At 41.8% G+C, this 121,184-nt stretch overlaps 1 protein-coding gene across 1 annotated transcript; it reads right to left on the bottom strand.

Annotated features, from left to right (window-relative positions):
* Positions 1-5,894: 5,894 nt before the first annotated feature.
* Positions 5,895-102,524, bottom strand: spock1 (SPARC (osteonectin), cwcv and kazal like domains proteoglycan 1). Its single transcript, XM_053429633.1, has 11 exons — positions 102,417-102,524; positions 101,759-101,899; positions 56,018-56,063; positions 33,864-33,978; positions 31,019-31,139; positions 27,304-27,424; positions 11,660-11,779; positions 11,144-11,365; positions 10,364-10,426; positions 9,681-9,818; positions 5,895-7,346 (listed from the first exon to the last, which is right to left on the bottom strand). The coding sequence occupies exons 2-11, from the start codon at positions 101,894-101,896 to the stop codon at positions 7,150-7,152; spliced, it is 1,281 nt and encodes a 426-aa protein (XP_053285608.1). The 5' UTR covers positions 101,897-101,899; positions 102,417-102,524; the 3' UTR covers positions 5,895-7,149.
* Between the last annotated feature and the right edge of the window lie 18,660 nt (positions 102,525-121,184).

Here is a 121,184-nt window from a genome sequence, read left to right as displayed (position 1 = left end):
TTATGATGTTTTGAAATCAAATTGTAAATCCCTCCATTAACCTTGACAGTTCTCAGAGTAGGTGAGGAAGGTAAAGTCAGCTCAGTTGCTGGGGGATGTTGGCGCCGCTGACTTGTTCCGCCTCCTTCACAAACCCACAATGTTGCGGACTCTCTACCACAATGAAGCATTCTTTGGTTTCTCTGTCTTCCCAGGCAGCCCTGTCTCCTTGGGTTTGGGATCAGGGAGGACATTGGCGAGAACCTCTTCCTCAGTGAGCTCAGTTCTGGAAACACAAGCATAATGTCTTTGGAAGACCTCATCAGCAGTAACCCTGAACTTCTCCAGATATTCTAGGAGAATGTTATTTTTCATCTTCTCCTCCTGGAGCTCTGTGTTGAACTTCTCCTGTTTGGTTGCAACACTTTGGCAGACCTCGTGATGAGAAGCTTTGAGATTTTCCAGTTCTTCTTGGAGAACGTTCTTCTTCCTCATCTCCTCCTGGAGCTCTGTGTTTAACTTCTCCTGGTTGGTTGCAACACTTTGGCAGACCTCGTGATGAGAAGCTTTGAGATTTGTCAGTTCTTTTTGGAGAACGTTCTTCTTCCTCTTCTCCTCCTGGAGCTCTGTGTTTAACTTCTCCTGTTTGGTTGCAACACTTTGGCAGAACTTGTGATGAGAAGCTTTGAGCTTCTCCAGCTCTTCTTGGAGATCGTTCTTCTTCTTCTTCTCCTCCTGGAGCTCTGTGTTTAACTTCTCCTGGGTGGTTGCAACACTTTGGCAGAACTTGTGATGAGAAGCTTTGAGCTTCTCCAGTTCTTCTTGGAAATCGTTGTTCTTCCTCTTCTCCTCCTGGAGCTCGGTGTTGAACTTCTCCTGGTTGGTTGTGTGACTTTGGCAGACCTCATGATAAGAAGCTTTGATATTCTCCAGCTCTTCTTGGAGAGAGTTCTTCATCCTCTTCTCCTCCTGGAGCTCGGAGTTTAACTTCTCCTGGTTTGCATTGCTGTACTTTTGTAACTGCTCCAGCTCTTGCTCTGTTATCTTTTCTCTGTTAATGATCATTTTCTTCAGCTTATTCTGTCGAAACACCTCTCGTTTCTGCTCATCCAACTCTTGGCTCAGTTGGATCCTCCAGTGGTACTCTGTTCTATGGTAGGCGTTCTCCTTGGCCAGCAGGTCTATAAGGTAGCTTATTTGTTCAGTCATACCAATAGAGTTCTGCAGAATCGTTGCTGGGTTTTGAATAGCCCCCATGTTTTGGTAAAAAAAACCTTCCATCACTGGTTTGATCTATTAGTTTGAAATAGAAAGTTATAATTATTCTGGACAGATTTCTGAGTAAGTAGGAGTTTATCCCCTTTATCTTATTTTGCTATAAAGGACCTATCAATGGAACCTTTTAGATCAAAGAGCATGAGCCTTCGATATATAGACCATTGAACGTATCTTTAATCTATAACATTAAAGATGTTTGTGATCTTAATTAGGAGTCCTTTTCCTTTACATGTATTTTTGGGTCTCTTTATAACCTTTATTTATTTATTTATTTATTTTCCTCTTCAGGGCAGCAGCTCTACCAGGGGGCTAAACGCCACCCCAAACAGTTCTCTTCTTCCGGAACATTCCATTCATTCCTTGATTTCTTTATTTTTACATGTTTCCTTTCATTAGTCATATTTCATCACAAAATACAAAAATCTAGATTGATAATCATGGATTCCAGCAGTCCCCTAAATGTAGTATTATTCTCATCAAGATCCATGAATTATTCTCTGTGAAAACAGTGAAATAGTAAAATAAATCTTTTGTCTCACGTTGTTTAAGACATTGAAACAAAACTGTGAATCCACAATTACTGCTGGTTGGAAATGTCTTAAATATGCAAAATATATTGCGTATAAAGTCTTAATTATGTTTAGCTATCTCTGAATTATTTTATCTCTGAATTATTTTAATCTAAACATTTTAAACAATTGACCATGTTAAGTGCCTTTGAGTACCTATTAAAAGCGCTGTACAAATAGCATGTATTATTATTATAATATGTACTGTATTAATATATATTGGATTTGTAGATAACTGAGATACTTGTTTATGTGCAGAACTGAATTTCACCATGCCACTATTCTGAAAATGGTTCTGACACAAAGAGGGAAACAAAGACATGAAAATGACTGTTTGTTTTGTGAGTGCTACAGAAACTCAATTAAAAACTAGGGGTATGTTGTAGCACTGACGGGCCCGAGCACCCTCACGTTGAAGCCTGTTGCGGTCGGTGGAGAGAGCGATCGATGACCAATCGCATGTCTCCACGTTGCATGCGTTTTGCGCACAACGGCAATGATAAACACTTCACTTCCTGCGTCCGTAACGCGACGTCGATCCTTGCCTGCTAATTGCTCATTAACGGTCCACGCTATCAATTGCACATCACACTGTGAAAATGTTATGTAAATCGAATGATAGTTATAAAACAAAGCTTACTTCCTGTTGCCAGTAGTTGGCGCCATCACTATTATTATGACAGACATATAGATCTGTTCAAGTAGGCTTTCTGATGTAGCGTGAGCAATTTTTTTGTCAATTGGACAATGTACCCACAACTTAATTTTCACACTGATCAGTAGGTGGCGCTATGTCCCTGAACTAATATTAATACATGGAGCTGTTCAGATCAGGATTGTGATCATAGGTCAGTAGTTCGGAGCCGGTTGGATAATGCAGAATGGATTGACAAAGTACTTCCTGTTTCATGGCGAATCAGTAGGTGGCGCTATGACACTGAGGAAATATTGACACATAGAGCTGTTCAGGCTTGGACACTAACCAGGAGACAGAAGTTTAGTGATAGGACAATGCAGAGTGGAGTTATGACAACATCGTGTCCTTTGGCAAAGGACTACCCTTCGTCGCACCTCAATGTTTACACAGTTTGAGGAAATGTAACAATTCTGACCATGATCCAATGACTTGACTGTAGCCACCAGGGAGCGCTGTGATTTCAAGTCATAATTTAACAAGCCGGGACTCTTGTCTTACATGTCTAGTTTGAACTTGATTGGACCATGAAGCTCCGAGATACAGAGCCTCTTGTTTTGATGGAGTTTAATCAAACTTTGACGCCATGCCACGGTCACACGGTGTGACGACAAATAGATCTTTAAATCAGTTTTTATCTCCATCTAGTTCTGATGACACTCATCTCAATTTGAAGTTGATCCGATGAAAGCCCTGGGACAAGTATGTCAAAGTAAAAATGGCCACTATATGTAAAATGGCCGGCTTCCTGTGGTGTTTTTCATAATGCCTCTTGAGACTTTTTTTAATGACTGGTCGCGATACACCTGTGATCAGACTTTGGTGAACATCGGTTAAAGGGAAACCTAGGGGCTGGTTCCAGGGGGCGCTATTGAGCCAGTTTGTCACACCCAATTCAAATTACTCCAGAATATTAAAATATCCGTAGACCTTGAATTTCCTGAAAAGTTTCATTACTTTTTGAGCATGTCTAGAAAATTCTTTAAATTTCAAAAGGGCCTCACACCGTTCGCGGGCTCGGGCCCTAATCATAATATTTCAGTTTATCATCCTCTGTTCTTATTTCGCTGAGAATTTGTGTAGAAAGTGCGAGTCTTGATTTCCGTGCCGGCCCTTTTTGCGCTGAATCTGCTATCGGGGAAGTTAGGAGGCAAGGATCACAAGCAGCAAGGATGGTGAGAAATATGAGGATAGAGATAAGATGGAGATACAAGTCCTGTCTCCCTTTAGTCGTCATGGGGTATGACTCAACAAAAAGATGGAGAAACAATATCTGAAGTTCTGAGCCGCCATCGTAGTTACTGTCACCTCCCCCAGTCTGTCCCCCACCACGCCCCAAACTACCCCGAAACTCAAGACCAGCCAGGTGAGATGACAGCTCACCAAACCTGGGATGAAAAAGACTGGAGATCCGGACAACATGGACCCCAAGGTCTTCAAGGTGTATGTGGAGCAGCTGTCACAAACAAACACATATAAAACACTTACCTCCTTGGTGGAGTTAATTAGACGACTAACAACTTAGACCTAAAACTACATAATAACTAAAACATCATCATCATCATGATGGCAATAGAAAAACTACATACCCCTCACCCCGCCCAATCACCAACTGCTTGAAGACCCCCTCTCAGAGCTGTGGAGGGATTTACTTGACAGAGAATCCATCTGAAGACAGTGGAAATGCAGCCAATAAAGACATGAAAGAGAGGAATAAAGTGCCCTGAGGATATAACACAACCACGCTACTTCCTTACCGAGATAAAGATAGAACTCACTCCAGGATTAACAATAATGAGACTGTGTGTGTGTGCGTGTGTGTGTGTGAAGCCAGCGAGGGTTGAAAGTTAGCGCTGGTGTGCGATAGATGTGTTTTGTGGTTAGGAGGCGAAACTGCCATGTGAATATTGTAGGCTTGTGATTATTTGAATATATTCTCATATCTTGCTCTTGATACCTTTGCGACTAAAATGAACGTGACTAAAATGGTATTTTGGCATCACTTTTCTCCAATTAGAGGAAGTGTAGATCAATTGACCATCTTTATGAACAGTCCACGTGAAGCCATGAACAATTTGAAAAGCTTGGGAGAAGTAATAAAGTCGAGTGTATTTTTTCAAAAGAGCTGAAATAAAACCTTGTTTACCTCAAAGCAAACACAGCCAAGTCAGAGCCTCAGGCCTTGTCTACACGACTGGTGATATTTGTTTGAACTGATATTTTCCCCTTTGTTCCCTACTTTTGTTTTACTAATAATCTTTGTCTGGACTAGGAATAAAAAACACTACAAATGCTCAAAAAGCAAGCCGGGCCAGTAGGTGGCGATAAAGTCTACACCCGTGAGCTTATTCTCCTGTCAACCGGTATATGCATATCCATTTCCTCCTATTGTACAAAAATTAAGCCAAAATATCCCAGATTCAGGTGCGTCTCTTTTTTTGCACTTTTGAAGTCATTTGTTCTGCATTAGTGTGGAAAAGTAGAGAAAATGGTTAAATGGTAAAAGGGACAGCACCTGTAAGATTATGCTAAACCTTGGAGATGCAGTGGAATAAGCAGAAGTCACAGAAGTCACATCCATAATTCACACAAGGCATTATAGGACTTAGAATAATGTAGATACGATGCAGGAAAAAGCAGCAGAATTGAGACATCTTCTTCACAGGGTTTGTCCCGGAGCCTGAGGACAGCAGAAGACGCTGCAGAATCGGGTGATTGTACACCTCCCTCCACATTTTGGCCTAATTTCGATGCACATAGTTAAACCCGTCGTCTATTGTGTCTGACAGAGTGTGTTGTGTACTGCTTATTAGGCTGCTTCCAACCAGAGGACTCAGTTGTCCTCACAGCGTCTGGTTGTTGTTACAGTGTGTTTTCATAGTGCTGAGCGCGCCGTTTCAAGCCAATGGGGTCAGCTGTCCCATTAGCCAGCGATTTTACAAAAACACTCATTAAGCTTTTCATGTTCTTTTGCTTGCACTGCTGGCTTTGTGGGTCTACACTCTCAAAGGCAAATGATAAGGGTAGTTTCTGCGGCAACCATTTAAATCTGCTTCTAACGGGGGAGGCTGCGTTCCCAAGGTTGGAGAAAGGTCAGAATTGATGGATGGGCTTTGACTGCTCTATTTCAGAGAAATCTTTGCTTCAGAAAAACATAAAACCCAAAGCCCTGGAACCTTATATAAATGTGTTTGTGGTTTCAGTGAGGAAAAGACATTTTAATCAATCACGGTTTGGCGAAATAACATGAAATGTGAGAGGTGTTGTAAACAGTGGAACAGCAGACACAGGGACACAGAGCTGTAAGGTTCAAAAGACACCCAAAGTGCCACTTTACTTAAATTTTCAAAGTTACAAATAAAAGTTCACTTAGTTGACATGGTGGAGATTTCAATTTCAAATTACTGAACATATCCGATGTTGGGAGGCAGAACAGAGCCTCTCCTCTGCTCGCCCGACTTCATGTGTCCTCCCAGCTCAGGAGCAGCTTCTTTTTTTCCCCTCTAGTGTCCATGCACAGTCAAACAGCCTCAGCAGCCCCGACTGACCACTCAGTAAAAGTATAGATGGCTGAGATGCTGCAGATTTTGGACTGTAGGCCTTGCAGTTCGCCTTTCTACACCGCTATCCCTCTGCAATGCAACTTCCTACCTCCTGAGGTTGGGAGAAGAACCAAAGAGACACTAGACAGCATCGACATAGCAACAAAGTATTGTAGCAGCCAAAGAGGCATCACTTTCTGTTTGAGATGCATAGAGCTAGACCTGGCCAGGGAATCTCTCTTTTACAGAAACACGATGAGGAACATGCAACAACAACGACAACACATCATTAATCTCATTGCTTCCCGGGCTTTCTTGGACATTCAGGATCAACGATTAAATAATTTACAATCCTCCATGAAATAACAGAGAGGGAGAGACAGAGAGAGAGAGAGAAAGAGAGAGAGAGGGAGGGGGGCGTGGGGTGTGTGTTTGTGTGTGTGTGTGTGGGGGGGCATCTCAGAGCCTGGGAGTGGGGGCGTTGAATTGCGGAAACATTAATGGACACATGAAGGAGCCCAACAGTGGGACACAGAACATAAATGAGTGAAGAATGAACTGCTGATGGAGGAACAGGGAAATGAATCCCCGTTCTGGCCTTTCCTGGAGGAAACATATTTACATCCAATACATCAGCTAATATATGTGGGCTCACAGACTGACCAGAGGCCCCGACATGGACACACAGCGATAGAAGAAGGAGGGATAGAAGCGGTTTAAGGAGATAGAGGGAGTTACAGAGAGAACAGAGAAGAGTCCTTGTTAGAGGAGGTTAAAGATGACGGGTGTGGGGGAAGCAGAACGTGGACAGAATCTAACAGGGGGCTTGACAGTTGGTGATGAAATCTAATAGGCTCTCTGTTTGCTGTCGGAGGAAACACTTGAAAAGGAAGAGGTCGGTTGAGTTTCACCGAAGAGAGAGATTTGAATAAGGGATGGGCATTACAGGAGCAAGTTCAGGAGCCAAACGACGGACTGCTGCCAAGGTAACAGGAGGAGGAGGAGGAGACATTGGAATGGCTTCAGATCTGTGCTGAGTTAACGGAGTTTCCTGGTCGGGCTGATGGCAGAGTAAAATGAAGCGGAGCTACCAAACGTAGCCAACCTCGTCATCCTTGTCGTCCTCCTCGTCCTCGTCGTCCCAGACGGCGCCTCTGGGGTGGATCCGGCCCCGTCTCTTCTTCTGCCGGCTGCGGACGCTCGGTGATGGCTCCTCCTCCTGGTCATCGAGGAGGATGACTGCTCCGCCGCTGCCAAAATCCCCCGATGTCTCCTGGTCCTCGTCTGTGGGGAAGTTCACAAAATCATAGACAAACAGATAGAACTCTGAGTACCAGAGCTTGTGCAGTGTGTGATTCCTCTCTTCATAAAAACAGGTAATTTACGGCAGCTTGTGGTTGCTCTCTATGTCACCAGTGTCTTTCTTATTTGGTAGAACCTGAGAGATTCTGTGTCTGAATTTTAAGCTAAATACTGGACAAACCTATCAACTAATTCCAGAAATCTTTATCTGTATGTGGATCGCATATCTTGAGAACTGTTCATTTTATCATCTTCACATTTGACATTTTATTATCAAGGGCACACACGTTTGGACACGTGATACATACATTAAGAGCGGAGGGCTGATGAAAATGTCAAACCTCTATTTTAAATAATTTGCATGACAAATGGAATGGCAACAATTATTTCTTGTATATTTAAGGCAAATTATATTTTAGTTTACTTTGCTAAATACATACAAGTTCTCAGCTGAAATGCCCACGTCATGAGTAAATACTTATTTTATTGTAATGACCTGTCTACTGTTTGGTGCTGTGTGATTGTGTTGTGTTTGCATGCTCCCGCCCTGATTTCTGCAGTGTGTGGAATGTTGAACCTCATGAGTTGGAGTGCGTTGGCGGAGACCCGGGTTAAGGGCTGCACTCAAAACACATCTCTCTTACAGCTTCAGAAACAAAGCTAAGACCAGCAACACCACAGGCCAAACAAACAGCTCGTTTCAAACAGGCAGGTTTAGGATGGGCACTGTACTAGTGTATTAAATTGATATCGATAAGTGCCCTGTGTGACTGACCAGAGTATAAATTCTGTTTGTTGGCAGCACAAAAACAAACACAAAGCTCCTGTCTATCAAGCCTCAACACAACACAACACAGAGTCAAGTGGTTGATTAAGTAGCTCTCTCAGCGCTGCCTGGCTCGGCCCAGATTCATCAGGTTATACCTGGTAATCCGGTTGAATCTGGTGAAGCTGCAGACAGAACAGGAGCCGCTGACTCTACTGCTGCCTCCTTCTGTTCAAAATAACCTGTTTACACCTGGGTGTCAGTGTGCTCGGGTTGAGGGGCACTCGCAGTGTTAAAATCGGCCTGATGTCTTTTTGGACAAGTCAGTGGAGAGCCCCTGCTCTGCTACCTGCTGGCTCTGTGCAGGGCCAATTGGGACACGTCCATCCTGCTGCAGTCTGAGGCCACTCAGAGTTAGACTTGAGCTTGTTAGACCGGACACAAAGAGCTGCTGCTGTGTGTGTGTGTGTGTGTGTGTGTGTGTCTGATGGCCAGAGAGACACTTCATCAATACTGGAAGCTGCAATTACTGGCTTTGGACTAGACTGGCATTCGAGCAGGGCGTAATCTATGACTTTGAGTCGGCTGTTTGATTGGTAATCAGTATGTCTCCCAGGATTCATTCTTGCTAATTATTGTTCTTTTTTCCCCACTATTAAATCCTGAGTCATTGATTTGTGAGTCCATTGACTTTTTGACCGTTTCCTTTGAATGTCCACTGTTTGCTGGTGAACTGTAACTTTATCGTGACATCTTTTTGCCCTGTCCACGCTAATGCAGACTTTTTGTTTACCTTTTTAAGTCACTAAATTCGACAGATCTTTGATGGAGGTTTTATCGCCACCTACTGGCCCGGCGTGCTTATCTGAGTGTTTGTATTAGTTTTCATGTTCTCCTCTGGACAGAGATGTTTTGTAAAATTAAGGTCGTGTGGCATAGATCCTTTTTTTAGTGTAGGGGAAATTATCTGTTCAAAAAGAATATCTGCAGTAGTGTTGACAAGGGCTTAGTCTGAATGCAACATCTACAGCAGTTAAAGTGTTTATCCTTTTCTACAAGGCGCAACTCAGACACTGATCCAAATTCATATTTATTACAAATCTTCTGACACTGCTCTCTGCTCACAAGCGTGACCGATTCTCCTACTTCACTTGCAAGACGCTGGTCTTTTATCAAAGCTACACTTGCTAAATATCAGGGAGATAGAATAAGACATATGGCTGATGGTAAACCGGCCCGACTCTCTCCAGAGCCATGCCTAATGTTATCTATTTCTTAAATGATCACTGTTGCTCAGACGCCAGCGCGGATAAAGACGAGGAGAGATGCTGTGTGAAGAAATAGAGCAGACTTGATTCTCGTCTTCAACAGATAACAAAGGAGAGAGAAAAGAATCAAAGCTCTGCCTGTGAAAGACCGTTATTTGGAGCCAATTTGGACAAACACAACGCAGCCAAACCTCACTGTTATTGAACTGAATTATCTGTGGGTGTTTGCACGTATTGTTGTGCTTCCTTTTATGTGTGTGTGTGTGTTTTGTGGTTTTATACCGCAGTTGGGGTTGCCCTGTTTTCTGGAGCCAGCGATCTCGTTGCCATATTTGTCCACACACCAACACTGGCCGGTGCTGCCGTGGCACTGGGTTGGTTTGAAGTAGCCCTCCTCGCTGCAGCGAGGAATATAAGAGCCTAGAATCAAAGGGAGGAAGGGAATGAAACGTAAGCAGTGATAACAAGAGACAGGAAGCTCTGGGAAGATCAAACCGACAAAGGTAAAGGGGTCAAATCTGATGCCAGGTCAGGTGACATGCACTGCACGTGTCCTGTGGCTGCAACCGAAGTTGTGTGTTCACGGAGGGAGATCAACAATCAATTACTGCTTCGAAGGTTGAAAGGCGACAACAATACATCCTGTTTAAGGGGAAGCAATCACTTTCAATAGAACACACGCACACACACACACACACACCAGTGTTCTGCTACCTTCATTTGACCCAGTCTCAGCTCATTTTTCAAGCTTTTTTTTTCTCCTGCTGTTGTTGTGAGCTGGATCAGTGAATGTTCTGCCCGTAGGGGACAAACGACACGTGTACAAAATGTCAGGATGTGTTTTATTGTACGTGTGTGTTTCTGCCTGTGTGAGTCAAGTGAAAGGGGACACACTTTGTCGCTTGTGTGTGTGTGTGTGCGTGTGTGCTTGTTAGCATCAAAAGCCGTTAATCATTCAGACTGACCTATGAGGCTCTTCCTTCGACTCTGATTCTGGATCCTGCTCTTTTCAGTTTGGCAAGGCATTCCTGCAACCAAAGAACATACACAATATATTATTAATGCTTTCTTTAGTTTCCTATTCAAATGGTCAAAAACACACACAAACATCTTGCTTTTATCTCCACTGGGAATGGAAATGACCAGTCACTCCCCGGTCAAATTACTCTCCAGTGGACACTTTTGTATCGGCACCGGTTCGAATCAGCAGCAGAAACAGGAAACCTGGGTGATCGTGCTTATTTCTTTTTTTTTCTTTATTTCATCAGTCGTGACCTTGGCGCTGCACCTTTTCAATTGTGCTGTTGTGACACGCACTGGACTCGGGGAAAATGTGAAACAGTGATTTTTTCTTCGTATCATGCAAGATGCAAGGTTTCAGATACGTCGGTTTCCAGCACATGTCTCTTCCTCTGTCTTATCATCTACATCGACCATCTGCTCTGATAACTCCAATTTCATACCGTCCTATAACTAATTTAAGCCGTTCTTCAGACTATGGAGGATGTCCACAGATTTAGCTCTGGACTTCCTCCAGTGTTTACCTTTTACACATGAACAACCCTAACCCTTTTCTTGAAGTAAAACATCCAATTCTTCCGTTATCAGTTGTTTCCAGTCACTTCATCAATGACTGAAAACCTGAATTTCTTACCTGTTTTAGTGCGATATAACATTCAGTTTAAAACCACTGTAAAGTAACAAAAACTGTTGTTAACCCCTCTCCCATGCTCCCCCTCCCTCACCCTCAGGTTTCTGGAAGCAGTAACACCACTCGTTGTTTGACAGCTTGCCGTCCTTGAAGGAGTCACACGAGTTGAAGAGGGGCTTCATGCACAGCTCATACTTGTCCAGGTAGATGGCGCTCAGCTCCGATTGGTCCAGCAGGAGGTCAAAGTTCATGTCCAGCTTGTTGAACATCCAGCCCAGTGAGTCCTTACAGATGGGCAAGATGCTGGTGTCGAAGTCTAGATGAGGAAAGAAAGAATAGGAATAACCGAGAAAGAGAAAACATCATTGATGTGAACATTTTTGAAACCAGGGAACACGTCCGTGTCACACTGAGATGTGTTCAGGCATGTTGACATTACAGAGAACAGAGCGGGGTCGCTGTCAACATCACTGCCAGCCGACATGACAGCTGAGAAGCATGACTGTTCAACGGGAAAGGGCTGAAGACACACACCACACACACCACACCAGACACACACACACATACACACACACGCACTCACAGAGACATTGCGGGGGGATGTACTCACGTCCAGTGGCAGAATCGAAGCTGTCAGACGATTTGAGATCTCTGTTGGCGTCGAGGTGGAGAACTCCGAACCAGTCCTTCAGTCTGGCAGCCAGACTGTGAAGCTCTGTGTCAGTGCAGGCTACAAACACACACACACACACACAAACACACACACACACACGCACAACAACACAAAATAATGAGGAGAGGAAAAAGCAGTCAATTTTCTTGCTCCTTATCAAACTTTCATTTCATTTCTGCTGTTTACTTTTTCTCTCCGCCTGCTTTTTTTTTTGTTTTTCTCATCCAACTCTTCTTCTTGACTAAACACAGAGGAGCGATAACACATACTGAACCGCTGCTATCTATTGTCAGTTACCATAGGAACCCAATCTGACACATGCACACACACACACACACACACGAAAATACAGTAGACTCCGTTTAGTTTGAGTTTCCTCGTCTGCTGTCATCTCACTGTTTACATTTAATGTTCCAGTTCAAATGAAGGATTTATGCTATTACACATGATATAACAGACACAGACACAGACACACACACAGAACAGAGGTCTGCTGGAAATCCTGAACGTCGTCTTGCCTGGAAACATTCCTGAACGTCTCGCAGCGACAGGCCACTTGATCGTTGCATTTAATTTGTGGTGGTGCAGTTGTCTCTGTGTTTGTGATTTAATGCAGAATCACACTGTTAACCCACAACAACAGCTGATCCAACACCGTCGAGCCGTCAAGTGACTGAACGCTGCTGTCCACGCAGCTACCCAGAGGGAGCGCAAACCGAAAACAATATATTTAATGACGTCCCTAATTGAAAGTATAAACCCGCCTGTGGTGCTGCTCAAACTAATTCCTGCAGATCTGACAGGGTCTGTCTGCAATTCAAGCCGACTCCTGCCTCCGCCTGCCTCTCTGTCTGTCAATCTCCATCTTTCTTTCTATTCCTTTCCCCTGCATGTGATTGACATATTTTCGTTCCATTCATTTTCTCCTGAGAGCTTGACGATGCTGCTGAAGGACAAGAGCCACTCTTCACCAAGTGCACGGACCCTGCCAATGCGAACGCTCCAGCTTGCCTGGCCGTGGAGGGCGGATCACGCAGGGAGGAGGCCATTAACATGCATGTGGAGTCCCCTTCGCAAAATTGAGGCAGTCTGCTGAGAAACGTGGCGGAGGTTCGAACAAAGAGCCGCATTTAAAAACGAATCACATTTTGCCTGTTCCTAACTTCAAATTCGTGGTTATACACACTTCCTTCATTCTAAAAGTGAACAGAGCAGCGTCAGAGCAGCGTCTCTCCTGTCGGAAAAGTTTTGTTGTTTGGTGAGTCACTCTGTCAGGCGATTGTTGAATTCTATCCTGAAGCCCAAAATATATGCAAAAGGTCATATTTTACAGTTATAGTTATTGGTATTGTGTCATTATCAGAGTTGTTATACAGCAGTTGACGCCTCAGGTAAAGACACCGGAGCGGAGAAGAGGACAAAATAACATTAATCTGACCGGGCATCTTTGTGATATTAGCTGCAATCCCAAGGTGTGCATGTGTGTGTGTGTGTGTGTGTTTTTGTGTGTGTTTGTGTGTGATACAGCCCTCCAGGACCAGACAGATAACAATTCAGCCCACTCTTCATTCCCACTGTGTGGAGAGAAGAAAAGAGGAAGCGAAATACCAACAGCCGAACATTATCTGTCTTCAGCTCCTAAATAAAACTCCCACAGGCAGAAGTGGATCAGCGGCGTGTTACACTTTCCTGAACACAAACTCCTGGAAGGTTTATCCCTCTGTTCATTTATTGGGCCGTCCTTCACTCCAACATGCCCTCCCTCCATCCTCTTCCTCTCTCTTCTCCCACATTGCCCTTTCAATCACTCTCTGCATTAATGATTCTTTCTCTTCTTGCTCATTCCCCGTTATCACCTCTTCATTTCCTTTCTCTCTGCTCTAACTCTGTCAGTTTTTCGGACTTTCAGCCGAAGCGACTCATCACACCTTCCTCTACCTAACTCACTTTCTCTCTTAGATGGAGAAGCCCACTTTGAAATGCCCCACTCTCCTATTTCTTTCTCTTTACTCAAATTGCTTTGAGTGCTTCATTTCCCATTTCTCTTCTGTAACATCCCAGTACAGCAGGCCTGCGGGGGAACCTTTTTCCTATCAAGGGCCAGTTAAATTTTTATAACCTCCTTTGCGGGTCATACTAAATTATTGAAGACAAACATTATATTATATTTGGGACTTCTTTTGTGTCTCTGTCCTTCTTCGTTTTGTGTTGTGAGTTTAACCTTTGATACATTCAAGGTTGTTTTTTCCTGGTTCAAATCCCGGTTCGGTTGGAGTCTTAACGTGCAGATTGGAGTAGAGTTGATTGGAGACTGTAAAGTGACTCTTACGCGTGAATATGAGAATGAATGATTAATTGTATCTCTTGTACTCTTTCACAGATTCTCCTTCTCAATGAGGTTTCAGCTGTAGAGGGAAAACCTCATCTGAGTGCGTTTGTTCTCGTAACTGATCCTGAACATCTGCTTCTTTTCAGCTGTAATGATGCTTAAGATTAGCCTTTTTCATCAGTGTGTCCCGTGAACCAAAGACACACGTGCATGTCTATATTGTTTGGCCGTTTCTCTCGGAAAGCAAGACCTTCCAAAACGACTTCTCTTCACAATCATCATGCTGCATGTCAGGGAATGCGTGTTGTGTTTATTCTGAACGTGGTCTGACTGGCACACAGGACCAACATTAGGAACATGTGAGTCCACTGATTTAAGGTATTTTCCTTAATTACAGAGAAAGAAAAGCTTTTTTACTTGAACGTTTTTTGAAATGTCTAGCGGGAGGCCGGCGGTTTCCCACATCTGCACGAATCTCCATCTGTCCCTTTAACCCTTCTTTAACCCATTTTTTTCCTCGCCAGGCTCTTGTGGACACTCTGACCCACGACGAGTCTCAGAGGACCCTTCTTATCGCTTCTTCTCAGTGCGACCCAAATTGTTCTGGACAGCCCCGACACTGCTGCCTGTGTTGGGAGCCCTTTTGTTGGGCAATGAGTCAGAAAGCTGGGACTGGAAACATTCACGCACAGAAGGACACAGCGCGCAGATCAAATGGCCGTTCCTTTCTTTCTGAGCCACATCGCGGTCAGGCGGTCACACAACCATCATCAATGGGTTTCCGCAGGAGTTGCAGAGATGACCCGGTGATGACAGAACAAGACATCATGTGGGAGCTGATGTAGCAGCTGTCAGTTGAAAAACTGTCTCATGGTCACTTCACAGAAAAAAAGTTTGACTCAGAGAGTGAGTTCTCCAAGAGCTGGACCCAAGGATTCCTTAACTCACCTAAAAACAGACTGAAATTTGTTCACTCATTTTTAAAAGTAGTTTAGACATCGTTCTTTCTCTGAAATCTTTTGAGCAGTAATGTACTGAAAACAAGTCCTAGAAGTAGTAGTACAGATATTTTGGATTGGCCTGATTTCCTTGATAAAAATAAACTTTTTCAACCCTCTCCTTCCCTCCCTCCGAACACTAATGTGACCACATTAATAAATCGACATGCTCATAAATGAATGATCTCCAGAGAAAGATTAGGGGGGAAATGCTGATCTTGCAGCCGAACCCAAGTCTGTCCCTGATCTATAAAGTGTGTAGAGCTCATACACTGTGACTCGCTATTGGTGCATGTGCAGTGTGTGCAGAGAGAGAAGGAACCAACTTTCCTTCTCCAAATAAATACAAAATATGACTCTTGCATTAAACCTGTTGGGTCATCAGTCCCCCGGCCCCGATGCTCAAACCATTAAACTTGCAAGACAAGCTCGTCAACATTTAGTCACAAGGATTCGTTCTCGTCCTCCAGTGCAGTCTCCAACTCCTCAAGTTGTGAGTCAGCGTTTTTTTGTAAACTGTAGAGAAACTATTTTCTTTCCTTCCTCCCACAGCTTTTTAAAAAGTTTACTTAATCAGGCCTTAAAAACGATGCCTTCTTACAAGGTGTCATGTGACAAAGGGCTGATCGGCCGATCGCACAAAGGTTCTCTAACTATTCATTAGACCAGTGGTTCCCAAACTGTGTGCCGCGGCACACTGGTGTGCCGTGAGGCAAGTCCAAGTGTGCCGTGGGATTTTGTGACAACCATAGCCTACTGCAATATAGTATACAACTATACAAAAATAATTATTTTAATTTACTATATACTACTTTGAATGCACTCATTCCATAATACAGAGGCAAACTCTTTATCTAAAAACTATTTAAAAAATCCTCAAAGAGGATCCCACATTTCGCTGTTCGCGCAGTGGCGCAGGTGAACACAACATTAAAACATAAACAAGAGGGAAAATGGAGCGCTTTCTCGTGCGGAGCAAACCACCAACCACCAGTGCAGAGACTGCCGAGTCCGACAACCCACCGAAAGAAAAGAGGAAAAAAACTGTCAGCCGACAGTATCATGAAAGTTACCTGTCTTATGGCTTCAGTTGGACCGGGGATGTCAACATTCCTCAGCCGGAGTGCGTCCTCTGTCGGGAGAAGTTAGCTAATGCTAATATGGTTCCAAGCAAGCTGAAGAGGCACTTGGAAACCAAACATCCCTTCCACGCTGAGAGAAACCTGGCCTATTTCAAAAGAGCGCAGGATCTGAACCAGAGGCAGCAAGACCGTTTGTTGGATTCCGTGAAAGTGTCTGAAAAGGCAATGGAGGCTAGTTACATGCTAGCGGAGCTTATTGCAAAGCAAAAGAAGCCTCACACAATAGCGGAGACACTCATCCTCCCTGCTTGCAAAATAATTGCAGGTGTCATGCTGGGTCCAGATGCCGCAAATGAGCTATCCAAGGTGCCGGCATCTGATAACACAATCAAAAGAAGAATAGATGACATGTCAGAAGACATTGAACAACATTTAACAGAGAAACTGCAGGCGAGCGGCAGATTTTCTCTTCAAATAGATGAATCGACAGATATAAGTGGGGCTGCCCAGCTCCTGGCAAACGTCAGGTATGTTGACGGTGACTCTATTAAAGAGACTTTTTTCTTCTGTAAAGAAATGGCAAGCCATACAACGGGAGAAGAAATATTCAAGGTAACTGATAACTACTTAAAAGAAAACAATCTGTGCTGGAGTATGTGCGTCAGTCTGTGCACGGATGGTGCGGCGTGCATGACGGGGAGAGTGAGAGGCTTTATTGCAAAGGTAAAAGCACAAAATCCACAGATAGTGACCAACCACTGCATTTTGCACCGAGAGGCATTAGTTGCCAAAACCATGCCCCCGGAGTTGACTGAGGTGCTGAATCAGGCTGTGCAGATGGTGAATTACATCAAATCAAGGCCCCTGAAATCTCGCCTTTTCTCCCAGCTGTGCGCTGAGATGGGAGCCGACCACCAAAGCCTGATCCTCCACACAGAGGTACGATGGTTGTCTCGGGGGAAAGTCTTATCCCGTTTTTACGAGCTCCGGGAAGAACTTTTGGAATTTTCACGTGAACACGCTGTCCCTCATAAGGACAGGCTCGCGGATGAGAGCTGGTGCGCCAGGCTGGCTTACCTTGCAGACATATTTGGGCATCTCAACGAGTTAAACGCCAAGCTTCAGGGCAGGAATGAAAACATTTTATCATCCACAGACAAGATTCGGGGCTTTATGGGCAAACTGACCCTGTGGCGCGAGGCTTTGGAACAGGGCTCCATGAACATGTTCCCGCTGGCATCAGCTGCGCCACAGGCAGCCAGTGAGCGCGCTATATATGCCGAACACCTTCAGACCTTAAAAGAGAGGTTTGAGCGCTATTTTCCACGTGTGGCGGACATCGAGGACAATGACTGGATCCGAGACCCATTCAACCAGGAGTCCGAGTCCTCAACCGAGAAGCTCACTATGAAGGAGAGAGAGGAGAGCGCAGAGCTCCGTGCGGACCGCACGCTGAAACTGAAATTTAGTGAGCTCACACTCGATCAGTTTTGGTTGGTTTGTGCATCAGAATATCCAACCATCTCCCACCACGCTATCGACCAACTTCTTCATTTCCCCACCACCTACCTGTGTGAGTTGGCGTTCTCCACTCTTGTTCACATGAAGAACAAGACCAGGTCACGGCTCTCTGTTGAGCAGGACTTGCGAGTGGCCCTCTCCTCCGTGCCACCAAGGATTAAAAAAATCTGTGCGCCCCGACAGGCACATGTGTCCCACTGATTTGTTAGTAGGCAGAATATTTACAAAAAAAGCCTGATTCTAAATGTTACAGTTATAATTTGTGGGTCAGATTCAGGACCATGCAGCTTTCTCATGGACAGTTCTCTGCTGAATTTCTGTTTCCTTTGCCTCACCTGTCTGGTTGAAATGGGTGTGTTTGATTAAGCCCAATTTGATAAAGTTTAAAAAATTTAAAGTATTTTGTTAATAAATATTTCATGAGTAGAATAGTTGTCTTGGTCACATCTTATTTGGCATTAGTAAATAATTATAAACTTAACAGATAAACAGATGATATTAGTGATAACACGTGTTATAAGGCTATTTTGCACAATAGGTGTGCCTTGAAATTTTTATTTGTCCTTTGGTGTGCCTTGGGCACAAAAAGTTTGGGAACCACTGCATTAGACAATATGTGTTTCAAATGTCAGGCAACTTTTTGTTATATACTGAATCGATTTCAATGACATTTTGTAGAGGGGATGTGCATCAGCTATTTGAAAGGACCCATAACATGTTGGCGTGGATCTGGATTTGTTTTTCCACTTTCTTTAACACAGAAGATATGGTGTTAGCCTCGAGTGTTGTATGTGATAGCCGACTGTCCAAATGATGTGTCAAAAGTCCCTGTGAAGTCATGACAGGTGCAACTGCTGTGTGAAACCAAGTCTGCATACAGAACAATTTGCCATGGCAACCACCTGTAACTCCTCATGACTCAGCGTCCTTTATCACAAAATAAGGAAAAGAGATCAACAGAGTTTGGTTTTCTCAGGTTATCACTCATCAAATTAAAGGAGTGGAAGTAATTGTCTTAGAAAAAGTGATCTATGTAACAGGTGTAACAATAGATGGTGACAGAAAGGTGGCAGCAGCCAGAATAGCTGAATGACTTTGGCAAAGAAGTTTCCACGTCCGATCTGCAGAGAGAGTTCCTCCATCAGAATGCTGCTAAACAGTTAATCCACACAGTAACTTCCTAATAGTTACAGAGGAGGCACTTGTGTTCACAGAGACAGAGATAAACTGTAGGCCGGGGTCAGCCAAAGATGACGCCACTTCCAACCCACCGCAGACTGGATGACAGTGGACTTTTATCCAGGATGAAGAGGGAGTAGACAGCCCGCCAGACACACAGGCGGCTTTTAGTAGAAGCTATCGATCAGAGCGGCAGGTCAAATATCAAACTGATTCATGACTGGGGGGGGGGGGGGGGACTTCTTATCCGTCTTCCTTCCTACACCTCTCCCTCTGAGCCAGTACTTCCTCATCTCTGCTGACTCACATGTCTGTGAATTCTAATGAGTTTTTCAGACTAACTTGGACATCTGTTGTTATGTGGTTACACTTTTTTATAAAGCTAATGTCCGAGAGAGACTTCCTATTTGCTGAACTTCTTCTAAAAGAAAAATCACAAAACCGAGATCAATAAAAACTATGCCTTAAAGAAGGAGTTATAATTGGACTGCAGGTTAGAGATTGCCAGAATTGATCCTTAATATTAGATAAAGAATGAGGCACAATGTTGCCATCGATTTAATCAGTAATGCTGTCTGTGTTTTTAAGATTTTTTTTAATTTTGTAAATGGTAACCTTTCATATAATGCTGAATAAACTACTTACATTTAATATGTGAAGCAAGAGATGTGGAGACAAGTGGATAACTGATTTATGAAACTGATAAAAGCTCAAGCATGTGATGAATGTCAAGCAGGTTTTAAGTAGCTTCATTTTGTATGATTTCTCGCTGAATTTATGGAGCTGCTTTGTGACGAACATTGGAGATAATAATATCCTCAGAATCTAAAAATATGACCAGCTATAACATCAGCGTGTTCCGATTCGACTGAGTTATGACTTGGCGATAAGTGCCAAGGGTTTAAATTAACTTTATTACCTTCCTGAGCGGTGACACACACACACTGCTGCTCCAGTTGTTGTCAGTGTCGGTAAGCAGCTCAAGTCAGTGGGAAGAACTACAATAACCAGCTCTGTTTCACCTCACGCTCCTCCTCTGCCTCAAGGCCCTGTCCGCCACACCTCATCACAGTTTCGGTTAATTCTGGAGAACGAATGGATCTAATGGATATTAAGTGGATTTAGACTATGATCAGATGATATTTGTTCAGTCAGCCACACTGATTCAATGACTACGTAAATGCACATGCATGAACAAAAGAGACCTTAAACATTCACCTCAACAATTTCTCCAGTCAGAACACATCTACACTGAAGCGTTGTACTTATGGGATCCATTTTGTATCCCACCGGTACATTAAATGTCTCTTATGTCATGAAAACATCCCATTTGAAAACATCTGCCACACACAGCCACACACCCATCATTTATCCCATAAAATGTTTATCAGATGTGTCAGTTTAATTAACCTGCTTTTGTGTACTTGAGATTGATTACCTTTGTTCCCTTTTAGCTCCACACAAACATAATGTAACACTCTTGTGCAATAGATGCTGTGGTGGCCACATTAGTAGGTGATCGACTTGTCCTTTCCCAAATTAAACATGGTGTCGATTCATCCCGGCTGGTTTAGGTCATTAGATAAATGTGTCCTCCAGACTTCTTCATATACGACTGCTACTATCACTTTAGGCTTTGAATCCTCCCATAGGTCTCCTTTATCTTTCTTAAATAATTAACTGAGTTTGTCATATAAAAGAGAAGGCGTTGACATTAGATCCAGAGAGAGGAGCGGCGGGTGGCGATCACCTTGAGACAACAGGAGCGTGATGAGATTGGATCAAGATGAAAGACGGACGGGAACAGAGAGGGAGAAGAAATGGGAGGCAGCGGAGTGAGGTGACACTTCTTAACAAGGTAACAGAAGGAGCAAGAAATGGACTGAGACAGTCGTAGAGGAGATATGAGGAAGATAGAAGGTCAGATTCATTAAAAAGATACAAGGGCCTGTTTGATTTTCTTTGCCTGGAGCTATCGGCTCTCCAGAACAATCGCAGTGGCAGTGAGTTAAGGTTAGACCAGATAATGATCAGTAATACACTGTCTGCACGGACAGGAAGACAATTACAGATAGGAGAGAGAGAGAGGTTGAAAGACTGAGTCGGAGAGAGAGGACCTCAAGTTTTTACCTGAAGAGTGAGATTATGTTTACATTAACCATGGAGATTTACACCCCTGTCCATTCGTTTGTGTCTCAGGAGGATTTCGTAAAAACTATTGAATGGATTAAACAAAATGTTGGTGCAGGTCCAGATCAGATCCAGAGTCATGGACCGTGGCAGATGTTTGCACTCTACGGTGCCATTCCATGGATTTTGTATGTTTTCACCCCTGTCTGTTGGTTGCAGGATTACACAAAAACTACTCAAGAGATTTGTATGAATCTTGGTGGAAGGATGGGACATGGGTCAAGACTGTTTCGGGTTATCATCATTTTTAGTAATTCATCGATCTTGACAGAAATAAAACACATTTAGGGGGCCTATATCACGAGTGTGTGCAATTTGTTGCAGATCCCCTCCTAAAAACTATGTCCAACCAAACATGGTGGATTTGGTGCTGAATTAAGGGAGACTGTTTGGCCTTGGTGGAGGTCAGCATTTACTAAATCAATTGCTACAGGTTTGACCTACTCCCGCAGTTCTCAGAGGACAGCGGTTCCCACCATATAAATAACATGATCTACTTCGACTGTTTGCCAAAAAATAGATACAAACAAACAGCTTATTACAGCCTCTGTTTTGCCTGCTGCCATCCGACCGCTTCCGGGCCCGCACCACCAGGCTCAGAGACAGTTTCATCCCCCAGGCAATAAGACCTATTTAAGATGTATATTTAATACATATATTTGATATTCTATGTGATATTTATATTATTGTATATTTTCTTTTGCTTTTAATATTCTGAGCATCGCTAGAAGAGAGCCTGTGACCCAAGCATTTCATTGCCAGTGATTGCTAAATGTAACTGTTAAACAATAAACTCTCTCTAAAATGTAGAAAATTGGTCCTGGATTTTATTAAGCTCCTAGTAATATTGTTAGTGTAAAAATTCTTGCAATTTTTATGTAATTATTCTCTGAAATACCTGATTGTTTTCATTAATATTAAAGTCTTTGATCAATGTCTTGATCCAGGAAAGAAAACAATGTTTTTTATGAAATTAACATGTTTTCAAGTTGGCTGATCTAATTTTCTTTTTTAAACATGGCAGTTTATAGCGGCCCTTTGTACGATTTAAGGTTATTCACTACACTTTAACAGCTTGAATGTCGATAAAAGCAGGAAAAACAGTGCTGTGGTAAAACCATTGACTGGTTATGTATATCCCCCTTAGATCCTTCCCAAGAGGCTTTGCTTCACCACAACACGTACCCAGTCACACGAGTAGCTTGTCAGGAAACCGTAAACATAATTTGTCTTCAGTGTTGGAACAAATGGCCGATGCAGCTTGTTTTTCCTGGTGAGGACAGTGTAAATAGGATCTACTATAAAACGCTCTGCAGGCACCATACACGCTGGTCAGCACTCTGGGTTTAAAATCCCCACGCTACTGGCATGTGTTTGGAGAGGATAGGAAGTGTGGAGGAAGAAAGAGAGAGAACACAATCTGTCCTCCTGCATGCTCTCTGTGAAGCTGTGAGACAAAATCGCCAGGAAAATATCAATAAGGCTCCATGGTTTACACCACTCATCCACTAAAGGCTCTTTTTGTTTTGTCAATGTCTTTGTTCAGCAGCAGCAGCGAGAAATTGAACCATCATTTAAAAAAATTACTATAACCAGTCAAATGATTTATGTCTTTCTCACGAGCAGGATAATTTTTTGTCAGCTCGAAACACTGACAACGTTTACATGGACACTAATTTTGATATATAAACCCATTTAAGCCAATGTCCTGTATTATATACTGACATGTCAAGAGCGTTTTTCCCGATGACCTTAATGTGAATAAGGTCATTTTCTGAATAATCAATATATGATAATAAGACAGGGAGTATTCCGACCTTAGTCGCAATATGTAGATGCATGGCCCTGGGTGTAAACAAGGAGCTTTTTGCAAAATCACATGATATCACATGATTCAGGTTAGGGTTTCCCAACTAGCTGAATAATGTCAGGAGTAATACCATGTTGGACTCTGTCATGTGTATGAGCCATTTGTGCCAAGCAGACACCAACTCGACCCAATGTCAGAAGATAAGTAAAAAAGTCAAATCTCTTCGTGATATTCAAAGATGTCTCATTTTCTTAGTCCTTTGTACGATGAATGAAATGAAAGGAAGGTGACCAAAGGTGGAGGCGAATGTTTCACTCTGCAGAATGTTGGATAGGACTCGAGACATACAAATTAATGAGCAGCAGACAGAAGGGAGAGTTTCACTGTGGAAGAAGAAATGTGACTGACACACACACACACACGCACACACACACACGCACGCACACACGCACTCACGCAAGCACGCACGGACACATGCACCGCACGCACGCACGCATACACACACCACTCAGAGAATAAAAAAGGTTATTGGTGTGGTGGAGGCAAAGGTACTCAAAAAATGTATTTGAAGCCGTCCACTCTGCCTCGTCAGATAAAGAAACAATATTCGCGCTGCACTCCTTCACTGCAGCACACACACACACTCCTCATCTGCAGTTATCAATCAAAATCAAGGAAGTGAGTCAAAGAGAAATGGCTGCGCTATATGGTGCTTGATACCTTTACAACTATTCTGTCTTTTATTCTTCTTCCTAAATTATTTTTCAAGCTCTTTTCAACGTCAAATTGTTTTCGAGTGACTGTTCAGACTATAGACTTTGTAGACATATACGTACTGACTCAGACTTTCTATGACACAGCAGTGGACCATACTAACTAATGAACTAACCAACTAACCAACCAACCAACAAACAAACCAACAAACCAACCAAACAACCGTCTCATAAAAAAATCACATAAGGCTTCATTAGATATTCATACAATCATTCCTTAGTAACAATATCACATATGGTGAAGCCCTCATTGTAAAGCTAAACAACCAACCAACCAACCAACCAACCAACCAAACAACCATGAGTCTATTTTGGTAGCATCGCAAGCAAAGCATGTCTATGCTAAAAGCTAATTTGACAAAGCAGGAAAAAAACAACATCTATGGACACCTGCTCTTCATTGAGAGAAAGATAGGCAGATGCTCAGAGCTTCAAATCCTAACTTCAAACACCTTTACTTCAGTGGAGTTCCATCAGCTATTTTAATTGGCTCGAATTCAATTTATCGGAAGGAGATAAAAAGTTAAATGCAAGTAAAGCAGGTAAAAAGTGTATTTCTCAAACTGATCCTAGAGCTATCTCGGGTATTTCCTATGAGTACATTAGTGTAGGAGGTAAATAGTTTTTTTTGTAGTGAAAGGTGGGATAAATCAATCCTATCGCAGTATGCTAATTGGCTATTTGGATTACACTGTGTTTAATTGGTGGAGATAAAGTGAACCTAACTTAATATTAGTGGTGGGTGTCACAGTTCACAGGAGTTCATACAGGAAAAAAAGATACAGGCCAACATTGCTTTAATTATTCTTTATCATAAAAGTTAACTTTATATAGGAAGTTAACTTGCTTGAAGAGCTCAGGGCCCTCACCTGATTAAAATAGGAATAGGTGGGTTACATTTATTAAAATATCAAAGCACAGTGAGCTCAGTTGCCTCAACAAAGTCATTAACATTGCTGCGAGTATATGGCAGTGTGGTACTGTATATACGGATGTCTCGCAAAACCTCATGTATACGATTACCAACGCTTGATTTAAAAAGTTGAGCTCATTAGCACTTTAATTAGTTCCGTTTTGCGCCTGTCGAGCTTCTCCTGATCACCATGACACTTACCTGCTCTGCACAGATGGAACACAAACAAACACACACAACATTTCACTGGATATTCACTGCATCTTGCTTCTGTTATTCATATCCACCTCTACATCTAGATGCATTCACATGTGCATATAGAAATTTCCACACCAGCCGTCTCTTCCTCTCCAAAGTCTGAGGCTGTGACGTGAGAGCACCACCACCTCAAACCCCGACCGAGGTGTGGAAACACAACACAGGGAAGGTGATGCTGATGACGCAGTCTCAGACGCAGATGTTGTGTGAGCAGGGATATTTATATCAGTGTGGTACAAATGTTCGAACCCAGCTTGAACCAGTGGCTCCCGGCAAACATGCAGGAGTGATTGCATGCACTGAACTGCTGCAAATCTTTGGACTGTTACCATAGGAGCACGATCTGACACACATGGTGTTTCCCTCAACCTGCTGCCACATTCATCTGTCTACCATTATGTGTTGCTGATCCAACGAGAGCAAATGCTCACTTCACTAATCCCTGCAACCTCTGATAAAACCGCTACCTCAGTGATGGTCTGAGGACAAGATGTATGGAGGAGCTGTGACGAAAAAGTTAAAGAGAAGAAGAGGTGAAATTATCAGAAATCGAAAAATGTAAAGAGCAAAGATTCTAAGTAGAGAGCCAGACCGGGTAAAGGCTCATTTATGCTTTCTTAACATACAAAAACAGATGCATCCATTACAAACGATGTAACCCTCACTGCCCACGTACTTCTGTATCCTTTATGCTGGTTTGGTTGTTAATCAATACATTCACTGGAGGGCAGCGAGTTTCTGACACAAACATGGTGAAGGTGGACGAGGTTATGATATTTCCCTCTTGAGAATGTCCGTATCCCTGTGTCTCAGTGAAGTAACATCATATAGTTTCTTACCAACTCGCAAAGCTTGTCTCATTTTTTCCTTGTCTCACTTGACTACACTGGCCCCCAATAAGACTTCTGGTGTTACTGCTCAGTTATGTCCGTATCCATAAGCCATCATAAGATGTACACTGCTTGTTTTGACACCGTCCAAGATCTTGTAAAAGATTTCCCTCCTCTTCACACACTCTCATTCAATGCTTACACTCCCAAAGGCGAGCTCTGCAGACCAAACATATAATTATAGTTTCTATTGAGAAGAGATGCAGGGGGATCAATTAGACAGCGGTCAAGCTGGTAAATACTTCTTCATTACGACACCACTCTCAGTTCTCTCCATCATTCGGCTTTAAACTAATAAAGGCGAGTGTGAGCTAAAGAGAGAGCCATCATTAATTAGTACGTTTCTATCGCATTAAATATGCGTGATGAACCGTGGCATCCTTATAAATACTGTCTAATCAGAGAGTGCGAGGGCAGAGTGTGCATGTTTGTGTGTGTTGTGCGAACGTATTGAGGGTGTAAGCATATCTAAATATTCAATATTACAACTAGACCGATTGATATGGGAACACAAAGCACAACCGTCTCACTACTCCCCCAATTTGGGACAGAGGAAGCCTGTACCGATAACAATCCATCCTTCTCTGTGCTGCTTTCCTTTTAGATTGCATTTCTCATTTCAGAATCTCTCCATCCATCTGCTGAAATCCTATTTCCATGACAAACAATGAGACACACACAGTCACTCCATCACCGCTGCCTGTAGCTGTCAGAGAATAGTTTGGGGGCTGGGAGTGGGAAGGGGGGGTTAGGGGGGAAAACAACATGAGTAAGGGGTGAGGTGACAGGAGAGGAATGGAAACGCAGTGAATCACCAGTGAATTTGAGGGACTACCGGAGAAAGGATTTTTGCCTGCGTTTGTGTGTGTGTGTGTTTGTGTGTGTGTGGAGGGTCCTGGTCCGATTCCAAGGCATCCAACAGAACTTTAAGTTGGATAAAGCTAAAAACGACTTCTCTCTGTCTGCACATTCTTCTCTTTGTCGATGCACTCGTCCCTCCATCCGTCTATCCATCCAAGCAACTACATGCAAATACCCACCCATACAGTACACGCATATTAAGCATATATATTAAAGTCACACTGTAGTATGTTATTACATTCACTAAAACTCAAAATTACGAATAAAAAATGGGTTGTCATGAAAACATTCCCCCATGGCCTTAAAATGGCCTAAATGAAACTTGCCACCTTCCTACGTCATTTTGTAATAATGCTAAAATGACCCCGTCCCTGCTCCTCCTCTCTCCAGCCTCACAGCTGACCTGCAGTGAGAAAAGGAGCCTTCTCCACCTACTGAGTCCCAGCCACAGGTTGACAGGATTGGCTACTTAGCTTTGTGATGTCACAGACCCGTTTATTTTTTTTTAAACTTGCATTTGTTTATTTGCAGTGTTCATATGGAAATACTCAGCCATGGTGGTGATTGCTTGTTTTCCTCAGAATGTCTTATCATACAGATTGCACAAATGGGAAAGTTGATTTCACCAGAGGGGGACTTCACGTGACGGAAATTGTCAATCACAACAACAAATGCCATTCCCAAGTAAGTAACAGTCTAAACAAGTTATTCGACCTGAATCCAAAAAATGCAGATATTAAGGCTATCCAAACAAAATAACTTTAGTGTTGTCCTCACCAGTCTTCTCACTCATGTGTGTTGGATTTATGAGCTCCTGGCCCGGCAAGCATGGACACAGCCCATCACATTTGGCTGAGATTGTCTTCCCAGCGAGGCAGCTCTGGAACTCCAACTTACACTGAAAAAAAAGGACAACAAACATGGGTAATGGAGGGTTTCTTTGAGTTTTTACTGAAGCAGACAAAAACGACATTAAAACCCCATCAGGTAGATTCTTCATCTCCTCCACCAAGGAGGTTATGTTCGCGCCCCTGTCCATTTGTTTGATGGTCGGTTTGTTTGTGAGCAAGATCAAGCAAAAACTACAGGATGGATTACCCCAAAACTTGGTGGGGGGATGTATGGATGGGTCAGGGAAGAATCCATTAAAGTCTATTATTTTGGATGTGTCCTAACTAGAATATGTCAACATCAAGATGACCTGCAGACTACTAACATGCAGATTCGTCCCTGTCCATGTAGACACACAATTAGACATAGAGATGCCCCGCAGGGTTCAGCAGTAGCTTACAAACCTAATGCAATGCAAAAAACAAGATGGGCTACTTGAGAAAGTAATTCAACAGTATAAATCTCTTTCCAGGTAAGTGAGGGGTGAGAAATCGTTCGGACTAGTTGGGGGGGAAAAGAATCCAATTACAAGATCGTTCCAAGAGGAATAATGAAACCCGAGATGAGTTATGTAAATTCCGTTTGCGAGCCGATGACGTTTTGTCAAGGTGAGACCAGGAAAATGCATTTACGCATCTACACACACATCATATCACACACAGGCCCAGCCTTATCCTGCCAGCACTTTCATTTCCCACGTTATAATTCAAAATCTATCGTTTGAATCCTCCCCATCACCTCTTTGATAACGCTGCTAATGTTGCTTAATGAAATTTGTTGACAAAGGGATAGCGCTCCGTCTGCTTCACAGCATATTGAATTAGTTGTCTGGGGAGGGAGGTGAAGAGGGAGGGAGAGAGATGGAGGGAGAGAGATAGAGCAAGGGTGACACACAGATGGAGGGAGCGAAAAAGAAGAGAAAGCACAGAAAATGGATGACCTCCCCCAGTCACTGTCAGCACCGTGAGAGGCCCCATGAATCTTTATGTTTGTCTCTCCACAGGGTTAATGTGGTTTTGATGAAATAGCGTTTTAACACCTGACTATAAGTAGGGGAGGGGGGGATAAGTAGAGGAGAGGAGAGGAGAGGAGAGGAGAGGAGAGGAGAGGAGAGGAGAGGATGATTTAAGGGAAGGGAAGTAATGGACTTAAAATAATAATAATAATAATAATAATAATAACTTTATTTGTATAGCACTTTTCAATACAAGTAACAAAGTGCTTTACAACTGTATGAAAGTCGTAACAGAGCAATAAATAATAAATATAAAGATAAAGATAATAAAAGTCCTAGCCATCATGCGATAAAAGCTTTTCTATAGAGACGTGTCTTAGGAAGACAGGTATAGCAGGTAACCTGTTAGTGCTAGTCTAATCTCATCTGGCAGATTGTTTCCAAAGGTTTTCAGCCTAGATTTTAGAAAAGCTGGCAACGTCTTACCAGGGGATGTCGGACTGGGTCCTGGCTCCAAGGGAGATAAAAGGCCTGAATTATAGCTGGCTTTAAAAGTAATAAAATAACAGGCAGCCAGTGCAAGGATGCTAAAACACTGGAGAACTTTGGATTGTGTGATTTATTTCTCAGTAAAACCACTATAAAGGTAGTTACAGTAGTCGAGGAGAGAGGATTTAAGGGTGTGAAGGATATTTTCGAGGTCTGTATGTGAGAGATTGAACCTTGGCTATATGTTTCTTAAATGGTAAAAACACGATCGAACAACCTTCTTAATGTGGGGTCCGAAGTTCAGGTTTTGGTCTAAGGCCACAGCCAGGTTCATGCTGAGGACTCAGTAAATGGTGCTGGTTCACCAGGGTATGCTGTGCTATCACCCGTGCTGGAGGTGGGACCGAAGACAATTACATTGGCTTTGGAGAGGTTTAGTTGGAGGAAGTTGTTTGCCATCCAGTATTTTAACTCAGTGGGCTGAAGCCTCTAAGGAGATAAGAGCACAGTCCTCTTAATAGGATATTGAGTGTGTGTGTGTATGTGTGAGTTAGTGTGTGTGCGGTTGGGATGAGGGAGGCATGTAATGTAATAATAAAATATGAATAATCTTGAGACCAGCAGCACACTGGTGAGCAGAATTTAAGTTGGGCCACAGGGACCCATCACTCCACCAGCTAACTGAACCCCTCCAACTAAAGTACCTCAGAGACCAGAGGGACTCCCCCAGCTCTCCTCCTCCTTCTGTTCCTCCTCTGCAACACCTCTCCTCCTCAGCACAGCTTAGCTCACATGGGCAGGTTATTAAGAAATATTATTCTACAGACTTCCTCATACACAATGAGGAGAAACCCAATCTCAGCTTGTGGCAAACGTTTCGAATAATATGGAATAATTATCTCTATTAAATGTCTACAAACAACTAGACCCATACGTCAAACACTGTGTTGCCTTGTCTACTTACTCTGTCCAAAATGTCTCCAACAATGTTCAAAGTTAACGGGACGTTTCATTTTCTTCACATTTTAATTGCATCATATCCACTTTACCTGTGGCTTTGCTCATCTATTCTATAACTTCTGGGATATGACGAAGGCAAAACTCACTGCCAGCCAGTCAACTGTTTCGTCCTCCCACTGTTTGCATTGGTCACTCAGAACAGATCACGATTATTCACTGACATTTGCTGCGTGACATGAATAAAACTTTAACACATTCCCTGATCTGTGAATATGATTTGCACCCTTAGTTGCGCCGGGAAGATTTTCATCTGCAATGATGGTGAAAACATCAACCATGATCACAGGCTGCTTTAGGACGTCGTCAAAGTAGGTCTTGTGTTATCGTTGTGATTGTGGGACCCGAGCAGCTAAAGTATTGCATGTTTAATTTCCTGCAGTTAAGAAACATGGCTGGTATGTGGATGAATACCAAGCTTTTCACCAGTAGCACTTTAAAAAACCTGTGCTTTGACGAGTCCTTCTCTCCATACACTGTTCAAGGAATGTCGCTGGCTTAAACGCTGGAATTAATAAACAACACAGAGAAAGTGACAACAGGCCGCTCCACTTTGCCAATATCCCTGTCGCCAACACATCGATTCACTCCTGCGAGACACTCGAGAGACGCCTTCTATTGTCTATTTGTATGAGGTTCCTGTGTATTGGATTTTTCTTCACCCCTGAAAACCAAAAGGTTGAACACAGCAACAATGAGATAATATGAATGCGGGTGACAATAAGACGCCATGCTCTGCTTTATCAAGGACGGAGGCAGAGCGCTTCACTTCTTCCTTTTCCACCTGGTTTCACTCTTCAGCCTCACAGTCTGTTCCTTTCTTCCTTGACTAATCACTAAAGGTTAAACCTCGTCTTTCTTTCCTCCACAAACCTGCCACTGTGAGCTCTGTGTGATTTGATGGTGAAGGGAGCATAGTTGGAACTGGGGCTTTAGAATCAGAGGAGATGGTAATGATGGTTTTTCAATGGTGAGTTTAAGCTGCTGATTGGGTGGCTTAGGGTTGACCCTCTTCTCTGTCATTTGTCCAACATACTAAGAGAAAATTATGAGATGAATACGTGGGGGAGGGTAACATTCATGTTTAATATTTTACATGGTCGATACTAAACAAAAGAATGAATTCTTGATGAGCCTCACCTTGGAGGAGTAGGTGTGTCCATCAGAGCCACACACAGGAGTTGAGTGCAGGGCCGAGCAGAGCCGACATTTCCCAGGAGCACCAGCCTCCAGCCTGCGCTTGTGACCTGCGCTGCCTTTTCTTGGTTTCACACTGAGGAAGACAAATATGAGAAACAATTCATTTCATTAAGTTACGAATTGTGATTTTGACATAAACAAACCATATAATCCAGCATAAGTGAAGCAAAACCCTTCCCAGGGGACAGTATGTCGAATATTTAAACATTACTCTCATAAATCAATGTTTGGGGGTAAATTGAAGCACAGCAATAACTTTCCGGTCAGGAATCTTATCGAAACCCAGCAGAGTCGGTTTCACACTGAGCAGAAAGTTTGAGAAGCGCTTCTGGTTTTCAGGGTCAGCTGAGCGAATCCTGATTGGTCCACGGAGGCCTTTTCAATAATCAGTGTAATTACGTTTGATCCAAATCTCGCAGCAATTTTCTATCCAAGTGCTCTCATTGAACACCCCACAGGCCACATCCTTTGAGCAGAGACGGAATTAGAGGCAGAGCAGGTCGTCGCAGAGAAACGAGAGTGACGACGACAATTGGTGCAGAGTGAACATCAACTAAAGTGAACAGGTGGAGATTCGGAGGTGAATGCAAATTCTGTCAAAGGCAGAAAATTACCTGTGAATATGTAACAGGAGCGTTAGAGAAAAGCAAACCGTGAACAGAAATAATAGATTCGGAGCAAATTCTGTCCTGTTTCCTGCTGTAATATTTATGCAACATTTACAGTAAGTCTGCTGAACCCTCATCAGGTATAAGGCCGGGCATCACAACAGTTCTAGATAAACATATATGCTGGCTGAATTATCCAATCAGAGGAGCAGGTAGCTTAAGCAAGGGACAGAAAATGATGAAAGGTAAATATGCATTAAATATAAATAGCTGCAAATATTTTTCAATCCCATAGCTATATTTCTTTACATATGAAAATACATTTAATAATGTAACTACGAGAAACTCTCTGTGGGCAAACAAATTAGTCTGATTTGCTTCAGACTAATTTAAGATCAAACCTCAGACTGGACTAACAGTATTGTCCAGTTGAAGCTTCCCCACCCCAAGGCATAAAGCTTACATAGTAATCCGAAGTCAAAAAGCTTGAAATCACATTAAGCAACAGCTCATCATTTAATCTCTCCAGAGACGTCAACATTCTGCAAAACTACAACACTCAAATCCCAGGAAGAGCATCAACCACTCTCTTGCCTCTTTAGAAGTGTCCCACTCAGAGACAGAGCCACAGTGATTGCCACAGCAGATTAGTCATGCACACTGCACCGATAAACAAAAACTGTGCTGGCAGATAAGGCAAGACAGAGGTAAGCTGGAAAGTTTTAGGTTGATAAACATTGTCTGAGATGCTTCCACTCATTTTCCTCGCAGTCCAATCCAGTGCTCGTCATCCTCTGCCATCAAGCGCTCTGCATAAATGCCGTGTAGCACGAGAGCGTGCTGAAGTTAATAGTGTGATTTGAAAGGCAGGATTAGCTTGGCGAGGGGAATTAGTGTATATGCATGATGAATATTCAATGTTCAGGACATTGACAGAGAGCAGAGAGGAAAGACAACCTCAAACAGACACTAGACAGCGATCTCTCTTTCTCTCCCCGTTACACTACTGTACTTCAGCCGCCTGCTGAGACTCCATGTGGCTCTGATTTGATGTTGCTACAGCCTCCGCACAGTGGGCAGGAGGCGCTCACAGATTAACACTGCGAGCCTCCATAATTTAAAAAGTTTATGTTTTTCTTGCTGCTAATGTAGACGTCCAGTCAAAGATTATTTTCCACCTATAAGGGAAGTCTGCAAAGAACTAAATCAATATCAAGAAGAAGAGGAAACTTTGGTTTGCACGTTCCCGTTGGCGACGGCCTCGTGGAGAGCAAGACTAATTTGCTTGTGGAAACAACAGCAGCGATACCAAAGAGTGTTCAGGGCATTTTTAAGAAAGTATTTTGTTAGCAGTAGTGACTAATGATCTTGACTCATCTCCCTGATAAACAATGCATGCTGCACCACAGTGTACATTAATTGCATTGCACAATATGGTTTCAAATAGCTCGAGAGCAACAAAGTTTGAATTTGTCCTCTGAGAGGTCACTGAATCTGCGTTATGAGAATTACTGCAGCTACTTCAACTCACGTAGATAAACAATATCATGGTCCAAAGAGCCGATGAGCGATGCAGTCGGGGAAACGTGGATTCCAGGTGAATCGTTTGACATATTAAGCAGCAAATAGGACTTAATTAATGCAACACAAGGAAAGGCATTAAAGCAGAGTATCTCAGGAGCTAATGACTTGAGGAAATCAATTAAACCTCAAGAAGGAGAACGCACAACATGTCTTTTGGGGGAAATGATTCTTGAACTGCAAAATTGAAAATCCTTAAAACTGGCAACGCGACAAGGTTGGAAACACAAACAAATTGGGTCCTGACAGACTCCAAAGGGCAAACAGATTTGATCACGATTCATTTGTGTTCAGAGTGTAGTTGCGTGTCACTATAATACAGATTCTCGCACGTTGCTGACACACAAAATGCTACTTCAATTCATGCTTCTGCTGCATTGGTATAATTTGTCTAACCTTCCCTGAGGGTCTTTAGCGTATTGAAGTTCAACTTTGCATAGTAATTGTGAATAACAGGCATTTACCCCACCTTAATATAAATTGCATATTTGAGGGAGAGAGCTTCTTGCCTCAAAACAGCGACAACTCAACAGCTTTGTTGTTTTCTTTTTGTAGATAAGAGGCTGAGGAATAAATGTGATATTACTGTTTCTTACCTGTGAGCTGGCGGCTTGTGATTGGTGCAGATGGCCGTCTGGAAGTCACGGCTGACACACACCTTGTGAGGGGGACAGCGCACCTTCAGACAGGGGTCCTTGGTGGCGTCTGGGCCTACGGGGAGAGGACAAGGAAAAACCTTCATCTCCCGAAGTGCAAAAATAAATAACACGCAGAGCGAGAGCATCAGTGCTGACAGAGAGCTGCATTTGAAAGTTGATGCGGCAAAACATCAAGCTGTTCTTTTTGTTTTCCAGCTGATAAATTCTTACATTCAACTAAATGAAGCAGGCAGAGAAATAATGAGTTGGGGAAAAACAGGGAGAAAAGGAAATGGAGAAAGGCACGAGGTAAACATTGAGTTTTCCACGGTGTGAGCTGCTCTTAATGAGGACTATTCTCTCTGAGCGTCGACCCCATCTTCTCCCAAATCAATCTCCAAAGTGACATTATCGCCGTGGCCGCCAGGCACAGCTGGCAGGTGTCCAAGGTGACAAAAGATCACAGCAGCTCATTGACTCCGAGCTTTGTGTCGTGTCACACTAGACTAACAGCACACAGAAAGTCTCCTTTGACAGACAGAAGAAAGTAGAAAAACAGAGGATGGAGGAGGTAAAAGAGAGAGAGAGGGGAGAGCCTTGAGTACAAATGAAGTGAGAGACGAGCCCGCATCAGGCGGCAGGCTCTGGGCTGGAGACCCTCTCTGTCACACAGGCTGTGCTGGGTGTGGGCTGAAGAAAGATAAAACGTTTGTTGTTTTTAAATAATGAACAAAACCCACTGAAAAAACAAAGACAATAAAACGAGATCAAAGGCATAGTGGGAGGGTTTAAACCACATGTGGAGACCACATGGCATCACCACGGTAAAGGGACTAAAAATGATTTCAAATCCCAAGTTAATTAAGACTGAGTGCAGAGTGTGCAGATCAAAGCCCTGTGTTATGTACAAGTCATTAGCATGTGCCTGCTAACATCATAAAACAAGAGTGGCCATGTCTCCATTAGGGACCCTAATGGGTTATGCTTGAGCCACAGCTGGTGTCTGATGTGAACATCAACTAGTTTCTGACCCGATCGTACATTGTGCTGCTGTTCACATGCTGGTTTATCAGCGTTAAATCAGCCAGTGACTCAGACACCACGGCAGTTTGTCACTCCTCTGCCTGTGGTAACGCCAAAATCTCCACAACAATCTTCAGGAATGAATGAACAGCGACCCATATCAACTGTAAGCATACCTAGCTCTGTCAGAAGATATTAAAGAGCTCTCTTTATCTTTGGGGTGTAAGAACAAGCACACTCAATAATGACGGGGAAGCTGAGATAGTCTCAGGGGAGGAGATTCATAGTACACTTCACACATCTGTCATTAATGAGCAAGGCTCTAATGTCTTTAACACACACACACACACACACACACACACACACACACACACACACACACACACACACACACACACACACACACACACACACACACACACACACACACACACACACACACACACACACACACACACACACACACACACACACAAGCCTGCGTGCCCTATCATAATCTACATCGCAGAGAGAGATGGACGTCTGTGCTAGAGCACGTTTCAATTACCTGCTTTTTGAGACCTCCATCTCACAGTGCTGCAGGAAACCTGTTTTATTTCACTTTGCTGCATAACGACTTTATCACAGTGAGGAAAAGAGAGATGGAGCGAGGAAGACAAAAATGGGGGATTGTCTCTGCTTAACAGAGGATTGGAGTACAATTTAGGATTAGAGTGTGACCTCCACTCGCGGACAAATTGGAAGTAAGACACACACGTACAAATGCCACTTTATCCACCTACACACACCAATATGCAAAGCATCGCTTGGCCACCATTACGCCGATAGAACGTTCTCATCAACAATAAAACAGTTAATTTGCAGAGACAACGCTGCGCTGGAAGTGGAAATCGTTTTTCTCAGCTTATGTGATTTGAATTTTTATGCTATGTAAAGACAGGAGATGGGAGGATAACAGAGGAGACAAGGGTAGCAGAGACGAGGAGAAAAAAAAGAAAGGTGTGGGGGGGGGGCAAGCAAAGATGATAGGAGAAGAGAGGAAAGGAGGGGCACTGTAAACAGAGAGCAAAGGCAAAGACAGAAGAAAAAGAGGGAGGGGGACGTGGAAAGAAAAGGAGACAAGAGAGAGGAGAAAATTACAGAGCGAAGAGGAGGAGGATTGTTGGGTGAAAGAGAGTTTTATCCATCTATTAAAAGCTTGAGTGAGCAGCACTGGCAGTTAAACCAGCCAATCAATGTTAATGCAGGAGCACTGCAGCACACTCTTGCCACCTCTCAACTTTCCTCGGTACGTGTCTCTCTTCTCCTTTCATACCTTTTTTCCTCTCTCTAATCTTAAACTTGACTCTATTCTCATCCTTGTGCGTGAATAAGTTAATTTGCATGAACAATAAAGCTTGAAATGCCTTATTACGTATCCATTCATGAACCACATTTTTACCTTGAAAACGTTATTGATTTATGTAAATGAACAAGGTTGCCTGTTGCTGATAAGAATTTGCCAAATGAACAAGTGCAATGGATTGTGTGTAGTGTGCGTTGTGTGTGTGTGTGTAATCATGCTGATTCTTCATCAGACACTGCTGAATGGAGAAACAGTGAGAACACATTGTTTTGAAATTGGATGCTGATAAGGGAGGATGCAACACATGAGAAGTTTAGTCGTGTGAGTTATTCACTGTAATGTTCCAGATGCAGTTTCTGAGCAACAGCAACAGTTGCCCACATAGACACGGCTCCCAATTTGTCTAGCAATTGTCCTTGGCCATTTGTAAAGTTGACTGATGACCCCCGGGTGCCCAGTTACCAGACTGGAGGGGTGAGACAGATGGAGGGGTTGGCAGAGCTGTTGCGGAGGGTACAGAGGACACAAGACAACTGCAGATGATTCACATATGGCCCAAAAACGTCCTGAGTTTGAATTAAAGTAACGCTGTTGGTCGGACACAGACATTTTGTGTTCCTGACTGATATTTCCAAATAGTTACTGGGACCAAATTGTGCTTTAAAAAATCTAAAATAATTTGTATTTCAGTCAGATATTCCTGAGGATTTTTGGCAAATGGCCACATTGTTACATTAGGTAGAAAAATGCTTGGCTCAATAAACTCTCAAATGATGCAAGAAGCAATGCTTATTGTGCTAATAACCCCTACAAATTAACTTGAATTAGCAATGGCGAAAACACTATCACATTAATCACTTTACGTACTAATTTCAAGTCACATGTGAATGCAACAATGGACCCACTTAACTTTATTTAATGTATCAGAGAGGAAACTGGGCAGCTGCACTGGAGGACCAGCCAATCAAACTACACAGGCACCAGCCAAGCAAATCCCAATGTGAAAGAGGTTGCAGCGGCAGCTGGTGAACCTGGTGTATGTTCATCTGGTGGATATTTCTCGTGTACATCTATTTAGGATTACATCGATAGCTAGCATGGCAGGTAAGCATGATAGGTGGTTATGTTAAGTGCTAAAGGTAGGACCAATTGTTGTCGTTACGATTATGACGTGAAAACCTCAGCGTCAGGCAAGTCCAGTGTGAAGCGCTAGCTAACGCAAACCATATGTGTTTTTTTTTTATTTTGATTGACAGATTGTGAAGATGGAGGTCTTAAAAATACAATGTGTATCGAACCAAAAAACGGGTTAATCCACCATTGTTCTCAAGTTTTAATACAGAAAACTCCATAAAACCCTTTTGTTCATAACAATGTCCCTTCTGCTCTAAAGAAGCAGTGTTGTCATTTCCTGTGGTATATTCATATCGGTGCTTAGAAAAAGACGCAGCCACTTTCTGACACTGTCAGAAATTTGATTCCTCCTTTGTTCCTTTTGTTGCAAAAGCACTAAATTGGCTGCTAGTGGTTTTGTCCCACAGCGTTTGATCTGCTGCAGAAACCACTGTTTTATAATTTTACTTTTACTGATGTCCAGTGGTTTCATCATGTTCCTCTCAGAGTCAACTCTGGTACGGAACAGAAATTGTACATTGTAAAGGGACCAAAGGGGAGAGCTAGGGTTGGGGAAGGAAGCTGCTGCAGCCGCCATTGTTCACTGTTGGTGGGTGCATGAATGTGATTGGATGTTACCAGTCAGCTGATCGCCGGGCAGCTGGTGAAGCATAAATGAAGAAGCTGATGCTAATCAGGAGTGTGAATTCAGAGCATGATCCAACTGTATTATGCATCGTGAGCGAAATTCCCAGTTGAAATGAATCCATCTCTAAGAAAATTGGTATTAAATTGAAGGGATCCCATATCTCTGTGTTTTATACATGTATATATTGTAATTAATACGAGTAAAATTGAGTTGTGGCTCCATGATATTCGTTGGAACCAGAATACTCCTGTACTAAACGCAACAAAGTTTGTTTTTAAGACCCTCAAAATCTTAAATTTAAAAATGCCTTCACATGGTTACCTTGTGGCTGTTGTACGTTTCACTGCTGTGTTTCTGTTTGCCTTGAACGCTCGGCTGTTGCTGCAACTCAGAATCATCCCAGCTACCATCTGGTTAGATCTGCTGTTGTATGCCGAGGGGGTGGTGGGGAATGGGGGGGGATCAATATAGTCCTTGGTTGGTAGCTTAGGCTCAGAGAGCACAGCACGAACATAAAAGAAAATCTATCCCTGCTGGGAAAAAAAAGGTTGTGCTGCAGCATAGACAGAAACATTTTTTGGTTACAACAAAAAAAAGCTTCACCTGACTGAACATGAAGATCAATGAAATGTTCATTAAGGTTGTGTAAAAAAAAAATTGCCTGTATTTTATCTATGAGCATGTAAAGAAATATGTGAAGCTATGAGAGGTTCTTGTATTTTCCTCATCCCTTTGTGTCTCTGGCCACAATGTTTTACCCAACTTCTCATACGTCATTTGCACTGACATGCAAATGACACTTTGCATGTCACTCCCTCTATCATCATTCTCTGCTTTGTTCCTGTGTGTGTGACTGTGTGTGTGGCAGCATGACAACACATCTGCAGTTACATCACCCGGTTTTACAGTCTTGGAGCATGAGTTAACTGCTGGGACGTCTTTATGTCATGACATTTATATATATATAATATAACAAATAGCTGCCCCCCTCCCGAAAAATGAGTTTTTTGAATTTCCAGGGAGGGGCACTTTAGGCTAAACTTGAACTTTTTATTGAAAATATCAATTCTTCTCCACTAAAAGATGTATAGATTTAAAAAGTAGCTATTTGGAATATATAAAATATTTAACCACAACAAGTGGTTTCTAACACTTCCAAAGCATACACAACTTTGTCATACACATACTCAAGCCTTTAAAGGGAAAACGTAGAATTGGTCTACAGTCACTGAATCATTGTTAACTGCATTAGCGCGACAGTGTTGCTGTTTCGTTGCACCGTTGTTCACGCAGGCACGGCACAAATATGGCAATTTATTGTCTACACTGTGCAAGAAGTCCTCCTTTAAAAGGCTCCTGGATCATTCAACCCTTAAAAATGTCTTCCAGCTATTTAATTGCTGCAACACTTCCAAGTGGGTTCCTGGCAGAAAAAGCACATTACACTTGAAGCAGTAACATTTTATTACAATTAAAATTGACAGTAAATTGCCCTACTTGTCCATTTTTTTGTCTCCGCAAGATTTTGTCCATCCTCTTTTCTTTCCCACCTAATGTTTCTTAGGAGACAGGAGAAGTGGCGATGGAGGAGAGGGGTGAGATAAAACCCTGTTCCTGTGTCCTCTAATACTGGACGGTGGCCAGAACACAGCGCAGTGATTGGATAATAAAGATAGTCATAGTTCAATAGAAGAGGCCACATCGCCAACAAGCCCTGTCAGAGACTATAGGGTGACCTTAAATGAATTGCTGCTGCGCTGTACATGGGTCAATGGGGTGTTTTTGTAATCTGTGTGGACGAGTGTGCGCGCTCCTCTCTCATCTGTGTGCTCTGTTGCTCTCATTGTTTGCTCTCCCCAGCTACTCTTTCTAATAGCAAATAAACAAGTTTAAAATTAAATAAACAAGAGCTCCAACAACCATTCCCAAAGGACATGCTTCTGTTATTAGAAAAATGAGCATCACATTCAGGCCCTGATAAACTAATTAAAAAGGTGGTTCTTCTCTTTCACCTGGGGGTCTGCAGAGGAGAAGAGGAGAGGAGAGAGAGAGAGAGAGAGAGAGAGAGAGAGAGAGAGAGAGAGAGAGAGAGAGAGAACCGATCAGGAGGAGAAGAAATCTCCGTCTGTCTCTGCTTCGTGAACGTTCCTCCGGGTCCGACTGTTTGGGCTGTGAGAGGCGTCGGAGCGAGGGATGACAGAGAGGAATGACGGAGGCATGAAAGCACAGAGAGGGCCTCTGGGAGAGGACGGAGATAGAATGGATTCACCATCCAGAAAATTAATTATTGAAAACATGGGTAAATCATATTATTGCGGATTTGGCTGTGGAATGGAGAAGATAAACAGGCCGCTTCAGGTTGAATGTCAGAGAAGAAACGGCAAAATACCAGGAGACTGAGGGAGGCTGTGGACTATCATCTCCAAAATTAATATTCATTGCGGGTCCGTGACCAATATATAAATATCTTCACAAACAAAATGCAAACTTATATATTGTAATGGAAAAACACCTCTGTCTCTTAACTTGCAGCTAAAAAACATTTCTATAAGAACAATGTGAAAGAAAATAATCTATTGGTGTTTGAAGACAGTTTCAAAGTGGAGGAGCATGCGAAACCTACACAACATTAATTTTAAGTGGAATTTGCAACTAACAATCCACTTTTTTTTTACACGACCTGTTTAAATTGTATTTATGATCCTTGGCATCATCAAGGAGAACTGAGAAAATGAAAATAAAACCTGCTCAGAGAAACAAAAAACTGATATTTGGTTCGAGCTCGGGGCTTGACATTTATACTTTTTTTAAGAAGTTTAGAGCTGTAATAAAAACTTATCAATTATAATTTTTTCCTCAATACAGGGACACATTTATAAGAAAATAAACTAGGTTTTTAATCATTAGGCTTCAAATTGTATTTATCATTTATTATTCTTTAATATTGGGGGTCTACTGATAAGGAATCCTTTTTTTTATAGTTAATTAAACAGCCTGTCAATCCGACACACTGAAATAACACAGCTGCAGACTGGTGCATCTTCCACTTGTTATTGTTTTATGAGCTTCTTTAGCCAAATACTGAAAATCAAAAATTCTATAGTTTAACTTTGAAAGGGAAGTTGGGAGATATCACCTCTGCGTGGCGGACACAAATATTCCAACTATTGACCTTATTCTGAATAATAAGATATTAATTCGATTATAGTGATGAGGTGCTAATATTTAGAGCCTAGAGACTTTATTCCGCCATTTATAAAACCCCAACATGAAATAGTTTAATGCTACTGTTAACCATTAAGGGGGATTTCTATCTGATAATTAAACAAAAGCTACAACTCCTATTTATTTTGCCATCTTGTTTTCATCCAGGCCATGCTAACTGCTGTTTGTTGATGTCACAAAAAGCAGTGAAAACTCCTATAAGACTTTATAAGAAACTGCAGCCGAATGTTTTCCTGCCCTGATTTACTGATGGTTATTAGAACTGAAGCTCGGTGAACCTGTTTATCTTTCCAACCTCAGTGTCTGAACCCAGTCACTCACCGCTGCCTCGATATAATATTTCACAATCCCTAGTTTTCCCAGGCACAGTATAAATGGTCTGAAAGAACACCTCGATAATGGAGTCGTTCTTTTTATTCACAACACTAAAGAAATAAGTCTGCTCAGTGTGTTCAGACACAGAGGACGTCACCGGTGCAGCAGATTTTGTGAGCAGGTCGTGTCTTTCCGACCTCAGCCAGCAAATCACATTATGTTTTTCTATTTTCTCTTTGTATCTGTTTTGTTGATTGTGGCAGGGTTAGAGGTGCATAGCAGCTGTGTACGAAGGGAAGGCTTTCCTTTTATTCACTCACTTCTTTTAGATTTGTACAATGTCAGCTGGTCTTTTTTTTTGTTCGCTTTAGAAAAAAAAATCCCCTCGACTCCGAACTGGACACATGTTGCAGCCAGACTCAAAGTTTGTGTCAGTTTGACCTGTAGTCGATGTCAGGAGAGGTCACGATGAAGACCACGCTCTTGACTTGTGCCTGGTTTCTCATTGACCCACTGTGACTTTTTCCTCTGTCCTCACACACCATCACATGCGCACGCACGCACGCACGCACGCACGCACGCACGCACGCACGCACGCACGCACGCACGCACGCACGCACGCACGCACGCACACAGACACACACACACAGACACACACACACACACACACACACACACACACACACACACACACACACACACACACACACACACACACACACACACACACACACACACACACACACACACACACACACACACACACACACTTGCACAGGTGGATGACAGGCGTCTGGCCTGGTGCCTCACCTTTAGTGTCAGGGATAATTAAATGTTTTTGCTCTGTCCTAGACTGAGGCATTCATTAATCTAAATCTGAAAGGTGTGTGTGTGTGTGTGTGTGTGTCTGAATCAGCCTTCTGTCTCCTCTACCTCCATCTAGTCTTCTCTCCTGTTATTATCTACTTATGTTCACCATTTCATCAATTTTACTCTAAAATACCGCACTATGTTTGCATGCCAACTCTACCAGTGCAGTTTCAGCCTATGTAGAGTTTTTTCCACACTCTCAGATTTTTGCCACTGTGACCTTGACATTTGATCTTTGAACACCAAACTTTAATCAGTTCACCGGTGAGTCGAAGTGAAGGTTTCTACTAAATTTGAAAACATTACCTGAAGACATTCTTGAGATATTGCGTTCACAAGGCTAGGACGAACAGATGCAGATATATAGACAACCCTGAAAACTGAGAATGCCTCCGGCCACATGGCTGCCAACAGCATGGAGGCACAAAAATATGCAAAACAGAAGCACCTCCACTGACATGCAAAAGTTCTGAGTGTCCATTAGATCGCACAATACACAAAGCATGTGTTGAATCTAAAACAACAGCAATAGACAGTTCAATTTGTCTGTGTTTGAAAACCCTCTTCAATCTCTCCTTTCTTTAAACACCATCTAGAAGACAAAGCCCGTGCGCTGAACTGAACACATTGTGCCTGCAGCCAGATTACTACACCACACAGTAACTCACAGCAAACACCAGACGAGAGAAAAATGGAGATTCAGATGAGACGACATGTGATACAAATTTTGCTCAAATTAAAGGCGAAACGACTCCGGTTCGTTTGCCCGTATAGAACATGAAGGCTCCACATCAGTGACACATCATCAAAAGAGAAGAACTGTCAAAAATAAGCAGACATTTTACCACAGAACCAAACATCTGTATTTGAACTGACTCAAATACACAGAGATGTATTTATTCAAGCTCTCACATCAGCAGAAGAATGTGGCTGATGCTCTTTCTGTAGATTTATCTTGGGTTTTGATACCATGGATTACATATGTTACCATGCAGCTTATCTCACGGGGAATTCAATCAAAACATGTGTAATTGTTTTTTTTTTAATTACCTAACGAACAGAGCTCAATGTGTCGCTGCATCAGTGACATTTCTATTTGCATTTTGATTTGCCAATTGGTTCCCCATTTACATTTCCATTCGCTAACTTTTGTTCTCTGGAGCCTTTTTGTGGCCAAACTAATCTGCCATGAAGTGGATCGACCGACCTGTGTGTTTACGCTCTTGAGCTGAACTACTCAGTCGAGCCACTTTTAAAGTTTCCTGGTTGCACTGTGTCTCCAGCTTCAGGGGAGATGGACATGGGATATTTGATTACGTATTGTCACCAACTGTTTATGAATTAGATCATACGTTGTTTTGTAAATAAGTTTGTTTTCATTACCACATACATTATGGTATAACAAATTAATTAACTACAGTTCCCCCTGTTGAAAGCTGTGAAACCACTTAATTCTCGTAATAAGTTAAAAGTAAGAAAAAGGTTACAAGAGTAAATTTGTAATTTCATGAGAATTAAGTCCTTATATTATTTGTGCTACATATAATTTTACAGGGGGAATTTCAAAGATCCGCCAGTTGCTTGCATTGAAATATGAATGTGCAGCATCTTGTTCCGTTAAACTTAAGTATAGTTTAGTTGTAATCGACTCTGAGACGATAGTTTGTTACATCTGCATGACATTCAAAGGGCTTTTGTAGTTTTTACAGTGAGAGGGAGATAAATCATGACTTACAGCTCACAATATTGTGACTTTTCTCTCGTTAAATTATGACCTTATTCTCACAATATTACAACATTGTTCTCAAAATCTCAATTCTTTCTCCAATATGGCCTTTAAAGCTGTGTCACACTTTCTGGCTAGTAGGAATAAGCATATTCAAAATACTGGCTGTTACCCATGGAAATCTCTAACACACACCATTATAAAGCATTTTGGCGCACTACACCCACATGAGCTTGTTAAGCCACAAGCACAAACACCAGAGCAGCATGGCACTGGAATCTTTACCCCAGTACATTACCACCCACTTACAGAATTTTAAATTACAATGTTAGCCTGCACTGTATATGCTAGAACTGAAGCTAACCCTGGAAATAGCTCCATGTGTCTAAAGGGGCCGACTTTGATCTTCCTGTGTATGAAATGCACAGTGTGAGCTCGGTTATCTCTCTCCTCCGCACCCACATCTCTACACACAAACCTGAGACAGGGAGGAGAACTAATTGTATTAAACGCTGTTGCATTATCTCCACTGTTTAACGGGAACTGTAACCGAGACAGCGGAGCGGAACAATTTAGGCTGAACGCACCACAATGCCTCAGTTTGCATTTATTTCTCATTAAACCTGATAATCTGCAATGATCACGCTTACTATACAGATCTCACTTTTATAGAAGGAGTAATTCACATGCACTGTATTAGCCAAATCGTCTGTAACGCCACAAACATAGTGGTTAGACTCTAACCACTATGTTAGAGTCTCAACCGACTTTTAGCTGCATGTAGGATGAAATGAGTTTTTCATCCAGTGGAATTTTATGTCAATTAAGGGTTAAAAAAACTCTCCACCCTGATGGAAAGGATGATCCCATTGAACTCACCATCCCTCACTGTCTTCTTGGTCGAGCCAGGGTGGGCTTTACTGCCTGGGTCTCCACTTCTACCAGGTCGGGCCTCTCGCTCTACAGAAACCAAGCAGAAGCACAAGACATGTGAGAGTAGTTCGTATTTTTCAACATTTTGTGAAATATAATATACTTGTTTTATTGTGGGAGGAGAAGATCAATAGTTCTTCAAATCAGTCAATGAGCTGAGAGGCAGAGAATAACAGGTGGTCTGTCTCCATCCAAGGTACAAAAACACACCTGCCAACATTAATTAACAAGATACATGTCTTTTATTTCATATATTGACAGGAACTAATGAAACATCTACACCTTTACATCTCTGCTGGTAGCCCGGCACGACTGTGGTAACACAATAACACTCCACGACCACAATCACCTACAGGGACAGCACCACTCTGCCATTGAGGTTAAACTGTGTAAATTTACCATACTAAGTTATACTGCAGGCTCCAGTCAAATGCTAGACTCTATAACTGCTATTGTTATGTCACAGCAAGGGACTAATACGCTTATATGGACTTTGGGTGACCCACAAAAACGTATCTAACTTGCCTCACGACAAACCTTTTTTCTTCCTGAACCACAGTGTGTTTCACCGGGGGTTCTCACTGTGAATAGCCACCAATGGGGTCTCTTTTCTCCCCAGAATCACAGTGCGCCAGGGTTAGGTGTTTTGAACTGGCGCTACACGGGTTTAACAAATGAGAAAGGACATCTTAATTAATACATCACTGTGTCGCAGCAAAGTGACACTAACGCCTAGTTCTCTCCACATGATTTTCATCCCGATTTGCTGATGAGTTCTGCAAGTTGCAGACAAAAGGCCCCAATAGGTGTTGAACGTGCAGTCGTTAATCGCTAAGCGTGAACTCTTAGAACAGGCTCTCAAATGCATCTCCTGGGGTACATAGACTCAGATTTCCAACCTGCTGGAAGCACAACAGCATTACATCGTCATTACTGAGACATGAAATCATGTAAAAACGTCCCCTGGAAAAGCAAAACAAAGCATCTAAATCTCTTCATCTAGACTGTACACGGATCCACCTCGCCTCCTACCCCAGCACTGCAGTACAGCGTCCCAGGTGGAGGCAGGCCAGTGATGGAGGAGCCTCGGGGAGGCAGAGGAGCAGCCAAACACCGAGGTACAAGGAGTTTGTCATGTCTGCCTGTAGGCTGTGACATTAACACCCTGAGATGATTAACTCTCAGACTCATCCATCTCCTGTGTTTATCGGCGAGTGACGCCTTTGAAGGAGGGCTGAACATAATCACCAGAAAAAGGTAGTGACATCTGGCTATGGGAGACAAAACCCCAACTTTTTGGTCAATACACCCTGTACTCATTATTCCTCCACACTTTGCCTTCTCCCCTCTTTCCCAGAGCCCTGTTCTCCTCATTACGAGATGCCTTTCTTATCTCTGACTTATCCTCACGGCAGGCAATCTCTCTCAAGTGCTCTCTGTGGGCCCTGTGTCTGTATATCTTTCTATCTCCCTACGTCTGCCTCCCGGGAGACTCTCTCGATGCTACTGTCACTTTCGCACGCTGGCATTTAGCCTGAGGGCTGCCGCTGTGATCGCTAGCAACAGCCGGCTCACATCCTCTGAAGTTTATTTATCCTAAGTTATGATGATCATTGGAGGCTCTATTGCCTACTGGGCACAAAGGGCAAAATGAAAAAACACACACGCACACACACACACACAAACATACACACCTCGTCTTCACTCTGTGTGATTTACTGCTATGTGTATCTCCCCTTGAAAACAGCCTGTTCAGCAGTGCTCGAACACTGCAGCCCATTGATTCACAACTTCATTTTGCTTGGAGTTTGTTGTTGGTTTTGGCTCTGCCTTTGTTAACTGGAAGTGCAGGAGCAGTAACAATTCACCGGACTCACTGTGGCGGTGTCTGCCTTTCTTAATCACCATTCCTCTTCTAAGCCGCAAGCTCATCTGCACCTCTTCTTTCACCACATCCCTTCTTTTCCTTCCTAAACAGAAATGTAACTGCTTTTCCGATATGATTGCTTCACGTGTGGATTGAATTACCAAATACCCTTGGCGTGACTGTGTATATCGCCTTCCTCTGCGCGTCAGCGGGCTCCAGGTAGCATTGATTACCACCTCACAGTGTGTATGTGTGGGTTTGTGTGTGTGTTAATTTACCGCACACGCTTGAAATCACTGTAGCATGTACGAGTGTGTTACAGCTGATAGTCCCGTTTATGTGTTAAGACTCGACACTGCGAGCGCTCGACCCGCTGAAAGAGCGAGATAACAGCCGAGCCGAGGGTCGCGGATGGCGAGTCACTTTTTATGATGTGGCCAACAAGCCATTAAAATCCGAGCGGTAAACAATGTTTAAAGAACGCCTGGAGAGCGAGCTACAAACCCTTAGCACATTAAACTGAAATGAGATATTTGTTCTTTCTCCGGCTCACACTCCATTTAATGCCCAGACCTGCGGTGCCGCCCATTGTTTGTTGTCCTATCCGTCTCTTCTCTTATCAGTTTCTCTCTTTCTAATTCTTTCAGTTCCCGCAGGCACAGATCAGAGATGGCTGTATGAGAATGTATTGAGACGCGGGTGACAGAGATTAAAGATGGACCGATGAGGAATGGGAGCAGACAGGAATCATATCTTCACAAAGACAGAGGCTTAGTGAGTTGTAGAAAGGGCTGATGAAATATATAACACTCTGCTGGGAAAACACAGTGTCACGTCTAATCAGGCTGATTGGCAATTTGGAAGTTCCAGATTTTTCGGGGCTTTGTTTGTGGCTGCATCCGCCAAACCAGGGAGCATCGCACATGACTCCTCCTTTTGCTGCCAAAACAGTTCCCATGGCAACCACTTATTCACTGTATAATCTAATTAAGCGCACAGGCAGGAGCAGTGAACACCTGAAAATTCCGAACTTGTTTATTGTCTTATTCTCTGTCTTGGTGTGTGTTGTGTGTTCTCTGCTCGCGTCCTGCTGCCAGTTTGACTCTCCTGTGCTCCTCTGCACTGGCTGTGATAAAGGAGCACCGCCTGCCATTTGTAAATCCTCCCTTTGACTCCCCATCTCGGGATAATGCATTGCAATCACAGCCTCGCAAATCTGCGGGGCCTGCCCACATACAAGAGCCCAGAGAGAGAAATAGGCTGAATTCTGCTTCTGACATTGGTCTTGCTGACAGTACAACAGCCGCTACATGTTATGGCATGTACAGTGTGTGTTACCATGGTTGAAGAAGCTGGAGGAGTCAGCTGTTATATCACGATTAAGTTAAAGAAAAAACATATCCACTATTGTATTTCTATCATGGTAGAATTGATCCTAATAATTAAAGATATATGCGTTTATTCAAATGTTTTGATAATTTGGTAATCAGGTCGTAAATTATTATCTTAATTATTATTATTTCTTTCTTTTATATTCTATTTTCTCTATCATTCTGCATTTGATAACAGAGCTTTATAATTTTACAACAACCAATAAAGTAGAATCACTTAAAAGTGCCATTTAAGTCAACGCACATTTTATTTCCAGGCTCTTACAACATGTCCGTTCAACATGACCTTTGACCACTGGAATCTAATAAATTGATCTTTGTGTCCAACTGGTGAAAATGTGAAGAAATTCCCAAAAGGCAGACTTGACATACAATGTTCAAGAGCCTTAAACCATGTTTGCTGAGGCCACTGTGATCTTGACCTTTGACCCTTTACAACCAATTCAAAGATTCCCTGTTGGTGTAGCTGATGTATCACGTTCACAACAACATGAGGTCAGAGTGACATTGACCTTCAAACTCGAATCATTTCATCCATGAGTCCAACTGAATGTTTGAATGTTCTTCAATTTTGAAAAGGTCAAGTCGCAGTCAAGTGAACATTGATGCTAAACATTTAAGAAATCCTTGTGACAACGTGTTCACAAATATAGAAAAGATGGACAGACAACCCGTAAAAATAAATCCTCTGGCCACTAAATCTAAATAAGAGAATGTGTCTTCCACTCACTGTTGTGGCTCAAGTCGAAAAGCTTTGTGTGTGTGTGACTATGAGATTGTTTAACGGGAAGTAATTCAGTTTTTCTTTTGTAAATGAGAAATGCTTTCTGACAAGACTGAAAACATGGCTGATATCTGAATGACTACGAGGAAGCTTCTACCGCTGCAGTCAGTCACGGGTGGGCGGAGAGTAAAAGCAACAAGCATTGAGCGTGCCTGTGCAGCTGAGTCTATAAGCCCATTGTGTATATTGTGTGAACAAAAGAGAACCATGTGGGTGTGTATGCTCATATTCCTTGGACTTTTTATGATTGCGTAAAGTCACAAAACATTGGGTTTTGCCTAAACAATGGGACTAACTTTGGTAGTTACAAATTAATGGAAACATTTATTTTTATGTAAAATGTAAAGGTTTTCCAGGGGCTGTTTTCTGAGATATCACCAGGGAGACGCATCTCAGGTACGTTTCTCCTCCTCATGAGACTCAAATCCCTGACTCTTAAAAAAGTGGCTATTGTTGAGTGTAAAACTTAATTCTTTACAACGGAGATCATGGTCTGACAATGTTTGACAAGTGTCTTCAACAAAAACAAAGAGGGGCCTGCACACTTTCTCCACTCCTGACAAAATCGTCTGCTAGGCTAGCTCTTTAGCTTCCAAATGGGTCAGACTATGATACAGTCAGTCTTCAATTGCAGCCTCTGAAGGATGCAAGGCATTAGTGTCCTTACCTGTAAAATATTATTGATCATATATTTGATATAAATGTAATGAGCCTATCACTTGAACATTAATGAGTTATCTCCAAAGTCTAATGAAAGCTTTAGTCATTCTTCAAGAAAAAAAAAATCATGTTTTACATTGTTTTAAAGGATTTGATGCATTTTTATTAGACGTAGTAACCTCCTGGGATATATTTTCAATGTTGGATTTATATAATAAAACATCAATCTGACATCCTGTTCATTAAAAAAATCGGCAGATTAATCATAAATGAAGAGGAAACTTGTTACATTGGTTTAAAGCTCCAGGAAAAAATATCTGGAGGATCATGTATTGACATTATTTTTTTAGGTTCTATTGTATCAGTGACATCACCCTCAAGTGCTGCTTTATCTTTTATTTTGTTGCAAACAATGTCCCCTCTCAGTCCCACTGGCCTCCATGCACTCACTATGAAAGCATGAAGCTCTGATCTGAGGACAGCAGATGTCCGTGTAATCCACTCACAGGGGGAGCCGGGCTGTCCGGGATGCAGGCCAATGTCACCCACATACACAACACAAGCCACACACCTGCACCTACTCACAGGGCTATAGAAATTTAAGCATCACATGTACAGAGCGGGAGCAGGTTAACCATCCATGACCGGAGAACAGAAAGGTAGGTGAGCTGTCACCAGGGAAACAAGTACATGCAGCACTTAAGAGGCGTCTCCTTGGTCCACATGCATGAAGGGTTGTGACGAGGGATTTCAAGAACTCTCTTAGCTCAATACCACATATTTCTCTCAACTAATATCACATTGTGCATTTACCTAAATTAACATCTGGAATACAGATGAATATTTAAATGTCTCATCTCAAGAGCTGTGTTTTAAGGTTGATTAGTAGAGATTGCTTCAATGAAACCTTAAATTTGCACAATCTTTCCATCTTGAATCAATCTTAATGAGGCTAGATATAGTTTGTACTGTGAAAAGTAAAACTGGGACAATGTCCCTACTGAGATGTCGGAACATGGAAAAACTGAAGTTTATGACCAGTTCAAAAATGATCACATGCATTAAAGACGCAGCGATACCAATGTGAAGAATTTGTATATATGTATCAAGACTGTTTCAGCTAATTTTTTTTCTGCAGGGCAAAACAAGCAAAGAGAGAAGAGAAGTACAAAAAGACAATAGGAATGTGACAGTAATAACCAAACATCTTATCTTTTTTGCAAACCTCCAACAACGAAATCTCACAGGCTTTCTATCTCTCACTCTCACCCTCTCTCTATGTGTGTGTACGTGTGTGTGTGTGTGTGTTTGTTTACTTCATTTTGGTATGTTGATTCACAGTCATTCATTGTTCTTAATTATGTAATTTCCATCTGATGAACTAAATACGTCAGAAACAAATAGAAAACAATGAGCAGAAGCTGGTGTGTGAGGTGAAGGGGTGGTGAGAGTTAGATGACCGGAAAAAATGAAAAACAAATTAAAATGATGAGAGAGTTTAGTGGAAAGGAGGGTAACATTAAAAGAAAAAGGGAGAGGGAGGAGCGGGAAGGTGGTGAACTGGGTTCCTGGCTGCATTGTATCAAAGCTTCAACAGACCACAACACTGTAAACCCCCATAACTGTTTGTGTCAGACAGTTACTGGTCTACTTAAATAGCCAGTAACCTATATCCGGGGCAGGAAACTTTTTTCTGTCATAAACATTTTGTAGCATCCTTGGAAACAAAACTAAATTATTGAACATCTATATCATCCTAACTTTAAATGTGTCTGATGTCAGATGGTAGTGATGATCATGAGTATCCTGTAAAGACTACTGGTCTGATCTTCAACTTTGGCAGTGCCATGCATGAATTCCTTCCTACACCACACAGTAATCCCACACACAAAAATATCTAGTTGGACAGTGTTTGTAATATTGTAACTGTCATGATGTTTTGTCCTGAAAACCCCCCAAATTGCTGCCGTGAGATTTTTTCCAGAACTAAAAGAAAGAAAACAATAGTTAAATTGATTAATGAGTATAATCTGGATTTTGTGAAAGTTGTAATCATTTTTTCCTGGCCTTTTTTTTTACCAAAACAGAAAACAGATTTCCACAGAAACCAGTATTACATACAAAACTATGGCAACAGTAAAATCCTATCATGTTTAAAATACACGGATGAGCTGGGTCATATGTTTGTTTCATTGAGACAACGCAGACAGGTGGATTAGTTTATGTGGCAGCTCCACAACAACTGTCCTCATTATGCCACAAGACGCGTGGAAAACAGCTTTACCACCGGGGGATTTGATCGTCCAACTTTCAGTTCTATCAACAAGTCATTTGCGATCCAGCTGATTTCCTTCATTGGTGATGGAGACACATTAACCACAGAGTGATTCATCAGGGGACTGGAACCCCCCCACCCCCATCAACCTTTCTGCTGCTGATTAGTCTCCAAGGGCGCCCAGCGATTCATTAGTCAAAGTGAGATCAGCAGGTGCTGATTGATGCTGCCATCCTTTCCCTCGTTGTGACCACCAACCCAGTTTTTTATGTCACACTTATCATTTCAATACGATGAAGGACAATACACAAACCACAGTGTAATGTTAAACTGGTAAAGTAAGGGTGATGTCTTCCTGCCTACTTTACATTAAACCAAGGCAGTATGCACTTTTTCCTTCTGGGTCTCCAAAGCAGCTGCTGCTGGCATCAACAGTGAGACACTATGTTTGACTCTGGCCTATAACTGAATGAAATATTAGTAAATTAAGGACTAATGGAGAGTGAACTTTTCTATTCTTCTTGACCTCTCAAAGTCCTTTACATCACAGTTAACATTTATTCACACATCCATAAACTGCTCCACTGTCTGAGCCACAGCTGCCCTCAATAAACAACCACAGTATACAGTACATTCAAAATGGACACCAGAGTCAGATTAGTTTTAAAGGGTAATTTCTGTAGTTTTCAACCTGGGTCACATGTTTATAAATGTGGATGTGTAAATGAATGGTACTTAGACAAACTTTTGGAATTGGAAGATCGCGGCCACCAGCAGTGGCTATATTGTAATATTATGGGGTGACTGCATTAGTCCACAAAATGTCCACCAAAAGGTCACAACACTCTAAGGAACATGACAGGATTCCAGAACTTCGAGACTGCGCATCAGCTAATTGTCCTCAGCTTGTCTCTAGCTTATTCACTCTTCAGTTTGTAGGAGCCCTGTGAGGAGATACCGATTCTCAACAAGAGGGGGCGGCCATTCAAGTAAAATCCTCAGTAAAATCCAAACTTCTCTCTTCATCTCACTCTCATGTTTTTCCTCCATCTTCATTCAAAAACCAAAGCAAAGTTTAATGATACTTGAGAGTTAAACGGTTACTAGATTCTTAACAAAGACCTAAGAATTATAGTTTTAACCTTGATTGTCGCAGTTGCACCATAAGATTACATTGATGCCGCTGCCACCGTTTGTCTCGTCTGCCTGCAGATGCGATGTACTGGACTGATTTCAATAGTTTTTGGAATTACCATTCATTTAAACAAAAAATACCAGAAATCCCTTTTGATGGGAATCAAAGAGCCTCCATGTTTGGAGAACAGAGCACCAATGTAGGACAGAACCCTGTTCCAGCATCTGAATCCGGCATGTACATGTACTTCCCCCGGATTTTGGCACTGAGGATTCCTCCATAACTTTTCATGTATTTAGTCTATAGTTATAAGGAAATGAAGCTCTGTTTACTTTTTGTCTTTCAGTCGTCTCTGAGAAACCAGAGAGCAGCTCAAATTTGATGCGCTGAGGGGAGACTGTTTTTTTGTTAGGCTCAGTATCCACGAGGAGCTGGCCCAGATAAACCTGCTCAGCGATTCCTTCCCTGAAGACTTACTGTTCCTGCGCTAGATATGCAAAACCAAGCCAGAACAGAGCAGAACAAACTTGGCGGTAGAGAGATTTGCTGTTCAGAAAGATGCAGACCAATCAAGCCCCCCCCGAGAGAGAAAGTGAGTGAGAGACTGTGCTCATGACGCACGGCATCTGATCTCCTCCCGTGGGCTATGATAGGAAATGTGTTTGAGATGAACAGAGATCTTCCTCAAGACGGCTCCAGAGACAATAACGATTTTATGTGTAGTTTTTTTATTTATTTATTTATTAAGATCTATATTTCTTTGCAAATGACAAACTTAACTAAGCAATGACTAATGACTCAAACAATCTAAATCTGCTGTGAAAAAGGCCTTCTATGGTTTTCTGTGTTCATTAGCTGAGCCTTAGACATTTAGTAAACATGGCATGCACACGTACAGGAGTGACTGAAGTTTTATCCACGGGCCCTACAGCTAATCCACGGATCAGGCAGGTCAAGTCATAAAAATTAACTCAGATTAATAGTGGATGGGTCCTGAGAGGTGAAATAATACATTTTTAATCAGGCATATATTAATTACCTTCTCTACTATGTGAGCTGAGCTGCGGTCCGCTGCTCCGACACAACTCAACGAACTTAACGGTGAAATATCAGGAGCAGAAATGAGCAGGAAGCACAGATCTTACCATCTAATCTAATCCAATTTAAAGCATGAATCTCCTGCTGTTGATCTATCTGTCTCTATGCATGTGTCCACAACCTATCTCTAAAAACATTCATCCTATCGACTTGACGCTTTGCGAATGTGTTGCTGCCTGTGGACCCAAAGGAAGTACAAGTGTTTGATCATTTTTGGGCACGCAATATATGTAGTATTAATAAACTTTGAATAAACACGCAATCTGCTCAGTTCTGCAGCAACTGGGCGGAGCTGTATGTCGTGGGACTACTGGGAGAACTTTACACTCAGAGAAAAAGTTAATTCACATGGGGTGTGCTGAAGAGAACATAAATATGAAACTGTTTTGCTAAGGCACAGTTCATCAAGGAAATGTTGACTGAGCAGCATCTCTAATCTTTACCGATGACGATACTGCTTTGTTTTAAACGGATTTCTTTGAGCGGCGAACACAATTTTAATTTACTTTGAGGCAGTCTGTTTCTGCTAATGGTTCTGGGATGTTGGAGGAAAGTTAATATGGAGCCCTCGTGTGAGACGGTGAGACTGAGTGTGACTGATTCTGAGTGATTGCAAACATCTATAAGCAGAGTGCTGTGAAAAGTAGCTGCATTTGGCCTTGGGAAAAAAAGCACACACACACACATGCACGCACACACACACACGCATGCACGCACGCACACTATGTGTCGAGAAAGCTAAATTAGTTAATTATGAATACAACTGTACCATTAATGCCAGCTAAATAAATAACTATACGCATCAACACACACAGCATGTTTCATTAAATATTGTCTGAAAATTAATTTTAGGTTTCTGTGTATTTTCTACAGTAGCTTAATTAATACAGTAAATGGTTTAGCACTACTTCTACCATGAGATACATAACACTGATTAATTTAACACTGCCTGCATATGATTAACTCTCTTAAATGCAAGAGGGTGCAGTTTGAATGTAACTATGAGAATCTTGTATTATTTTTTGTTTAATGATATGTGTTACATTCTTGATTGACTTTGTATTTGACTTTGGTTATGTGACTGAGACAACAGAGGATACAAGGTTTATTACACATGGTTATAAAAGTCAATATGATGAATATTAATAAATGTTTGCCTTTAGTTTTAACACATGTTTAAAGACTGTAAGAATTAACTTAAAAAGATGCAGAAAATCCTTTAGGGACTTGTGTATATAAATATATATTTTTGTTCTACTTTTTTGTATAATATCTATATTTTTATTCATACTATTATTCTCACTATTTTTCCCCCTTGCGCTGCTGCTTTGTTGTGCTGCTGCGTTATTTGGTGAATTTCCTCTAAGGAGGATAAATAAAGGTACATACTGTATCTTATCTTACGGCCTGATTGGCCTCTGGTTTTCTAGTGCAAATTGCTCTTCCTGCTTAAGTTAGGATCAGTGCTGTAAAAGATGGTTAAAACAGTTTTTGTAGATTCCTTGAGAGACTACAGATCAACTCCCTCTGCATTTTGACACCAAAATCGTAGTTTGTTTTCAGGTTGTTAAGGGATTTATGTATTTGCTGTACACATCTTTTGAATGCTCCAGACCCGTTTTTATTGGTACTCAAAAGTACCACCCAGCTTCAGATACTACAGTTAGCATGAATATTAGAGTCACACAAACAACAGGACTCACCTTGGTCGGCGGACTTGGCAGGAGCCCAGCTCTTGAAGTAGTCATCCTGAATGGAAACACAACACAAGAAACTGGTTTATAAAAAAATCAATAATGCACTGCCGAGGATATCTTTGAATTATTTTGTAGACCAGAGAGGAAACTAGATACTAAATTCTAAACTACAGCGAAAAATCTTGTCCTCATCTTTCTGTCCTTATGTTCTTTCCTTAACTTTTGTAAGAAATGTAGAAGATAGTTAAAAGACGAGAGGTAAACAATTGTTTGGGCATTTAAAAAAACAGGACAAATGTCCAGAGAAAACTGCAGGAGACACACAGGGGAGTGAAGTAAGCTGTAGGCTTGAGTAAAGATGAGCTGAACTTGGACAAAAATATTTGATGTCAGGGTCAAAATGGACTTTAATACCAAAAATAATTCAGAACACAGTGCACTGGTGATTATAGTATTACTACATCATCATTACTATTAGGTCTTTAAGCTGTGAGGACGTTCATAATCATATTTGAATAAGTGCAAATTATTCCTACTGCTCAGATACACTAAAATCCACAGTCAAGAAGAAAATCTCATCAAATGAAAGTATTTAAACTGAAAATAATTGGCTTTCCTCAGTTGAGAGAAGATTTGGATTTGTTGAATACACTTTGATTCAGTGGCTGCATTCAGAGCAGATTCTAGAGACATCTTCTATTGTGTAAAGCAATTAAAAAACCTATTATGGAAAGAACCAAGGCTCAAACACAATTTAAATTAAGCATATAGGTGAGAATAAGGTTATTTATCCATAAATCACCCTGTCAAACTAAGATATCTAAGGAGGCAGAAGCGGTCCAGGTGGAGAGCTGTTGTTTTCTGGTGCAGCAGCAGCTACTGAAACACAGCTGTGCATTTCAATAGACCACTATTTATGCTCCTTTATTTTCCCTGTTTATATCAGCTCCAAGGTTTATATAATCTAAAAGCAGTATACATGGTTTATAACATACTATAATGTAGTTGTAAGCACATATTAGTACGTAGATTATTGCAGCGTTTTAATATACTGTCATCCATTACCTGAACATGAGTTCTAGAGCTATTGACAAATAAATAAATAAAGAATTTCTATTTATACCACCTCTTTAAGCTTGTTCTATACCCTTTATAAAATGTTTTTATAGTGCTTATAAATGTTAAACATTGGGAGGTAAAGTGTTACAACACACACACATGCACACACACACAAACACACATTTACGCGCGCATGCACGCAAACACACAGTGTTGGGTTCTGCATTCTGAAGCAGAGCCCAGAGCAAACCATATGTGTGCCAGCAGGGAGTGATCCTGTGTCAGTGACACTAAATGAACCAGGCAGAGAGAACCTGCTACGTTAGAGAGCAGGATCTATACCTCGGTCATTATAAAGAGAGAGGGAGAAAGAGAGGGAGAAAGAAAGAAGGAGAGATGGATAGATAGAGAAGTTAAATTAGGCAGAAACAGTCCACAGGAAGTGGACAGTTGACCCACTCCTGCAGTCCTTGTTCTATTAATGACAACTGCAAAACGCTTGAGCCGACACAAAGGTTTCAAATGAGGAGCTAAAACCTAATTAGCTTCTCCCTCAGGCCTTTATTTCATTCATGTCCTCACTTCTTTTTTCTCGTCTTTAATGTCCATCTCACAAGCCCTGGCGCCATTAAAAAATTTACTTTATGGCTGTCAGAGTGAAACGTAGGATGTTACTGTCACAGAAGTCATTTCTGTAGACTTCTACAGCCTGTAGAGAAATGACAAACCATTATGTTTATCTGCTTTATGCACTCATATAAATATATCCTTTTATCGGTACCAGAACTACATACGAGTTGTTATAGGAGTTCTGATCAAATAATATTTTATATGTATTTCTATAAAGTTATTCTTTGTAGCAAGTAAAATATGGTTTGCAATTGATCACATTGTACAGTTCAAATAGGAATTATAACATTACCTAAGTAGATTCTGTGTACTTTTGTTCTTGTCTGGGCTGAAGCCTTACTAGCATGGAATTCCTTTACATTTTAGACATATTATATCAGGCTTCTTCCTGTATAAAGATAATGTTGCCCCTCATTTTCCAGTTTGGAGCAGAATAACTGGACTAGCTTGCACATGGCCCGGACCACAACCCAATCAAATATGGGTGTAATGTTACCATGTCTATATACTTTCGGTCATGTCTAGTTAAAAGGGAGCTTCTGTGAGATTCTCGTTACTGAAAGCTGCTGAGCACTGACTGATAAACATGTGCAACCTGCATGAATTGCTTTAAAGTGAGGAAAGTACCAAACCACTGCCGCAGCGTTTTAATATGCTGAACTATACCACGTTATAGCTGACCAGCCACCCAGCCTGCTGTGCATTTAAATTAGCAACACCTCTCCAGCTCTGCAACAATGCCTTGCAGCAAGTGTCAGACCAACACATACCATTTCTGCAGTATGCTTCTACGCAGTATTATCAGGTTACGAGCACAATGGATTTACTCACCTCCACTTCCTTTAGATGTTTGCACAGGAGCCAGGCAGAGGAATAGAGGGGAGAGAAGAAGAGAGAAAGAAAGAAAGGTCAGTGATAATGGCACAGTATGCTGTGTCAATCAGATCAATTACAGCTCGGTGTTACTCATTCAGAATACTGAGCTCTACCCTAGAGATTCATTTAAAAGGAATCTGAAGGAGGTGAAATACCAAGGCACTCACACACATTCGCACCTGCACTAACAGCATTATAAGCCTTATTTGATGTGGCATGTAATTTGAAACACAGCGAGGGCAAACTCTACAGGCTTGTGCAAAAGCACAGCACAAAGGGAGGCGAGAGAGAGAGAGAGGGCAGGAAGAAAGGGGCGAGTGGTGCAAATGTAGAGGCAGGAGGAAATCAGGCTTATAATTTTAGTGCTTAAATAGGATGGAAAAGAGGAGAGAGGGCGGAGGTGGAGGTTCTTATGAACTGAGCGAGTGGGTGCTGGTAAAGTGGATGATAATAATTGCATGCTCAGTCCAAAGTCAAACACAGAAATAGTTTGGACAAAATTGAGGTACTACGAGTTTAGGGGACTCTCCGAATATTTACTACGTAAATCCTAGTCCAAAATAAATAATAATAATAATAAACTTGATTTAGATAGCACTTTTCAAAACATTAATACAATGCAATTCACAATAATCAAGACAACCAATCAATAAAAAAGTAAGTTTTGAGTATGAATAAAACTCAAAGAAGGATTTCTGAATCCCACATAAAGACAGACTAAACTAAGCAGGATAGCATCTCGAGATGAGAGCCACAGGCACTAGCATTAGCTTCGGAGAGTAACTACCTTTATCTCAGCTTTTGACTGTATATATGCGATTCATGCAATTTGGTGTAAATGTATTGATTTTGTAGATACTTTTTCCAATGTTTGTTTATTGTATGGACTTTTCCCTTTCTTTCCCTGTTGCTTGTGCTTAGATTTGTTGCTGCTTGTGCTCAATCTATGTGCTTACACTCAGGTTGCTTGGACAGATTTCCGCTCCAGCTTCAGCTCTTCTGCTCACGCTGCTTCTGTGCGTGCGGGAAACGTCTGCTCCCCATTGTGGGTGTGTTTGCTTTACGACTTTAAGAATCCCGTATAGGATTTACTTACTTTAACCAGATTATTGCACTCCCTCCCTCCAGTTCTTATATATAACACCAGCTCTCTGTTTTATAGGAAAAACAACACCTTTATGGAGCAGGAGTACAGCCGATAGTGAAAATTATAATATTGGATGAAAGACACCGAACGAAACAAATATAAATCCTAAGGGAAATGTACTGTTGTCTGTAGTGAAACAGCTGATTTGAGTTCCTCTTTAGAATCAACTGTGAATAAAAAACTGTTATAAAATAAAAATAAAACCATTTGTTGTCTTGTTTGTACCATCTGGACAATTTGCCACTTGGTTGGTGTTTTCTGCCGAGTTCAGTTTGACCTGCAGCTACAAACATGTTGTGTGCACAAGAGAAAGTGTTTCATCTGTTCTCATCAACATTTACTGTGTCCACCCGAGGACTGCGGCTGAGGATCTGCTGCCTGCGATAGTCTTCAGCTGTGGCTTTTTTTTTTTTTTTTTTGCTTTCACTGGTGTTGCTTAAGGTTTGCAGCAGTAACCACCAGCCCTCTTGTTATTCCGTCTATGTCTCACCGATGACCTTTCCTTGCCCAGGACCCCCATTAATATTTTAGTAGGCTCATCTCAAAAGCATTAACTGGCTGTTTAGCTCCCTGCGACACTGCCCCAATGTCATTCAAACCCTTCAAAGTGATTACAAGGAGATCAAAGTGTGTCGCTATTATCATATCATCTTTTTGTTGGAGCTGGTGCTGGGATTTTCAGACCACTGGTGACTCGCGGTGAATGAAATTTCTCAACCGTGTGTATTTTTGCATGGCAGGAACTCGCTGGTGAAAATGTCAAAGGATTAATTAAGTTGTTTTTTTAAGGGGGTGTTTAATTCAAATTTCTTTTAAAATGTAACTCAACAGCTGTCGTTGAAAATGGGATTCTTTTGTTTTAAAATTGTACATGATGCAGTTTATTTAGCAGAGCCTTCTTTAATTCTGGTTAAGTGACTGCATGCATGTGTAAACACTGTTGTGTGGCAGAGACTTGTTCCATTGGAAGTTGCTGCTTAGCAGCTAAATGATAACATTTAACTGGGCTGCAGTGTTCAGACAGTCCCCCGGAGGGAGAAAGGGGGCAGGCGTCTCAATGAGGGAAGGAAATTACTTTGGTTCAAACTATTACTCAGCTAAATCTGTAAACTTTTAGCTACTTAGCCATGTTATGGTCATTGTGAGCTTTTTTAGTGTCAAACTTACAGTTAGAAATACGATTTTTGCTGAAGTTAACAACAAAAACAAACATAAAGGTGTTTTATGTCAAGCAAAGATCTTTTTTTTCTCAAAAGGGCAATTACTGAACTATTCACACACGCAAACGTACTATCCCAGTTTCAGAAAGCTGACACATTTGCTAGAGAACCTTATTAGAAAAACCAAGACACTATGGCTTGTAAACGCCATGTCGAATTATTCTCTGTCATACGAGCAGGTGCAGCCCCATCTCCAGTTCTGTGCTAAATGATGATAAATGATGGAGCGATGGTGCACATGCTGAGAAAAAAGTCTGATGGTGATAATTAGGGGTGCAGTGGTCTGATAGGCTGAAGCGCAGTCGGTTATTGAGTCAGGTAATTGGACTGGGTAGCCACCAGATGTGACGATCCACATTAAAAATTGAGTTTCTTTGTCGTAAAATTCAGTTACATTCATTCCATCATGGTGGGCCGCAGAACTGTTTTTAGTGCCAGTGGAATCCCGGTGCTCATGTAAACGATTCCATAAAGTGATGTTTATAGATTTTGAGAAAAGCTGGAATGGTTATTCTGTATCGGAAAACACCCTAATGCTAAATGTTATAGCGTTCATCTCCCATTACTGTTTATCTGATGGAGACAGATCCAGGGAGCTCTAGCATCTTTACATCGCATGGTAACCAGTTTACAAAAATATTCATAACCTGCTTCCAGCTCTTACTCTCTTCATTAGTATAGCGGTGAGTATCCCCACCCACCACAGGGGAGACGGGGAGGTCATCTATCATTTGAGTGGTTTACCGGGAACCGGCAAACTGGCAGCAGCATCTCAACAGCCAACAGGAAGAGACTGAGCGGAATGATGAGAAGGAGCCAGCTGAGTCTAATGGATTTTTAATTTACGCAGGTGTAACATCTCTCCATGTGCAATCCTGTTGACTTAATTGCTATTCGTTTGTTTGTTTACTTATTACTTTGTACTGGTGATTCTTGTTGTTACTGTCCCATTTGATGCCAAACCACCTTGTTGTAGGACTAATACAGGGTTATCTTATTGTATCTTATCTTACTGAGTTCAGACAGATTATCCAAAACAAGATTGAAACATGAAAAGATTCAAAAAAGGGATCCTAAAGTAGCAAAAGGTCACTTCCTGAAAGAGTCTCCCCATTCCACGTGCAGAAGTGTCCTCGGTCAAGACACTAAACCCCAAATTGAGTCTGATGGCTGTGCCGCTACATTGATTGACGTGTTCAAGAAAGTACTGCAAATAGGTATACTGTATGAATAAGTACTTTGAGGTCATTAAGATTCAAGAAGTTCTCTATAAATACAGAGCATTTATTTCACTGTGAGAACAGTCTCAGAAAGTATTCCATTTCTGCTGTGACCCGTGTTCACATTCTGTGCGAGGCACCAGCAGGTCAGCTTTTCACTTTAAAGTGATGGACCTGAGATTTCATCTGATAGCAGATCCCTGAGGAAGTGTGTGACAGGACAAGGTAGAGAAGGAACGGAATAGATTCAGAGGGAAGAGGGAATGGCTTCAGCTCGATTAGCTTCTCTCAGCAGAAGTAACCTCTACTGAAAACGTATGTGTGTGTGTGTGTGTGTGTGTGTGTGGGTGTGTAAAGCCATGCCTGGAGTGCTGACTGAAGATGTCATAATCAGGGGATGAGGATGCAAATCTAGCCTCTTGGTGGAAACTAAACAGTATTAAAAATTTACTGTGTACTTTATGCATTTTATTCATGGGACTGGAACCTTGCCAAATTCTCTCCCACCCTCATATTTTACCCCATAGTCTCTAATTCATTCCCCTCTCTTCCTCTTCCTCCTCCTCCTCCTCTCCTTCCTTCCCTCTCCGCCAAGTCCTACCTTAAGGCTACAGCCTACTTATAGGCAAAGCACCAGTCTGGGGTCTAATCGGCGCCCGGTGAAGCCGATATATGAGCTTTGTGAGCAGATAGCAGAACAGAGCAGCGAGTGGATCTCAGCGATACACTGCATCAGATTACAGTTAGGCCTCTGCAGAAGTGAAGAATGCTAAGTGGATGCAGTTTCATTTCGGCACCAGTATTGAGTTATTCAGGAATGACACACACACACACACACACACACACACACACACACACACACACAGACACACACATTCAGAGGTTTAACTCTGATGATCCTTTTCTCCCAAGAAACTCTGTCCTCATTAGTAGGAATCTGCAAATTTCTATGAAGCTAACGGAGCCCATCATGTTCCAAAAATTAAGCAAAACCTTGCCACAACCCTAAAATAGTTTGATCCCAGAAAAACCAAACTCTTCCAGAGCTCAGGCCTATCACTTGTTAAGTATTATATAAAAAAAAAACGTTTTCTTTCAAGTGAATGTCACATGAACCTCTGTTAGAAATTTACACAGGTTTTACAAGCGCAATTACAGCCATTACACTGATGAAGGTAACGGGATTATTAGGGCTTACGCAGACTTCCTCCGTTGTCCTAATAGGATGAGTTTAATATGAAAACTCATTAACTCTCAAACGCTTGACAAATGACTTGGATCAGCAGTTTTATAAGTGACTTCGAGGGCATTACATGCTATTAACGTTATGACCAGAGCTCAACCCACAGCAATGTGAGGTCGTGCAGGTTAGCCTCAACTGGCTGAGCGTTAGGAGAACTTTTTTTCCTAGCCTGGCCTCCACACCATGAATGTGAAAAATCCCTGAGCCTGTAATCAGATGGAAGATTTAAGTACAATTGGAAACATCCAAGCTAAAGGTGGAACGTCGGAACGCAAGCCTGTTGTAAGCATAGAGGTGAGGTTCCATGGAGATTATTAAAAGTCTTTTTTTCACATATGCTGTACTGTGTGTCTTTGCCCTGTAACCTGCTCTTAACCCTTTGTGTCACACATGTTGACAGGTGTTTGTGTTCTAATGTGATTTTGATGGTTTCACTTGAATTATTCATGTGTTTCTTATTGGCATATTGTTAGGCGTCTCTAAGACATAAAATGTTTTATTAATACTATCAAATGGACTTGGTGGAGCAGGGGACTGTGGATTTTACTGCCTTATTTTTCTTCTTATATAATTGTCAATAGTTGCACAGAACAGTGGGTCTGGTTTTGTTGATTTACTGAAGAAAAGGTTAGATGTGTCGGCATCTGTACAATTTTAGTATGGTTTTTGTATATTAACCTTTAATTCAATGGCATTTGAATGGCTATATTTCCAACATGGTATTGGAGGTTGGAGGGTCACAGTGTCACTGCAGCATGTTCACAGGTAAAATGTCACTACTGTAATGCTGGCTTATTTACTTACACATTCCACCCCTGATTGTGGAACTATGCATCTATGAAATATGAAATATGAAATATTGAGTCACAGTGGGAAGAGAAAAAGAAGTGCAGTGGATAGAGAGAGGAGATGGAAGCAAAGGGTTGTCTTGCAGAGGCAGAGCAGAGAGAGAATGTCAAGAAGGGAGAAGAGTAAGGGAGAGAAGAGGAGCAGACGAGAGGACATAGAGGGGGCGGGGGTAAGAAAGAGGGAGAGAGAGAGAGAGAAGAAAAGAGATGCGAGTCTGAAGCTGCACTGGCAGACTCGTGTCTACATCCTGGAGACTGACAGGCAGCATCTCATTCATATGAGCACAGAGGAAACAGTGAATATTACATATGGTGCTGAGATGATGAAGAAGCACACTACTGCACACACACGCACACGCAAACACACACTCTCTCTCAAACACACACACACATGAACACAATATACCTTCTTCTAGCTGCATGAACTCAAATTAATAATTTGAAGGTTATAAAACTGTCTCACCTGCTTTCTATCTGTCACTTTGTCACACGCACAAACGCCTGCATGCACGCACACACACACTAAATAGGCTTAAAATAAAACATGGACGGATCATTACAACACTGATTTCCATCTAGACTGTAAAGTTACGTAAGGATCTGGCTAACCAACGAGAACATTTGCATTCACAGCCAATCCAGCTGCTCTAAACGGAGACAAACGACTTCTTTCTGCTTACTTCCCCCTTCTCCCCTCGGCTTTCTATTTTTATAGTCCCCCTCATTCATCAACTCTCTTCCTCACTTCTCTATTCCTTTTTTACCCCACTCACCCCCCCCCCCCCCCCCCCACTGCTGAAAACATCCCTCAACTAATACAGAAACTGAACAATGTGGCTCAAAAGCTGAACATAAAAAATCGGCTTCCTCTTCATTCTTCCCTTTCTTTTCATGTTAATGAGGGAAAAGCCTTCACTGACGAGTCTGTTATGGAAAATATCTCACCATCTTCACACTCTTCTGTATTCTTTCTCTTTTTAATACCCTCTCCAAACTGGCTTCCTTTGCTTTTTCCTTTTAATTCCGCTCAGTTTGAGGATATTGCACATGAAAATGAGTCGCTGACAAGAGTAGAGGCGCAGCGGAAAGAGGTGAGAAATGGTTTGGAGTCGGTTAGTTAGTTGAGAGGGGAAGTTGGGGAGAAAAGAGAAGGGACAAAAGAGGAGAGCGATAATGGAGCTCTGAAAACAGCGATCTCTGCACATTCCCAGTTAGAGGAACGACGGATGCAACGTGCTCGGTGAAGATGAATAAGACTTTGGACCAGTTGTCAGAGTATCTGTGGTTATACTGCCATCCAGATGTTGATGCAGTTTAATGGAAAAAAATATTACAGACGTTATAGGATACTGACGGAAAGCAGCTAATGAAAAAAAGAAGACAATGAGAAATACAAAGCCTCATTGTTAACGAGGCTTAATAAAAAATATTCTTCTTCTGCCAGTTTGTGGATTCATACATCCCAAAAAAAATAGTTATTGATTGTCAATGTCTGTCAATGAGTTTTTTTTGTTGTATCAATTAATTAAAACGTAAACGTATGAAATGCCAGGAAATTGTGAAAACTGACACAATTTTTTCAGCAAATGACATCTTCAATATGATTTGTGTTGTCTGATCAGCTGCAAAACACAAAGATTTTTGTCCCTATTTATTTCATTATAATCGTACAAAACAAAGCAAAGCAGCAAGTTCTCACTCATTCTCATTTCAGAAACAGTAAATTAACCTTTTGCTGAATGAATGATGGAAGTGATAATCCTCTAATTTCCTCTCATTACTTCAGCACAAGATAAACTGTTGCTATGGATACCATCCCAGTGATCTGTGTCAGGTATCTCCTGTACTTATAGATCTGTCATGTACACGTCCGCAGTGAGATATGTGGATAGTGTTTAGCGAATGATTGAACTCCTGAGTGACTGCCTGAAAAACTCTGTCAGTGATAAGGATGAAGGGAAAGAAAAATACGGAATAAACACTTCAAAACTGTTTGTGCCAGACACAGCGGCAGAGAAAGAAAGAACTGAGGAGAACGAGATCCAAGCGAAAGCAGGAGGAAACTGACAAAGAAAGAAAAAGCTAAACAAAGTCATATGTGAGACATTTTCTACGTGTAATGTTAGAAACTTGTGCCCGTGTCTCTGTCAGCTGTCAGATCAGTATTTCAGTGTGTGTGACAGTAGCTCACAGGCGTGTCAAGGTCAACACGGACAGGATCTGGTGGACCCAGTGATAAATAACAGATAAGATGTCACTAGATTAGCTGGACATGTGACGTCTGCTGCCTTCTGGCTGTTTGATCGGCAGAGGACACGGGCTGCAAAGAAGCATAATGTGTTGTCTCTGTGTGTAGCTGACAACAGGTCAGGCCTGAGTGATACGGCTTAAAATGTTAACAAGATACAAATCTGTCGATCTTGATAATGATCACAATTATCACATTATCATTGTAACCTCCAGCGAGGAGGTTATGTTTTCATCTGTGTTTGTCTGTATTTGAGTTGGGAGGATTTTGCAAAACTGGAAGGATTACCAGAAAACCAGGTGGAAGGATGCATTCTGGGACAGGAAAGAACCCATTACATTTTGGTGCAGATCCAGGAATTGTTTTTTTTTTCATTGTCTTTAGAATGAAGATTTGTTTTCAACATTTTTGGTGATTTCTCAGAGAGTAATAAAAAAACAAACAAGCACATTTAGGGGACTGACACTCGAGTGTGTGCTATCTGGTGCAGATCCAAGCAGGGGTTGGGATTTCATGATCAGAGAATGACAAGCACTTGATAAACAGCTAAACATTTTCCAAAACTGAGGTACAACATTAAAACTAACTATGTTTTATCATCTCACCTTTTCTTGCACACTGAATAAACAATATATTAAATGGTGAAAAAATTATAATATATAGATTGCACTTTATGATATTGTGTTAAATATCTTGATCGATTAAGTGCCCGGCTCTACTACAGGTCTGTCTGTACTGGTCTTCTCTGAATGTGGGTCCTTGATTTTGGTATCTGTGAGGTGAGCTCCACCAGTGAGTGTGCAGCCAGGAGCTCGATGATGATGAATAGACTGTGCTGCTGCTGCTGGCTGCTCACACATTGCTTTCCTGTGGCTGCCATGCTTCCATAACCTCTCCTTGGTGTGAAAAACAAAGTTGTCTATTTTTTTTTAATATTATCGTGTGCTCCTGGAAGCAAAGCCAACAGCTTGCTCTAAACATTTCAGTTTCCTTTTGACTCTCTCTCTCTCTCGCTCTCTCTCTCTCTCTCTCTGCGTTAGCTGACAGATGCTGCTCCACTGTCACTGTGGCACAGGACGTCGACAGAGCTTCAGAGTGAAAACTGTGAAGCATTACCAGCCCACCTGCTTCTGCTGTATTCCGCTCGTGCTGCCCTACATACATGCAGAGCGGAATAATTCACGTGAAAGCGCCGCATCAGGTGATATTTGGAATCAAACAATGGGAATCACAGGGTGGAAGACAATGCGGCCGAGCTCCCCTCCCTCTGCTTTCAAACCGATGACTACACCTTCAATTTGTCGCATTACAGGGAACCAACGGTGATGAGAAACACTCATTGGCTGTAGCTGAATCCATATATTTGCATTGATGAGCAGTGAGGAAAGCTCCAGGATGGAGATAAATGAAGGGGCAGATGAGTAAAGCGCAGAACGGAGGCAACAGTTCACAAAAGACATGTGTAATATATTCATTTGACGACAGAGGTTTTTTCTCCGGTGTGAGTAAAGTGTCCTAAACAAAGATCTACTGAGTCTCACTTTGAAAATACATGACAATCGAAGGAAATGATGCAGATAGAGTGTGTAGAGGACCATTTACAGCTGCATAGTCCAAATCACAAAATGCACGATTTGATGTCAGTCACATACTTCAGTAGAAAAAACACATCCTATCTGATAGAATCCCTCAGCTCCCGTCCTCCTCCCACGGTGGAAGTGCGTCCGTGGCGACGGGCCAAGTGTTAAGCCAATCATACGCAAGCTCTCTTATCGGCCTCCTCCACTGATGAAACAAGGATAGACCTCGGGAGGACGGAGAGATGAATGTCCTTTCTTTACCCCAAGTACATTACTCTGCTCGGTTTAATCCTTTTACTCCTCCACCTCCTCTCTTTCCTTCACCTCAGTTCCCCTCACGAGGTTTACAGCTTCCTCGAGTCTCCCTGAAACAGTCGGAGCAGTCTTGCGCCGCAGCGTCTCTTCACTTCCACTTTCCCCGCCCGCCAACTCCTTCTCGTTGGTGCTCATTCTGCTCTGGTACTTTCTGTCTTTCTTCTTGTTTGCTTGTCTGTTCGTAGAGTATTTGCCAGCAGGAAGGAAGCCCGCGGGAAGAAGGCCTCTCATATCTTACTGTTAGCGTGCGTTTATGCGTGTGTGTGCTGATACCTACCCGTCTCCGAGGCTTTGTCAAACTAAACGTAAGTAACATGAATGCAGACAAAACACACACACCGCTCCGGGCCCGAGACAAGCTCTCGCACTAAGGTTATCAAAAAGTATTTTGATGTGTGAATGGAAAATTTGTTTTTTGAAGAGTTCAAATTACAGTTTTTTTTCCTTCCACCAAGGGAGTTTTTCTGGATGTCACTCAAACTATTCTTTACAGTAAAGGCTGCGCTCAGCTAAAGTCTAAAATGTTTATATATCCCTCACTTTACTGACAGTGATGTATTGTTAGAGCCTACAGTGTGTCTCATGAACAGAAACTAGGATAGAAGTGCAGGTCAATGTATGTGTGTGTGTGTATGTGTGTGTGGGGGGGGGTGTTTGGTGGTGGTAGTGGCTGGGGGTGATATTAGACTACAAATGATTTGGTTTTATTTTATTATTTTATCAATTTTATTTATATTTTAGTCCTTTAACTAATTTAAAAATAATTATGACGATTTATTATTTTCTTAATTCTAATTCTTTAATTTTTAATTGCGCTTTTTGACTTTGAATTGATGTATTTAACTGTTGTTAATGTCTCTGTACAGCACCTTGAACCTGTATGAAATGCAGCAAATCCTCAAAATGGAGAAAGCTGAAACCTACAAATGTAAAGCAACATTTAATCAGAATTGATGTCGATTCATTTTTGTAATTAGTAATGAACTGATCATTCGAGGTCAAGCAGGTTTACTCACATCCTTTGTTGATTATCTCGGACCCTCTCAGTTGAATTGAAGTAAAATAGATGTATAACTTCTTCAGCTTTGTTTTTGTTTTTTACTCTGCAACAAACATGTCACTGCTGGATAACCTGAAAAGCCTTTCTGTTGAAGTGTACTGACCCCTTTATGCTGAGAATACCCAATTAGTTTCCTGTTTCATCTCTCCAAGGCAAACACAGAAGCTCGACAAGAGCTGTGTAAGGGCTTCTGTGTACTAAAGGCTGCATCACCCAAGTGTATTTTATATACTAGGTTGGAGGCAGAATATGCACTGCAGAGGGTGCATGTTGTTGAAGGATACAACACTGCAGAGGGCAAAAGTCAAGTAAGACAGCTTGTCCAAAATGACACATCACACACACACATATACACATACACTTACACGCACACAATGTGGACGGTCTTTGAAAAAAACAGCACTGCAGCTGTTTGAGGAAAGAGGATTTAAAGCAGGACAAGACTCTGGACAAATTTTGGAACCAACCTGCATTATGTCTGATTGTCCTGTTAGTCCTGAAGACCAGGACCACTCACGGATGCGACCCCCCCCCCCCCCCCCACTCCCCCACAATAACCAGCTAATTTCAAACAGCCCCATGGGAGTTTAAAATGCTTACTCAGGAACAGAGTCAGTGAGGGAAACAAAGAGAAAAGAGGGAAAGGTGCTGACGTAGGAAAATATGGAGGCGAATGAATCCGAAAGGTCACTGTAGGATAAAACACCATGGAGAAGGAGAAAAGGAGACAGGATGTAAGATGATGAAGCAGAGAATCACTTCCTCAGGTTAGCTGACAGACGTCTTTATCAAAATAAACACCAGATCCTTTTTATACTTAGAGACCAACAGCACAGATACTGTTAATGTTTGGTTACATTACAACCAAGTTTGTGATTGTTGTTTTATTTATGGCTTTTTATACGATGCTGTTGTGAGATGTGCTGATCTGTTAGATCCACTGATACATGACTTTAAGAACGACAAATAACGCTCGACTCATGACTTCCAGTATTGGGAATTCACAACAGACATAATAAAAGCACAATAATTCTTTCGTGCTCGAGTTATGAAAACCTTTGTCAGGATTTTTGTGTTTTTATTCCTCCCTGGGCTTGGGATAAAAATTAAACATGCATTTTTCATTGTTTCAGTTTTCAACAAAGCAATACACAACACTGTTTGAAAAAACCCATAAAATATGTATTTTTAATGTTGCTAAAGTAATGTGCAACCTTTGTAAAAGCCAGGGTTTCTTTTCTGGGTGCAAACAGGTTTGTAAATTGCATTATTCAATTTATGAGACCTATAAAAACATAATATAGAATTTAGGAAGACACTACTGTAGCTGTAACTGCATAAAATATTGCCTTTGTTACTAAAATCTACAAGTTAAAGACTTATTACATAAATTGACCCATTATGCATGAAAATGGATGTTTAAATGATTCATTAAAAGAACCCTAATGATGATGAATTTGCAAGTTGTCATTGTCAATTAATCGACCAAAATGAAGTTATAATCACCCACATGTCAAACATGAAAATAAGATGAAGAAAAGTCAAGAATATTTCGCATTAATTACTCTTTTAGTAGAAAGTATTTATTTGACCTGTTGTAGTTGATGTATAAGTGTTATGAGTGTGAACCACGTATGTCCAAGGCAACATTATGGTCTATACTTTCACTAAGGAGAGAGACGCCAGAGCTTTTTTAGGATCAGTGGGACACACACGAGTCCAGATGGTGTCTGAACATTTAATCCGGTCACATCTCTCTCCGGGGAGCAGTCTCCACTGGATCACAATACCCCCGAGCTCCACTTTGAAGACGAGTGCAGAGCACCCAACTCTTCACTTTCCTGCCCATCACACTTGACCAACAACTGAGCTGCAAGCACACACCTGATTACAAACAGTATCCTGTAAACTCTTTCAGATTAAGGCATCAAACCTAAAGATTTTGCCCTGTGAATGTTGAAACTGGTCTAAACCGGTGCTGAATATGTCAAGTCCACATTGACATGTATAATTCATATAGATCCTTTTACCCTAACTAACATGAATGTTTCAAATGGGCCATTTGTTTGACCTGTGCTGACGCTGGTTGCAGCTTTCTTTCTGAAACTGTAAAAGGGACCTGCACACATTTCAGGAATTAAGGGGAGAAGACGAATGGTTCTTGAGAAATGCCAGCCACTTACAGACAGACAGAGATTTCTGGAATCATTAGCCGTAGATTGTATTCAGGTAAAGTGCAAAAATCAAATGCAGATTCTTCTGTTTCACATTTTTATATTTCTCCGCGTGAGGTACTGGTAGGGTAGCATTGTGGTATAAGTGTCTACACAGATATCCTGATAGAGAAAGACACAGAGAGAATATGCACACATGCACACACACAATTTTCCTCATCACCTATCATTCTAACCTGCTATTTTCTCAACTCTCTCCCTCTCCTCGAGACAAACAAACAACACCGGGTCCATAACAACCCCACATGGGGAATGCTCCTTCCAACTGGGTGATCACTGCACTGATTGGCCGAAAGATTTTCTTTCACTCTTCAGCACTAACACTAGCACTAACACTGAACATTGATCTAGTACAATTATTATATTCTTTGAGAACCTCAATGACGCAATCTTCTTTGGTATTGGTGGGAGGCATCTTATTACTACTACCCCAATCCGAGCAATGTCTGAAATAACACAGAGAATAAGTCTCTCCTCTTCATTTTGAGTTAACAAACAACTAAATCTAATTTAATGAGCCCTCCAGGGAGAGGCGGCATCCCACTGATTCCACTGGTTGATGCAAGCCTGGTTTTACATTTAGAGGTGAAACAAGGATTTACCACATTTTCTGATCCTATACAAGCTCCATTCCTGTTCTTTACCCACTTATGATGATGCATAGCGCAGTCAGAACGCATTAAGGAACTCGTATGTTTCTTATTGTATTGGTTTGACTCCGGCACATTGGATTCTAAATGAAACAATCAGTATGGGGTTACAGGTCTGTGGGTGACCAAGGTAGAAAATTCTCTTTATATACATGTTCCCCCTGTTTCAAGATTATTACCCCAAAAATACAAAGCAAACCAAACAGTTGAATGATTTTGACTGGCCACATCCCTCACCTGACAGAAACTCAGCTTTAACTAAGCTCAACAGCAAAGTGAAGGCAAAAAGCTCCTGAAACAAGCAGGACGTACAGGCCTGAACGTGTGGGTCAGTCGACTTATACGTAAAATGTGATGATGTTCAACATTATGCATTTATTGTTGTTCCATTATATTCTTGTTTAAACCGGATCTGCGCTCTTTAACTGGAGAAATATGACTAAAAGAAACATTCTAAAAAATGTATATAAATATAGGGCGAAATGGATGCATAGTGGTCACTGAACGCCTCCTGTTTAATGTTGTCGTATGTCAACCAGTAACAGGGAACAGACCGTCTCTGCACATGGTTTTCAAGCACTTTGCTCTGTTACGTCACCCGATTATCAAACGACACACGTTCCCTCTATTCATTGAATATGTAGCTGCTGGTTATCGTCTGTAAACATGCACAGAGGTGAAAAGCCCCAAAAGACAGACAACAGGCTTAGGTGTGGGATTATATTTTGAAAACCTGTCTTGAGCTCCACCAGATGGTATGACGAGAGTGTGACTGTGTGATATAATGCAAACTGAAGACTGACTGGTTGGATGATTGGTTCCTTGGCAGGAGGCATCCCCAGGTGATTGACTCTTTGCAGATGATGACAGGCTATCTACAGTTTACACAGTATTCACCTTAAATAACTGTAATAGGGTTTCTTTATGGTTTCTTGCAAAGTGCAGGAGGATAGCTCTGATTCAGCAGTTTCATTAAAAAAAGAATTCTGTTATGATTCTTCATGACTGCTCTATTGGATAATGTTGTCTGACAGTGATGTCACACATTGATTTCAAACTCAGAAGTCGCCTTCACACTTTCTCCAGCTGGTATTTTAACTGTCAAACCGCAAGCTCTCATCTGTAAATCCCTGTTTTAATTCCGTCATTCGTGAGGATCATTAGTCTGGATGTTACATGCGCTCTCAAACAGGGACGGTGAAGTTGTAAAAGCTCTCTCTCTCTCTCTCTCTCTATATATATATATATATATCTCTCTCTATCTACTTAGTTCTAAACTATCTTAACTTGTCTTTCAGCCATGCTCCAGAGGAGATACTTTCACACGCACTATCAATTTGAGTCTCTCCAGCTGCTCTGTGGAAAACCTTGTGTTTCCACACTCGACGGCAGCAGAGTTCTGCGGCTTACTCACCACTTTAGATTCACTTAAATTAGTCGAGTCAGCCCTAATGTCTTTTTATTAAAATCCCTCTTGATCGCTGTGTAATTATGAGATCAGTCCAATTAGGCTGAAAACATGAGAGTGATGCTTAAGATGCTGAGGAGATGGGAGGGTTGAAGCAATCCCCTCTTAAAACAACAATGACTCTTCCGAGGAACACTGAGGGGACAGCTCCAGTCATCTGTGCTTTAAGCTTTAAAATGTCTCCCTGGACTGAGACGTGGAAGACTCACATGCCCTTCAAACAAACCTCCTGTCATCCTGTGGACACAGCGATTCAGTCAGGGTGAAAGATAGGACTGGGTACCTGTTCGTGGAAGGGTACCAACTGAATACCATATACAAAGTGCAGATTTATCCTCAAATGAACCACATGACAGTAACAGAGTAAAGATTCCAAACATAACTGAACAGTAAGTCAGGCCAATTGTGAACCAAAAGCAATGTTTGTGATGTTCATTGCAGAGCTGGCCAGAGCAAAATGCCTGAACCCATACACTATATATAAAGATGGATGACATGACAGCTCCTCAATCTATGGTGTAGGTCAGAAATCCTGCCTCCTCCATGATAACGGATGGGACATGAAACATCATGATTAACCGCTAGGAGTGACTTATGATTGGTTGAGCATGTGGATCCGCAGTTCCATCCCATGATAGCTACTGAACAGGATGGCCACTAAATATGCAAGATGGCAATGTTTAAGATATCTTGATTTAATCAAGAACTTTATCACAATTTTCAAGTAATTAATTGGTCAGTCGGGGACTTAGGCAGTTTTTCTAGCATCATACATCCCTCATCTATGGGCAAAATCCCCAAATTCAATTTAGATATTTCAGTATATCTGAAACCTTCATATAAAACCAATGGTAAATAACTTGGATCCTATTTACAGGGATATATTAGTTTGCACTGAGGTAGAAGAGACAACAACAACACAATGCAAGAGTTACAGCTACAGAGAGCTAGAGTTCTACTGCATCAGTTCAAACACGGACCCTGATGACGGAGGATTCTAATAACATTTCTAGACATACTGTTGTCAATGCAGATTTGTGTTGGTTGAAGCTCCGTAAGTCAGCAGCTCCTCTGTGCTCACAGAGCTGCAGTGAACAACTGAGAGCTGCATCGTTCACTCATACAGACAGAAGGAGGGTTTGCCGTTCAACACACGAACTGAAACATGCTGCAAAGGCCTGTCAGGTGGTTCCTCTGCAGACTCTTCATCAAATACAATCTACTGCATGAGGAATGCATGATGAGATACAGTAAGTTTTTTCATCATTTTCAATTATTGTGCCATTGAGCAACAAAAAAGAAAAAAACGTCCAGAGACACATTACTGCTAATAGTTATCATTACTGTCAATTTCCCCCATTTGTTAGTGATTTTCTTCTCTTTTCCCTTCTGGAAATCCAGTTGACCAGTAAAACTCCAGGAGAATCAAATTATCTTGATAAGATTGCTTCCTTTCAACCTTTGTTTCTTTCCGTTTCTTCCCAGCAGGCGACAATTAAAAACAGATGGATTTTTTCTTCTTTGTTTTCCTCCAACACGCTTTATTTTTTCCTCCACAAATTACTGATGTGATTATAGGTCTTAACCTCTGTGTGTCTGCAAGTGTGTGTTTTTCTATTCACAGCCAATTCACCAGGCAAGAGGGACATTTTCTGTAGAAGAGCAGTTTTCTTTTTCCTACTCTCCCCGATTCACTCTACTTTCTGTCTTTGCCTTTCGTTATTTCTGAGTCACTCCCTCTACACCAACACTATGCATGATGGTGAACGTGCATGGATGTGCAACAGTTAATAGCACATATATATTTAATGTTAAATTCATTAGCATTGAAAACTAACTTTTCTCCACTTGCACATTTCATCACATTATCGATTCTGCTATTTTATGATGCATTTATTTGTCCCAAACACATGCACAGACATGCACAAACATGCACAGACATGCACAGGCACACTCATGCAGGTAGGGACATTTAACCTCTGCTTTTGACCCATCTGGTGCAGGACACACAGAGCAGTGAGCAGCCATGTACGGGGAGCAGATGTTGGGGGAGTAAGGTGCCTTGCTCAGGGGCACTAGACAGGGTAGGGTGAATCCTCTTGGATTTTTGGACAGATCAATCCAGGTTCGTCTTTTTGTTGTTTCTCCGTGGAGTCGAACCAGAGACGAACCAGAGACCTTTTCTGCCCATAGTCCAAGTTTCTGCCACTAGTCCACAGCATCTCCAAAGATTGATAGCCCAACGTGGGGTTCAGTAAAAGTAATAAACTATAATGTTGCTTCAAGGTGTAATTAACGATGATTATAAAAGAAAACAATAACTTCTGACAATAACATGCCTGAGTATAAATATCAGCTAAATGGTAATAACAAACTTTCTGAGCAGAGCAAAAAAATTAATAAATAGAAATTTAGAAAAAACATCCTTAAACTAAATTGGAACTCCTCCATATCTATCCGCCGCTTAAAACATTTAAATCTCTTATTTTTCTTTGGTTTTGTCTCTCACACAGATGCCATTCTTTTCTCTCTCTCTCTCTGGATCAGTTAACGCTCGTCCTTCTCTACCCCAGACAGAAAATTACACACGGAACACGTTGAGCGGATGAAAGACTGCGTCGGTAACATGGCCACAGTCAACAAGCAGAGTAATCACGAAGACAATCATCATCACCATCATCACAACAGTTATGATCACTGTAATCAGCATCATAATCATAACGCTGACAGGGGCGCTAATCAAAATACTGACAGTGAAGTGGCAAAGTAATTGAAATGGATGCATAGATATTCATCTCCATTTTAAAGTCGGAAGCTTGTTTTGTTTTCTCGGTTTCAGGACAAATAATCATGACTGAAGCGAGGGAAGGAGCCTGCTTTACATTTTGTGCACCTGCGAGACTTTGTTGTCTTTGTAACGTGCATCTGAGCATGTGTTTGTGTGTGTGAGTATATGTGTCAGTGCAGCAGGGAGAGAAACGTTGTCAATAACGAGAGAGGGTGTTAGAAATTGCCATGACTGAAAGGTTCCACAGGGGAGGGGGAGATAACATATACTGAGGGTGGGGAGGGGGGGGGAGTCAATTATCACACTGAGCTGAGAAAAAAGCGGGTGAGGAGCTGGAAATAAAGAGGGAAGTTAAAGGTCGGAAGAGGAAGGGAGGAGAGGTGTTGCTGCATTGATGGGATGTGTGACGATTGTGGCGGCACTATAATGAAAACATTAATGAGCACACAGTCAACACTGTCACAGAAAGATCTTAATTTTTATTTTAGATTTTTCTACTAACTACAATAAATCTATGATTTTGTATTTAAAATTTCTACTGATTGACCAGATAATATGCTCTATGGGAGAACAACATTTTGAGCTTTATAACAATAACACATCCTTGATGGCGGAGGGATATTGCGTTGATTTACATTACATTACATTACATTTCATTTAGCTGACGCTTTTATCCAAAGCGACTTACAATAAGTGCATCAAACCCGAGGGTACATACCAAGGACGACAAGAATCAAGAAAGTACAATTTCTTCAAAATAAAGCAAAACTACAAAGTGCTATAAGTAAGTGCCATTTAAGTGCTACTAAAGTGTTAGTTTCAAAAAGTTGTGTTTTTTTTTTTTTTATTCAAGGTAAAGTCGGAAGAGGTGTGTTTTTAGTTTTCGGCTGAAGATGTGTAAACTTTCTGATGTCCGGATGTCAATGGGGAGCTCATTCCACCATTTAGGAGCCAGGACCGCAAACAGTCGTGTTTTTGATGAGTGTTTAGCTCGCATTTAGGTTTAAAAAAAAATCGGGTACATTTTGGGAACTGATATCTACGAGTGTGTGAAATGTGCTGCAGCTTGAATGAGTTTAAGGGAAAGTTCGGCCATGGAAGAGGTACGCATGTCTTCCTAATTTTTGCTCCAGACTCTCTGGCTCATGAGGTAGACTCCCACTCTTAGGGTGACATTTTGATGTTGAGCTGGACGGCTTCCCAGCGGCTGAGGCTTGGCCAGCACTGCCAGAACAGAGTATCGCTCTTTTCCCAGGTGGGCCTCATATTCTTCAAGACCTTTCCATCACCGCTGACAACACGGCGGTGAGTCCAGGCCAGGCTGCCAAGTGTATCGGTGTGATGTTACACAGCCTACAGCTGACATATGGAAGCTCGCACCATGTCCAGTCCAGAGGAATGCAATTCCTCACTCGCTGCCAAACCGCACTTCAACCAGAGTCACAGGCTGACTTTAAAGCCTGGCATTGTACATTTTGAGCAAGTTGCACATATGTTCACATACAACATCATTGTTTCCTGCCAAAATACTGATATTGCGGGTCAATATCCAGTATGGTTAAGGTTACTGTGGGGAGTATAACTTCAGAACGCTTTTATTTATCTCTAACAAAAAGGCTCCTGCTGCCTGAACCTGACTGTAGACAGGGCTTTGGATCAGAACAGCACACAGGACTTGACAACAGAGGTTAAAGATACACAGGCAGTCTGCTTTAAAAAGTAAAGAAACTACTAAATTATTGAAAAACAAAGAGCCTGACAAAAAAAGTAATTTTTTGTCAGTAAGTGTATATTGTGTGTGGGAGAGGGAGATAATTGTGTGGGGATAAAAAGGAAGCTTGTAATTTCTCCGGAGTGCACTTGTTAAAAGTCCTTGAGCTCTATTTTTATTAACTATCGAGTCCCCACATGGCTCCATGCAGGAAGACGACACGCATTCAAAACTTTTCCTGTTTCAAATCCATATTATCTGTCCCCACACATATACAGGACACATCAAACCACCATATTCATAAAGCAACAGCAGCGTCTGGTCGAAATAACTCAGTTTAAAATAGACAAATGCTTTTACTTTGCCTCTTCTAATTTGACTCTAATATTTCTAAACTAATGACTTTGGGCATTGTGTCCAAGAATCGTTGCCATGACAACAAGTTCATCTTTTGTAAAAGAAAAGGAGCAAAGTGCGAGCCGGTGGTCACGACGACACAAAGTGTTTGTTGTCATGTCTGCAACCTTTCTTGTGAGACTCATGCATATGACATCTGCAAATTACATCTGACCCCGCTCATTGTAACTCAAGGCTCGTCTCCACAGGAGGCGTTTAAGCCACATTTTTATATTCGTCCATCTGACTCGCAGCTGATTTAACAGATAATCTACCATCGTATCCAATATTCCCGTCTAGCAGAGGTTGCGTTACATAATTAAAGTGATTCCGTGTTGGGCTTTGATTGCTGCCAAACGGCGCCTGAACGCATCCCTTCTAGACACTGAAGCTGCTGCTGCTGCTGCTGCTGCTGCTAATAGGCGGATTTCTTTATGCAGCTTGTGTAGACACCGTGTCACAGTAATGTCATGATCACAGGTTGTCATATGTAACTTTGATTGGTCGCCAGATGTCAAGACGGCCGATACGAGCCAATCAGGGGGATGACGGTGTCAGAGGAAAGAGAGGTGAAGGTGGCGAGAGGTTGACCCGCCCGGAAAACAAATCACTATGATACCAGAACCTTATTTGGTGTGAGTGTCAGAAAACGGCAAATGGAAACTGGAAATAATCACCAAACTGACATTCTACATTTAGTTAATAAGAAACATATCTGGAGACATTCACCAGTTAGACAAAACACAGGCAGAATTGCAAAACCCTGCGATCCACTAATTTAGATGTTTGACTTTATGTTCCTTCCCATCTCAGATCTACCAAGGTGGTTGTGTTTCAGTGCTGTAGTTTTCCGTGTGAAAGAACAGAGCGAGACGCGAACAGTAAACAAATCAAAGTGAGGCTCATGGCATCATGTCAAATGAGGTCAGAGATCAAGGCAACGTTAAAAAACTGCTCTCCAAGAGAAAAGAGCGCAGGAACAATGCCTGGAGGGGCTGAAAGGGGAATCTTACTGAGTAATACTGTAATTTCAAGGTTCCTTTATTCACAGTAGTTTTTTTCTCACCATTTTCCACCCATCTATTTCCATTTGTGAATTTCAAATTGAAGCAATACCCATTCCCACTGAAAATAAATGACAGAAAAGGACACTGGTATGCACACACAGACACACACACACATAGTGAAGCACACGATTAAATAATTTTTTCATCAGGACCTCAGGCTCCCCAGTGAAACTGCAGTTCAATCTGGGAGCATCACAGCAAGGAGGCGTAGATCCAGATAACACCTGTCTAATAGATAAACAGCGGGATAAAGAAATGCAGCAGATTGAAGCGCTTCTGTGATACATTCAAAGAGGAGCAGCTCCAGGCTGGGACTGGAGAGAAGCAGTGGCTAGAGAAAGGTACAATTCAGTGCTGTTTCATTGGATCAAAGTCAGTTACTTTGTGCATGTGTCCGTTTTAGAGGTGTAACGATATGCAGAATCCACTGGTTCGGTTCAGACCTCGGATAACTTTTTTTAGTAGTGGGTGCGTAAGAAAATACATTCCAAAACATGTGGAACGAAACAGAGAAGAACACTAAAGACCATGTTGGACTTGACTTAACATGAAACTGCGTAAACAACATAACTAAAGAATTTAGATAAGGGTCCGACACCCGGAGGTTAAACCCTAAAGTCTGTTTCAGTGTCCCCCACAGTTCAGTTCAAACCAGTTCAAAATACAAAAAACAGATACAACAAAAATGGTCCATTCCGGGTTTTATTGTGAAACTTCATAAACCAACAACTCCAGGGAAACTCCACAGGGAAATTGAAAGAACCGTAAATGTGTGAAGGTTTTGGCTTTGGTTTGTGAATCGTTACAGCCCTAGTCCGTTCGGCAAAACTGTGGCTCCAAATGAAACAATTGTCAGTGATATGAATGGAGGTTGTGTTTCTGCAGTGGCCATCAACAACATGTGGTCATTGCAGGCTTGGTTGATCAGAGAGAAATATTGATTGACAGTAAGCGTTTGCAGACTTTAATTTGTCGAAAATTCTACTTTTGCTTCTTTCATCATCGTTAAAAATGTATACAAGACTGTAGGCAGCAAGGTACTAGTCCAAAGAGCAGATATTCTTAGCCAGATTATGATTCATGATTTATTCTCACAAATAACTTAATCCATAGTTTTGTTATCAGGCTTTCTTTCAGTTAATACAGATACTGTGGAATACTGCAGCCATTATACTGCAGTGATACAGTTCCCTCTGCACTTTCTGACCTGACTCAGCACGGGTCAAACAGCATGTAAACACTGATCAACATCGAATGAAGAGTAGGTTCAATAACTTCAGTCCATTTCTGCACAACAGACTGGGAAGAGCTTCCAGGTCGATTCAGGGTGAAAGATTCAAATCGTTTATCGTTTATCAGGGATGTGAGAATATTTATAGTCTTAAAATAAAATTCCACAAAGTTTACTGCAATTAAGTCTCATTGTTTCTGAAGTTTTTCTGAGTTAATCCTGCAGGACCTCAGACACTTCTCACTCTGGCCACCAAAATTAAAATTTTGTGTGTGTGTGTGTGTGTGTGTGTGTGTGTGTGTGTGTGTGTGTGTGTGTGTGTGTGTGTGTGTGTGTAATGACAAAGCAGTAATAAGGCAGCCTGCTGGCTCCAAACACAAATCCATTACCTACTCTGCACCACAAAGCAGAATTGATCATATCAAAAAAGGCAGTTCTGTTTTTGTCTGTGCTGTGTGTGTGTGTGTGTGTGTGTGTGTGTGTGTGTGTGTGTTTGTTTGTGTGTGTGTAGTAGGCTTCTCATGTTAACGATCACAAACAAGTAAGACATTTTTACATCATATATCAAAGCTAAACTCATTAAACTGCAAAATCCAAGGTCAAAATTTTCAGACACATTTTAATTTGTTGTCCAACATATTCTGTCAACAACTGATACTATCAGGGATAAAGTCGAAGATTCATTCTGAAGCTCTGGGGTCTTTCCTCCCTGTCGTATGGAAATCTTCAAATCCGTGACTCTAATTAGTCTGAAGCTATCAACGAACCACATTCATCTGGTCCTTTAGACAAATCTGCACGCTTACCACTGTGATGCTGCATGTGCATCATGGCAGGGAATTAGATGGATTTCTTTTTTTTAACAAACAGAATAATTACAGGCTTAGAATTTGGGATTTTTCTGGGCAGAGAAACAAGCAGTAAGCCCAAACTAAACTGTACAATCTAAACAGATTCCCTGCAGGGACACAGTTGACTCACACGTGGTGAATATCTTGGCTGCATTTGCATCAATTCTCACATGGAATTTTATATTCAATTTTGATTATGTATTATATTGCTGTATTTATTGCTTTATATCTTAACGTGTGTGGTTAAACCCTATCCCCGGGTATATTACTTTAGATACTGCAAAGAAGAAATGTCGCCACGAGGATCAATAAAGTTTCATTTGGTCTCATCTCGTCTTATAAAGCAACATCTGCGGACTCAGCTCAGAGACATTGTCCATTTTACTGTCGTCTTCCGGCATGTGCACGTCGACCCACCCAAATAGCTCACCTGCAGGCGCACGCCCAAACACACACACGCACAAGCACACGCACACACACACGCACAAGCCTATTTGTAGATGGTGTCCTCGCCCATCAGCGGGAAATCTGTTATTGTACTTAAAAAAAAACATCAAAAACATCCCATGAGGCTGCTTTTCAAAGGGAAGATAGACCTGGGAGATGTGTGTAAGCATGGCTGAGCTGATAATGGAGGAATAATATAGAATGGGACTAATATAATGGAAAAGCCAGTGACAGGCAGATATAAAAGAGGAATGGATACAAAAAAAGCAGGTGCACAATTGAACGAAAGGCTATAAAGTAAGAAGAGAGAGAGAGAGAGAGAGAGAGAGAGAGAGAGAGAGAGAGAGAGCAGGCTTTTCTCCCTGAGATGTAATTTGCTGACTCCACTGAGGCAATGATGCAGCAATAAGACTTTCTTTCTCTTTCTGGACCCCTCGCACTGTAATTGCCATTCATTACAAACACAAATGGCTGTTGATTGGCATTCTGTTGAAGGCTGGAGATCGGCGCGGCGCTTGTTTGTCTCTGCGCTGCTCACTTCTGTCTCTTAATGACTGCGCAGGCTCTCCACAGATGATGGAAATAATGGAGCTGTCATTGCCCCAAAACTTAAAGAGAGAGAAAGAGAGAGAGAGAGAGAGGGGGAGAGAGAGAGTCGTCCAAGAGAGATCTTTCTTAAGATTAAGATTAAGATTAAGATGCATTTATTCGTCCCAAACACATGCACAGTCATGCAAAGGCACACTCATGCAGGTAGGGAAATTTAATCTCTGCTTTTGACCCATCTGGTGCAGTACACACAGAGCAGTGAGCAGCCGCGTACAGGCGCTCGGGGAGCAGATGTTGGGGGAGTAAGGTGCCTTGCTCAGGGGCACTAGACAGGGTAGGGAGACTCTTGGATTTTTTTTGGACAGATCAATCCAGGTTCGTCTTTTGTTGTCTCTCCGTGGAGTTGAACCAGAGACGAACCAGAGACCTTCTCTGCCCATAGTCCAAGTTTCTGCCACTAGACCACCGCCTCTCTTCCTCCCTCATCCCTCTTACTTTCATTACCCCATTTCGATATCTCGCGGATCAATTTCCATTCATCACGTCTACCAAACACTGTCAACCTCCCCCGTCAGCTTTTCATTTGTCTGCCGCAATCTCTCTTCCCCGTGTCGTCCTCGCCGTCTCCTCCGCTCCTCCTCGCCGACCTGACCTCTGCTCACTTTCCATTCCCCTCGCGCGTGTCAGGCTGTTGACACTCTGTTTGAGAGCACAGATTAGCATTGTGTTTGTTTGTCTCCGCCGGCGCCCGGATTCATTTCTCACACTAATGATCTGGCAGGTTATTAATGGATGATAGTAGTAATGGAGCTGTCACTTTCAAAACTCAAACTCTTCTGTTCAGCTCCTTCGCTCGCTTCCTCCTGTTCTCTTCACTTCTGTACCTGCCGCTCCTTTGTGCACTTCAATGAAAATGGTCATATCAATATTTCACTCCTTCTTTGCTACTATTCTCATGCATAGCTTGGCCTTTTCCTTTATTGGACACTGTCTTAAACACAAATAAACCGAGTATTACTTCCTGTGTTGTATCAGATCTACGACGCTGCAACTTTACACTGTGGTTTCGTCATGACAACCATCTATATTTGCTTCAGGTTTGAAAACCTCCATCAAACCTTGGTGAATGTGCGTGAGCTTTAAAGACTTTGTATCAAAGACCTTGTGTTGACATGTGTGTTAATGCTGAGGTCGCTGTACTGAAAAGATGGAGTTAGTAAAAAAAATAAAAATAATGAGGTGCATGGGTTTGTTTGTGCAGCAGCCATTTGCTACAGATGTTAACCTTCGTCAGAGCTAAATATAAAGCTGTTTCCGAGCAGTTAGGTAAACAAACCATATTTAATTGAGCATAATCAGTGAGAAACACTAGGGACAGTGCTGTTGTACAGCTAAGAGGACACTTTCAGTTTACAACCCATTTATCTGGCAGGCACTCTAAACAGCTTGTGTTTTAACAACTATATTTTTCCAGTTACATTGGGGGAACTTTGGAGGTCAGTTCCCATAACTGATGTGGAGCAAACCACAAAAATAGCTATGTTTACTCTTATACATATATATATAATTACGGGTCAGATTGAGCCCTGCTGACCACCAGAACTTATCCGGCCAAATGATCCTGTAGTGTGAGGGGTTTAAAGACAGAATCCTAACACCACATAATGAATCAGAGCCTGCCTGATTTTGAATTGTAAATATCATAAGTTTTACAAAGAAAATTGCCATAGCCAAAGCAGTTAATACAACTTTTGTGTCCCGCACCAGTTGGACAGTAGCAAGAGCAGCTAGCGGACGAAGCCGGTAGATCACCTCAATGTTTGTTTTTATTCTGAAGTCACACTCGATTACGCAAGTTTCTGTGAGCTCCCATCTCTGGACTCACCACAGAGAGTTTCTAACTTTTGGGCCCAAAGTGTGTGGTCCTGCTTCCTGGCTGGATCATCTCGTGTGTGCGAAAAATCATCTCTCATTTTGATTGCGCTCACATTTTAATATCAACTAAGTTTTAAAAATCCTCCAGGAGCATGATGGAATAAGATGGAAATTTGTTCTGTATTAATATATTCTGTGTCAAAAACGCAGCATAAGTTTTCTGTTATACAGCGGGACTGCATGAAAAGCACAACTTTATGCACCCAGAGTCACCCGGAGCATCAGCAGTGACTTTCTATTACACAGATAGCATCCGTCCATGATACAAAGATGAGCTTTTTACAGGAGCAAAATAAAGAGGCTCCACTTCAGAAATAAACTTTATAGGCTGCTGGTTCAGATTATGTTCCAGAGATAAGCATTGTGCTGCTGAGACGCGGCTGTAAAAAGAGCTCAAACATAAAAACATGATAAATAAAAATTCCAACGTGTTATGTTTACTTTTACGCTCTGTTCAAAACTCTTTAAACCGAACTGGAAAGGCTCAGTTTGTGTGTATGTCTCGCTCCAGCTGTGTGTGTGTCCCAAAAGACTTTGTTGCCAAAGTTATTGGGTTCGCGTTCCACCCCACACCTCATTCTATTCATCCAGAACATTCTCTATTGAAAATGTCAGTCAGGCAAAAGTATATTCCACTCTCACACGTATAATGTACACGCAAACAACTTCACAAAATGTTGTCTTCTATTTTGACCTTTGCTGCAAAAGTATGAAACGAGGCCAGTCTTAAAATCTGAGTCAGGAACATAACAGCCTGGATATTCTGACCCTTTGTCACTCCCTTGCTGCGTGTCCTTGTTAAAACCGGATGGGGGAGGAAGTGTAAGAAATGTCAATAAGGCACACAGGCACACACACACACAAACACAGATAAATAAGAAAGCTCTCTGCACTGTATAAAATCACTGCCATAAAACTAGCAGTTAGGACTTCTGTAACTTTCTGAGGACAGAAAACTTTCGCTCTAAGATCTATCGCACAACTCTCATCAACCCAATCGGGTTTGAACAAGAAGAAACTTTCTTGGTGTCAGTGACACAGTGTGAACATTAGAATTAGCCATTACCCTCCTGTTTCTTTGAACAAATGAATTAATGATCATTAATTGATCTGCCAGACTGGAGCAAACATGGCGTATGTTACGTGGTTCAGTAGAAGCAGGGTCCCAGGTTTCGCCAGGACGACTCGAAGTGAAATGACTCTTCAGCGATCCCACATCATAATGGGGAGGTAGAGTGGTTCCTGTATCCCAGGAAGTGAAACAACTGAAGCTCAGCCAACAGAGTTTCAGCTCTGGCAAACAGCATGCTGTGTGCCATATGGGTGCCCGCACACACACACACATATACACACACACAATGATGAAAACATACTTTCACTGGAAGTGAGGCGCAGACACTCTCACCCACTCTCTCTTTCAGAGAAGCCAAGCAGAGATAGTCAGAGTTGGTTGGTATGTGCTGTTCAGTATGAAAAGCTGCTGCAATAAAAGTAAGAGCTCATACAAGGGGTCATGAACTTCTTCAGTTGTGTGTTTGTAGAAAGAAAAAAAAAATTATATAAGCGTATAAAATCTTTCCTCTACTTGAGGGCAGCACAACTTTATGATGCACTATTGATAGCAGTGTGTTGCTCTTCAAGTGGCGCTGTAAACTTATGAGCTCCCAGTCATCGTTGATATAATGACAGGTAATATGGCTCAGTGTCAACACTTGTTGCCTCTGGTATCAAACAGGCCAGGAGGAGTGTGAGTACGACTTTCTGAAATCTGTCAATCATCGCAGATCAAGCTCAGATATTAGCGTCAACATTTCCCCCAAATAATTATTCAATGGAATTTCTTTATGAATGTATTTAGCAACTACAAGGAGAGGGAAAATATTGTGGTTATTTCTTTCCCATCATCAACAATAGCACCGTTTGTTTTTCCTCTTCTTGCGCTCATGCATAGTCCAACAGTGCTGCCGATGCCATCAAAACTTTGTACCGTTTACCAAAAGATCTTTTTTAATTAATGGTAAGAACTCCCAAACATTAGCAGTCTTACATGAAACTCCTACACTGGACCAAGATGGCCTTAGCAGCAGCAACCATCTTCTTATAATGCAGCAGCCAATGATTGGAGCCGTTAAAAACAGACTTGATTAAAACCACTAATCACAGCAGCCCTAAAAGTAACATTACAGACGTTTGTCCTGAGGCTGTATTTGACTGTTTCTGGCAGAACTACATCTAGTAGTCTGTGTTCACCAAATGTACTGCATAGATGGTGGACAGTTGTAATGTTGAAAAGTTACTTTTTTTCCTATATTACTATATATATCCAATATTCAGTGATAGCCATCACTATTAATGAACTTATCCAGTTCTGATTGTCTTGTGACCCCACTTTTAGAGATTTAAAAAAGTCTTACTAAAAATCTGTATCTTCATTTGACCTGAAGAAAAAACATATTGCTAGACATGGCAGAATGCCAGGTCTGTCAGTGCTGTCATGGAAGGAACAGTTTTATCAGTTTGTCAGTTCCAGATAAAAGAAGCTTTTACTATTGATCAGCCCCATCCCAGTTCACCTTATTTTCCAGCTCAAGATCCATGAGAAAGTCACTGGGAATGTTTAAAAGGCTGACGCTTTCGATCAAGGTTAGAGGTGTATTTACACAGAGAGAGAGAGAGAGAGAGAGAGAGAGAGAGAGAGAGAGAGAGAGAGAGAGAACCCCCTCCCTCCACACAGGAAGCAGAGGCAGACAGAAAGAAGCAGAGAGGCTTAAAGAGACAGACTTTATTCCATGTGGCCTGCTGGGTGTGTAGCTCATTAAAATGTGATTGAAGATGCAGCTCAGAGGCTGACTCAGCGGAGTTTAATTAAAGCTGTCAAACTATTCTTGTGTCACCCTCCAACATGCATATGCATAAATGTATTCATTTCCACACCCACTCCCATCTCCCTCCGTCTCTCGCCCGTCAATTAAAATGGAACGTTCGCATAACTGATCTCCCTTTATTCATCGCAAAGACATGACTGGCCATTTGGTTTCATTATTCAATCCGTGTACACTCCCCCCACCCCAGCTCGATTACAGGGACTGGCCTTGTCAATGTATCGCTACAAACGCACAGAAACGTGAAGAGCGGAGAAAATGAGGAGGGTGAGTCCATCACTGATAGTCATTAAGTGGGAGGAGTTCGGCTCCAGACCTTTGACATAAAAATACAATGCATTCCTCCTAGACATGTGCAGATTATATAGACGTATTATGTGTTACTGACGCAGTAACTTATATTATTAACATACAGCTGTGATTAATATTCAAGTTTTAATTTCTATTTTCCAGGCCTAATTATGACAAAGGACCTTATTCGAATAAAACTTAGAGTAGTATTGTATACTGAATACAGTATTAAGCTTTATGCCCTTAAAAGGTCAGGTTGGCCAGTCACTGAAAGCTCTAGCAGTTCTCAGGCAGTGCTTGTGTTTTGGGGCTGTGACTGTGACATGAGGTCCAAAGGGAGCTTTCACTTGCTTTCCAGGATTACCAACCCTAGCTTTAACTCAACTGTGAAAGATTCCTTTTTTTAATTAACCACATTTGCAGCAGGAAATATACAGTAGTCTGATCACTGTGATCACATGTGGGTGCCCTGTAAGCAGTGCCAGGCACCATGTTCCAAGATTATCATTCATTAAAAACTTGAAAGCACATACAATACAAAGGGGACCTTGTTTGTGTTGCTGGAAAGAGTTTAACCATTACATCCTTTCATGTATAGTATAGTAAAGAAAATAAAAAATCATTTGTAAAGCATGATCTGATCTAATGTCAGGCTTTGCTGAGATGTGTGCCAAGTGCACACAGGGGCACTTTGTAGCAGTGACTGTATATAATTAGCTTGTGTTATTACACATTTCCTATGATTCAGGTAATCTCATCCTGTTTGTGGTTTTTATGAATCTGTTTGTCATTTACCTGTGAACAAACCCTCTGCAATCCCCTCGTGTGTAATATCATTTATCTGGATTATGACTCTGAATAAAACAAAGCTCATCAGTTTCCAAATCCTCTGAGATTTGTGAATGTTTGCCTTGCAGACTGTGTTTTTGAAAGCTTCTGCAGCTGAATGGAAATGCTGGCTTAGGATCAGTGGAGGATACTGAAGTAGCTGATGCTGGTGGCTTACCATGCATGTGTTATTGAGGTACACAAGACAGAAGCCCAAGTAAACTGTGCTTTAAGTCCATTTATGAATATTACTTTCGTAGATTAATTCAACAGTTTCTACGTTTACTATAGAAATGCTAATATAATTTGACTTTCAAATTAGAGTTTCTCCTTCCAGCTACTTATATCCTGTTTGTGTTCAAACTTTAAAAGAAAAACTTTAAACAGAATAAAAGGGATAAAAACACCATCTGGATTGAATCTCGTGTTTGAAAGTCAGCCTGAAACAGGACGTCCAGCCAGCTGTTACCCTGACAACGCTGTGGCATCTGATTGGAGAGCGGTTGCGGCGCCAGAGAAGATGGGTGCAAAGTTGGCAATGACTGGCTTCATTCAGCTCAGCAGCAGTCTGTCCTGAAAGCAAATCACCCTGTCCAATGCTGTTTTTATCCACTTGAACTTTTCTTTTCTGACCTTCAACACTCAGCAGAAATTACTCACTCTCCCAATTACACCCTGACAGCAGAGACACACCAACACACAGAGCCGCACAGTGACCGGGGTTCTTCTCGACTGCAAGTGGAGAGCGACACTGTGGTGCTGACCGTGGTGCTGAATTCTAGAGACTGGATTATAACTGAAGGACTCATACAGTGGGGCTGGAGAAGAGAAACGTTTTATACGCTGCCACAGGGTCCAACATTTGCATCTAACACTTGTCAAATTTCATTGTGGAAATGATGTCATTCAACATTTGTGAGCATTTGAAATAAGCCTATTTAACTACTCAACTGACCCTTGATCGATTGATTTCATTGTATCTCAACAACAGACAAAACTAGTTGTGATGCCATTTTTGCTGCCAGGGACCTTTTCGAGCTCAACCTTGTAGTTTGCAACAACTGTGGCAGCACATTTCCAGTATCTTATTAATATTTCTGCTGAAATAAAATCTCAACTCCAACACCATGGTGACTTACTCAGACAGGCATTTAGTTGATGCATCTCTTTCCTCACTCTCTCAGGCCTAAACTGGGTTAGCTTTTATCACAGCCTGCTTCCTTCCCAGTAACAGCTACAGTGCAACCTGAATATTTGAAAACATTCCTGTACCTGTTTTAAAGTGAAAGCACTCTAGCGATTTTGCACTGGCACCACAGTGGACAAACTCCCCATGTGAACAAAAGACGTGAACAAGAAGCACCAGGTTTTCAATGCAGCTGCACACACACCCAGTGGTTCAAGAGATGAGCAAACTGAACAGTGAATACAATGCAGTTCTGTCACTAAAAAATAACTGACCTATAATAATTCTTTGATTATTATTCCACCGCCACCAGCAGGGGGACATGTTTACTCTTTAGTGACACGCCACTGCCAATAATGTGTCCCTCAGAATAGTTGATAAAAACTTGGGATCCCTCATCAAAAAGCCCATGGGTGTATATGCTGTATTCCCTCAGGGCTCAACTATTCGTTTCCATTACCAACAAATCCCAGATGTTTGAATGTCGTACACAAGAGTGCAACAGGGGAGTTACTCAACTGCAGACATTGACAAAATGATGCAGCAAGGATTATGGAAAGGCTCTAAAAGTTACATGAAACAGATCTGACACATCTTTGTGTCAATCTCTCCCTCCCCTCTTCTCCTCCCCCCTCTCTCTCCCTCCCTCCATTGCTGTCTCCGTCTCTCCCAGGAGCATCACATGAGCTGCAGTAGCAAAAACCTCCTGAATTATTGAAGCCGACAAGACATCTCTCAAACCCACACACACACAAACAGTAACTGTATATCTGCCCTCAGGGGGAAAATGAGATAATGACGAATTCAATCTGACATGGTTTTAGAGACCATAAACATCAGAGTGAGAGAAGGAGAGGAAAAGAAGGGGGAGGGGAGAGATGCTGACACTGATGGAAAGGAAGGCTGGAGAGGTGTGAAAAAGAGAAACAGACTGCCCATGATTTATTTCACATGGTGACACTCTGGGCTGGGGAGGCTACTTTTCCCATGTGATGGGAGCAAGACGGCCCGCTTGTAAATAAAATCAGCGGCATGACATCATTGATTAAGTTGCTTACAATACAAAATGCGTGGCCAGATAATTTATGACAAAGCACGATGTGTAAATTGAATGCTGTTCGTATGATCATCTGCATCGGCTATCCCCGTGGGCATGCAGCAATGACCGTGTCCATCATCTCAATAACAACTGCTTTGATTACAGGGAACAAGCAGAGGCAGACGCATGCAATCAATCACAACACGAGGCCGCTTTATGAATCAAAAGATATAACCTCATTACACGGCAGCGAAACCAGCCATACGGAGGTCCAGAGTGTGGAGGCAACATGTTGCAAGACACGAAAGGGAATGGAACGACTATTGTGACCGGAAAAAACTGAACAACACCAATAAATATCTGATTATAGCTTATGTCCACATTTATATCGACTAACAATTACTTTTTACAATGTCCAGTGTGTGTATAGCTGTGTCCATGTGTTCAGTTGTATCAATATAGAGCAAGCAATGACTATTTCTTGTTTGAAAGAACTGTTTGGGTTAACACACTAACAGACCTGCCTTGACTACTTATCAACTTATTAAACTTTAATCAAAGAGAGGATGGATGAATTAAAGGCAGCGCATGAATGTTGTAGTTTATCAATCATTGAATGGACTCCTATCCTCTTTTGAACACATCCCAGTCATCATCATGGATAAGTCCTGGTTATATTGGGGATCTCTTGACTTTTCTGCTAGGGCCACCATCTTGTTCAGAGCGAAATGTATTGACAGCTATTGAGTGGGTTGTGATGAGAATTGGCACAGACATCCATGGTGCCCAAAGGATTACTTATTTCTCCTGACTTTGAATTTAACATCATCATTTGCTGAACATTTCTAGAACTGAGCAGTTGTAGGAAGCTCCATCATATATTAATTTTTAACAAACCAGATTTTTTGAGCATCAGCAGAAGCCCCCATGTTTATCGAACAACAAACCCATATTTGTGAAAAACTTAATTGAACGCTATGTCTCTAAAGTGAAGGTGTTTGCTCCCGACCTGCAGAGCAGAGTCCCATCATAGAGAAGTGGAGTCAAATCACATGACGGGAGGCGAGTGGAGTGACAATGCAATGATGGAGCAATATAACGGATTTAAAACTGAGCACATTAATTTAAACTGTGCACACTTACACATATTTGACAGTGTACATGCTAAACATTAGCAGGTTCACATCGTAAGCATGTTAGCAAGCTGATGTTAAAATTTAGCTGGAAGAATCAAAAGGAGATGTGATAACAATAAAAATGTCCCAGTTCTATGTTCACTAAATTATAAGCCCCACTAATCCCTTTTTACAGTAAAATAAATCATATCATGGCATCTACATCCCTGCGATATTATTACACACTCCCAAAAAAATGTGGCCTGCACTCTTTCCCCTTGATATTTCAGTTAGAGGGTTTATCTTCATTGCTGAACAGATATATGTGCTTTAATTTCAGATGAGCCAGACACACTCCCAAGACCTCACACTCCCAGCACAACAATACTTTGTGTGTGCCAACAGTACAGGGACTTTACATTTGGCAGCCCAACAAGCAGGCAAATAAGGCTGCTATGGCTCATCTCCACTCATAGATTCAACTTATAAACCTGATTAGGGGAAGACAAATCCACCCCTGGCATATGGAGAGAAGTGGAAGGAGCCAAAACCCCAGAGGAAACATCTGATCACACACGAGACCCTGCACACTGTGGGGAGGACGGCTCAAAACAAACAACAAATACATACAAAATGATTACATCCATCTATATTTCAAGGCACAAAACATGCTATGCATAATGTAATACTTTCCAGTTTCCTTCACACATATTTTCCTCCCCTTTCCTTGAAAACCAGCTGCTACAGACACAAGCGAAAATCCTACATTATTGACATATGTTGGCAGAATCCTGGCTGCCTGTCATTAGTATAAATAGATTTTCAAACAACGGTGGCAGACATCCATGAAGATGAAATATGGTGTAAACACAGCGAGGACAGCTTGAAGCCATATGGATCAAAACCACGCGCAGCTTAATGGCACATAAAACCTGCAAATTAAATTTAGAGTGATTCTGCTGCAATGATTAGTCGTTTAATCAAAGATGATTGACAGACATTTACTCTCGGTGCAGGTTCCACAATTTAAAATGTAAAGATTTGTTTAGTTTAACATCATTGTAAATTGAATATCTCTGGTATTAGACAGTTATTGGGACAAATAAAGAATCCTGTACACGTCACCCTAAACTTGTTATCACTATTTGTCAACATGTTGTGGATGAAATGATGATAAATCTATTGGTAAGAAAGTCATCCTATTAATCAATAATACATCGATCATAAGTTGTAGCCCCATAGCAGGTACAGTATATGTTGAATAAGGTATGTGCTAGTTTATCATTAACAAAATATCCTAATTGATGAACATAGAATACTGTGTATAGGAAAGGGTAGGTGATATGGATAAAGAGGTCCTTCATCACACTGCAGCTTTTCATATTAGCATGCTAACAGTTGTTAATTATCGACAAACACAAAGAACAGCAGAGGCCTTGGTCATGAATCAATTTGAGATCTATTAAAGACTTTAAAGTTAACATGTCCTTCTTCAACTTTTAAGTGGAATTTTTCCTGCGAGGGACATTACCTTGGTTGACCACATGGTGGGGAGAGAGCAAAGGTCAGAAAACGGTTCGGTAAAGGACCAAAGTGGGGTTGATCCTCTGGAGACCACGTCTGAACAAAAGGTAATGGCGACCAGTTAAGGCATCACGTCCGTCTCTGCCACTGTGGCTAAAAGACTGATTGCTGTGAACAACTTATTTACTCGCTGATTTACAATATTTACAGTAATTATCCTGAATATCAGGAAAAAAATTGAGAAAATCTCAACTGATGGGTATTAAATGATGTGATAGTACATGTCATCTCACCATCTGTAGGTTTCTGAAGCCATATGCAGAATGGAAGATCTAATGCAATCCTGCTTTAGCCACAACGATTTGTCATGTTGCATTTTAGTGCTAAAAGTATTCGAGTATGTTTCTCAAGAATATGTTTGACCACTGCAATGCAATGATGTTCAGCTACAGTATAGTGATAAGCAAGAGGTAGGTTTTCAGATTTTTTCCAAGGAGCTCAACTCACTGAAACTGAAATTTCTTTGCAAATAGACAAAACACAAGCAAGCAAAAAACTCATTAACTTGACAGTATATTCCTGGACACACAAGCAAATACATAGGAGAATACATGCTTGTTGTTGCCATGGTGATTCATTAAGATAACACATTGTTATTACACCATTCAGATATTACTCCTGCATTGATCTATAGCCGTTGTTTCTTGATTTTGTTGTTTCCTGTGAATTAACTTGTGTTTTACTTTGCAGCATTTTTTAGCTGAATGTGGCACACATTTAGGGGGTCTTCTTAATTTGCTTGTGACTCGGGGATTTCAATGGGGATTTTTCAGCTTCAGTGCGTTGAGCTCTCCGGACCATCGTTGGTTTTTGCATTTTAGCAAATCAAATTCCAACAGCCACTCTTCAAAAGGATCGACAGCTGAGCAGGACAATTTATGTAAGGGACAATTTAATACAAATACTCTCCCCACAGAGAGAGCAGGGAGTGTGCAGGGGCTGACATGACAAAGCTGGCTGAAACACACACACACCTATTGATGATGGAGTTGAAATTTTTCCATCGGTCTATCTGCTCTGTCCACAGTCTCTATGGGCTTCACATTAAAGCTCCTCCTCTTCCTCCCTTCTCTTACATCTCTCTTTTTTCCCTTTCCTGTTTCTTATCTTCAGCCAAAATTACAATTCTGTGGCTGCCAAACACACACACACGCAAACACACAGGCTTGCACAGACACACAACGTATTTATCCTGGATATACTGACCTTTGTCTACCCTGCAACCAAATTGTCCTCTAGTGTATTTGTGTCTGTGTGCGCTTGTGTGTGTTTGTCTTCCTGCCTTTTCACACTCTCATTGATTATATCAAGGCTCCAATCAGGGTTATCAGGCCCTGTAAATTTACTGATCGATCCCTGCAAGAGCCTCTGGGTGCATGTGTGTCTATGTGTGTGTGTGTGTATAAGTGTGTTTGTGTGTGTGTGTATAAGTGTGTCTGTGTGTTTGTGTGTGTGTGTGTGTACTAGTGTGAGCATAAACACATGGAGAGAAAGCAGCAAAGAGATGTGAACATTTTCAATACACCGTTTAAAGAGAACTACCTGACACAGAAAAAAGCACTTGTCCCTCTTCACACATACAACCACAATCCTTCAGCGCAGAGATTAGAATCAGCATTTTCTCATTTGAAATCAATAGCCCAGTGAGAAATGTGCAGGCAGGAAGAGAGCATGCAAAAGACAAAAGGGATGAAAGGAGCAGACAGCGTGAGAGAGGAGGTTTATTTTGAAGGGCACTTTTTCATTAGGTATAAAATGAGAGATGAAAGAGCCAGAAGAAAGGAGAGGTGTTAAAAAAAGGGATGAATAGGAGGTATAGAGGGAGATTGAGAGGAGGAAGCGAAATGGAGGAAAAGAATGATAAGTAAGACTGATGGCTGTCTGGTCAAGTCTTAACTGTATACTGTTTGTGTGCTGTGTGTGTGTGTGTGTGTGTGTGTGTGTGTGTGTGTGTGTGTGTGTGTGTGTGTGTGTGTGTGTGTGTGTGTGTGTGTGTGTGTGTGTGTGTGTGTGTGTGTGTGTGTCTGTAGTCGAAGGTGACTCCAGGGTTCGTCTTGTCTAAGCTGCTTCTTTAAACCACAGCCCACCCTTTCCCCTCAACTGTAAAACCAACCAATCAGAACACACACACACACAGACAGACAAACACAAAGACAGACACACAGATATAACAGAAGACGGCCAGTTAATTTGGATGCAGTTGGAAGCTCCCAGGTGTGAAAGCTTATACAGTGAGGTGGAGTGGAGCTGAGAAAGAACATGCACCGTCAGCGAAAGCGTTTCCTTTATAGATGGGAAAACATGTGGTACAAGCGACCCGACCAACCAGCTTTGAAGGGAAAATAACAGTGTCAGTGCAGATGGTGCAGACCACGTAGTATCCCCTAGAAATGATTCAACATACACACATGCAGAGTTCTGGGGTTTGTGTGACTGGCAGCCCCAGAGAGACCGTTGTCTCCGAAAGGAAAATACTTCCGATAAAAGATGACAACATTTAATTCTCACCATGAGACAGAGCTGACACAGTCCTCTGCAAACACACAACACACACTCAGAGCAGTCTTCATCCTCCTAAGATTTTCGACGTGCCAACAGGATCACCAGCGAATGAATAGACACCCTGGCGATGACATGCATTTCCACAAAACATACGAGGAAATGATCCGATTTTGTTCATTTCACAGCGTGAAAACAGGAAGGAAGACGGGATTTAAGAAGTAAAAGAGAGAGAGAAGGGGAAGGAGGATGAAAACAGGGAAAAGGTTCTCTTGAGAAAAACAAACAAGGGACAGAGAGGAGTGGAAACAGCTTTTCCACAATTATACACTCAGGACATTAAACTATGAATATTTGTGTTGTACTGTTACATCTTTCAAATGTTATGACTTTACCTCTACAAACTCTGCAGTGATAAAAATAGCTTAGTTCCTAATCATAATACAGTGTTTCCTCTACTGGCTGCAGAGAGCATATGGGATTGAGGTCGGCCATTCTGACACACTGTTATAAAAACATCATTAAGAAGCAGTGGAGAGCAATAATTATCCATGAAGAACACTTAAGAAAGTGGTCTTCAGAGAACCGGAGACAATGAACTGGAGCTCCATGCTACATGGGTTATAGTGTGCAGCCCTGTGAGATTAGATCTCTTATTAAGATTGTGTGTTATTCCCCATGAAGGTACTTGTATCCCTGCTCCAGCTGGAGCCCTCACATCCACTTCTGTCAAGACCGGAAAACTTTGATGTAGCCGACAACACAAGGCAGCTACGGGCTCACAACAAGAGTTGACCCCTCTTGAAACAAAAACACATTCAAACTCACTGCTGCATACAAATGTGAGTATATGTATGTGTGTGTGTGTGTGTGTGTGTGTGTGTGTGTGTGTCTTCAGTTGCATTTTATTGCCACGAAAGCTCATGAAAGTTTAAATTGTGATTGCATCCTAAGGAAAACTGAAATACCGCTGGCATAAATCACAAGTGATTTGGCAAATGGGAAACAAATGTGGTGTATCAAATTTTTCAGGATTAAGAAACAATTTAATTGGTCATAAACATTAGGGTATCCACAGACACGCTGAGCAGGCTCCGAGCCATTCACCAAGCATTACGGAAACAAAGGCACTGCGCTAGAAACCAAGATAAACCTCTTTTCTTCAAAGACAACTCAGCTAATTATACTCAGACATTTAAACAGCGGCGTGGGGTGTAAACAATTGGACCAGCAAACCTGTCCATGCAATTCAGTAGGACGCCAATATAGTGTGTCATAATACAAGAAATGTGTCCACACTGGAATTAACCTGCAGTTAGTATATAAGCAAAAACAGACAAAGACATTGGCTTTATGTATTCAAACTGAGAGGATTGTTTCAATTTCAGCTGCAGACCTTCCTCAGTCGAGGTAGAATAAAACTGCATCAATTTGAATTGCACTAATGTCCCAACGCATTAAAGCTCACTTACTAGAAAATATGGGTAAACATATAAATCACATCCCATTTTTCCTCATGTTTTCTAGATGAGGCCACCTGAACTCTGACGGCTAAACTATTGCCCCGGCTCCCCTGCCAACATACGGACGCTCATACATTATGCAGGAGGGAGCAAGTGGCTCATCAGCAGGGATGCGAAGTGAAACATGGCAGGCAGAGGCGAGCGGCAGAGAGGAGGAGTCATGGGTGAGGGCAGAGGGAGCGGGAGGAGGAGATACAGAGGGGCCATGGTTGAGGAAGCACAGGGTCATTCGCTGCTCAGAGGCAACAGTGGAACAAAATAAGAAAAAGGAAAAAGAGAAGAAAACGTTGAGTTCATGACTCAGTGAGGAGGGCCAGGAGAGGCTGTGGTTTGATGCTGATATTGTACCTCATATATTTGTGGAGGAGAATAAAGGATTTAACTACGATATCAAATCATTTAGTTGACGATAGAGATGAAAGAGTGAGAAATGTCCACGCTTACCGTAACCAAAATTATCATGATGAGTATTACCGCTGTATTTTTAGACTGTGCCGAAAATGTTCAAAAGTACTGAATCACAAACTGAAGTAATTTTCTCAAGTTTAATATTTAAATAGTATATTTACTATCAATAAACAAAAAAATATAGCACCAACACCATATCAAATATGCAACATTAACATTAAAGAAGGGAGGCCTTACAATGAAAACTTCCTAAAATGCTGGTTTAAATTTAACCTTAAATAATAATATTAAATAAACATTAAGACAAGATTACTTGCATGTAAGAACAATACAACCATATGTCAACAAATCTGATGTCAGATGGACACTGGAAGCTAACAGTTGCTAGCTGTCGACAGAACACTAGCAGCCCTTGCTTTTACTGTACCAACCAACTTATAACGGTCCGACAGTGAAACAATGAAACTGGAAGCCTTTTCATTCCTAAGTGTAAACCTATAATGATGACACTGATACAAATCTACATTTCGAAAATACTAAATGTGGATCATAGCAGCAGTCACATTATCGGACGTAACTTCTGAAACTGTCTGAAACTGGGTCTGAAACTGCTCGACATTGGTCCCAAAATGTCTCGGTTAGCCTTTTTCCCTGTTGGCCAACGACTTCCACACAACTTTTTTCATTTAAGAAAACTAAATATTGCGAAGTTTGAATGTGGCTTTGAACACCCCAGGGTCAAACTGGCAGTACATCAAGATCACGCTTTCCCTGACTCGTCAAATTAAGCTGGTTGCAATAACAGTTTCCCTGTTTGATATTGAAACAGAGAAGCATTTCCCTAATCTAAGGTTGAGCTATCTGTGATAGTAAACTGTGTGGCGCCAGAGACGAGGAAAGAAATAACAGGGGAAGGTTGGCATAGGAAAAAAAAAGACAGCAAACGTCTCAGCAGACAAATTCCAACCAGTGGGTTTCCCTGTGTGATAGGGCAAACAACACACACACACACACACAACAGCAGTACCCGCGTTTGGGTGGTAGCATGACTTGAAATACTAAACATAAATGTCACCACCTTTCCCTGTATCTATTGCTCCTCCTCCCACCTCCCACCTCCCTCCACTCCGCTCTTGTCCTCCATCCTCCACTGACAGTTTTCTGTTAATGAGTTTCATTTGCACAGCAGACCACGGAGAGGAGTAAAGAGTGGACAGCACACCCATACTCACACACCTACACGCACACACCACACACACACTCACCCACACTGCAGGTAGTCAAGCCCTGGCCGAGTGTATAGAGAGATGACTAATAGTAGCTTTCAAATCATTGCTTCAGTGCTGTATAGTGAAGACTAGTTCGGCTAATGAGGCTGACGTTAGCCTGTTGTCTAGTGAAATCCCTGGCGAATACGTTAGCAGGCAACAAAAGACATCATATTGTTAGGAGAATGATATAAAATGCATTGCCAGCAGTAACACAACAGTCAGCATGGGCCTGTAAACAACTGGTCAGACTAGAGAGGTCGTTAGCTCTGCTACTATAGCCCCTGAGGGGGTTATCTTGATGTTGAGAACATATGAAGGACAACAGCTTGTCCTAATTCTGACATCTATAGAAGTTTCTGGGTGTCAAGATTTGGTCTAATTTTGTCTCAGAGTACTTAAGAGAGCTCTTGAGGTATCCTAACCCACTTACAAGTCACCAGCAGATGGCTGTTTCACTTTGCAAAAATGGAGAGAAGTTTTGGAAGTGAACGATCACACAAAGTTGATTAAATATGTCGTTATATGTGTTGTGTTGAGACATGTCCCTATCATCCACTGCATGGTGGTCACGCACAACCGCTAACATCAACTGGCAGGAGGCATTAATTAGCGCAGAAAAACCCGCAAGGGATATTCTCCATCTCGTCCTATGTTCTAAAATGGGACAGCGTTTAGTTTATAAAGGCATCGAGGTAGGGCTGGGCGATATGGCCTGAAAACAAATATCGCAATATTTTTAGGCTACATCGATATATACACAAAATATATCGCAATATTTTGAAATCGACTCTAAATCACTGCAAATGCTCAATACATAAAAGTCCACAGGAAGTAGCTAAGCTAGCGGACGTTAGCATTTCCGGCGGTCCCTGAGTTGGACTTTGTCGGAAGGTATCAGTAGACATTTAGGCTTACGCCGCTCACGTTTATCATTTAACATCTACTGGTAGTTTGTAACCTAAATTGTTTAGAAGACCTTCAAATGGACAAGAGATATTCACAGTCACTATCTTCATGACATGTTGAAATAAATGAGAACAGTTCATTTTATTTGGTTGTGATGGTCTCTTGCCAGGAGCTTCAGCCAGTGTTGCAATGCCAACAATGAGAGGTTTTTCTACGTCCCCTCTTCTAATGGGCTGAATAAACACTATGAAGACTTGCAGCTAGCTGGTTAGCATGCTGTTACACTAAAGGCAAAAAGTGATAGAAATAGAAGAAAAACAGACGTCTTCCATTGAAGATTATAATCTCTTGGCGAGTTTGACTGAGAACATGCAATGTTTCTGCTAGAAGGGTAAAAGCGAATGCTAATGTTGCTTATGTAGCAACACGCCACACGTAGAACCTCTTAAAGTAGGTCACATCGTCAAGGAGCACCTCAAAGTTTTCCCCAGGTCTTTATTAAATCTGTATGATGTTTATACAGAGTGAAATATTCAACCCATGACAGAATGGTTTTATGGCTGCACTGTTCCTTCAAATGGATATACTCTGTGCTGTATTTTGAACACCTCTCCTCAAAACTCAGCGTGAGACTTGGTAAACCTGCGAATCTCTACAAAAATACACAGCTGTGTGGGGTTTAAACAATGAGGCTGCAGCAACAGGCTGATTCTGGGTTTCTGTACCACTGCAGCACTTGTGAATTAGAGTTTCCTCCTCTAAAGCAGATACTTTATTCTACAAGTCATTCTTCGGTCAAGGCTTAAAGGGATTCATAAGAGCATTTAATCGTTCAAACAGTGAAAACCTGAGTTTCAAAGGCTGAGTTTCAAAGCATAAACCGTAACTGGGTCAATCAATCAATTTATACAGAGTTGTACATAAATGCATCTGTTTGCGTATGACCGCACATGGAGCCATGCTGGTTCACAGTCAACTGAAGAAATTAGGTGAATCTGGACAATGGATTTATAGTGAACTACATACATACCTCCAGATATAGGAGGTAAGCAGATTAACATGTTCATTATTTTTCAAAAACATCAAAAAGTACTGCAGGCTTAAAAGTAGAAACACCAAACACCTGGCTCAAATAGACAGAATCAGTAATTAGAGTAAAAAGCCAAAGTCAAATCATAAGAACATTATCCATCTAATGCGGCGAATTGATTCTCTGAGTCTGACTTTGTTTTCCACCAGGGGTAGATCCTACTGAGTTTCTACAAGGTGGATTAAGCCTGCTGGCAAGTGCTCAAGTACTCACAGGGTGTTGTAGCAAGGGCGTAGTGAGCTCCCACACCGTCACAGTCAAACGGACACACACACACACAAACACACACACTATGAAGCTAATTATAATGTCCCTTTTGGCTGTGGATGTTGTGTCGCTCAGCGCAACTCACGTCTCTGAATCTGTTCCAGGATCTGTCCTTGTTGAATTGAGCCACGGTGCTCAGCCATTTGTCGTTACTGTCACCGGAGACGGTCGTTTCTCCGCTCAGCAAGAGAGCCACGGCCGGTAGGAGCAGAGAGAGGAACATCTTCTGGAAGTAAAGACGGAGAGAGGGCGTGAGAGTGGACAGAGGAGAGGAGAAGATGCTGCTGCAAAGTGTCCGGTGAAGTGAGCACTTTGCAGAAACCCAGAACTCTGCGCGCTGTGACGCAGAGCGGGTCAGGATGTCACCACAGAGCACGAGCCGAAAACAAAACACACGCTGTTTACGTTGGGAGAGTGTGGGGAGCGCTCACTTTACCGAACGGCTCATCCATCTTCTAATCGGATTATAAACATTGGAGAGTTGTCACCGCGGCAGATGGGGCGCAGGCGAAACCTCCAGCTCACGAGCTTCCCCCTCCGCCAATTTAAAAAGCAATTAGCGGCGTCAGCACTAATTTCAACCCCCACGGAGACGGAGGTTCTTCTTCTTCTCCATCCACTCATCCATCCAGCAAACGCAGAAGCCCCGCGAAAGCCGACAATTTACTTTCATTTCCAATTTCGTATTCTTTCCCCTTTTCGGACAAAGCGCGCGCACGGTTGAAAAGAGTGCGTGTACCTACCTGGGATAGTTCGTCGGTGTCCTATTCCGATTCCCGGGGGAAAATAAACCCACGGCCCCGGGCACTCTGTCCGGTTTCACCCGACTGCTTATAGGACTGACGGCGAGAGGGAGCTGAGAGGACCGAGAGCGGTCCGGGAGTTTTCTCATCCTCCTCCTCCTCCTCGGTCACTAGACACCGCCTCTCGCTCTCTCTCTCTCGCCTTCACTCCCTCCATTTCCCTCCCTCTCTCTCTCCTTCCCCCTCTCTCTCCTACCAACGCACTAACCGTGTCATTGATTTTCAGCAGGGGGGTTTATGCATGTTTCTTTTACGTTCACACCAGGGTGCACACATTTGGGAGCCGTGTCAGAGAAAGTCGTGTTGTTCAGGGAGCACAACACAAATCATTTTAGTCACACATCCCTGCTGTTGTGTGTCCATCATAGTGAATACCGTGAAGTCATTTTTTGTAAAGAAATTAGTGGTCAGTTTTTTTGGGTGCCTCAGTGAGTTGTTGCTCTTTTTCAGCACCATGGACAGAGACTGGCTGCTCTTGTATTTATATGAAAACACATTTCTTAAATGGGCCGTGTAAGTAGGCCGTTCATTTTTTGGGCTGGGGGTGGGGAGGGGGGGGGGGGGTATAACTATATACAGTGTGTTTAAATATTTAATCTGTGACACTCGCTTTGACTCTCCCTGTTTTTTTTTTGTTGGCTTTGGCAACACTCTTGTCTCAGTCTTTTCCTCCCCCTTCTCTTTGCAGGGTGTGTGTCTGGATGAGAGTGGAGTGGTGAAGATAGTTTCTGCTTTGGCGCCTGTGTGGTACAGTCCAAGTCTGTTTTATTGACCTGTTTTGGCACAAAAGCAGCCAGGAGACCGATACGGCTCCTTATCTCCCACAGTTTCTCATTAAAAAGCTTCTCTATTCTAATAAAGACAATTCCCTTTAGTACCGACTGCACTTTTGGGAAGTTTCACCGGGAGTTATATGAAGCCAGCTTGAACTGCATGAGCACTGCTGGTTTTTTGTTTTTGCCAACATTTTATTGTACATTTCTATTTTCCTCATAATTGAATGAACCTGAATTCTTTCTTACAGTTGAAGGTCTGTGCTTTTTGAGTGGTATTTCCTGCAAGAAAATTAAACCCTATAGATCTCAAGCCAGAGTCAAATCTCATTAATAATGTAACAGGGTAAACACAAAGAAAAGTTATGCACACTAGTTTGTAACTGTGGGTTTTTAGGGAGAAATGTGAGGTCCAGGTTTTATTGAGTAAAAATAATATTAATAAAAGAATAAGTGAAAAACATTTCATTTTTCAATGATTATCTGAAATTTAAGGATTGTATAATAAATTGGCTTTGCATGTCCCAATCTGTAATTTAATAAGAAAACTGTTTAGGTTTCGTTTAGACTTTAGCCTGTGTTAGCAGTTTTACAGCTAACATGACATTTCTAATGATAGAAAGAACAATTCTCTTGTTGTGTCCTGGAAATATACAACAGTCCAAATCAACTTCATATTTACTGAATGGAGTTTGAAGTCTGCACAACATCAGCTATGATGAGACCTGATGAGGATATTTCTCACTGTGCCATCTTGTGGAGGAAGTGCTGGGTAAGTGGTGGAATTAGGCTCGTGAGCAGCTTATACTCTGAGTGATTATGAGACACTTGATTTTGACATTCAGGAGTGCTGACATGACATGTATATGCAGCATATGTAAATAGTTTTTCAGCCTGTGTTAAATGGGTCCTGTGACATTTACAGTAAACCAGGATAAGATGAGGATGGTTGAAAAGGAGATCAAGCGTTTGTCCTTCAGCTGCTGCCAAATGAAATCTTTAAATTTACAATGAGATTTAGAGAGAGATGTATGTGGACAACACCAGCTGAGATATATTTCCAATATTTTTTCAGGCAGCTGGTGGGATGTAACCACATATCCTTCCGAATATAATTTAAAACATTATTTTAACAGTAAATTAATTAATCAAATAGCTCAAACTTGAGAATTCAAAACAAATATTTTCAATATGGCTGACTATGCAACGACATTTCCTTTCGAGCATTATTTAAAACATAATATTAGGTGTTAATCAATAAATCAAATAGCTCAAACTTGAGAGTTCAATTTGTTTTCTTCTTTTCTTTGTCTTGGCAGTAAATGTACAGTCACCCTACTTTACAGAAGCAGATGGTGAAATGAAAAGAGGGAAGTGGGAAAAAGGTAATGAAGAAGCCTAATGAAAGTTGTGTGTGCGTGCGTGAGTGTGTGTGTAGGTGTGTTAGAGGGAAGTGTGAGGGAGATGTTTGAAAGTGAGCAGCGAGGGTGTGATAGACTGTTTCCCAATGAGCTTATCTCCAACATAACTTGTGCATGAGAACTTCAGTTCCACTTGAGCGGCTCCAACAGCTCACTCAGTCTGCCTGGGAGCCGACCACGAGCATAAACCACATCAGCATCTGAGATGATATCTGCCCGGGCTGTCCCAACGCTGCGAAATGATGCAAAATAATGCAAAATGTTCCATTTCCATCACACAACAATTCACATTTCTGCTCCGTGCTCTTGGGGGCATTTGCAAATCCAATCACACCTCTAACGTTCCACATAGGATGAAAAGAGAAAAGTCAGAGAGCATGAAACCCACCAGCAAATGGGATAAAGTGTATAAATGTCTCAGCATCCCGACAGATGGCTCTATACGCAGGGTACATATCCTAATCAGTTCCTCATCAAGGACTTCAGCGGCAGGAAACAGAAAATGTTATCGACATGCCTGATCTGAAAAAAGGGGCAAATTTAGCATCTGAATAATACAGGGATGATGCTGAGCATGTGAAAAGCAGGTTTGTCAATGTTTGGTAAAGTTTGAAATCATCATAGCTTTTCTTTGTTGAGCAAAAGACCAAGTTTTAGAATAAAAAATGACACAGACAAACATAGTATGAACCTGCCCTAAATAAAATGATATAAAAAGGGAATTACTTATTACTTTCAAAGTGTGTCAACTAGGTCTTGATTTTCCTTCCACCGAGACATCACTGGCGCATGTGATGCTGTTACAGCCATAAATTATATAAAAGCTCAATATATCTTTTTAAATGAGATATATGTTACATGAGCCATTTTCAGACATGCACTGAACTGATAGAGCCAATGTGAGTGGGCGTGCTGATGAAATTTCTAACATAAGACGAATGTAAACTGGAGAAAAAAAACATCCCAGGATCAAAAAGAGGAACACGTAGGAAACCCAGAACAATAATGTCCACTTGGAAAGACAACATTTGATTCAAGAGCTTTAAGGGCTGATGCCAGATTCGATGTCAAGAAAACCCAAACTTGTGATTCCTGCAGCGTAATATATATGTGATGTCCTGCCTCCTGCATGCTCAACTCAGGGACCACTCATCGCCCAAATGTTCCGGACATTTTTCTACTTGTGAACACATCTGACCCAGAAATCTGCTGCTGCATTCTTCATAAGTAAAAGGCAAAGTGCTTGTCGGAAAGGTCATTTGTGGATAAGTTGACCCGGTGACATAACCAATTTTTTGTGTTTGACCCTCAACGGCAGGATTATCATCAGGAAAGGTCAGAGTTACCAGTATCTGTGGTAGAGGTGTCACCATACAAACAAACACAAATAAATTCATCCAATCTCCACTGTCTGAATGAATCTGCAGCTTTTAGCAGTTCAGCTTCTCAATGCTGACGGAGCTGAGCGATCTGCTCAGCCATGAATACCCCCTGTTGAAAGACAACCAGAGCCACATATACTTCAATGGTGTCATAATGCTATTGCACAGTGGCTGCACGTAGCGGAGTGTATTTGAGTGGTGATGTGCTCACTTGAATGAATCTATTCAAATATCCACAAAGCGTTGTGTTATTTCTTACTCTTAACCTGAATCACAGTAGAAGCTTTGTCAGTATTTTGGTGTCTGAGCCCCCCCACCCCTGCAGGCCTGTGAGGTTTAATGAAGCAAGTAACACTTCAGGCACAGGAGCTATTCACGGAGCTGAAAGTTTTGCTACTTGCCACATTTCAAAAACTGAAAGGCAGTTATCTAACAACTTAGGAACAGAGTGACTTTTGTCTGACCTTTAACTTGAAATGAGGAGGCAGAACATTCAAACCCGAAAGCAGGAAACCACTTTCACATCTCTCTGCTAGGAAAACAATGGGGAGCAGTAAGACTTCCCAGATACGTCAGAATATCTTCTACTTTCTACTCATCAAAGATCTTTAGGTAAATAATGTAAACTCCTTTTTCTCCACACCTTGAAACCTTGAGGGAAAAACCCAGCAATTGGACAAACACCATTAAATTGGACCTTTGATAGAAAAACACAAGGAGCATAATCCCGAATATGAGCTTTGTACATAAAGTAAAATAGACAAAGTCTGGGGCCCAACATACTGAGCAGAGTCTCTGACATTTACAGATACATTGTAAATAAAGACAAAGAGAGGGAAGCAAAATACAAAGTATAGTCAGCAGTAAAACTAAGTTTGATATATTTTCCTACAGTTGACGTCATCTCTTCCTTTACAGACGAGACAGACACAGACACAGTAAGGTAGACAGCGTGGTTACAGCCAAGGACAGCTGTGAATAGATATATTTTGAAAAGGAGTTAGCCTACATGTTGGTGTAGATCAGCAATACAGGAAATCATTTCAGGGAGCTCTGCACTCTGCTGCCCAAGTGTTAGAGTCGATATTCCCGAAGAGCGGAGGATACAGAAGAGGAGAAAGCAGTTCACTGTTATAAACCAGCAACACCACTGAGAGGTTATCGTCCTACAGCAGCCCACTGTTAGAGGGGACACACAACAAAAAAGAGCAATGCACTGCAATGCAGCATAGAGCACCAAAAGCTGCTGCGCCTCCCTCCAGGGTAGCAGTGAAGAGGCAACATGCAAGGTCGCCAGGGTTTGCGGACTCGTGCAGGTGTAGGAGAGGCTTTCCCAGGCGGAGTTTCTCACCAAAAATAACAGAAACCCAGGGAGGGATGCTCGACGCGATGTCAGGGGAATTAACTGCAATGAAGCAGAGCAGAGTCCCTTTGCCTCTCCTGCTTCTCATGTCCACTGCTTTAACGGCTATTTTCTCAGGGAAAGCATTTCTGCTAATTGTACTATTTGAGTTTACTTCGTAAGATCATACTCCTGTGTGTTTTATGGTTTGTGTTTCACAGACAATGAAACAACAAGAGAAGGCATTAAGTAAGAGATAAATGAGCAAAACTTGCTTAATAGCACTTTGGTAGCACTTATTTGGCACTTACACATAGCACTTTGTAGTTTGGCTTTCTTGCAGAAAATTGTACTTTCTTTTTTCTGGTTGTTGTGGGTTTTTACCCTCATGGTTGAATGCACTTATTGTAAGTCGCTTTGGATAAAAGCGTCAGCTAAATGTAATTTAATTGTAGGCTTGGGTACCAGAATGCAGGGCCAATCAGGTTCTAGTTCCTACACGGCCGGTACCTAGAAGACCAAATTTCCATATTTCTGTGCCTGAGCTCTGTACTGAACAAGTTTCCCTGCTTACAGGCAACATGGACACCACCACATATGTCTAGTTAACATTACACGTAATACAGTTGTCAACACACTCTCTACATGGGTCTGGTAGCACTTAACGGTAGTATACAATTAGCTAGTAGTTACCTCAACCTAAAGTCGATATGAGAACAAATTACCTAAAAGTCAATGGATTTTGAGTTCTGCCAATAAACCGAGAGAAGCAGAGGGAGGAATCGAAAAGACAATCTTAATGTTAGCACAGGATACATTTGAAAGCAGAGGGATGCTCCGTTTGTGATGGCTTGCCAGATCCCATGCTGAGCACGTCAGCCAGCTGTCTGGGCTTGATGAGTTTGGAGCTGCATTAGTTTGGCTGTACTAAGCACTGAAACTGTTATAGTTGGGTTAGATTTAATCTATTATGTTATTTAGTTTGTTAAAAGTTTTTTCAATAGGAGTTTTTATCGTTGATCAACTTCAATTTCTCACATGTATCAGTAAAAACTCAAACGATGCCCAACCACCATAGCTAGTTGTGGGCTTAGATTAAGGACGTCCACATGTGGCCGGTTTTGTTTGTCTATATACAGTATTGTAGATGATGCTATTTATACTGAGATGCTAACCAAGCAGCGACCTGTGGTCTTTAAGGTGTAAACACAGGCTTGATAAATCCGACAGTTATGTCACACGGACACACGCTACTTGAATTCAGCACTAAATTGGGAATGTTTGTCAGACTTTTCTAACTGAAATGGCAAAAACTTCAAATGATATGAAAACCTTGCCTTGAATCTTTATTTTTTGCTCCGCATACCATCAGAGAAGAACAAAAAGCACAGTCCTGATTTCGCAGAATTAAAAAAGAAAACACTTCCCTGTTGAGTTTTTGGTGCAGATGAGGAAGGAGGACGGGTCAATGACATCATCCGGTCGTGAATAAATCCCAGCCTAGCCAGTGTTTCAACCTTTCTTTTTTAACAAGGATGTGCAAACACACGAGGACACAAATGACACCACAGTGACTTTTTTGTTCTGGCGGATGATCTCGAAAATAAAATGGTACATGTGAACATTTCCTCTGTCATATTTCCTGCTTCCCATGTTGAAAAGATGCGGGGCCTTCTTTACGCACAGCGGCAGAAAAAGGAAAATGCTGCAAATGACCACGGCGGTGGGCCGGCAGCTGCCTCAGAGTGGGAGGAAATAGATTACCCTTATCACGGTTTTCTCTCCGAGGAAAGTTGCAGCCGTGAAAGCTAATTACACTCTGGATCCGCGGAGAACAACTATAATAAAGCCCACTGATCCCTCACATTTTATTATCTCTGAACTTGGCTGTGAGGTATTTGTGCACAGATTCTTACTCAGCGTTCTAGGTTTTTTGTGTCACCGTATATTGTGTGAAAGTCTATACACTATTTCTTCCCCTGCAAATTCTGCTGGAGGCCAAGGATGTAGGGGTGTTATTCTGGATTCAGAGATCTTACCACCCATGGAGACTGAAGGAAGACGGGGAGGTGTAGGAGGTTCCCAGTGTGTGACAAGACAGTTTTGTCCACACATCATCCCTGCAGAGAGCCGCTTTACTACGAGCAAATTAATGCTCGGAAACCGCTCCCTCAACTCCCTCAGACCTGTCTCATATTTGTGGATCCTGTCCGTCCAGATCAGTCTCTCTCGCCCCTGAACTAATCACTTGTCACTTCAAAAACATTTGACTCTGACAGGCTCTGACTGCCAATTACGAAGACTTTTCTCCCTCACTGTCCATCAATCCTATCTTCACGTGTGTGTCATTCATTTTCTTTCAGGCAGGTCAAGCTAATTCCCCGAAGAGCGCGCTCCGCTTCATACCAAGACCGAGATTCTTGACATTGCTGATCGAAAAAATGTATTAATATTCCACAAGAAGGCATTTAACATTCAACTGACGGCTCCCGCAAAGTTCAAGTGCAGCCTGACACTTCAATCAATCGGCAAAACGTGTGAAATAAAAGAACACACTGAGTTTTATGTTGACAGAACAATAGAAGAGGAGTGATTGGCTCTGTAGCTACGAAGGAGGCAACAGGCAATCAGTATGCGAGTACTCTAATTGAATTAGTATAGAGAAGATTGATCCCTTTTTGGTGGTTGACCAGATTTGAAAATGACGATTGACACTAAATACAACACGCAAAGTTAATTTAGAAAGTAAAACTGTTAAAGATCTCAGTTTCCTTGAGGAGATCTTTTGCACGAGGGATAAGGGACCTTCTGCTTCCTCTTTGGTTAATTTGCAGACAGTGAGCAGGAGAGGGGAAAACTTGTTACTGTAAGTGTTATTGATTAATGTCTGAGTTTTGCAGCATAAATTTGAACCACAGGGTATTCAGTTGTCTCGGCTGCCGACTCAGCAGCTTCTTATCGAAGATAATTCTGGCAAATTAGTCTGTGGGCTGGAGTTTTCTCACCATACAATCAATTAGGATACACCAAGAGGGGTCAGTTAAATTAATACATCTGTCCTAGTGTGCACAGTCGGACTTGTGCTATGTAAAGAATCTTTGATGATTGATGAAGCATGTTATAGGGCTTTTGGAAAGTCGTGTCATGTCACCTGATTAAGTTGGAAGCAGGAAAGGAAAAGTCTTAGTGATTAAACTTTGGCTCAGCTCCATCACTTTGTTATTATACTTTACTGATTGTCTTCAAATGTGTACAATTTTTGCTCATTTAAAATAAATAGGATTTTAGACTTTCATATTTTCAGACTTTAGAATCAATAAATAAGAGATATTCTAACTTTGTCGCTGTTATTTCTATTTGTAGTAACAGAAATGAAAGACAACCTCTGTTGTGTGTAAAACTCAGCTTGTTTTCATGTATATGTTTGAGTTCAGATGTCAAACGTGTCAGATAGATCAATCAATTCTAGTTATTTCGAGAAATGTTAGCCTATTTGCTTACACTTCCTGCATTGAGGTTAAGATTCCCTGCAAGATGTCAGACACTTCTCTCTTTGTTCAAAGCTAAAACGATTGGGTCATTGTGGTTCTATTGAGGACCAATGGTCCTGGGTTTATTGCGACTGTAGCATCACATCAATAACTGTGAACTATTCCCAGACAAACATCAGTTTTTCTAAAGCTCCTCGCTCAGTCTTACTTGGACTCAATTCTCTGAAAACTCTCATCATCCGTCTTGTCATCCCACCTCTCGCTTTTCTTTTACTTTGTTTGGCTTTTTTTGTCTCTCATTTTTTCCTGCTCCCGCGACCTAAAACCGTTCTGACTGCACACTTCCTCTCCCATCAATCTCCTCTCTTCCCCTACAGCTTTGGGTAGCCTGCACTTTTTCATCCTCTGACTTTATAACGTCCCTGCTGCCCCACGTCTCTCAATCGCAGCCCCTCAACTCCCTGAAGACTTTGCATCATGGCTCAGGTTAGCGTGCCCCCTCTCCAAATTGTTTTGGACAGACACAACTTAGCTGCCAGTGCCAGAGGTCCTTTTGTCGGGCAATGTCTCAGAAAGCTTCAGTCATGCTCTGAGAAGCACGCAGCAAGGAGGATACCACACAGGGAGACAATGTGGACTGTTAACCATCTCTCCTGGAGCTCTGAGGCCGGGGCAGGCAGGTTTATACATCAGACGTCAGGTACACAAGCAGCATCAAAGCCTCTCCAAGGGCAGTGGAGAGGTTAAATGGGTTGCACAGTTACAGAAGCATTTCCATTACGCCAGGGCGGCCAGGTCTGTGTGATAGAACCAGCACAATGGCCAATCAAAACAGAGCGGTGACACCCACGCTGGTATAATCCATTCATTTCAGCCCAAATCGTTCCATTCTGACCACACACCTGTCTGAGTCGTGTGTGTTGCAGCAGCGCGGGAACACACACTCCTGAGGGTCTAACAATAACCATGTGAGGCGACATCTGTGAAATGTAGCTACAGAAAACAGCCTGGTTTACACTCCCCCCCTCTTAACTGCATGAGTCCCTGCATGCCCCATCCGTCAGACTCTGCGGCACCCACCACCACAAATACATTCTCACCCTGGAGGATGCTGCTGTTGTCAGGGTTTGAAACATCCCTGAATAATAATGAAAAAAGCTCAACTAGTTTTCTCATTATTTTAAAATGAGAAAACAACAGGATCTTGAGGGATCCTGAAACACAGCATATCATGTTTTATATGTTATCTAAAAGATAAAAGAATCAGCAAAAAGTTGGGATTGGAGATTCTCGAGTGGTAACAACTGTTAAATAGCTGACCTGCCCGATCTTAATCACAAACCTTTGCTTACTGAGCCAAACAAGCCCATGAAGCCATTTTCTCAAAAATAAAACAGGTTGTGTCCAAGCGTTTCTGAAGTGAGGACACACAGAGCTAACGTGTGCATCCACTGACTCTGCAGCTTCATCTCTCCATCAGTGTCAGTGAAGTGTCCAGCTGCAGGCCACACAAACCCACCCCTCCTTTAAATCACTGCTACTATCATTTCAAGGGAGGAGATACCAAACCACACCTAACCAAACATCCCTACTTCACAATGATTAGAACCCCTGTACTGGGCATGGGCCCTGAGGTATTCGCAGCCTCTGCCCCTGCGGCTGATCGACTCGTGACAAAGGGAATTGACCGGGTGAGGAGCAGGGATCTGGGATGCCGCTCTAATATACTGAGCTCTGGACGGATTCACAGGCAGTGATGAACTCTATCTGGGGTGCTGACTTTGTTCCCTTGCAACACATTTGGAAATAACTTTCAGCACACGTGCAAACACAGACAGTGTGAAATGTTATCCACACCTTCTGTTGCCACAGCAGCCACCTGTGAAGACGCCTTCCTCTTTTCCTCAGCTCTTTCAGCAGAGAAACAAATGAATCACTGGCAAAGGGAGGAGAAATTAGAGGAGGGAAACGGAGGAAAATAAAGAAACATCACAAGGTGTGTCATGCTGCAGAATCTAGTCAACCCAAATAAATGAAGCATCTCATCCATCATCATCAAGTTTTTTTTCCATTGTGTTAGAAATGTCCACTCTCTTGGGGTGAATCCTCTGACCACTCACTAGGGCTCACTCGGACATTCTCCAGCGTTTATTGGTGGATGGGAGGAAAAACTCTGGAGAATATCTGCAGCAAGCGATAAGTCATTTGTGTTCTGACATACAGTCCCTTTTTAAATTTCAGGATTTTCTCCGGAGTTCAGTGGATGTCTGACAGTAGCGGCTCCACTATGACAGCTCACTTGCGGCCACTGTGGTTACAACACAAGTACAAGGTGGGGTCATCGACCTTCTAGAGCTCAAACTGCAGTTAAATCCGCATATAACCTACAGTTTAAAATATAATCAATGTTACAACATAAATATGAAGAATGTGAAGAACGTTAGAAAGAAGTTGGTAACTGGAAAGTTGGAGGAAAAACTAAATTGCAACATGCGGTGTGGGAGTTTCTGTAACTCAAATTAAATAGTGTTTCCACCCATTAAGGCATTGGCCATGAAGAGGGTAATAAAGAGCAATTAACACTAAGGACAAAAAATAAGCTTCTCGCAGGGAGGCTGCTACTGCACCCACAAGTCTGCGTGAGTGGAAAAGGGTCCGGCTGCAGCATCAGGGGAAAGTGCAGCAGAGGTGTACACAATGACTGAGAAGGAGTTTGTTCAAATTCACTGAGTAGGAGGAGAAATCCAGACCACAGTAGTGAATGAAATCTCCTTGAAGGATTTGAATTGAGTCATCCTCGGTCAAATTGTTTCTGGCCTTGTCAAGGGAGAAAAGAGTCGGATTTTTTAAAACCTATATAAGATTGCTGATGGAAGGGCACCTAAGGCAGTCAAGGCCAAACTTGAATACATGGTAAACCATTAAAAGTGGATCTATTGGATGGCATTGAACGAGTCAGAGTAAATGGATTGGGGCTGAGGTTGAATTCGGACTTTAAAAACAATATGATCTTCAGTCAATTATTTATTGTTGATGTGATAGACAGAGTGCAAAGCTGCGAAATTACATCTAAAGTCCAGGTAAATGTGTGTGTGTGTATGTGAGTGTGTGTGTGTGTGTGTATTATTTGTGTGTGTGTGTGCTCACAAGGAACGGCTCAGGAGAGACTTTATTGATCCGAGCCAATATCAAACACTGGATCATATTTCACTGAAATCAATTTAAAATGACAGTAGAGAAAAAAAAAACATAATGGCTATCAGTGTTTTCAGAATACACTGAAGTGACAGCAAAGATAATGATATCAACGGAGGTGATGTGCCTCTAATTATGCTCGTGCATGACTCAGATTTATTATGATGTGTTGCTTTGTTCTCAGGCAGAATTATAATGAAGACTGTGTCACCTGGGAATTCTGCTGAGAAGACGTGACAACTGCTACAGCTCAACAACCCTCGTTGGATTACCATGATTTATTATGTCGACCTGGAGCACGACAACTTTTGACCCACAGCAACAGGACTAGGTGCATTTGTTTACATTGTACTGAGAGTGTTGTACCCTGATGAGATGCCTCTACAGATATCATGTTGTATTAAATATCGTAAGGCAATCTGCCCACAACATATCTAGGGATGTAAGCCATGTGACATATCGATAAATACAAAATGTACTCTTTCTTTTTTTGTAGATACATCAAAACATAGACTTTTATAGATGACTGGGTGCCAAACAAGAAGTTAGTACATAATTGCTGCTTTAACTTATGAAATTAATTTACAATATTACCGATCTACAGTGTTGAAGGGGCTGAAATCAGATGTTTTAGGGCGATACTTTGTATTGCCTGTTGGAAAGAGGAACCTGATAACCTGTCAAATCATTGCAAAGAGTTTTCAGCATTATCCAACGTTCAGCATCTCTTTGTCTAGTTACCAGTGATGATAAGGTGATGATTATTATTTAGGTTTCATATTCAAACCACTCATTAGCATTTATTTATGTTTTCAACTTGTAAAAAAGTTACGTGGAAACGCAGATGACGTGTGTTGCCTTCACTGACCCAAACTTTTTCTGGACAGCTTTGTCCGCACCTGCAGGCCCCCACTGTTAATGAGTCCACGGACTGGCTACAAGAAAAAATGGATGTATTTATAAAACCAAACCGAACCACTCACTCAAACTAACTGCAGAACCACGAGGTTCCTCCGCGTGGAAACACACTCCAACTAACAAAAAAACTACTTCTTTCACAAGTTTGTGAAGAGAACAGCGCGAGCAGGAAAGAAGAAGAAGAAGAAGAAGAAGAAGAAGAAGAAGAAGAAGAAGAAGAAGAAGAAGAAGGTGTGAACTTCAGATATGAGCTCTTACCTCGCGGTGTGGCTCCGTGGACAAACGGCAGACTGAGGTTAGCTGTGGTGGCATCACAGGTTCCTGACGTCAGTGTTCGACTCCAGAGTCTCTGCTCCCGTCACGTGTTTGATTCCCCACAGCTGGAGTGTGGACGGTGCAGGACACACACGGAGTGACTGACCGACCAACAGACTGACAGACGGTGAGAGCTGAACACTCTTCATCCACGTGTTGTGCTGCTGCAGTGTTGTTGCTGTGTGTCAGTGTGTCTGTAGCTGTGTGTCGGTAGCTGTATGTCAGTAGCTGTGTGTCTGCAGATCCGTGTCAGTAGCTATGTTTGTGTTGCTGTGTGTGTCTGTAGATGTGTGTCTGCAGATGTGTGTCAGTAGCTGTGTGGCTGTGGCTGTGTGTCTGTAGCTGTGTGTCTGTGGCCTCTCGGCTGCTGTTGAGACAAACTGTGGCTTCAGAGTTTTCAAATGGGTACTGTGTGATGACCAGTTAGCCCAGTTAGAGGACCTGAGTAACCTACTTGTGTGTGTGTGTGGAGCAGGTCAGCGGATGTTGTTGTGTTTTATATTTCTTCTCTTGCTGTTTCTGGGACAGTTCTGTCAATATTTCAGACAGTTCTCTTTCATTCAGCACAACTGTATATGCTGTACTGGTTGTTTTGTCAGTACAGGCTGTGACTGTAACTGGTGTCAGTTCACATCAGATACTGGTGGCTATCACTCTACATTTCGGAGTCAATCTGGCCTGACAGCCAAAGCCTAACCAGCCACTGACTTCACTTTCCTTCCATGTTGTCCCACAGTGTCCTTCATTGATCCAGCGTGTTCTTGCTTCCACACCTCTGGCTCTGTGTGTGTTACAGCTTCATTACATTTGTGGATACCTTTATTGTTCTGTTGCTGTTTCCTGCAACTTTCTACTTCTCATGCATCTGTGGATTTTCAAGGTTTTGTGTGTTTGTGTTTGCATGTTTTTTTTTGTAGCAACATTAAATTGCATATTTTGAGGAAGAAGTTAAATAAAAATCCAGGTTACAAAACAACACAACAAACAATATGTCATAATTTAGCCCTGTGCCGTGTTTGTAGTTGTTTGGAAGGTTATTATTTGACCACAAGTCAGATGATGATATAGGTGAACCAGGGAAGGATCAAGGATTTTGCTGAATCAGGGGGCACATTTCAAACAGGGGGCCCAACATCCAATGCAAAATTGTGTGGAAGGTGATTCCTTGTTTGCTGATGCATCTGTAGCTTTGACCCCATCATTTCATATGTTTCAATAAGGAAATGTTCAAAAATGAAAATTTTAATGTAATAGTTTTGAGCTGAGCTGCCTAGAAAAAACCTAGCACCCTGAGACAATGGGATTAGGTGCTTTACAAACGAAACCGTATTGAAATAGATCTTTCTTTTCCTCGAGCACACTCATCTACTCTTATCCGACACACAGTCCAACTCTCAATGAACGTAATTATAGTTTCTGTAGAACAGAGCTCAGGAACATCTGTGAGACAGTCGACGAGTTGGTAAAACACTTAAACAGCATCACTCTGTTCCCATCATCAATCAGTCTTCAACTAATGAACCAGTGGATTAGATCCCGAGACACTCATTCATTTTTAAGGCTTTCCTTTTGTATTAAGCATATCGAACTTCAGGATCCATAGAAACCCTTTCTTATCATAGAGTTATCAGAAAAAAGAGCTTTGTGGGCAGTTTTCCATTAGGTGTAAATGTATGGTGTTTAGAATCTGAGCCAAACATGGTATTGGATAATAATTACTTTACCACACCATTAACAGGTTTTAATAACCTCAGTGCTGTGTTTATGAATCAATATCACTTTCATTAAACATCAGAAGTATTGACACATCAGAGCTAGTGAACCAGTTAACGACAAACACACAATCATACTGAAACAGCTCTGAGTCATAGTTTATTGTGTATCACTGCACATCTTCATTGAAATATGGGCCATATATCTATTCAGGATAATGGATCAAAACGTCTCAGAGGGTTTTGTCAGATATTCTATTGAATACAAACAGAGTCTATTTATCCAGAATGACCGATCTCATTCAAGACTAAAATACAGGTCCATTGATAAATGATGTGTGTGTGTTTGCTATATTGTCGCTGAAGGATTGCGCCTGTTTCATGCTTGCACTCGCGACTCATGTCAGTTCATCACTTATTCAGTTCATCAAAGGGCGGCATGGTGGTGCAGTGGTTAGCACTGTATGCAAATCTCTGCATGTTCTCCCAATGTCTAGGGTTTTCTACAAGGTTCTCTGGTTTCATCCAAAAGTCCAAAGACATGCAGGTTGGGGTTGGAGACTCTTAATTGTCGTAGGTGTAAATCAAACCCTCACAGGATAAGCGGTATAGATAATGGATGGACGGACAAATCCCTGGAAGGAACTAGGTCAAGACAAAATACAACTTAACATCTTAACCAAGGTTTGCTTCTTAACAACATCTCCAAGCTTTAGATCCACATAGACCTTTTCACAGGAGAGGATCGATGTCCTGAACACTAAGTAGTTCCTGAACTTCTACATTTTCCAATCATAGGTCTTTACCGACCTCACCCGTCTCTCACGTATGACACCACTACATCTGGGTAATTAGCTTTATTGCAAATAATTCCACAAATACCTTGGATTATTCCACAATACAAAAACCCACCAAAGATGTATGGATGGACAGACAAATAGAAAGAAGACATAAAACATCCCTATCAAAATATCATCCATATTCATGAACTCATAAGAAGAAGAAAAAAAGAAAAGAGGAAATAATATGAATATAGATAAATACAATGAATTGTTCATGATCCCCTGGGGGGGACTTGGGCTTGTCGTCTCTGCATCACTCAGGGGAGAGGAGCATTAATATAAGAAACATACTCTAGTATTTCCTGCCTGTCACTGAGAGTCGGTTTAAATATCTTACATTCAGAGGGTGGAATGCAAATCAGTTCTGCATCCACTAAACACTATAGTCCATCAGCATTAGTGTATAGGCAGAGCAGTGTGCACTTGATTGCAAATATCAGATTAAGGTTCATTCCTGCATATGTTCTTATTTTCCTTAGTCAATACAAGAATGAATTTCTTCTGTCACCCAATTTCACCAAGCACACACACACACCCTTAAACACGAAGAATAACAATCCATGCTGTCTTTGCACACGTTCTCTCAGATTGTGTTTCTCCTCCAGAATCCGCCGAAATTCTATTTTAATGACGAACAATATGGCGCCTGCAGTCGCTCCATCACTTCACCACTCAGCTGCAGCTCAGACAGGAGGGAGGGAAACCTTTGGCTATCACAAGACACCATTTGAATCACAAGACAATTTAATGGTACTGCATGTATGAGTAGCTTAGTCTGTTTAAATATAATGTAATGTTGATCCGCCAACTAGTCTAGACTTCAGTGGACTGTATCTGATCATTGGGTGAAACGATCAGAGTCCACCTAACTAACTCTTTGTTTGTGCACATGCAAATGTCAATGACACATTGTTCAGGTGTTTCTGTCTATTTGTGTTTGAATTAGAACTTACCTGTATGAGTGCAGCTGTGTGTGGCCCAGTGTTATGAAGTTGTATGGCCGGCCTGCCGGGAAGGGTTAAGCCGGGCTCTGATTAAACATTCCGATATTATATTTGGGTTATGTCATTTTGGCGTGGCTATTTTTGTGACTGTATTGGTGGAAAAAATAGTTTGGTCAAGTTTGGAATCGAAAAACTAAATGCCATTTGGTTCGGACGGATGTCCAAAGAAAGTGGCGATCCAAGTCTAATTGAGTCAGACTTTTCTTTTTTTGTCCCTTTTTGGTGCTATGGCTAGGAAACAGTTAAGCAGAAGGTGGCTGAGGTAGAGCTCTCCTGTGGCGCAGGCTGCCAGCACCTCTGCTCCATAAAGGTCAAGTTTACATAAGCTCCATGTTGAGCGGAAACATTCAATTTATTCTAATCAAGTGTGCAAACAACTTAGAGTTTAACTGTTTATCACAAGTAAACATTTCTAGTCAGTTCAAAAAATACTCCAATATTGTAATAGGTTGTAAAAACAAGGTCATTATTCAAGAACTATATTTTTATCTTCTCTTTATTAGTGTGACGTATCCTCTGTTTAGGGTTTCTAAAGGTGAAGTGTTTTTCTGAATTCACTGGGAGAGAATCAGTGCAATAGGTTGAACAGTTTCATAACGGACACCTTCAGGTTGTCATGGACAAAAAAACCTGTTACAGAAACTGTTTACTTGGCATAGATGCTGTCCACTTGATTTAATATGAGGCCTGAGGAGATAATGGGTGCATACAGCATAAAGTGGTATTTAAGTTGCAGAACGGATGCATTGTTTTATCTCACGCTTTATTCAAACAGTTGAATTTAGTCGGTCAGTTTTTATAATAGTCTCTGGCTCCAGTTGAGAGAGTGATTGTCTGAGAGCTTTTAGAAATGGCCCAATTTCTAAGAAAATGTTCCAAAAGTCCAACCTTGCGCACTTGACTATAAAATTGGACTCGGATAAACTTAATGGCTGGTTTCAAATAATTAATCCAAGTCTGTGGAAAAGTGTCAGCAGATGCTGCTGCCTCTAATGAGTTCTGCTCTTTTTTTGTTTCTCCTCTCACACTGACTGCTTTTAATCAGACTAAGAAAATATGTTTTTATAGTTTGTGCCTCTTTGTCCTCAATTATCAGCAAAGTGACAGTTCGTGGATCTGTTTTCCGCTTGAGTCGGCACTTTCATGACATTTTTACTGTGATGATGCCTTTGAGTATTGAACCTGTTTCCTAGATGAACTCCTCTTAAGGTTCCTCTCCGTCTTCTGCTGATGCCTCTTCCTTTTTTTTTTAGCCTTTGTGTCAGCTCACTTCCCGAAAAAAGTACAAGCATAATCCTACAATATTAATCTCCTGCTGAGATGGCTCATTGTGAGCTACTCGTCTCAGACAGAAATGTATTTTCTCTACAATACGGAATAATTTTTTTTTAACCATTACTCACCACGACATCCATCCCTCTGTGCGCCTTTTCCAACGATGGTTTAATGGGCTGTAAATCCACAGTTTCATATGAAAAATGTGACGGCAAATCATTTCAATTTTACTTTGGACTGTAAGGAAAGTATTACAAAATTGGTTACACACAAAATGTTAATACCACTATCAAGCCGGAGAATTTGGAAACCACACCCAGCTTTAACTACTTCAAAAGGTACGGTAATTTAATAGTGTTCCTCTCCTCTCTGATGGTGCGTGTGTGTGCTGAGAAATTCTGCGGGAAGGAAAATCCAATTACAAAGTCCCTCTAAGAGAAATAATGAAAATTCAAATGGGTTATGTAAATTCTGCCTGTTAACTGGCTGGGGACAAGTGTGGCAAGTACGAGGCTGTGCACGTGCACACAGACGCACATTAGCCATTTTGCTTCTCCAACACTTTCATTTTTCCACATTCTAATCTGAATCCATCATTTCCTCCCTGTCACCTCACTGATAGCACTGCTAATGTTGCTTAATGAAATTTGTTGACAAAGGAACAGCGCTCTGTCCTGTTCTCAACATATTGAATTAGCTGTCTGGGGATGGAGGAGGCAAGAGAGAGAGAGATAAAGAGAGAGAGAAAACCCAAGAGATAGATGACTTCCTCCCGTCACTGTCAGCACACAGAGAACTTCTTACAATCTCTTAAGGTCCCCCTGCCTCAATCTTCCTCTCCCCATCCCTCCCTCTTTTCTCGGTTAATATGGTTTCTATGCGCTGCTCACTGACTTAATGCTGCATGAAAATGGAAGAGTGAAGAAAGAGGGGGAAGAGGTGAGTGTGAGAGAGGGCACTGGGGATAGGCACTGGGTAAACAGTGAAAACAGAAGGGGGTGAAGGGAAAGAGGAAGAGGAGAGTGAGAAATGGGGAGA

The sequence above is a fragment of the Pleuronectes platessa genome, chromosome 8 (assembly GCF_947347685.1).
Source record: "Pleuronectes platessa chromosome 8, fPlePla1.1, whole genome shotgun sequence".
Classification (NCBI taxonomy): domain Eukaryota; kingdom Metazoa; phylum Chordata; class Actinopteri; order Pleuronectiformes; family Pleuronectidae; genus Pleuronectes; species Pleuronectes platessa.
Note: the sequence above shows the minus strand (reverse complement) of the source record. Positions and strands in the feature narration are given on the sequence as shown.

Excerpts from the sequence above, each read along its gene's own strand:
- spock1 (XM_053429633.1), bottom strand. The coding sequence starts at position 101,896 with ATGTTCCTCTCTCTGCTCCTACCGGCCGTGGCTCTCTTGCTGAGCGGA. Across the intron at positions 31,140-33,863 it reads CACAAGCCGCCAGCTCACAG|AAAAGGCAGCGCAGGTCACA; the intron begins GTAAGAAACAGT and ends TGTGAAACCAAG. Across the intron at positions 11,780-27,303 it reads ACACATGAGTGAGAAGACTG|CCTGCACTGACACAGAGCTT; the intron begins GTGAGGACAACA and ends GTGTGTTTGTAG.